Consider the following 134,072-nt stretch of genomic DNA (forward strand, 5'->3'; position numbering starts at 1 on the left):
TAATAGAGGAGGGAAATGAGAAGTGGAGATAAAATAGGTGAGAAGAGCAAAGAAGAAAGGAGTGATAAAGATGGAGGAGATAAGAGCAAGAGGAAGGTATAAAGAGATAAGCAAGAAGATAAAGTAGTAGGAAATATAAATGAGGAAGAGGGGAAAAGAGAAAAGGGGGAAGTTGTAAATGGAGTGAAGTGGAAGTGGGAGGAGGGACTGAGAAGAAGGGATAAGGTTGGAGGAGGAAAGATGGAAGTTAAGAGTGGATGGAAGTGGAGGCTAGAGGAAAGTTGAAGGAAAACAGGAGAGGAGGGAAGAAGATGGAGAAAGTAAGTGAAAAGAGGAAGGAAGAGGAGGGAGCAAGGAAAGTAGAAAAGGGAGGAGGACAGAGGAGAGAGGAAACAGAAGAGAAGGGAGTGTAGATGAAAGTGAAAATGGCAGGTAGGAGGAATGAGACTGGAAGAGGTATGGGGAGATGACAGGAGAGATGAGGAGGAAAGAGCCACAAGAAAGGAAGAGTAGGGAAGACAGCAATAAAGGAAAATGAAAAGGGGAAGGATGGTGGAAGCAGAGAAAGGGGGTAATAAAAGGGGAAAGGGAAATGGCAAAAGATGGAAGGAGAGGGAGGAGGGAAGAGGAGGAAAGAGGAGATAAATGCTACAAGTACTGAGGGAAAGGGAGGAGAGAAGGGGAGAGAGGGAGAAAAAGGGATGGGAGTGAAGTGGGTAGAAGAGAGGAATGGAGGAGGAAAGAGGATAAAGGAGGCAAGATGATAGAAGAGGGAAGAGGAAGGAGGAGACAATAGAAAGGAAAAAGGAAGAGGGAAGAAAGAGTAGAAAAGAGAGGAGGAAGAAGAGAGGAAGAAGGAGTAGGGAAATTGGAGAAAAGGGGAAGTGGAGCACAGAAGGAAGATGAGAGTGTAGAGAAGAGAAGTTGGAATATGAGGTAAGAGTCAGGAGGAAGGAAGAGGAGGGAAGATGGGACAGAATGAAGGAGGGGGACAGCATGGAGGAAGAGTGGGGGAAAAGAAGGGGAGGATTGAAGAGATAGGAAGAGAGAATGGAAAGAGTAAGGAAGAGGAGGGAAGGGAAGAGAAGGGTGGAAGTAAGAAGCTTGAGAATGGAAGGGGAGTGAAGAAGAGGGATGAGGGAAGAGAGGGAAGAAGTGTGAAGACAAAGAAGAAATAAGAATGAAAGAAGGGGGAGGATGGAAGAGCAGGGAAGTGGGAAGTGGAGTCTTTAGTGGTTTCTGTTGCTGTAAAAAGAATTCTTGACCACAGAAAATCTCAGAAAGAAAAATAATAATAATTAAGACTGGTTTTACAATTCAGAGGTTTTAGTCCATTATTGTAATGACATGAAACCTGACAGCCTGCAAGCTAAGAGTTTTTAAGAAGACCACATCTCCTGAGAGTGCCACTCCATATTACCCTATGGTGGCCATTATGATTCAAACCAGCACAAGGAGGCAGAAGGAAAGAGAAGTGAATAGGGAAGCGGAGCAATAGTGGAAGAGGGAAGATGAAGGAAGAAGAGTGAGGAACAAAGAGGAGGACAAAGGAATAAAAGAGAAGGAGGTGGACGAGGGAAGAGAAGCGGAGAAGAAATAGGAAGGAGTAAAGAAGACAGATGAAGTCTGTAGAGAAAAAGAAGAAGGAGGAATACATGAAGGAAAAGGAGGAGGAGGAGGAGAAGGAGGAGGAGGTGGAGGAGGAGGTGGAGGAGGAGGAGGAAGAAGAAGAGGAAGAAAGAGATGGGTTGAATCTACTGAAAGGAGGAAGAAAGAGCAAAGATGAGAGAAGAAAAGGGAGGATGAAGAGGAATAGGGGGATAAACAGAAGGGAAGAGGAAAGAAAATGGCGAATGGAAGAGAGAGTAGAAATGTGGAGAGAGAGGCTAGAAATAGGATGGAGTGCAAGCAAGGGAGGATAGAGTGGAAAGAAGAGGAGGGAAACGGACAGAAGAGGAAAGAAGTTGAAAGGGGTTGGGGAGAAGAGAGAGGGTGGAGTAGGAAGGAGGAAAATGGAGAAGGGAAGAGGAAGATGAATGGAAGATAAGGAAATAGGAAAGGGAGGTAAAAAAGGAAGAAGATTAATGAAGGTGACTGGGAAGAAGATGAAAAAAGAGTACTGAAGAAGAGTTGAGAGGAATGAAGAGAGAAGAAGGTGGAGAAGCAAAGAATCAGGAGGAAAAAAATGGCTGGAAAAGAGAAGAGGGTGGGGGATATGAGATAGGAGGGAAAGGAAGAAGCAGAAAAAAGAAGCAGAGGGGAGGGAAGAGAGAAGTGGAAAGGGGAGGAAGGTGAAAAGTGGAGATGGGGAAGAAGAGGAAACAGGAAAGAAGAAGAAGAGACAGGGACAGGACAAGAGAGGATAAGAAGAAAAGAGGAAAGAGAGCAAACTGGAAAGTTAAGGGAAGAAGGAAGGCTGGAAAGAGGGAAAAGGAGGGAAGAGACAATAGGACTTAAGAACTAGGAGAAAGGAAGATGTCTCAAGAAAGGCAGGATGGGCAGGAAGTGGGAATAGGAGGGAAGAGGAAAGGGATTTTGAAAGGAAGGACAAACAGGAGGGAGGATGATAGATGGAGCATGGGGAAATAGGGAAGAGGAGAGGAAAAGATCAACTGTAAGGAGTGGGAAAGGAGTAATGAAGAAAGATGAAGAAGGAAATAAGAGAGAGGTTGAGGGAAAGAGGGGAAGATAATGGAAGAGGAGTAAAGAGGAAAGAAATGTGAAGTAGGATGAAACGGGGACAAAGAGGAGAGTTAAGAGGAAGGAGGAGAGAATAGGGTAGAGAAAGACAGTAAAGAATGAGAGGAGAGAAAAGAAGATGTAGACTTTAAGTGAGAAAGGGGGAAGGTAGGAGTAAATATAAGTTGAAAATTAAGGAGGAAAGAGAGAAGAAGATGGAAAATGAAAGAGGGAGGATGAAAGAGATAAGTGAGGGAGGAAGAAAGAAAAATTGGTGGGAGAATGGAAAGGGGAGAAAGGTGAATATAAAAGAGGAAGAAAAATGGAAGTGCAGGGAATAGAGAAGAGGAGTGAAGGGGAAAGATAAGGGAGGATGAAGAGAAGGATGCAAGGATGGAGGGAGGGGTAAGGAAGATGATAAACAGTAGGGGACGTGGAAAGAGGATAAAATAGAAAAGGGACTAGACTAGGGCAGTAGAAAGAAAAGAGGAGGGAGAAGGGAAAAGGGGAAAGTAGAAAGATGAAGAAGGAGGGGAGAAAAGAAAGAGAAAGAAGGGGGCATGAAGAGAGGGGAAGAATGAAGATGATAGAAGATTGAGAAGGGAAATGATGGAGGAATAAACAGGATAAAAGAGGGAAGAGGAGAAAAAGGAAGACAGATGAGGGAAAGGAGAAAAAGAGAGGGACTAAGTAAGTGGGAGAAGAGAGGAGAGGGACGATGAGGGAAGAGGAAATTGAAGAAAAGAGGAATCAGGAGGAAGAAGGAAAGAGAGGGAAAGATGGGGGAGAAAAGAGGGAATAAGATTTAGAAGTATGGATGTAGGAGGATGAAAGACAGACAAGGATAGAAGAGGAGGAAAGAAGACAAAAGAGAGTATGAATAAGAGGGAAGATAGAGGAAAGTGAAAGGAGGAGGGGAGAAAGAAAAGGACAGGAGGGAAGAAAGAGGGGCAGTGAGGAAGAAAATGAGAAAGCAAGAAAGGGAGATGAAAGTTGGGAAGAGGATGGAGGAGGAAAGAGGAGAAAAGTGAGGGAGTGGGGAAGTAGAGGGAGCAAGGAAAAGGAGGGTGGAAGAAAAAAGGTGAAGCTGGGAAGAGGAGGAAAGGACAAGGGGAGGGTGAAAGGAAGAGGAAAGAGTGAGGATAAGGGAAAGAATGAGGAAGGAAGTGGAGGGAGGAAAGAAGGAGTGTGGGAGAAAGGAGGACAAATGTAGAGTATGTATAATGGAAGAGAATGAGAGAAGATGCGAGAGAAGGGAGTAAATGAAAAGAAGAGAGAAAAGTTAAGAGGATGGAGGGAGGAAACATAGGAAAGAGAAGAGATAAGAAAGTGGAAGGAAGAGGAAGAAAGAAAAAGAAAGAAAAGAGAGATGGAGAGGGAAAGAAAGAAAGAGGAAAGGGAAGGAGTATTATAGAGAAGGAAGTGGTGAAGAAAAGGGAGCAAGAAGGAAAAGAAAAAAGAGAGAGTAATGAAGAGGATGAAGGGAAGCAGAGGAAGGTGGTGAAAAGAAGAGGGAAGAGGAAAGAGGAAAAAAGAAGAGCAGTAAAGGAGAGAGGGGAAAATAGGAAAGTGAAGAAGGGAAGAGTGGTGAGAAGGTAATTGGAAAGAAAGGGAGGGAAGAAGAGGGGGAAGAAAGAAGAGGGAACAGGAAGAGGAAAAAATAGGGAGGAGAAAAAAGTGAAGAGGAGAGAGGAAGGAGGAGAAAAGAAAAGGATACAGGTAAAATGAAAAAGGAAAGAAGAGGAAGGAAAGGGGCAGGAGGGAGGAGGGAGAGAATAGAAAGAAGAGTGGAGGGAAAAGGAGGGAGGTAGGAAGTAGAGAGAAGAGGACAGAAGGAAAAAGAAAAGGCAAAATAGGAGAAAGAAAAAAGGAGGGAACAGGTTGGAGAAGAAAACGAAAAATTAAGGAAGATGGGGGAGGGAAGAGAAGAGGAAATTGGAGGGAGAAGGGAAGAAGGAAGATAAGGGAGTAGGAACAAAGGAAATGGAGGAAAGCTGATAGAGTAAGAAAGTACATGGAAGAGGGAAGTTGATGGAGGAGGGAGAATAGAAGAGGAGGAGTAAAGTAGCAAGAAGGAGGAGGGAGGGAAAGGGAGAGAAAAGAGGGGAAGAGTAGGAGTGGGGGGAAAATAGGAAAGAGGGGAGAGTAGAAAAGAGGAAAGAGGAGGAAAGAGGGAAGCAGAAGAGAAAATATGAAGTGAGAAGAGGAGGTAATGGGGGTGAAAAGGGAAGAGCAGGAAAGCAGAGGGAGGAGGAAAAGAAATTGAGGGAAAGAGAAAAGAATAGGAAGGAGAGGTAATAAAGAAGGAAGAAAACAGAAAAAAAGAGGTAAAAAAGGGAGATCTGTAAAGAGGAGTAAAAAAGCAAGATGAGGAAAGAGATATAGGAAAGATGTGAAAGGAGGACAGTAGAGGGGAGAAGAATGAGGAGAGGAGAGATAAAGGGATGGAGAAATATGAGGGATGTGGAAAGAGAAGAGAAAAGTGGGAGAAATAATAGGACAGAAGAGGGAAGAGAAGGAAAGGGGATGGAGCAAAAAAGAATGGAGAGATCTGAGGAAAGAGAACAAGAAGGAAGAGCATGAGAAGGGAGGAAAGAAAGGAGGAAAGTTGAAAGGAGACAAGAAGATGAGAAGAGTAAAAGCGAATGTAGGGTGAAGGACAAGGGAAAAGGACAGTAGAGTCTTTGTGTTTCCTCTTTAAGTGTTTCTATCTGTTCTTTGAGAGTGTTATTTATGTCTTTCTTAAAGTCCTCTATCATCCTCATGAGAAGTGATTTTAATTCTGAATCCTGCTTTTCTGGTGTGATGGGGTGTTCAGGGCTTGCTATGATGGGGGAACTGGGTTCTGATGATGCCATGTAACTTTGGTTTCTGTTGCTTACGTTCTTGTGCCTGCTTTTTGCCATCTGGTTAAATCTAGTGCTACCTGTACTTCTGTCTCTGATTGAAGCCTGTCTTTCCAGTTGTCTCGATTGTGTTTGGTCTTCTAGGGGTCCAGATGTCTCTGTGATTTTTTCCAGCTGCACTGATTATGGTGGTATCTCTAGGATGCCTCAGGATATGGTGCCTCCAAGGTAGCAGTCCAACTAGTTGTCTGCTGTTCTGGGTGCAGTGTCTCCTCTTGGATATCTCAGGATATGTTGTTTGACACTCTGAGTTCAGTTGTTCCTCTGTGGCTCTGGGTTGAGTGGACCTTCCAGTATGTCTCAGGTGGAATCCGGGGTCCACACAACTGCAGACCTGGCAGAGGTCTGGTCCAGGCCTCAGACCTGGGAGATGGGCAGAAGGGGGGTGCTAGCTGGCAGGGGCGGGGGGTGGGGTATCTGCTGGATTCTGAGCACTCAGGGCACCCAGCTATGAGCTCAGGGTAGTATGTGGGTTTTCCTACCTAAAGCTGGTTGTGGGATCTGTGGAGCCCCCAGAATGTGTCTGGCGGCGGTAACCGAGGTGCACTCACCAGCAGGCCTCAGACTGAAGAGGGGCGAGCAGTGGAAGGGGAGTGCTGGCGCTGGCTATGGGTTCTATGGATCCCCAGAATGTGTCTGGCGGTATCGGGGTGCCCTCACAAGCTGGCCGGGCAGAGGTCCGGCCCAGGCCTCAGACCGGAAGAGGGGCGAGCGGCGGAAGGGGAGTGCTAGCTCTGGCTATGGGTTCTATGGATCCCCCAGAATGTGTCTGGCGGGGTGCACACAGGACAGTAGAGTCTTATTCCATCTTCTCCATCCTATTCCCTCCTCCAACCACTTTTCTTTCTCTTTTTTGTCTTTTCTAGAGAAAAGAGATGGATCTGAAAGAGGGAACAGGGGAGAGGAGGAAGAAATAGGAGGGGAAAGAGAAAAAAGGGAGAGGAAGGTGAATAGGAGAGCTAGGAGGAAGGAAAAGGAGAGGGGGAAACAGTGATTATGGAAGTGGATAGACGGGGATGGAACAAGACGAAAGAAGAAGGAGGAAGAGATGGAGGTGGGTAAAGGGTAGAGGAAGGGTGGGGAAGGGAATGAAAGAGGAAGGGAGATTGTGAGGGAAGAAGAAAGAAGAGGGAGGAAGAGGGCAAAATAGGAAAAATGGAAGAGGAAGTAAGGGAGGAAAAGGACTGAGGTGAAAAGTGGAGAAAGAAAAAGATGCTAGAAAGAAGAGTAAAGAGGAGAGAGTAAGTAAGAAGAGGGTCAAGTGAAGAGAAGAGGTGGGTAGAGTGGTGAGGAGGAAAGAGACTGGAAGAAGAGGGAGGGGTAAATGGAGAGAAAGAATGTGGAAAACGGAAGAGGTGGAAGGGAGCAAGGGAGAGGCAGGCAAGGGAGACAAAAGGAGGAATGAGGACTAAGAATGGAGAAGAAAGACAAGAAAACAAAGAAAGACAGAAAGCAGGAAGGGAAGAAGAGGAAGTGCAAAAGAGGATAGAGGATGGAAAAAAGGGAGGAGGGAAGGCAGTGAGGAGAAAAAAAGAGGGGCATGAAAAGGAGAAAAGAAACAAGGTTGGAGGGAAGTGGGGAAGAGGAGGCAATAGAAAAGAGAGGAAAGGGAAACCATCAGAAGAAGGACTACATGGAAGAATGAGCAGAATAAAGAAAGAAACAAAAAAGAAGGAAGGGAAAAAGAATAAGAAGGAGAGAAAAGTGGAATATGGGGGGAAATGGAGAAGAGGAAGGAATAGGCCATATGAAGAGCAGGGTGGAAGGAGAAAAATGAAGAAAAGAAAGGAGAAGGAAGGAATAGGGAAGAGGTAGAATGGGGAAGAGGAGTATTAAAGAGGAGCAAGAAAAGAAGAGGAGCAAGGAGGGGAGAGAAAAGAGGAAGGAACAAGTCAGAATAGGAAAGAGGAGGGAAGAGATGAATGGAGTGAATAGAGTGAAAGGAGAGAAGTAGAGAGAAAGTATAGCAAGGAAGGGGGAATAGAAGTACAAAAAGGAGGGAAAATGGAAGAGGAGGGTGGAAGTTAGCAGACAGAATCAGAGAAAGTAGGGAAGAGGGAAGAGGGTGTAGAGGAAGACATAGGAACCTGGATGGAGTAGGGAAGTGAAGGGAGAGGAAGAGGAAAATAGAGTGAAGAGGAGGAAAGTAGAAGAAGGAAGAAAGAGTTGGTAGGGAGGAAGAAGATGGAATAATAGGAAGTACAAAAGAGGAAAGAAATGGAGTAGCAAAGAGGAGGGAGAAGGAACAGTGGAAAGGGAATAGAATTGAGGGAAGAGAGAAAAGGAGGAAATAAGGAAGAGGAGGTTGGAGGGAATAGGAGAGAGGAGGAAAGAAGACTAAACAGGGAAGAGGAAGGAAGAAGGAAAATTAAGCTCAAAAGAGGAGGCAGTATCAGAGAAGCACAAGGAAGAGGAGGGAAATGTGAAGAGAAGTGGGGGAGGGAATAGAAAGGAAAAGGAGGGAGTTGGGAATAGGATGGAAGAAGGAAAGGGGGAAAAGGAACAGGATTGAGGAAGGAAAACAAGAAAATGAGGCAAAGAGGCCAAAAGAGAGAAAATGGAGGGGAAAGAAGAACGGTTTGAAGGGGAGGAATAAATGAAAGGAAAAGAGGAGGGAATGGGAGAAGACCTGAGAAAGGAATCACAGGGAAGAAGAAAAAGGAGGGAGGGAAGGTCAGGGAGGATGAAAGAGCATGTAGGATGTAAGTGGAGGAATGGAGGATGAAGTGATAAAACAAAGGGCGGAGGGAAGAGGAGGGAGGAAGTAATAGGGTAAAGGAAGGAAGAAGGAAGAGGAGGAAAGAATAGGCAGGAGGGGAGTAGACAGAAGACTGAAGAGGGCACAGGAGGGAATAGGAGGGAAGAAAGAACAGGGAGAAGAGAAGTGGAAGAAGTGAAAAAGAGTTGAGGAGAAGAAGATAGAAGAGGCACCGGGTATTGGTGGTGCACGCCTTTAATCCCAGCACTTGGGAGGCAGAGGCAGGAGGATTTCTGAGTTCGAGGCCAGCCTGGTCTACAAAGTGAGTTCCAGGACAGCCAGGGCTACACAGAGAAACCCTGTCTCAAACAAACAAACAAACAAACAAACAAAAAGATAGAAGAGGCAAGAGAAAAGGGAGAAAAGGGGAAAAGAAGAAATGCAGGAAGGAAAGGGAGGAATAAAGAGGGAAGAGAAGAAAATAGAGGAAGAAGGAGGAAAGCACAGAGAGAAGAAAAAGAGGGAGAAAAGAAGAAAGGAGAAGAGAGGAAGGAGAAGGGAAGAGGAGAGAGGAAAGATGAAGAAAAGGGGGGTAGATGTTGGAGGGAAGAGGAGGGAGGAAAGAAGAGAAGGTAGGAGGGAAGCAAAGGAGAAAGAAGAGGTGGGAGTAAGGAAAGCAGGAACAGGAAAGAGGAGGGAGGAGGGAAGAGGAAAATAGAGAGAAAAAAATTGGGGAGGAAAGATAGTGAAGAAGTTAAGAGAAAGAAGAAGGGAAAGTTAAGGAAGAGAAATAAAAAGGGATGGGGAAGGAGGGAGAAGACAGGAGGGGAGATATAGGAGGGAGGAGGTGGGAGAAAAGAATGCAAAGCAAGAGGAGAATGGATGAAAGAGGAGGGAAGACATAAGAGGACTGAAGAAGGAAGTATAGGGGAAGTGATTATGAGGGAAGAGGAGAATAAAGAAAAAAGGAGGATAGTGGGAAATAAAGGGATGAGGGAAGAGAGAAGATAAGAAAGTAGGAGACAGGAAAAAAGAAGGAGGAGAGTAGAGAAAGAAGGAAAGCTGAGGGAAGGGCTCAGAGGTGGGAGGAAGAGGAAGAAGGCAAGAAGACGAAAGTGAATGAGAAATGGAAGGGGAAAGAGGAGGGAATAAGAAAAAACAGTGAAAATTGTAAGAGATTCAAGGAGGAAAGACATGAGAAAAGAGAAGAGAAAGGAAAGAGAAAAGTGAAGTAGGAGGGAAAACGGGGAAGGGAATGGGAGAAGGGGTGAAGGACAAAGATGATTGAAGTGATGGGAAGACAAAGGAATAGGCAAAAGGGAAAACAGAAGAGTGAAGAGCAGTGGTGAGAAAAGAAGAGATAAATGAAAGAGAAGAAAGAGGGAATGCAACTAAGAGAAAAAATTAAGAGGGAAGATAATGGAAGAAAACTAGGTAGAAGAAAGAAGAGGATAATAGAGAGATAAAAAGAAAAGAGGAGAGAAGAGTAGGAAAAAGAATGGCAGACAGAAGGAAAGGGGAAGTGGAGAGAAAAGGAAAGAGGGAAAGATAAAGAGGCAGAAAGAGAGATGAAAAGTCAAGAAAGCAGAGGGAAAATAGAAGGTAAGAGGGATTAAGAAGGAAGAGGAAAGGGGCGGGAAGAGGGAAGAGTTGAAGAGTGTGGTAGTTTGAATATTCTTGGCAGTATTGGCCTTGCTCAGGCCTTGTTGGATGAAGTAAATCACTGTCAGAACTGTCTTTGAGGTCCTATGATCAAGCTCTGCCCAGTGCAGGGCACAAGAGATCTTCCTCCTGGCTGCCTGTAGAAGATGGTCTCCTCCAGGCTGCCTTTAGATCAAGATGTAGAACTCTCAGCTCCTTCAGCACCATGACTGCCTGCACGCTGCTGTGCTTCGAGCCATGGTGATAATGGACTGAACCTCTGAAACTGTGAGTCCCAACTAAATATTTACTTTTATATGTATTACTATGGTCATGCTGTCTGTTCACAGCAATGAAACACAAACACAAAAGTTAGCATCAGGGTCTTTGGTATTGCTGTGATAACCCTGGTCATGCATTTGTTTGGAGGAATGTGGATTTGGGGACTTTGGAAAACAGTGGAATGCTTTAAATGGGGCTTAAATGGGCCATTCTAGTAGAAGCATGGGAGACACATGATTTGAACTTTGGGCCTGGCTCAAGAGGTTACAGAGGAGGGGAATTACTAGTATATTGCCTGGAGATTGTTCTTATGATGTATTGGTGAATAATGTGGCTGCCTTTTATCCTAATCTGAAGAGTCTGCATGAGGCTAAGGTGAAGAGATTCAGATTGGTTGCATTGAGGAAGGGTGTCTCAGAAAAGGCTTGCACAGACTCTACTCTGTGTTTCATTCTTATGAAGCATATTTTGATCAAGCATAGCAAACTGAGAAAGGAAAAATATAAACCGTTTGGTTCAAAACTTTAAGGGGAATCAGGAAATGAAATAAAGCTAAATCCTATGTTCTAGGACATTAAGTGTAAGTAAGGGAGTGGTGACCTCAGGGCAATATCCCACCCAGCTAAGATGATTGTTTATATATTGTCAGTTGAATAAGGATAGTTATGGGCCGGGTGTGGTGGCGCACGCCTTTAATCCCAGCACTTGGGAGGCAGAGGCAGGCGGATTTCTGAGTTCGAGGCCAGCCTGGTCTACAGAGTGAGTTCCAGGACAGCCAGGACTACACAGAGAAACCCTGTCTCGAAAAACAAACAAACAAACAAAAAACAAAACAAACAAACAAAAAAAAGAATAAGGATAGTTATATCTTGTTAGGCATTATTATGACCTATTTTTGTTTTAACTCGGAAATAAGCAGATATGACTATGTATCATGAGATTATGAATATGTGTCAAATTGAAAAGGAATGCACTGTGACGGCTATTCTTGGTTGTCAGCTTCAGTATATCTGGAGTGAACTATAATGTAGAACTTGTAAAGACCTTGTGAAAAGGTAAAGAAAGGCTTAGGTTCAAGTGAGGTGATTCATGACTTTAATCCCAGCACTCAGGAAACAGGCATGCAGATGTCTGAGTTCAAGGTCAGTCTATAGAGCAAGTTTCAGCAGAGCCAAGCTTAGGCAGTGAAGGAGTTGGAAACCAGAAAGCTGGTGATGATACTGGAACAGAGGGATGGGAAGCATGTCCCAGTCCCAGCAAGCAGAAGAACTTGGAAGGTTTGGCCATGTGGCTCTGGCTTTAACATCATGAGTAGAAGGAGTTTCTGGGATATCTGATGCTGGTTCACTGGAGCTAAGAAATTAGCTTCATTAAAAAGAGACCAGCAACACTGAGGTAAAACCTGGAAATGTTTTCTGAGAGCACATAGCTGTCTTTCAGAGATAGACATCATACCTGCAGCTGGATTTATAAGAATCACAAAAGTGGTACTGGTTTTGAAGGCATAAAGGGGGTCATGAATAGCAACTAAGTCTTGGCACTGGCAGAGGCCAGGAAAGGCCATTGGTGAGGATGTGCAGACTCAGTTCCAGTTGACATCCCAGAACTGAAGGAGTCATTCTAAGTAGTCGAGGCTTGGGCACCATAAAGAATACTTATGAGGAACTATTGGTGAAGCCTAGCTGAAGCAGAAGGCCCAGTATATTAGAAATGTTGATAGCATGGGAGGTCCACCAAGTAACAGCAATGAAATGGAGTCAACCAGATCCCAGAGTGCTAGAGAGGACAGAGTTGGAGAAGTGGCTTAATCCCTTTAAAGGAGCCCAGAAGGTAGATTTTGAGTTCCTATGTTATAGCATTGCCCAGTGTGAAAAGAAATACTCTTCCTGACTGCCTGCAGAAAATTGTCTCCTTCTGGCTGTCTTTGGATCAAGATGTAGAACTCTCTGCTCCTTCAGCACCATATCTGCCTGTATGCAGTCACACATCCCACCATGATGATAATAGACTCAACCTCTGAATTTCCAAGCCACCCCAGTTAACTTTTTTTTTTAATGAGTTGCCTTGGTCAAAGTGTCTCTTCATAGCAATGAAACTCAAACTAAGAGAATGATGTAATAGAAAAGAGAGGGAAAAAAGAGAAGATGATAAAAAGTAGGTGAAAGGGAATATAGTTAAGTGGGGGAAGGAGGAAGAATAGAGGAGAGGAAGGAAAAGGGAAGAAAGAAGTGGTAAGAGAAACCAAGGTTAAGAGGAGAGAGGAGTAATAAACTGGGAAGATGAATGTTGATGGGAGAGGAAAGAGGAGCAAGAAATAGGGGAAAATAGAAGAGGAGAAATTAGTGGACAGAATAAAAGACAAAAGAGGATGTTAGGAGGATGACAAGGGATGAGGACTGAAGAGGAATGGGGAGGGATAAGAACAGAGGCAGGAAGGAAAGGGAAGAAGAAAAAGGAGAAAGGTGGAAAGGGGATAGAGAAGGGAAATGAATGAGTAGGTGGGGAAGAATAGGGATGAGGAAAGAGAAGAGAGAAGAAAAGAGGATGGTAGAGGAAGAAAATGGAAAGAAAAGTTAAGATGAAAAAGAAAGGAAGAGGAAAGAGGATGGAAGACAGGAAAAGATGAAGTAGGGATAAGAAATGAGAGGGAAGAGGAAGGAGGAGAGAAGAGGTTAGAGGCGCAAAGGAGGCTGAAAGAAAGAAGGCAGAGGAGGAAAAAGGGAAGAGTAGCCAAGAGGAAGAGGAGAGAAATAAGGAGGGAGAGGAAAAGGGTTGAGTAAAGAAGAGAAAGGAGTAAGACAAAGGAGGGGAAATAGATGGCAGGGGTGAGTAAAGAAAACATTATGGAAGGGGAGATAGGGGAAAAGGGAGTAGTGAAGGAAAGACCAGAAAAAGTGTAAGTGCAAAGATGAAAAAAGAGGGAAGATTAGGGAAGAGGGAAGAGAAAAGACAAAAGAGAAGTCAACTGGATAGACAAGGAAATGAAAGTAAGAGGGAAGAAGAGGGAATACTGAAGAGATGGGAAGAAAGTGGATGAAGGGAGTCGGTGAGGAAATAAGAGAGAAGAGAGAAGAGGAAGAAAGAGAGAAAGAGGGAATAAAAAACAAGAAAGAATAGGGGAGGAGAGATAGGAGATTAGGAGAGAAGAGGAGGAAGTAGTGATGATGTGGCAAAAGGAAAAAGGTGGCAGAGAATGAGAGGAAAGTAAGGAAGAGGGAAGAGGAAGGAAGGAAGAGGAGGGAAGATGGAAGAGGAAGTGATAGGAAAGAGGTATTAAGAGGTAAAGATATGAAGGATGGACAAGGTAGAAGAGAAGCATAGAAAAGAGAAAAGAAGAGAGATAAGTGATGAGATGTGAGGGAAGAGTTTGAAAGAATGAAGAAAATAGAAAATACAAGAGAAGAATGAACATAGAGAAGACAGTAAAGGAGGGAGATAGGAAGAGAAAGTGGTGGGACTGGGATTGAGATAAGAGAAGGAATATTGAGGTAGGAAGAGGAGGAAGGCAGATAGAAGGAGGAAAAGTTCCTGCTAGTTTCCTCCTGTTGTGAACATCAGGGATCTGACTTCTGTCTCTTGGCCACACCCTCTCACCATGGCCCTGAAGCAGCAATCTGCTCAATCCTGCCTCAGCCCAAGAAACCCAGACTGGCTGCTCCCCCGAAGCTGGAGGACAAGTCAGCCTCCCCTGGTCTGCCAAACGGAGAAAAACAACAGCAAGAAGCAATTGAACATATTGATGAAGTACAAAATGAAATAGACAAACTTAATGAACAATCCAGTGAGGAAATTTTGAAACTAGAACAAAAATATAATGAACTCTGCCAACCATTTTTCAGAAGATGTCAGAATTGATCGCCAAAATCCCAAATTTTTGGGTAACAACATTTGTCAACCATCCACAAGTGTCTGCACTTGGGGAGAAAGACGAGGAGGCTCTGCATTATTTGACCAGAGTTGAAGTGACAGAATTTGAAGACATTAAGTCAGGTTACAGATTATATTCTCATTTTGATGAAAATCTTTACTTTGAAAATGAAGTTCTCTCCAAAGAATTTCATCTGAATGAGAGTGGTGACCCATCTTCAAATGAAATGAACTTCAAAGTCCACTGAAATGGACTTCAAAGTCCACTGAAATCAAATGGAAATCTGGAAAGGATTTAACAAAACACTCAAGTCAAATACAGAATAAGGCCAGCACAAAGAGGCAGCATGATGAGCCAGAGAGCTTCTTTACCTGGTTTACTGACCATGCTGACACAGGTGCTGATGAGTTAGGAGAGGTCATCAAAGATGATATTTGGCCAAATCCCTTGCAGTACTATTTGGTTCCCGATATGGATGATGAAGAAGGAGGGGAAGAAGAAGAAGAAGGAGGAGGAGGAGGAGGAGGAGGAGGAGGAGGAAGAGGAGGAGGAGGAGGAGGAGGAACTGGTGAAGAAGATGATGAGGATGAAGGTGAAGAAGATGATGAGATGAAGGGGAGGAAGGAGAGGAGGATGAAGGCAAGGATGACTAGCACAGAAGATTGATGGATTCCAACCTTCTTTTTTATTTTCTTTTTCTTTTTAATTTTCTCCAGTCCCTGGGAGCAAGTTGCAGTCCTTTCTTCCCTGTCCCTTTGTGCTCAGTAGCCCTGTTTTTGAGGTCTCAACATTATGGTTCTCAACTAATTTTGGGGAAAATATCTTGAACAAAATACAACAGAAAAATAATCTTCACATATTTTTTCTTTTTTATATATATTTTTAAAGATTTATTTATTTATTTCATGTATGTGAGTACATTGTCACTGTCTTCAGACACACCAAAAGAGGGCATCAGATCTCCAGACAGATGCCAGCCACCATGTGGTTGCTGGGAATTGAACTCAAGACCTCTGGAAGAGCAGTCAGTGCTCTTAACCACTGAGCCATCTCTCCAGCCCCCACATATTTTTTTTCTAAATTTATTTTTATCCTTTCTTGTCTCAAAAACTGTGGATTCAACACCACCACCATGCTCTGTGGGAAAAAAGAAAAGCCCTCCAGTTCCCTTGGCTTCCCTGGAGTCTGGAGGGTGCTATGCCACTGTATAGCAGTGCATAGAATTCTAGCTTTTTTCTTTTCTCTGTGTATTGGCCTCAGAGATTATACTGTGTCTCTCTGTGAATACAGATGGGTAGCATTTACCAACATGAATTTGTCTACTTTCTCTTCTTTAATAAAAAAGGAGGGTATAGATGGTGAGCATGGGTGGGTTTGAGGTGTTGGGGGTAGGTGGGCATCTGACAACATGGCTTCTCCTTTGTCATGTTTAATTATGATGTTTAACAGACATTCTTGCAGTTTAAGGTGACACTTTTAAAATAAAATTCTCTCCTGATATGACTTGAGCCCTGCCACTCAGTGGAAGAATCAGCAGAACCTGGAGGGTTTTATTTGTTGTTGACATTCTCTGTTGTAACTTTATTTTTAATTTTTTTTGTTTTCATTGGAAGGAAAAACATGCTCATTTTAAATGTTGAAGTATATAAGTTGCTTTGTTACAATAAATTCAACATGTACACAAAGGACCTGATACTTTTCTGTAAGAACAGATGCTCAACAGACCTTCCAAGTTTGATCTGCATATTGACATCATTTTAAACTTTGTTTCTCTAACTTTGTATTTTTTTGATACCCACTTTGCAGGATGACCTCCACTTTGCAGGATGACCTCCAATTTTCAGGATGGCCTCCACTTTGCAGGATGAACTCAGGGCTGTCCAGATTGAGTTAAAGTGATTTGAATCATGTCTTAATGTTTCTGTAACTGAGTGTGCGCACAGCTTGCTACTGTTGACTTGTACCCTTGATTTTTATCTCAATTTGGCATTTTTAAAAAAATGGGCCTTTAGTTACCTGGACCTCGTGGCAACACCTGAGCTCACCGTCACTGACCTCTTGCTCTATGCCATCTACGAAGGACAGCTGCTGGTGTGTCATCATTGGCAGTGTGAACTGACCAAGAAGGTGGACTGTCAGGGTAAACAGTCGATGAGGTGGTAGGTAGTAATTGCCACAGGTATGTAGCAGAAGAAGAAAAAGGGGGGAAGAGGGAATAGACCGGGAAGGAAGATGGAAGAGGAGAGAAGAGAAAAGAGAGGTGAGTGGAAAGAAAAGAAGGAAGAGGGAAGAATGAAGAAGAGGAAAGAGGAGGGAAGACAAAAGGTAGGTAGGAGAAAGGTGATAAAAATAGGCAGAAGAGTGGAAAGAAGAAGAAAGGAAAGAGTGGGTAAGAAAGACTGGGGTAGGAGCTTTAAGTACTGAAGGGCAATGAAGATGAAATAGGGAAGTGGAGGTATGAGGAATGAGCAGGGACAAAGGAAGAAGAGAGTAGAGAGGGAGGGAGGAAATGAGGTAAAGAAAAGGGAAGAGAGGTAAGAGGAAGCAGGAAGAAGACGGAAAGGATTGAGGAGGAAGAGGTAGGTAAGAGTAAGAAAAATGCAGAGAAAGGGGGGAAGGGAAGAGGATGGAGGAATGAACATGAAGGAAAAGTGACCATCCAGGAAGAGGGTAGTAGAGCAAAAGGGGAAAAGAAAAGAAGTAGGAATAGGAAGGAAGGGGGGAACCTACCGAAGAGTAGTCAAAAGAGAAGAGGAGGAAGAGGGAAAAGAGTGAAGAGGAATGAGGAGAAAAGAGGAAGTGGCAAACAGAAAGGTGGTGGAGGAGAGTAGCAGAGACAGAGTGAAGAAGAGGGAAAAGGGACAATGGAAGAGGGGTAGGGAGTACAAGAGAGAAAAAAGAATGGAAGAGGAGGGAGGAGGGAAGTGATGGAGGAGGACAGAAGATGGATAAGGAAAGAGCAGGGAAGAGGGACCAGGAGGGAAGATAAATGAAGAGGGAAGAGGGAAAAGGAGAGATGTGTAGGAAAGGAGAAATGGAAACAGGAGAAAGTAAGGAAGAGGGGTGAGGGTTGAACAGAATGGATTAGGAAAGAGGAGGAATGATGGAAGAGTAGGGATGAGAGAAGTGGGAAGATCAGATAAGAAAGATGAGTGAAATGAAGGAAATTAGAGCAGGAGGGAAGAGGGATGAGACAGAGTGAAACATGAAAAGTGGGTGAGAGAAAATGAGAGAAGAAAGGACAGAAGAAGAAAGAAGGGAGAAGTAGGCAAGTGAGTGAGGGAAAGAGGGAATAGGAGAGTGGAAAAAGAGGAAGGAGAAGGAGAAAAATGGAGACTAGGTAAAGGAAGTAGGGGTGTGAGAAATTAGTAGGGTATAAGGAAGAGATGGGAGAACAGGGAAGTCTGAAGAGAAGGGAGGTAGGAAGAGAAAATGGGAAAGGAAAGCAGGGGCAGAAGCAGGGATTATTGAACTAGAGGGAGGAGGAAGTAGGAGTGAGAAAAGAGAAGGATTGAGGACAAATGAGGATGAAAAAATAACAAAGTGAGGAGGGGTGCATGAACAGAAGGAAGAGAGAGAAGAGGCAAGGGGAGAGAGAAAAGATAGAAGAAAAAGGAAGATAGAAAAAGAAGGAAAAGAAGAAAAGTTATGAAGAAAGAAGAGGTGGGTGGAGACAAAAGGAAAGAGACAGGAATAAGGAGAGTATGGAAGAGGAAGAAAGTCTGAAGAGGAGCAGAAGGGAAAAGGAGGAAGGGAAAAAACAGGAAGACACAAAGTGGAAGGAAGACAGAGAAATGGGATTGAAGAAGGAAGTGAAAGGAAGAAAGAAAGAAGAGGGAAGGAAAGTGAGAATGGAAGGGGAAAGAAGGAAATTGGAGGAAAGGGAAGGAAAGAAGAGGGAAAAGGACAAGAACAGAAAGTGAGAAAAAGATAAAAGGAAAAAAGAAGAGGGAGGAGGAAAGAGAGAAAAGAAGTGAAAAAGAAAGAAGACAGGTGAAGAGGAATAAAAAAGAGGTGGTAAGAGGAAATGGGAAGAAGAAAACTAAAATCAAAAGTAAGAAAAGGGAAGGAGGACATTAACAGGAACAAGAGGGGTATAATATAAAAGAGGAGATAACACACAAAAACTATAAAAGTGAAGTGAAGAGAAGAGGGCATCAAATTGAGGGGAAGATGAGTGAAGAGGGAAGACAAGAGAGAAAGGAGGCAAGAAGATAAAGGAGATAACAGGAAAAGGGGTGAAGTGAAACAGAAAGAGGGAAGAAGGCGGGAAAGGAATTGACATAAAAGAAGAGGTGGTATGGATCAGGATGCAGTAGAATAGAAGAGAGTAGAGGGAAGAGGAGGAAATAGAGAAGAGGAGGGGAGAGGGGAAAGAAGAAAGAAGAGAAAAATTGAGGAGGGAGAAGGACAGAGGCTGGAAAAGGCCAGACTGGAATAAAGGGAAGAGGAGGTATAAAGGAAGTTTTAGAAAAAGGGAGAAAATATGGAGGAGAAAGAAGGGAAGAAGAGGGAGGAGGGGGAAAGAAGATAAGGAAGGAGAGAGGCGGCAAGGGGAGGGAAGCAAGAATAGAGAGGAGAGTAAACAAGAAAGGTGGAAACATGGAAGACAGGGGAGATGAGAGGAAGAATGGAAAAGGAGGGAAGAGGGGAGGATGACACAAAGGGGAAGAAGAGTCAGGAGACAATGAGAGAGAAGTGAGGAAAGAAATGGAAGGAGAAGGGAAGAATAATGAAGAAGGTAGATGAGGGTGACAGAAGGGAGGGGAAGAGTAAAGGGGATGGAAAAGAGGGGAAGAGGGAAGGGAAAGTATGGGGAAGAGGAGGAAACAGGGAAAAGAAGGAAGGAAAAGAAAGAGGTAACAGAGAAAGATGAGAATAGGAGGTAAGAGGAAAGTAGAGTTAGCAAGGAAGACATGAGTATATAGCAAACAAGAGTGTGTTGGAAAGAATAGTAGAAAGGAAGAAATGGGGTTGAGGGAGAAGTGAAGGAAGAAGAAAAGCAAAGAAGAACTGAGGTCAGTTAAGAGAGAATACAGAAGAGGAAGGAGGACAAAAGAAGAGGAAAGGAGATTACTACAAAGAATAAGGAAGATGAAAGGGGACAAATGGGAAAGTGGGGGAAGAAGAAAGGGGAGTTAAGAGGGATGCGATGGCACTAGGCAGGAGGATGGAACAGAGAAGAGTAGGAAAGAGGATGAAAGAGGGAAGAGAAAGAAATGAAGAGTTAAGATTATGGAATAGACAGGGTTAACAAAGGAGAGATAGGAGGGAAGAGATAGAGAAGTGAAGAGGAAAGGAAAGGGAAGCGAGGAGTGAAGAAAATGAAGGAGTATGGATTGGAAAGGAGGGAAGAGAAAGAAGAAAATTGGGAAGAAAAGAGTAGGTTAAGGGAAGAGTTAGGTGAGGAATGAAGAGAGTTAAGAAAGTAGAAGACAAGAGAGTACAGGGATAAGGAGGGATGAGGAGGGAAGAGGAGAAAGTAACGAAGAGGAGGGAAGCAGGGGGAGAGCAAAGAAGAAAGAAGAGGGAGGTAGAAGGAAGAGTGGAAAAGAAGAAAGGTTGAGAGAAGGAAAGAGGGCAGAAGAGTAAAGGAGATGGATGGGGAAGAGAACAGGAAGGAAATAGGAGGGAAGAAGGAAGAGGAAGGTAGAGGGAAAGAGATTGAATAGGGAAGAGGAGGGTAAATGGAAGAGGAAAGGTTAGTGATGGTAGGGAAGAGGAGGAAGGAAGATGGAAAGAGGAGGATGGAGAGAGGAGACAACAAAATTAAGAGAGAACAGAAAAGAGGATGGGGAGAAAAGGAAGAGGGAGGGAATGATAGACGAGGGAAATGAGAAGTTGAGATAAGAAAAAAGAGATAAAAGGAGGGAAGAAGAGGGGAGGGGAGAGGAGGGGAAGGGATGGATAGGGGATTGGAGGGGATGATGATGGGAAGGGTAGGGAAATGTAGAGGAAAATGAAGAGGAGGGAGGGGGAAGGGAAGAGGAGAGGAAAGGGAAGGGTCAGTGGTCAGGAAAGGAAAGGGGGAGGAGGAGAGAAGAGGAGGATGGAAGAGGATGGGGCTAGAGGGGAAAGAGAAGGGAAAAATAAAAAAGGGAAGGGGAAGGGAAAAGGAAGAGAGAAAAGGGGAAGGGAGGGGATGGGAATGGGAGGAGGGAAAGGGAAGCTGAGGGGAAGAGAAGAGGAAGGGTAAAAAAGAGGAAGCATAGGGAAAGGGAAGAGGAAAGGAGGGAGATGGAAAGAGAAGAGAGAGAATGGGGAGGAAAGGGGGCAGGTGAGAGGAGATGAAGGGGAGGGGAGAGAAGATGAGGAGGATGGAAGGGGATAAGAGGTAGAGGAGAAGGGGAGGGTACTGGGATGGAGAAGCAATGAGAGGGGAATGGAGGTGGAGGGTAAAGGGAAAAGGAAAAAGGAAGGTGAGGGGAAGAGGAATGAAAGGGGAGGAGAAGGAAAGGGAGGAGAAGGAAAGGGAGGAGAAGGGGAGGGGAAGGGAGAAGATAGGGAAGGGGACAGAGGAGCAGAAAAAAGCAGATGGTAGGAGAGTAGCAGGGATGGGAGAGTAGGGGAGGAAAAAAGGGTAAGAGAGGCAATGGGAATGGAAGGGGAAGAGAGGGAAAGGGAGTATAGTGGACAGGAAGGGAAGAAAGAAAGGGAAGGGAAAGGGATATTGAAGGAAGGAAGGGAAGAAAGAAAGGGAAAAGGGGGAAGAAGTCAATGGAGGAAGGGAAAAGAAGGGAGGAGAAGTGAAGGAGATGAAAAGGAAGAAAACAAGGTTAGGGAAGGGGAGGGGAAGGGGAGAAGTAGGGTGGAGAACAGAAGGAGAAGAGAGAGGACTGGGAGGGAAAGGGAAGGGGGCAAGAGAGAGGAAGGAAAGGGGAGAGAAAGGAGGGAGAAGAGTAGGAGGTAGATGGGAAGGGGAGGTAGAGGAGAGAGAGAAGGAAGAGTAGGGAAAGGGAAGGGGAGGGAAGGTTAGGGGAAGGGAGGGAAAGGAGAGATGAAGGGGAGAAGAAGGGGATGGATAAGGTGGGGGAGTGGAATGGAGGGTAAGGGTAAGGGTGGTGGAAGAGAAAGGGAAGAGGAGGGAAATGGGAAGGGAAGGGGAGTGAAATGGAGGAAGAGAAGTGGGGGACAAGAGGGGAAGAGAAAGGGAACAGGAGGAGAAGGGGATGGGGAAGGGGAGTGAAATGGAGGAAGAGAAGTGGGGGACAAGAGGGGAAGAGAAAGGGAACAGGAGGAGAAGGGGATGGGGAAGGGGAGGAAAGGGGAAGGAAAATGGAGGGGAACAGAATAGAAGAGGAGAGAAAAGTAGAGGTCAGGATAGCAGAGGAGATGGAAGAGTAGGGGAGGAAAAAGATAAGAGAGAGAATGGGAAAGAAAGGGAAGGGAGTGGAAGCAAGTAGAGTGAATAGTGAAGGGAAGTGTAGTGGAAGGAAAAAGCAAAGAAGGGAAGGGAAAGGGGAGGGAAGTGGATGGAGGAAGGGAAAAGAAGGAAGAGAAATTGAAGGGGAGGGGAGGGGAGGGAAGAAAATGGGAAGGGAGGGGAGGGATGGAAAGGGAAGAGAAGAAGAATAAGAAAGGAGAGAAGAGAGGGGAGGAGAGGAGAAGATAAGACAAGAAAAGAGAAGGTAGGAAGGGAAGTGGAGAGGTAGAGATGGGAAGGAAATGGAAGAGGAGAAAAGGGAAGAGAAGTGTGCAGTGGAGCTAGAACAGAAGAGAGATTAGAAAGAGAAAGCAAGGGAAGCTTCATGATGAGGGAAGGATTGACAGGAGGAATAGGGACAAGAAAAATGAGGGAAGAGGATGGAGGATGTAAAAGCAGAAAGGAAGGAAGATGCAAGAAGGGAGAAGAGGAAGAAGAGTGAGAAAATAAATGGGAAAGGGAAAGAAGAGTGGAGAGAAAATTTAAAAAGAGGAAGAGAATGTAGAAAAGACGAGAAATCAGAGAAGAGAAGAGAATTGGGTTTGGATGAATGTGGAACTAAGAGAGGAGGATGGATTAGAAGGGAAGAGGGTTTAGGTGAGAAGAGGAGGGAAGAGGTAGAAAAATGAAAGAGGGAAGAGGGAACAGAGAGAAGTGGAAAGAGGAAAAAGTATGGAAGCAGAATTTAGAGAAAATGGAAGGGTGGAGGGAAGGGGAGAGATGAGGAAACAGGAAGGAGTAGAGAGTAGGGTAGAAAAGGAGGTAAGCTCCATGACTATAAAAAAGGGGGAGGGGGAAGTGGATAGCTGGGGAAAAGCTGGAAGGGTATGTGGATGAGAAGAAAGAAAAGGAAAAGGGAAGATAATGAGAAGGAAAGGGGTTAGAAGAGGAAAGATGAGGGAGGAGGGAATAGGAGGGAGAAAGGAAGAGGAGATAGGAAGAATGAGAATAAAAGAGGAAGAGGGAGAGGCAGTGGAAGCATTGAATAGGAAAGGGAGGAAATAGGGAAGTGAAGGAATGAGAATGGAAAGATGAGGGTGGGGAGCAGAGGGGAATATACACAATGAGGCAGGAGGAGAGGAGGAGGGAATAAAGAGGAGGGGGAGAGGGAACAATGGAGGAAAGATGAGAAGGGAAGCGGGAAGGGAAGGGTAGATGAAAGAGAAAGGACAAGAGAAGACATCAGAAGAAGAGAGGGGAGGAAGAGTAGGGGAAAGTGGAGGCTGTCAGGAAGAAAAATGAGAGGGATGAGAAGGAAAGAGGAGTGATGAATAGGAATAATGGAAGAGTAGGGAGAAGGTAAGAAAGAAAGTAGGTATGTAGAGGGATGAGGATGAAGGAAAAAAGAGAAGAGTGAAGGAGAGATGATAGAGGTAGAAGGAAGGGTAAGGAAGCAGGAAGTGGAGACTTTTGTAGTTTCGATTGCTGTGAAGAGAATCCTGACAACAGCAACTCATATAAAGGAAAAAATATAATTGGCCCTGGATTTCACAGTTAAAAAGAGTTAGTCCATAATTGTCATGGCAGGAAGCTTGGAGGCCTGCAGGCAGACATGGTGCTGGAGAACATGCTGAGAGTTCTTCATTTGGATTGACATGCAGTCTGAAAAGTGATACTGGGCTGGGCTTGACTATTTTAAAGCTCAAAGCCCACACACAGTGACAAGCTTCTTCCAACAACGACACACCTACTAATATGCCACTCCCTATTACCTTATGGGGGCCATTGTGATTTGAATCCATACAGGAATGCAGGAGGAAAGAGAATGGAAGGGAGAAAGGCAGAAAGGATGGAAAAAGGAAGAGGAGGGAGGAAGAATGCAGAGTAAGAAAGAGAAAGGAAGATTCGAAATGAGGAAAGAAGACAGATGGGGAATAGGAGAGATGACAGTAGAGACAAAGACTGTAGAGAAGAGAGAAACAGAAGTGGGAATGCAAATCACTAGGGAAGAAAAGGGGTGAAGCAGGTGGAAGAAGACGGTTAGTGGAAAGATGAGAGAAGACAAGTTTGGAGGGAATTGAGGGGAGAATGAAAGAAGACGAGTTGGAATGGAGAGAGAAGAGCTGGAAACAGGATGTCAGAAAGGCAAGGGAATAAAGTGTGGAAGGAAGTGTGAGAAAAAGGAAGAGGAGGGAGGGTGCGGCATGTGTTGTTGGGGAATAGCTGTGGTCCCTTGTCCTCTGTTTTCTCCCTCAGTGCATCCAGGTGCTGCTGCATAGCAGGCTGAAAGGATGAAGTGGAGTTCAATATGGATGAGGTCTGGAGGATACTGGTCCAGTGACAGTGAGTTCTGAGGGGAGAGAGAGAGGGCCTTCTCTGAGGATCTTAGTGTCACAGCTCTCTAAAGTGCATCACTAAAACAGCTCTCTTAATGATCTTAGTTTGTGTGCATATACTTTCCTCAGTGTGGAAAAGGGCTATACATATAAACTCTGGAGAGTGCCAAGGAGTTTTCAGAGTGAATGAAATCATTGGCTCAGCCTTAGAGTACTGTGAATACTTCATTTGTATGGAGAAGCATTCTAGGAATCCGAGGGGTTTTGTGCCTTGATTCTTATCAAGAAAGAGGAAGTTGAACTTGTAGCTTTGCAAAGGCCTACTGGTTGGACTTTAAACAGGCAGAGTCTCCAAAAACAAGGTCACAGAAAGGGAAGCCCTGCTTGTAATGGGATTCCTCCATTTTAGACTGAGCTCAGAGAAGTTATGGGATCATGGTATACTGTAAATTTAATTCTCAGGATTTCCCCACATCTCCTGCTCTTTTATTAATAATGGAGGTGTATCCTATTAGCTTTTATCCTCTCCCTTGTGGATGACTTGGTACTTAGGCAGAATTTGTCTGCTGTGGTTTGTCTAATGGTACTTATCTTCCTTTTAAAAAATCAACAATGAATTCGAGAAATTCTTAAGTGGATGGAACTAAAAAATATCCTGAGTGAGGTAACCCAATCACAAAAGAACACACGGTATTCACTCACTGATAAGTGGATATTAGCCCAAAAGCTTGAAATAGCCAAGATTCAACTCACAAGACCAAATGAAGCTCATGAAAAAGGAAGACCAAGTATGGATGCCTCGGTCCTACTTAGAAGGAGTAACAAAATACTCAAGGGAACAAATATGGAGACAAAGCGTGGGACAGAAACTCAAGAAAGGATGGTCTGGAGACCATTCCACCTGGGTATCCATCCTAGGTGCAGTCACCAAAGGTAGATGCTGATATGGATGTCAAAAAGTGCATGCTGACAGGAGCCTGATATAGCTGTCTCCTTAGAGGTCTGCCAGAGTTTGACATATTCAGAGGCAGATGCTCACAGCTAACCATTGAACTGATCAGGGGGTTCCCAATCGAGGAGTTAGAGAGAAGACTGAAGGAGCTGAAAGGGTTTGTGGCTCCATGAGGAGAGCAACAAGACCAACCAACCAGAGCTCCCAGGGTCTAAACCACTAGCCTGGGAGCACATAGGGAGGGACCCATAACTCCAGCTGTATATGTAGGGGAGGATGGCCTTGTTGGGCATAGGTGGGAAGAAGATCCTTGGTCCCATGAAGGCTGGATGCCCAGTTTGGGAGGGGGGATTTGAGGGTGGGGAGGTGGGAGTAGGGGGTAGGTGGGAGCACATCCTCATAAAAGCAGGAGGAGGGGGATGGTATAGGGGGTTCCTGGGCAGGGGGGAATGGGGTAAGGGGATAACATCTGAAATGTAAATAAAATATCTAATAAAAATTAAAAAATGGATGAGGCAGGGTACCAGGTGCAAGATGGCTCTGATGGTTAGTAGGGGGAAGAGGGGAAGAAATCAAGCCACAAGGAGGGTTGAGTACCATGGGGTTGGAGTATTTGATATATAGCTTGCACAGAGATCCTGTTCGAGATCTTTAAGCATTCATATATCTTGTTCCACCAATGGAGATTCACTAACAAAGAAACAGCATTTCTCCCCCAACAAAATGCAAGTCCCTCACTGTTCATAAGCTCTCAGGTTTTGGATAGCAGCCTGTGCTAGAGAGTTTATCTGTAGTTGAAAGAACTCCAGACTGTCCTGGAATCCTTCACCTGATTCTTCTTGTCTTAGAAGTTGCTAGCCAGATGGTTTTTTATTAAAAACTGTTTCCAAAAATCCCATGGTACCAACCAAGACTCAAGACCCAGTATGAGAAGCATGGGGATGAAAATCTTTTTTCTTTTGGTCCCCTCCCAGATGCAAAGTGAGTTACTCAGCCTTGTAGAGGATAATCTTGGAGAACAATCATTAGGAAGGTGCAGAAGTCTTGGAAAGGGGGTTGAATGCAGTAATCAGTAGTGTTACTACACCAGAGAAGACTGTATGTTAGCACATATTGGCATGTTATGTGATGTTTGGGAATAGGTCAAATGGGATCATGACTAGGGTCTTGCAAGGCAAATGGGGAAGTGGCATGTCAAAACTGGAATGTTTTCTAAAGTCAATGTGGGTAAGGACCCATGGAGTTAATGATTCCAGATATTAATGGGATCAGCAGGCAATGTTGCCCTGGAGAGAGAAGCACAGATGTATTTGAGAGGAGTTGGGGTGGGTGGTTAGTGGAAGGGGATGGCTATATTAGATGTACCAGAGCCAGGAGGAGTTGGTTTGGACCTTCTGAGATTGATTTTCCTAGTGAAGAATGTGAATGTGGGTAAAGACAGATTCAGAGGCAAGGACAAGGTGACTGGAGATATGTAGGTCAGAGATAGGTTATTTAGAAAAGCCATTGATGTAGAGCTTATACATGAATCCTATTTGCCATTGTTTGTCCCAGGCATTGTTGAATGAAACTGAAAATGAGTTTAAAGGTTGGTAACCATGGTGCCATCATAACTGGAAGACTCAATTCAGCATATCCAATGTCTGCAATCTCTATATATGGAGGAACCCTGGAAGCAGTTACCTGTGTAATGGTAAGGAAAGCAAAAGAAAGGGATGGGGTGGTTGGGATGGAATTAGAGCATAGAGAATCTCAATCCTGGCCCAGCATCTTTCATGTGGGCAGTCCTGGGTTTCTATGATGTTTTGTCTGTTATATATCTCCCTAAAGAAGAATCCCCAGTGGTGGGTATTGGGTGGGTTAGGAAGAGGATGAGCAGTCACAGAATTAAAATAAAGAATAGCAAAGGGAGCCCTAAGAATCCAGAAAAGGGAAGCCTGTGGAGGGCACATGGCTTGGGCAGCAGCCACCAGGTCATGAATGTCCTTCCATGAGATCTAGTTATTTCATAGTGGGTGGCATCTCCTCTGCCTCCTCTATTCCTTTTTTTTTTTTTTTTAATGAGTGACAGTCAGGCATCTTCTTGGTCAGTGTGGTGGTGTCTGTCATATCTTGTAGGGATCCTGTGGTGGATTGAATATGTGTGGCCCAGAAAGAGTGTCACTATTAGGAGGTATGACCTTGTTAGATAAGTGTATCACTGTGGGATGGGCTTTGAGGCTCCTGTGCCCAGGCTCTGAGATGATTTGGAGTGGAGTTTTAAAGATTTTTTACGGTATTGTTTTCTTTATACATATCATCATCTGCCTTATGCAATTCTTTTCTGATTGGGCAGTAAGCACCACATCCAAGGCTTGTAAAATATCTGTCCCTAGAAGATTGACAGTGATGTTAGCTACTAGAGGGCGCATTGCATCAGTAGTTCCATCAGAGTCTTTCCATCTGCAGACCTGCTTAGTGATACGTGCCTGGGAGCTGACCTCCATGCCTAGGATTTGAGCCCCAGGGATTAGTTGCCGATCTTGTGATGTCTTTTATCCAGAAATTATTTTGTCTGCCACATTATCAATGAGGCATTTGAGTGATTTGTTATTTCTTTTGGTTGTTGTTTTGGGTGGTGGGCGACCTCTAACAGCTGGATACCCATTGTGCATCTTTGGGTGCAATTTCCCTCTTACTGTCAAGGCTGAGGGCTATCTCATTTTAAGTTAAAGGCTCTAGTTGTTTCCCATGTTTATCGTACAGGGAGATACAGTCCTTTTTTCTGGTAGAAACCTTTTCATTATCAGTGCAGATTGTCTACAGGGCATTGGAGTACTTTATGGGACGGGTCTTTTCTGGGCATTCATTTGGTTCAGTGTTCTGGTTCTCCACATTTGAAGCAGATTCCTTCAGTTTTTATTGCTGCTTCTAAGCTTGAGAGATGCAGACTTACCTAGTGTGATGTTACTCCTGTGTCTTGGGTAGCTGTAACCCACCATCTGAGTGTTCATCTTGAAGAGTTTGGCTGGCAAGTTGAGACTCAGAGGTCATAGCCTCCTATGTGATGTTTTTAAAAGGATGATCTCTAGCTGCAGGGTCAGCATTTATATCTAAGCTCTTTTTAGTTCTGAGTCATACCAGATAGGGCTTTCCCTGACTTCTGCAGAGAGAGAATAAGCAGGGAGGGACAGACTCTTGTAAGCCAGAGAGTGGGGTGATTCTATCCCAAGGCTGGATTTCACAGACTGGATGTGTTTTCTGTTGTGCTCCCTGGCAAAAAAAAAAAAAAAAAAAAAAAAAAAAAAAAAAAAACCAAAAAAAAACATGTGTGCTATTGGGTTACAGACAGAGTTTAGGGACCCTCTGCCAATGCCAGAGAGTGCTCTGGTCAGAAGGCATCAGGCATCCACTCAATGGCTCTGACCACAAACAAAGTAGGAAAAGAAAAGACTGCCTTCACTCAGAGTGTGGATTGATGCCAAAGGTGGGGTGGGGGCAGCTCAGAACTTGAAGCACTAACCCCTTTTTGCTCTAATTGGAGGTCCTGTTGGATCCACATTGGCACTAGCTGTGGTATGCATGTTTAGGTCCAGCTATAGTTCCTCTCCTGTTGTTTCTGTCTTAGGGTGGCCATGTACCTTGGACACCAGGCTGAAAAGATGAATCAGTGTCTAGACTGGGTGGGGTCTGTACAATCCCATCCATCTGGGAGTGAGTGCTGAAAGGAGAAGCCCTTCTCCAAAGTTCTTTAGTGAAACACCTCTTTCTTAGATGATCTTAGCTTAATCTGGGAGGGCTTCTACACAAACAGCTTTTGGGAAGTGGAAAAAGATATATATGGACTCTAGAGAGTGGGCAGGAATATTCAGCGTGAATGAAATCACCAGCTGGGGGTTAAAGAACTAGGAATGCTTCATTTGTATGAAGAGACATTCCAGGAATCTCAGGTACTTGCTGGGAAGGATCTGATCAGGAAAAAAAGGAAGTTGAACTTGTAGGTTTCCCAAGGACTGCCCGACCTTCACCAGGTAGAAGGTATGGGGAGTCAGGATCTCAAGACAAGTCAGAGAAGGGGAAGCCCTACTTGTGAAGGGATTCCTCCATTTTGCACTGAGCTCAGAGAAGCTATCAGGTCATTGTAGACTGTGAAGTGAATTAGCAGGGTTTTCCCACAGAAGGAGCAAAGTGGAGAACACATCGGGGAAGAGGGAAGCAAGAAGTGTCCTGATGAAGGAAGAAGAGGAAGGAGGGTAGTGGATGGAAGAAGAGGAAGAGAAAAGAGGAAGATAGACAAAAATATAGGAATCACAGGAAAAGAAAGAGGATAGAGGCAAGAAGAGTGGGGAGAAAGAAAAAAGAATGGAGAGAGTAGTGGAAAGAATAGGGCAGAGGAGGGTGGAGAGAAATGAGACTAGGGGAAAGTGGGGGGAGTTGGAAGAGGGAGGGATGCAGAAGAAAAACAGATGCTGGAATGGAGGAGAAAGAGAAGATAAAGGAGAAGGAGGAGGACACAAAAGAAAGTGAGAGGGAGAAGAAGGGATGGAAGAAGAGGAAAGGGGTTGAAAGAGGGAAGAGGAGAGTGGAGGGAGTAGGAAAGAGAAGAAATGTTGAGGGAAGAAGTTTGTGGAGGGAAGAAGGTGAAGGGGAAATAAGGGAGTAGGCAAGGATAGGAAACAAAGAAGAGATTTAGGAATATGGGTGGAAGAAGCTGAAGAGAGGAGAGAGGACTGAAATAGAGTTAAGATGAATGTGGAAAGAGGAAGAAGGAGAAAGTAGGAAGAGGGAGCAAGCAGGCAGGAAGAAGAGAGAGGAGGGAGAAGCAAAGAGGATGGGGGATGTAAGAGGTGAGAGGAAGGAAGAAGAGGAAGCAGAAAGGAGAATAAATGGGGAGGGGAAAGGAAGAGATAGAGGGGTGTGACGGAGGGGAGGACAGAAAATGGGAGATGATGGAAGAGTAGGAAAGAGGACAAAGTGGTCAATGAAGGGATGATAGAAAAGGTGGAAGATGAGAAAGGAGGAAAAAAGGGAAACAGGGAAAAACATGAAGTGAAAAGGAGAAAAGAAGGAACTGGAAAGGTAATAGAAAGGAAAACTTGAAAAGAGGGGATATGAGGGAAGACAGATTAGGAGGTAAGATCTAAGAGAAGAAAGAGCAAGCAAATAGGGAACAGGATTGAAGAGGGTAGGAAGGAAAGAAGAGTACGGGGGAAAGCGGGAAGAGAAGAGGAAGGGAGAGATAAAGGGAGGGAGGGCAGAAGAAGAAAAGAAGGGGGATAAAAGAAGAAATGAGAGGGAAGATGGAGGACAAATGATCAAATTGTAGGAAGTAGGGAGGAGGAGGAGAACATCAAAATGAGGGAGGAGGGAAGATGATGTAAGAAAAAGATGAGCTAAGTGGAAGGAAATCAGAGGAGGGGGAAAGGGAGGAGCAGAAAAGAGGAATGAAGCATGAAAAGTGGGTGAGAGAAAATGAGAGAAGAAAGAGGAAGGAGAATGGAAGATGAAAGAAGGGAGAAGTAGAAAAGGGAGTGAGGGAAAAGGTGAATGGGAGAGCATCAAAAAGGAAGAAGAAAGAGGAAAGAAGAGAGAGAAGGTAATAGGAAGGGAGGAACTAAAGAGACAGTGGGGATGTGGAGGGACAAGGGGAGTGGGTATATGAGGAACTAGCAGGTGGTAAGGAAGAGAAGAAAATGTAGGAGATAAAAGAAGTCTGGAGAAAAGGGAGGAAGTAGATGTGGAAAGGAAGAATTATCAAGTGGGGGAAGGAGGAAATAGGAGTGAAAAAGAGGACTGGGGAAGAACAAGGGTGGAGGAGAGAATGGGGTAGGAGCAATGAAGAGGGGAAGAGGGAAGGAGGGAAAGGAATCAGAAGGGAGGAGGAAGAAAGAAAGGAAGGAAGGAAAGAAAAAAGAAAGAAGCAAGAAAGGGGAAGATGAGAGAGAAGGAAGGGGAGAGAAAAAGAAATACAAGCTAGAAAAAGGTGAGAGGATGCAAGAAAGAAGAATAAAAAGGGAAGAAGATAGAGGAGGAAATAGGAAAGGAAAGTAAGAAAGAATGAAGATGGGGAAGAGGAAGAAACAAGGAACAAGGGAAGAGAGAAAGACAAAAAGAAAATGTAAGCACAAAAGCAAGCAAGCAGGCAAGAAAGAACTAAAGAATAAAGAAAGGGAAGGAGGAGGTAAGAGGAGGGAGATGGGAGAGGATGGAGGAGGGAGAAGGGAGGAAGAATAGCAAAGAAAAGGGGAGAGGAGTAGAGGTGATGGAAAAAGAAGAGAGGAGAGAGGATTTATGTTGGAAAAGGAGGAAGGAAGAAATAGACAAGAGGAGAAAAGGGGAGGTGAATGGGAGGAGATGATAAGAGGAAAATGCAAAAAGAGGAGTGCAGAAAGTAGAAGAGGGAGGAGATGGATGAAGAGAAGTGGAAGAAGTTGATAACAGGAGGAGGGAAACAGTGAAGAGCAAAAAAAGAGGGAAGAGACAATAGAAGGAAGAGGAAGGAAGAAGAGGGTAAGGAGTAATAAAGAGGACAGAAGAGGCAAGAGGGAAGAGGAAAGAGAAGGAGGGAAGAAGGAAGTGGATGGTAGAGAGAAAGGATGGAGTAACAAAGAGGAGTGTAAAAGGAAGAGGAGACATTCATTAAGGAGGGGAGCGAAGATGAGAAAGGATGAAGAGAAGATTGGAGAGGAGGGGCAATAGGAATTATAGAGGAGAAAAGAAGGAGGGAAGACAATAGAGGAGGAAAATGAGAAGTGAGGATAAGAAGAGAAAATCAGAAAGGAATAATGAGAATACAGGATAGAAAAGCAGGAAGAAGAGATGTAGTGGTAAGCAAGTAGAGGAGATAGGAGAAAATATGGATAATGGGGAAAGAAAAGGGGAGAAGAAGGTGGAAGTTGTAAATGGCACAATGTGGAAGTAAGAGGAAGAACTGAGGAGAAGGAATATTGTTGAAGGAGGAAAAAGGAAGTAGAAGAGAGGCTGGAAGATGAGGAGGAAAGAAAGATGAAGGAGAGAAGACCAAGGAAGCTTGTGAGAAGATGAAGGTATAGGAAGGAATACAGAAAGTAGAAAAATGGAAGAGGATAAAAGAGAAAGAAGAGAGATGAAAATAAAGGAGGCAAGGGGATAAAAGAGGAAGAAGAAAAGATTAGGAAGGAGAAACATTATAAGGGAGTAGGAAAGAAATGAAGAAGAGAAGGATGAGAAGAAGAGAAAGGATTAGGGATGTGGAAGATATATATAAGTGGAGAACGGAAGAAAGCTGAGGGTGTAGAGGGGAGAAGCTGAAATCTGAGGGAAGAATCAAGAGGTAAGAGGAGGGAAGTTGGAACAGAATGAAGAGGGAAGAGAAGGGTAGGGGGGAAGAGAAGGGAAGGAAGGATGTAAAAGGGAAGGAGGCATGGAAAGAGGGGAAGAGGAGGACAGAGAAGAGAAGGGTGCAGGTAAAGAAGCAAGAGAAAGGTAGAGGAGTGAGGAAGACAAATAAGAGCAGTATGGAAGATGAAGAAGGAATACAGAGGAAAGAAGAGAGAGAAGAAAAGAGGAGAAAGAGTAGAAGAAAAGGGAAGCAGGGAGAGAAGTCTCTTGGAGTTTCTATTGCTGTGAAGAGACTCATTGACCACAACTATTATAAAGGAAAAATTTTAATTGAGACTTGCTTTTACAATTCAGAGGTTTAGTCCTTTATTTTAATGACACTTAGCTTGGCGTCCTGCAGGCAGACATGACACTGTAAAAGTTGAGTTTTCTTCCAGATTGGCAGGCAGCATGAAGCCTGACATTGGACCTGTCTTGAGCATTTGAAGCCTCAAAGCATACCCCTAGTGACAATCTTTTTCCAACAAATCTGTACCCACTCTAACAAGGGTACACCTTCTAATATGCCACTCCCTATTAGCCTATGAGGACCATTATTATTCAAACAAGCAGAGGGGGGAAGGATAAAAAAGAATGAAAGAAAGAAGGGGAGAAATGATCGCAGAGGGAAGAGAAAAGAGGAAGAAGGGGTAGGAAGAAGGAAGAGGGAGGATGAGGGAAGAAGGATGGGGAATAAAAGGGATAAAAGTAGGGATAAAGATTGTAGAGAAGAGAGAAATGGAGGGAAGTGGCAAAGTAAAGGAGGAGGAAACTGAAAGTATGACATTATTAGAGAGAGGAGGAAATTGGGAAGATGAGAGAAAAGAAGGATGGATGGGAGGGGAGAGAGGAATGAAAAGAAGGGAGGAGGAAAGAGGATAGAGAATGAAAGAGGAGATGTGGGAATGTGGAGAGAAGAGGTTGAAATAGGGTGAAGGGAAGGAAAGAGAGAGGATGAAGTGGAGGGAAAAGGGAAGAAGAGGAAAGAAAGAAGGAGAAAGCAAGGAGGAGAGAAGCAAGATGATGAATAAAGAGGAAGAGGTGGTGGAGGGAAGAAGATCAAGGAAGAAAGAGGAATGTAGGGGATGGAGTAAGGAAGAAGTGAAGAGAGGATTCATGAAGGATGAGTGTAGGAGGAGAAAGTGGGGATAAAAAGGTAGTTGAAAGAGGAAAGAAGAGGGCAGATGAAGCTGAAGGGGGGAGAGAGGAGGATGAAGAGAAAGGTAGAAGAAGGTGGAAAGGAGGAGAAGGAGTGAAGAAAGTGGAAGCAGCAAGGGTAGGGAGGAGGGAAAAGAGAAGATATGGAAGAGGACAGAAGAGGAAAGGGTGTGATCAAGGGTAGAAGAAAGAGGACATAATAAAAATAATGACGATGGAGGAGAGAGGAGGAAGGGAAGAAGGTAGAGGAGGCAAGACTAGGGTGAAGGAAAGAAGAGGGAGTAGGAAATGAGAACAAACAAAGAAAAAGTTTAATCAGAGTGGATGGGAAAGATGAAGAGAGAAGAGAGTACCAAAGAAGAGTTAAGAGGAAGAAAAAGAGGAAGGAGAAGGAGCAAAGAGTCAAGAGGAAGGAAGATGATGGAGGATGTAAGAGGTGGGAGGAGCGAAGGGAAGGATAGAAGGAAGGAAGGGTAGGAATCGGAAAAAAAGGAGAAGGATGGAGGGAAGAGAGAAGTAACAAGAAAAGGAAGGAGGGAAAGAAATTTGAGGGAAGAGGTAGAAACAGAAAAGAGGGGAACAGAAAACACTGGACAAGATAGGATAAGAAGAAAAGAGGACAGTGGGGGGAACTGGAAAAGTGAGGGAAAAATGAAAACTGGAAAGAAAGACGAAGAGGGAATAGGACCTAGGAATGAAGAGAAGAGAAGATGGGGAAAGGCAGGAAAATGGGAATAAAAATAGGAGGGAAATAGAAATGGGAAGGAAGAGGGACGTGGAGAAGAAAGAGAGAATGAAAAAAGAGGGAAATGGATGTGGAAAGGAAGAGCAAAGCAGGAGGGAGGATGATAGGTGAAGGAAGAGAAAATAAAGAAAAGGAAAGTTTAGGGAGTGGGGAAGGAGGGATGAGAAATGATGAGAGAAAAGAGAAGGGAAGACAATGGAAGAGAAAAGCAAAGCAAAGAGGGGCAAGAGGAAAAGGGAAGAAGAGAGCAGAGAGAAGAGGAGTGAGGAGAAAAGACTGTAAAAGAGGGCAGTGGAAAGAGGAGAGGAAAGAATAGAAGAGATACACATGAAGTCTGAAGATGAGGGAAGTGGGAAGTTAAGAAAAGTTGAAAGGAGAAGGGGGAGGAAAATGAAGAGGAAAAGTAAGGAACGTGGGGAAAAGAAGAGGAAAGGGGGAAGGAGGAAGAGAGAAAGGGAGAAGAAAAGAGCAAAACAGGAGAGATGTTGGAAGAGTGAAGAAAGGGGGATAAAATAGAGGAGAAAGAATGGAAGTATAGTTCAAAGAGAAGAATAGGAAAGAAGAACACTGAAGGAGGATGAAAAAGAAGTGGACAGAGAATGATGGAAGGTGAGGGAAGAGGATTTTAGTGGAAAGAAGAAAGAAGAGTGAAGAGAGGGAAACAGGCAATAGGGAAGGGGCTAGAAGAGAGGAGTAGAAAGAGAAGAGGAGGGAAGAGGGAAGAGAGAGGAGGGTGGAAGTGTGAAGTGTATGGAAGAAGAAAAGGGAAGAGAAGTGAGAAAGAGATGGGAGCAGCAAAATGAGGGAGAAGAGAAGAGCAATGGTGAGGAGGAGGAGTAAAAGGGATGAGAAAGTAAAAAGGTCAAGAAGAGGAAAATAGAAAAATGGATGGATGAGGAATAGAGGAAAGTGGAAAAAGGAGGGAAGAATGAAGAACAGGAAAAGATGAAAGGTTTAGGAGAAGGTAAGAGGAGTGGATCTAGGGGGACACGTGAGGGATGATGGGAGAGGAAGGAAGACTAAAGGGGAGGGAAGAGGTAAGAGGAAGGAAAGAGGAATAAAGGCTATAAGAGGGAACAAAAGAGGAGTTAGTAGGAGGGAGCTGGATAGACAAAGTACAGGGGAACTGGGGGGAGGAGACAGAAGACAGCACAGGAGTTAGAGGGGGAAGGAAGGGAAGGAGGAAGAGTAGAGAGTAAACAAGAGGGGAGAAAAGTGTGCAGTAAGAAGGAAGAGTGGGAAGAGGCAAGAGGAGAGGAGAAAAGACTCAGAAAGAGGAAAAGAAGTTGTTGAAGGAAATAGAGAATGTACAGTAGAGGGCAGAGGAGGATAAGAGGATAAGGACAGGGACCAAGGAAGGAAGACGATGGGGACAGAAGACAAAGGAGAAGAAAGATGATTACATCAGCAAAGAGGTGTTTTGAGGAAAGTGGTAGAGAAGAAAAGGAGGAAAGAAGGGAGAGGTAAAGACTGAAAAGAAAAGAGGTGGAAAGGGAGAGAAGGAGGGAGATGGGAATAGAAGGAATGGATTGATTTTGGATGAAGTGGGAAAGAAGAAAGGTGTGAAAGGATCATGGTGGAGAGGAGGAAAAGAGGAAGGAAAAACAGAAGGGAAGAGGGAAGAGAAGGAAGAGGGAAGAGAAAGGAAGAGAGAAAAGGGAGGAAGTTAGAGGAAAGAAAAGAGCAGTGTAGACAAGAGGGAAGGGGAGGAAAATGGAAAGTGAGGAATGAAGAAATTAGAGGAATAATGTAAAAGGAGACAATAGGAAAGAGGATGAGAGAATTAGAAAAAGAAGGGAAAAGGCAGGAGGAGAGCAGAAGGCACAAAAGGACTGTTTAGGGGAAAGGAGGTAAAATGTGTGAGGAGGGACGAAAGAGGCAAAAAAGAGGACATGAGAAGTTGAGAAAGAAGAGGGGAGGACAGATGAGACAGAGGGAAGACGGAACTGGGAAGAGGAGGAACAATGGGGGAGGATAGAGGAAGAACGATGAAGGAGCAGAGTTGAGAAGGAAGAACAGAGTGAGAGGCAGAGGACATAGGTAGAAAAGGAGAGAGGAAAGAGGAAGATGAGGGACAGGGTAGAGTAGGAATTGAGGAAGGCAAGAAGAGGGAGGAGAGAAGAAAGATGGGGAGGTAAGTAGTAATTGGAGGAAAGTAGAAAGGGTAAGGAAGAAAGAGAAGATATAAGAAAAGGGAGAGAGGAGGAATCACAGAAGATACAGGAGAAGGTAAGAGGACAGAGGAGGGAAGAGGAAGGATGAGGAAAAATGAGTCATGAGAGGAGGGAAAAGGAGAGGGGAGGGGAGGGAGAGGAGAAGGTAGGGAGGGGGAAAAGGAAGGGAAGAGAGGAGAGAAGGAAGGGGAAGGGAGGGGGAAGGAGAAGGGAAAGAGAAGGGAGAAAGAGAAGGGAAAGTGAAGGGAAGGGAAGGGTGCTGCTATGCCCAGAGAGTGGCACTGTTAGAAGGTGTGGCCATGCAGCAGTAGGTGTGGCCTCTTCAGAGGAAGTGTGTCACTGTGGGGGTGGGCTTTGAGACCCTAGCCACATGGGAGTCACCCTTTTGTTTACCTTTGGAAGATGAAGAACTCTCAGCTCCTCCTGCACCATACCTGCCTGGAAGCTGCCATGCCCCTGCCTTGATGATAATGGACTGAAACACTGAACCAGTAAGCTAGCACCAATTAAATGTCCTTTGTAGGTGTTGCCTTGGTCATGGTGTCGCTTCACAGCAATGGAAACCCTAAGACAGAAGATGGTTCCAGGTACTGGGATATTGCTGTGATAGGCCAGATTATGCTTTTGTTTTGGAAAAATCTGGATTTGAGAAGTTTGGGAAGCAGTGGAATGCTTTAAGTGTGTGTGTGGGGGGGGAGGCTTAATAGGCTATCCTAGTAGAAATATGGATGACATTGTTGCTGAGGGTGATTTGAACTGTGCAGACCTGGCCCTAGATGTTTCAGTGGAGAGAATTTCAGTATGAGGCCTAGAGAGTGTTTTGTGGTATCCTGGTGGAAAATATGGCAGCTGTTTACCCTTGTCTGAACAGTCTACATGAGGCTAAGGTAAAGAGATTTATATTAATTGCATTGACAAAGGAAGTCCCAGAAATAAAAGGCTCAGCACAGAATGTTCCCTGGTTTATGCTCATGAAGAGCATTTTGATCAAGCATAGCAAGCTTCACAAGGTGAAGTGCAAAATGTATGGTTCAAAGAATAAAGGGGCACCAAGGAGTAGAATAGAGCTGAATTTTATGTTCAAGGAGATTAAGACAGATTAAGAGATTGGTGACCGCTGAACAAGATTTTACTCAGCCAAACTTAACTGTTTGAGTTTACTGTTTCTCAAGGAATAGTTATATTTAGACATTATTATTATCTGATTGTCGCTTTCATTTGGACTTTTAATCTGGAATGTACTACAGTCCAGAAATAGAAGGCAGAGGTTCTTGTTCTGTTTTTGTTTTTGAATCTTGAGAAATCATGTCAATGAAGAGTTTAGGTCAAGGCATGGTGGTACATGCCTTTAATCCCAGGAGGTAAACGCAAGCAGATCTCTGAGTTTAAGGCCAGCCTGACACAGAGCAAGTTCCAAGTAGAGAAAAGGTTAGGACCAGGTGTGGTGGTACATCCCTTTAATCCCAGCACTCAGAAGACAGGCATGCAGATCTCTGAGATTAAGGTCAATCTACAGAGTGAGTTCCAGGATGTGGGGAAAAAACTTGCGCTGGAGTCCAGCAGGGGAGTCCCATGGCGGTCGGGTCCCACATACACACAGCCTCTGCGGAGGTCCCAGATACACACGGAGGGTCCGTGCACAGTGGGAGGGAGCACGGGGAAGTCTTAGATTAGCTACGCCGCCTTTAGATAACTCATTAATATGTAAATTTCTCCAGGCAGAGGCCTGTTAGTTACTCCCTCTACCTGTGTCTTATGTGACTGAACTGGGAAGGTTAAATGGAGTTTAGACCGCATGTCAGGGCCCTGGGTTCTGGGGGTGTGGCCGAACACCTGCCATCTAGGGGTCCCATGTCAACCCAAGAACCAGGATACCCTTCCACAGCCAGACACCAGGACAACCAAGCTTAGGCAGTGAAGGAGTTGGAAAAGAGGAAAGTGGTAACAATGTAATACCACAGGGGAGGCATGTTCCAGTTTCCACAAGCAGTGGAACTCAGCAGCTCCAGCCATGTGGCCCTGGCTATTATAGTGTCAAAAACAGAAGAGACTACTGGAACAATTGATGCTGGTTAGCTGGGGTAAGAAATTACTAGTGATTAAGAAGAGACCATCTGTCTGCTTGAGCTGACCCCGTGCCACAGTGCTCCATAACCAAATACCAACCGGAGAGAGCTGGTCTCCCAGGAGTGCTGACACACCTGTGAACACAGGTAACACCACCACTTCTGCTCAAATTCCTAGCACAAGAGGGACCAGTCCAGAGTCATCAAGACATAAGAACCAAGGGACAGCAGGGGACAAGATTCTTCAGGTTTTCCACGAACACCCCGGGACTGACCCTGTGCCACAGCTCTCCATACCCAAATTCCTCCTTGAGAGAACTTGCCTCCCAGGAGTGCTGACACACAGGTTTGCAGGAGGGACAAGCCACAGTCAGAGACAGCAAGACCAGCTAACACCAGAGATAACCAGATAGCAAGAGGCAAGGGCAAGAACATAAGCAACAGAAATCAAAGCTACTTGTCATCGTCAGAACCCAGTTCTCCCATCACAGCAAGCCCTGGATACCTCAACACACCAGAAAAGCAAGACTGTGATTTAAAATTGCATCATCTGATGATGATAGAGGACTTTAAGAAGGACATGAATACTCCCTTAAAGAAATACAGGAGAACACAGGTTAAACAAGTAGAAACCCTTAAAGAGGAAACACAAAAATCCCTTAAAGAATTACAGGCAAACACAACCAAACAGGTGAAGGAATTAATAAACAAAACCATCCAGGATCTAAAAATGGAAGTAGAAACAATCAAGAAATCACAAAGGGAGACTATGCTGGAGATAGAAAACCTAGGAGAGAGATGAGGAGTCATCACCAGCAAGTATCACCAACAGGATACAAGAGATAGAAGAGAGAATCTCAGTGCAGAAGATACCATAGAAAATATTGACACAACAGTCAAATGAAATGCAAAGTGTGAAAAACTCCTAACACAAAATATTCAGGAAATCTAGGACACAATGAGAAGACCAAACCTAAGGATAATAGGTATAGAAGAGAGTGAAGATTCCCAACTTAAAGGGCCAATAAATATCTTCAACAAATTATAGAATAAAGCTCCTCTAACCTAAAGAAAGAGATGCTCATAAATATACAAGAAGCCTACAGAGCTTCAAATCGACTGGACCAGAAAAGAAATTCTTCCTGTCACATAATAATCAAAACACCAAATGTACAAAACAAGGAAAAAATATTAAAATCAGGAAGGGAAAAAAAGGTCAAGTAACATATAAAGGCAAACCTATCAGAATTACACCAGACTTCTCACCAGAGACTATGAAAGCTAGAAGATCCTGGACAGAACCTAAGAGAACACAAATGCCAGCCCAGGCTACTATACTCAGCAAAACTCCCAATTACCATAGATAGAGAAACCAAGATATTCCATGACAATACTGAATTTACACGATATCTTTCCACAAATCCAGCCCTACAAAGGATAATAGATAGAAAACTCCAAAACAAGGAGGGAAACTACACCCTAGAAAAAGCAAGAAAGTAATTGTCTTTCAACAAACCCAAAAGAAGATAGTCACACAAATATAATTTCACTCCTAACAACGAAAATAACAGGAAGTAACAATCACTATTCTTTAATATCTCTTAACATCAATGGACTCAATTCCCCAATTAAAAGACATAAACTAACAGACATGATATGTAAACAGGAACCAGCATTTTGCTGCATACGGGAACCGCACCTCAGTGACAGACACTACCTCAGAGTAAAACGCTGGAAAACAATTTTTTCAAGCAAATGGTTCCAAGAAACAAGCTGGAGTAGCCATTCTATATTGAATAAAATGACTTTCAACCAAAAGTTATCAAAAAAAAAAAAAGATAAGGAAGGACACTTCATACTCATCAATGGAAAAATCTACCAAGAAGAACTCTTAATTCTGAACATCTGTGCTCCAAATGCAAGGGCACCCACATTCATAGAAGAAACTTTACTAAAGCTCAAAGCACCCATTGCCCCTCACACAATAATAGTGTGAAACTTCAACACCCCACTCTCCGCAATGGACAGATCATAGAGAAAGAAACTAAACAGAGGCACAGTAAAACTAACAGAAGTTATGAACCAAATGGATTTAACAGGGATCTACAGATCATTTTATCCTAAAACAAAAGAATATACCTTCTTCTCAGCACCTCATGGTACCTTTTCCAAAAATTGACCATAAAATCAGTCAAAAAACAGGCTTCAACAGATGCAAGAATATTAAAATAATTCCATGCATCCTATCAGATCACCACGGACTAAGGCTGGTCTTCAATAACAACAAAAACAACAGAAGGACCACATACACATGGAAGCTGAACAACTCACTACTCAATGATAACTTGGTCAAGGAAAAAACAAAGAAATTAAAGACTATTTAGAATTTAATGAAACTGAAGGCTCGTCATACCAAAGCTTATGGGGCACAATGAAAGCAGTGATAAGAGGAAAACTCATAGCTCTGAGTGCCCTCAAAAAGAAGCTAGAGAGAGAGCATACATTACCAGCTTAACAGCACACCTGAAAGCTCTAGAACAAAAAGAAGCAAATACACCCAAGGGGTAGGTGGCAAGAAATAAACTCAGGGCTGAAATCAACCAAGTAGAAATAAAAAGAACTATACAAAGAATCAAAAAAAAAAAAAAAAAAAAAAAAAAAAAAACCCAGGAATTGGTTCTTTGAGAAAATCAACAAGATAGATAAACCCTTAGCCAGACTAACCAGAGAGCAAAGAGACAGTATCCAAATTAATAAAATCAGAACTGGAAAGGGAGCAATAACAACAGAAAGTGAGGAAATTTTAAAAAAAATCATCAGATCCTTCTACAAAAGCCTATACTCAACAAAACTGGAAAATCTGGATAAAATAGACAAATTTCTTAACAAATACCAAAGACCAAAGTTAAATTGAGATCAGATAAACCATCTAAACAGTCCCATAACCCATAAAAAATAGAAGCAGCCATTAGAAGACTCCAAACAAACAAACAAACAAAAAACCAAAAAAACAGGACCATATGGTTTTAGTGTAGAATTGTATCAGACCTTCAAAGAAGACCTAATGCCAATACTCTTTGAACTATTCCAAAAAATAAAGACAGAAGGAACACTACCCAATTTGTTCTATGAAACCACATTTATGCTGATACCAAAAACCACAATAAGACCCAACAAAGAAAGAGAACTTCAGACCAATTTCCCTTATGAGTATCCATGTAAAAATACTCAATAAAATTCTCACAAACTGAATCCAAGAACACATCAAAACGATCATTCATCACTAACAAGTAGGCTTTATCCTAGGAATGCAAGAATGGTTCAATATACAGAAATCCATCAACGTAATCCAGCGCATAAACAAACTCAAACGAAAAACCCACGTGATCATTTCCTTAGATGCTGAAAAAGCATTTGACAAAATTTAACATTTTTCATGTTAAAACTCTTTGGAGCAATCAGGAATTCAAAGCCCATACTTAAACATAGTATAAGCAATATACAACAAACCAGTAGCAAACATCAAACTAAATGGAGAGAAACTTGAAGCAATCCCACTAAAATCAGGGACTAGACAAGGCTGCCCACTCTCTCCCTATCTATTCAATATGGTACTTCAAGTTCTAACTAGAGCAATTAGATAACAAAAGGAGGTTAAAAGGATACAAACTGGAAAAGAAGAAGTAAAAATATCACTATTTGCAGATGATATGACAGTATACTTAAGTATCCCCAAAACTTCCACCAGAGAACTCCTAAACCTGATAACTTCAGCAAAGTGACTGGATATAAAATTAACTCAAACAAACCAGTAGCCTTCCTATACTCAAAGGATAAATGGGCTGCGAAAGAAATTAAGGAAATGACACCCTTCACAATAGTCACAAACAATATAAAATATCATGGTGTAACTCTAACCAAACAAGTGAAAGATTTGTAGGACAAGAACTTCAAGTCTCTGAAGAAAGAAACCAAAGAAGACCTCAGAAGATGGAAAGATCTCCCATGCTCATGGATTGGCAGGGTTAATATAGTAAAAATGGCCATCTTGCTGAAAGCAATCTACAGATTCAATGCAATCCCCATCAAAATTCCAACTCAAGTCTTCATAGAGTTAGAAAGCTTAATTTTCAAATTCATTTGGAATAACAAAAAAAACAGGATAGTGAAAACTATTCTCAACAATAAAAGGACTTCTGGGGGAATAACCATCCCTGACCTCAAGCTGTACTACAGAGCAATAGTGATAAAAACTGCATGATATTGGTATAGTGACAGGCAGGTAGATCAATGGAATAGAATTGAAGACAGTCACTTGATATTTGACAAAGGAACTAAAACCATCCAGTGCAAAAAGGACATTTTCAACAAATGGTGCTGGTTCAACTGGTGGAACCCACAAGATCAAGTGTAGACCCCAGATATAAAAATAAGAAATTATAGAAAATGTTGAAGTTGCCTGGGATACATACCCCTAGATGTTAGAGATATCAGAGCCATGGGATACCTGCCAAGGAAAGATGCTAACATGGAGTGGAACCAGCTGAAGTGAACAAAGTTTGTTGCTGCCTGGTAGTCAACAAGGATGAAAGGAATTGGAGATCTGAAGAGTGCTTCAACATCAGATATGGAGATGCAGAGTTTTCAGTTTGGCCTGAGTAAAAAGGAAGCAGTAGGAAGGACTATGAAAGAGGAGGAAGGAGAGAAGAATGAAGAGGGAATAGGAGACAAGAGGAAAGAGAACAACCAGTAAGAGGCAAGAAAAGAAAGCAGTAAGAAAGTCACTGGAAGAAGCAAGAAGAAATTGTAAAAGAGGAGGGAAGAGGAAAGATGAGGATGGAGAATAGGGCAGATAAAGGTAAGAGGAGGGAAGGGGGAAGGAGAAAGATGAGAAAAATAAGAAGTATGAGAAAAGAGGGAAGAGGGCTACACAGTGAAGTATGAAAAAAGGGAAGGGAAAGCAGAGGGAGATGCAGACAGCAGGCAATAAGAAAGTGGAAGAAGGAAGAAAGAGGAGAGAGGAAGATACAGTATTGAAGAAGGAGATTGATGGTTGACAGAACAGAAGAAAATGAATGAGAAGAAAAGGGAAAGAAGAGGGAACTAGCTAGAACTGAGTAATGTCAGGAGAATGAAAACAAAATCGGATAGAGGATAATAAAAGAAGAGAGTAGGAAAGTTAAAGGAGGAAGGGAGAAGAACAAGGAAGGAGAAGGGGAGAGAAGAGGGGAGGAAAAGAGGATAGAAGGGGAAGAGGAGGGAAGAGGAAAGAAAAGAAATGGAAAAGAAACAGAAAAGGGATGAAAAGAGGAAGGAAAAGCTGTAAATAGAAAAGAGGAAGCAAAAGAGAAATGGAGTAAATAGGAGGATTGGAGAAGAGAAGTGTAGGGAAGAATGAAGAGGAGACAAAAAGGAAGAGAAGAAAAGATGGACTAAAATACAGGAGGATGTCAGAGGGAAGAGAGCTGAGAAAAGAAGTGGAAAGTGTAGGGAAGTAAAATGGAGAAAGGGGGAAAGAAAGGGAGGCTGGAAAGAAATAAAGGAGGGAAGGGGGAAGGTAAGGGAAAAGGAAGAGGTAATAGGAAATGAGAGAAATGGGAAAAGAACAGAAGAGAAAAAGACAGAAGAGGAAAGGGATTGACAGGGTTAAAAAGAGTGAAGACAATAGCAAGGAGGAAGGAGAATGAAGGAAGAGGGGGAAGAAAGAAGAAGGAGGCAGCAAGAGGAAGGTGAAGGGAAGATGAAGGAGTGGGTGGAGAAGAAACAAAGAAGAGTAATAAGGTGGGTGAATGGAAGAAGATGAAGAAGGAGACTAAAGAAGATTCAAGAGGAAGGAAGAAAGGTAAGACAGGAGTGAGGAGGGAAAAGAGGCAAAGAGGGAAGAGAAAGAAAGTAGACAGAAGACCAAAGAGGATGGATGATGCAAGAGGTGGGAGGAAGAGAAAGGAACAAAAAGAAATGAGAAGGAAGCAAGGAAGAAGAGAGTGGAAAGAGTAGGGAAGAAGTAAAGCAAGAGAGGGGAAAAGGAGAAAGGAGGCAATTGGGAAGGGGTTGAAGGAGGAAAAGGGAGAGTTGAGGGTAGAGGAGTAACAGGAAACAAGGACAAGACTGGTGGGATGAAAAGAAAAGAGGGAGGAAAGTGAACTGGAAACTTGAGGAAGAAAGAGAGGCTAAAAAGAGGAAAGAGGTGGAAATAGGACACAAAACTAGGAGCAGGGAAGATAAGGAAAGAGCAGAGAGGAGGGTCAAAAGGGGGGAGGGAAGAGGAAAGCAGAAGAAAGAGTGAAAAAGAGGCAAGAAGGATGAAAGAATAAAACAGATGGATGGTAGATAGAACACCAGGGAATGGGAAGAAGGGGGAGGAAGAAGAAAAAGTAGGGAGTAAGGAAGAGGGATGAGGAAAGATAGAGGAGGGGGTGAGAGAAATATGTGGGAAGAGGAGCAAAGGTGATAGAAGAGAAGACTAAAGAAGAGGAAAGAGGGGTAGGAGAAAAAAGGAAAGAGGAGAGAAGAGTGAAGAGGAGAGGGTGATAATGGCAGTAAAGGGCAGTGGAAAGACAAAAGCAGATAAAAAAGAATGTAGGCTGGAAGTGAGAAAAAGAGGGGAGTGGGAAGTAGAGATGTTGAAAACAAAGGGGGGACCAAGAGAAAAAGAGGGGAAAAGTGAGGGAGAAGGGAAGAGGAGAGAAGAGAGATGAAGGAGGAAAGTGAGGGAGGAGCTAAGAAATGAGTAAATCAGAGGGAGGATGGAAGGGAAAGAAGGGTGACTACATGGGAGGAGAAACAGGGAAAGTGTAGGAAATAGAGAAGGGGAAGGAAGAGGAAAGATGAGGGAGGATGGAATTGAAGGACAGAGGGAGGAGAAAGGAATCTGATGGAAGATGGGGGAAGAAGAAAGAAGAAAGTCTAAGGAATAAGGAAGATGCTAGAAGAGTGCAGGAAAGGGAGTAGAGGAGGGAGGAGGGAAGAAGAAAGAGGAGAGAAGTGAAAAGTGGGCGGGGAGGCAAATGAGCTATGAGGGAAGAAAGGGATGAGGAAGGTGGAAAGAAGGTAAGAGGGTCAAGAAGGAAAGAAGAGAAAATGGGTGGATTAGGGAATAGGAGAAATGTGGGAAAGAGATGAAGGGGACAAGGAATAAGAAAATAAGGATAAAGAATAAGGAAATGAGAAGGGGAAGGAAGTAGAAAGATGAATGGATCTAGGAGGAAGATGAAAGAGGAGGTAATACTGAAGAGCAGGGAAGGGGTAAGAGAAGGGAAAGGGAAGAAGAATTATTGGGTAAAGAGAAGAAGACAAGATAGGAGGGAGGGAGGCAGAGTAAGAAGAAGGGAAGGTGCATAGAAAGAAAAAAGTAAGAAGACAGGGTGAAGAAGAGGGAACCAGAGGAAAGAGGAAGGGGAGATAAGATACAAGATGGAAGGGCAAAGAAGAGGGATGAGGAAAAACGCAGAGAAAATGGAAGGAAGAGGTAAGAAAGAAGTAGAGGGAGTCTTGAAGAGGCAAAATCAGGGAAGTGGAGAAAGTAAAGAATTGGGGACAGAAAGGAGGAGGGTAGAGGGACAGGGAAGGAAGAAAGAAGAGGATCCAGAAAGAATGAGTGTAGAAAACTGAAGAAAAGTAGGGAGAAAGAGACACTAGAGCCAGGGAGACAGAAGGGAAGAGAGGAGAAGAGAAGGAAATGAGGGAAGAGTGAAGAGAAAAGAATAAGGGAGAGTAGAAAGGAAAAAAGAGGGTGGAAGGGAGGAGGGAAAGGAAGAAAGACAGGAGAGAAAGAGTGAAGAACAATGAAAAAGAAGAGGGAGACAGAAAAAGACTGATGAGGGAGGAAGAAAGAGAAGAGGAGGGAGGGAAGAGAGTGGGAAAAGGAAGAAAGAGAAAAGGAAGAATGACAAGTAAAAAAAGAAGAGAGAGAGAAGAAAGGAGAGGAAAGAGAAAGAAAGAGAGAAGTGAGCTGATAAAGAAAAGGGAAATAACAGGTAAGAGCAACAAGAAGGGATGAGGAAAAAAGAGAAGAGAGAAGGAATCAGGCAAGATGGGAAAGAGAAGATGAGGTAAGGAAGATAGAAAAGAGGAAGCAGTATGAAATACAATGGAAGCAGATGGAGAAAATAGAAGGAAGAGGAAAGAAGGAAAAGAAGAGGGGAAGAAGTAGGAGGAAAGAGGGAAGGGGAGAGAAGATGAATAGGTCCACAAAGGGAAGAAGAGAGAATAGGGTCAGGGGAGAGCAGGAAAGAGGGATGAACAGTGAAGAATGAAGAGAAAAGGAAGAGGAGGGAGATGGGGAAATCTGGCAAAAAGAAAGTGGAGAAAGAAGGAAAGAGGAGAGAGGAGGAGGGAAGGTAATAAATTAGAGAATAGGAAATAAAAGGAACAAGGAAAGAAGGGGAAAGAAGGGAAGGGTCTATAAAAGGGTTGTGTCAGAAGGAAAGTGAAGGGGGAGTGGAAGAGGAGGGAAGTTGAAGGAGGAAAGAAGAATGGCAAGTCTAGAGAAGAGCCAGGGAGGTAGCATGGAAGAGGGACGCAGAGGAAATAAGGAAGAATGGAAATAGGAAAGAAAAAGGAAGCGTGATGAAGACAGAGGAAGGACAAGTTGCAAAGAAAAAATAGGAGGCAAGAGGGAAATGGAGGAAGTAGGGAAGATTGGAGAAAGAGAAGTGGAAGAGAAAATAGAGAAAGAGGCTAAAAGGGGAGAGAGAGCAGGACTAAAAGGGAGCGATAATAGCAGAGGCTTTGGGAGAGAACAGAAGTGTAGAAGGAAAGGTAAGAAGGAGACAACAGGATGGAAGAGGAAGGAGGAGATAAAAGGAATAGAATCGATGAGGGAAGAGGAGAAAGGATGGGAGAGTAGAGTAGAAGGAAGTACACGGAAGACTAGGGAAGAAGAAAAAGGATGAGATAGTGTAGAAGAGGGAGGAAGGAGAGCAAAAGTAAGAGACAAGAAGGAAAAGAGAAAATGATGCGGAAAGAAGAACAAAGAAGAGGAAAGAAGTGGAAAGGGGAGAGATGAAGGATTTGGAGGAAAATTTAAGGGGAGGAAATAGCAAAGAGAGAAGATGCTGGAAATTGAAAAAAGAAGGAAAAGGAGGGAGAAAGGAAGAAAAGAAAAGGACTGTATACAGAAGAGGAAGGAGGTAAAATGTATGAAGGTGGAATGGAAACAAGGGCAGAAGAAGAGGCAATGAATGGGGAGGAAAAGACAAGGGAAAATCAAAGAGGACAGAGGGAGAAGGGAATTATTGGGAAGCAAAGAAATAGTGGAAGAAAAGAGAGGAATGAAAATGAAGACACAGAAGTTAGGAGGGAAGAACAGGAAGACAGGCAGAGCACAGGGATAGAAGAGGAAGAAGTGGGAAGATGAGGGACAAGGTGAAGTAAGAATCAGGGAAGAGGCAGGAAGAGGGAGGACAGAGGAGAGAGGGGAGGTGAGTAGTAATTGGAGGAAAGTGGAAACGGAGTGGAGAGAAGCTAAAAACGAAAGGGAGGGAGGAAGAATAATAGAAGTGAGGAGGGCTGAGGAAAGAAGAAAAAGGAATAAGAATGGAAGACAAGGGTAGTAGAGAGAGGGCTAAAGAGGAGTAAGGGAACAGGAGAGAAGGGAAGGGAAAGAGAAAATGGGAGACAGGGAAGGGAAGATGATGTGAGAAGAGGAGAGGAGCAGAGGGGAGGAGAAGGAAGGAAAGAGAAGAGGGGAGAAGAGGAGAAGAGAAGAATGGAGCTAGGAAAGGGGATGAAAAGAGAAAGGGAAGGAGAAGGCATGATGTGGAAGGGAGTGGCAGGAGGAATAGGGACAAGAATGAGCAAAGGAAGAGGGGGGAGATAGAAGAGAATAAGAAAGAAGAGGAAAGATGAGGGAGGATGTAAGAGAAAGATGGAAAGAAGATGAAGGAAGAAGAGGGAAGAAGAGAGAGAAAAGAAAAGAAGAACATAGAGGAAATGAAGAAAAGAGGAAGAGGGCAGAAGAGAGAAGAGAAGGGGAAGGAATTTGTAGTTTATGAAGGTGGCAGTAAGGGAGGGGGAGGACAAGAGAAGATACATTGGTAGAGAAGAATAGGGAAGAAGTGGAAAGAATCAAAAGAATGGAATAGGGGACAGAGACAGGGAAATGAGAAGGGGAGGGAGTATAGAAGTAGAGTTAAGAGAAAATGGAAGGGTGGAGGGCAGTGGGGAAATGGAGGAATAAGGAGGTGTAAGGAATAGGATGGAAGAGGACATAAGCTCTATGTATATGAAAAATGAGGCAAGGGTAAACTTGGTGGTAGAGGGGAAATGCAGAAAGAGGAAGAGGGGAGAAGAGGGGAGGGGAGGGAAGAGGATGGAAGAGACAAGGGAATGGAAGAAGGAAGCCGAAGGAAGAGAGAATAGAAAGACCTATGAGGAATCAGAATGGAGAAAGGAAGATGAGGGAATGTAGAAGGAAAAGGAAGGGAGGAAGCAAGGAGGAGAAGCAGGAGGATAGATGAAACAAGAGGAAGAGAGATGACTGAGTAAGAGGAGGAAGGAAGAAAGAGGAGGGGGAACAAAGAGGAGGAGGAGGAAGAAAACTGGAAAAGAGAAAAGGATGGAGGATGTAAGTGGTGGGAGGAGGGAAGAGAGGGAAGCAGAAAGAAAGAAGAAACTAGAAGGAAAGAGGAAGGAAGATGGAAATGGGAAAGAGGAGGAAAAGGGGTAAAATAGGAGGAAAGAGGGAATAGAAAAAAGAGACAAGAGAGGAGGGGAAATGAGAAGGAACTGGAATTGGAAGGGAGAATGTAAGACTAGAAAAGAGAGAAGAGAAGGAAAGGGGAAAAAGAAGAAATATCAAGAAGAAGAAAGGTGGGGAAAGGGGAGTGGAGGGAAGAGAAAAGGAGAGGAAACAGAATATGAGTGAATAGAGAAAGAAGGAAAGGAAAAAGAAAAAGAGAGGGGGGAGAAGAGGAGGGAACAGAAGACAGGAGGAAGGATGGAAGTGTGGGCAGCAGGGAAGAGCAAGATGAGGGATGAGGTTAGAAAAGAGTGGAGGGAAGAGGAAGGAAGGTGATAGAAGAGGAGTTGAATAATAAGAAGATATAAAAGGGAAATGCCAAAAAGAGAGATAGAGAGAGAACTGAAGAGGGAGAGGGAAGGGAAGAGAAGGAAGAAGGAAAGGGGGTTAAAAAAGGTGATAGAAAGAGGATAGGAGAAAAACAGGAGGGAGGGGGAAGAGAGAAGAGAAATTGAAAGGGAGGGAGGAAGAAAAGAGGGTAAGAAGGATTGTGAGGGAGGAGAGAAGAGAGAAGGACAAGGGTGGGTAAAATGAACAAGAATGAAAAAGAGAAAAGAAGATGGATGAATGAAGAACAGGGGAAAAGGAAAGAGAAGGAGGAAGGAAAGGGGTAGGAGAGTGAGGAGGGTAGATGAAGGGAGATGGAAGAGGAGAGAAAAGAGAAGGAATATGAAGAAGAAAGGAAGAGGAGGGAATATAAGGGAGGTGGATGGAGTAGGGGTGTTTGAATAAGAGAAACAAAAGGAAGAACACAGAGGGCAAAAGAGAAAGTAGATGAGAAAAGGAGGAAAGAGATGACTGTGGAAGAAAGGGGAAAGAAGAGGGAAGAAAAGGTAAGAAGTAGAGGGAGGCTAAAAGAAGAAAGACCAAGAAAGTAGAGGGAATAGAGAAGAGGGAGGCGAGGAGAGATGAAAGGGAAATGGAGGAAGGAAAGAAGCTGTGGAGAAAGGAAGTGAACACAAGGATGAAGAGGGGAAAAGAAAGAAGAGCAGGGAAGAGGGAGTAAAAGAGAGGGAGCAATAGAAGAGAAGGAGTAGTAGAGTGAAGAGAGCAGATGTTTTGGAAAGGAAACAGGAGTTTCAAAAGAAAAGAAGGGGAAGACAACAGTAGGGAAGAGGAAAGAGAAGGAGAATGGGATGTGGATGGATCAGGGGGAAAGAGAATGTAAGTGAGAAGAGGAGTAGAAGAGAGTGGAGAACAGAGGGAAAGCTGTGGAAGAGGAAGAAGGGAAGAGGAAGAGTGGGGATGAAAAGAGAGGAAAGAGGATAGAGGTGGGCTGGTAATTGGAGAAAAGAGAAGACAGAAGAAGAAAGGAGAAGAGGGAGGAAGATAGAAGATATAGAAAGTCAAAGGGGAGGGTTGAAAGAGTAGGGGGCATAAAGACAAGGGGGAAGTAAGATAGAGTGATGATGAAGGAACTGAAAAATGACATGAAATGGAGGAAGGAGGGTAGGAGAGAAAAGAGGACTAGGCTGGCAAGAGGATAAAGGAGGGAAGTGAAGGGGAGGGGGGAGAGAAGAGTGAAAAAGAAGCTACAGATAGGAGGAAGGAAAGAGGACAGATGGAGGAGGGAATTGGGAAGAGGAGGTACTATGGAAGAGAATAGAGGAATAAAGATGGAGCAGAGATAAGGAGGGGACAACAGGGAGAAGGGAAAATATGAGAATGGAAGAGAAGGAAGTAAGGAAGAGGAGAAATGAGGGTAAGTGATGGAGAGGTGAGAATAAGAATACAGGAAAAGACAAAAAGGACAAAAGAGAGTATAAAGGGTAAGGAGGAAGGGGAATGATGTGTAAAGGAAGAGAAGACAAGCTGAGAAATAAGGGAGAGGGTAAATAAGGGAAGAGAAGTAAAGGATAGAGGAAAAAGATTGAGAGCACTCTCCCACTTTCCTGGGAGAGCAGGAAAGTGAAGGAATGAGAAAAGAGTGAGGAAACAAGAGACAAGTTGAAGGCAGGACAGTCGAAAAAAGGTAGTGAAAAGAGTAGAAAGGAAAGAAGTGAGAGGAGGGAAGAGAGAAGAGAAGGGAATTGGGAAACAGCAAGAAGTGGAAACAGGAAAAAGAAAGTAGAAGATTGAAAGGGAGGATGGAGGGATGAGAAGGGAAGTGGGAAGAGGATCAAGGATGAAAGAAAAAGAGAAGGCATGGAAAGAGAAAAGAGAAAGTTGGGAGGAAAGCAAAGGGATTAAGGGATGGGAGCTAAGATGGAAGGAAAAAAAGGAGTCAAAAACAGACACGGGAGAGTAAGGAAGAGGTAGGAAGAAAGGGAAGGTATAAGGGGAAGAGAGAAAAAGAGGAGGGAAGATGGAAGAAGAGGTAAGAAGAGGAAAGTAGTTGGTGGATTCTCTTAGGGTTTCTATTGCTATGAAGAGCATCCTTGATCACTGCATCTATTATAAAAGAAAAAATGATGATATCGGCATTTAAAGGGTCAGAAGTTTTGTCCTTTATTATTATGGCAGGAAGCATAGTACCCTGCAGGCTGACATGATGCTGGTGAAGTTGTTGGGAGTTCTTTATCTGTATTGGCAGGCAGCATGAAGTGTGACTCTGGGCCTGGCTTGAGAATTTGAAGTCTCAAAGCCCATTCCCAGTGACAGACTTCTTCCACCAAGCCACATCTACTAATAGTGCAATTCCCTATTACCCTACAGGGGCCATTATAATTCAAATCTGCACAGGGCAGGTAGGAGGAAAGAGAATGGAAGAGGCAAGGGGAGCAATAATGGAAGAGGAAAGGGGAGAGAGGAAGAAAAAAGAGAAAGAGGGAAGAGAAGTAATGAGGGGAAGAAGGGAAGAAGAGGGGAGAGGGAAGAGGAACAAAAAGGGAAGTGTGAGGAAGGAGGGATAGGAAGGAGAGGAGGAAAATAGGTAAAAGGAAGAATAAGGGAAGATGGAAGGGGACTAATGTGAAGAAAAAGCAGGTATGAGAGAAAAGGAGATAACTGGAGACTGTAGGCAAGAGGAGAGGGGAGAGCAGAGAAAAGAAAGGGGAATAGGGGGCAAAAGAGAGAAAATAAGGGAAGAGGTAAGAAGAGGAAGCATTAAGAATGAAGATGAAAGAGGAGGGAAGACAAGAAAGAGAAGAAGAGGGAAGAGGAAGGAAGGGGATGGAGAACTTAGGAGGAGAAGAAGGAAGAGGAGGGAGGAGGGAAGGGGAGGCATGAGCGACAAGAATAGAAAGGTATGAGAAAAGAGGATGGAAGAAGAGTGATGCACAGAGAAGTATGAAGAGAAACAAGGGTAAAGCAGACAGAGATAAAGAAAGCTGGGAAAAGAAACTGGAGGAATCAAGAAGAGGTGAATGGAAGGTACAGTATAGAAGAAGGAAGATGATGAATGAAAGAACAGGAAAGAAAAGGAATAAGAGAAAGGAAAAGAGGGAAGGGGCTAGAAGTAGGTTGTGCCTGGAGAAGGGAAGAAAAGGGGGCATGGAAGAAAAGAGAATAAGAGAGAGGGGAGTGGAAGGAAGAAGGACAAGGAGGTTCATGTGAAGAGGAGTGAAGAGGAGGGGGAGAAAGAATGGAAGAGGGGAGGGAAAGAAATAGGGAAAAGGAAAAGGGAAAGAAACAAGGAGGGATGAAGAGAGGAGGGAAGAGGGAGCAAAATAAATTGCAATAAGTAGAAAGGGTGGGAGAAGAAAAGTGGAAGGAAGGATGAAAAGAAGGGAAGAAGGCTGAAGAGGAATGATGGTTAAGGAGGATAGAGGAAATGAAAAGGTGGGAGGATGGAAGAGGCATTGGGGAGAGAACAGGAACCTGGAAGTAACAGGGAGGAGGGGACCACAAAAGGAGTGAAGGAGACGGGAGAAAGGGAAAGAGGTTAGATTTGAAGGGAAGGAGAGGAGAAAGAAAGAAAAGGGAGGGTTGAAGGAAGAGCAAATAATAAGGAAGAAGGAGGAGGAGGGAGGAAAAGGGCAAAGGGCAAAAATGAAAAAGAAGGAAAGATAGAAGAGGAAGGGAGAAAGGAGAGGGAGGAACAATAATGATGAGAAGGGAAAAGAGAGGAAGGGAAGTGGAAAGGGGGTAAAGAAATTGGAAAAGGGTAAGAGGAGGAAGGAAAGAAAAGAGAAGATGAGGGAAGAGAAAGGAAGGAGATGGAGAAGTTAATAAGGGAAAGGGGAAGAGCAGGAAAGAAGAAATGAGGATGAACAGAAAACATTGAAGAGAGGACAGGGGACTGAAGAAGATTCAAGAGGATGGATAAAAAGGGGAAGGGAGCAAAGAGGCAGAAGGAAGAAAGAGGAGGGAAAAGCAAAGAGGATGGAGGATGTAAGAGTGGGAGGAGGGAAGAGGAGGAAGCAAAAAGAAGAAGAAAGAAAGAAGGAAGAGGAGAGAAGAGGGAAATAAGAAGGAGACAGACGAAAGGGAGACTAAAGGAAGATGGAGGAAAGGGAAGAAGAAGGAATAAAAACAGACTGGATGAGAGGGGGAAAGAAGAGAGGTGAAAAGATGGTACTGGAACAATGATGGAAGAAGGAAGATTAGAAAATAGGAAGGATGGATGGGGAAGAGGAGGTAAGAATTAGAAGAAAAGAAGAGGGAATAGGGGAGAGGAGGGAAAGGGAGAAAAGTAGAGAGAGGAGGAAAGAAGATAGAAGATGGCAGTGGAAAAAGGAGAGGAGAGAAAAGGAGGGAGGGAGAAAGACCGAAGAGGGATTTGGAAAGTTGAAGGAGGTTGAAAAAGAAGGGAGGTGGGAAGAGGAGAAGAGGAAAAATGAGGAATAAAGGAAGAGGAGGGAAGAAGGTTCAGAAGGGAAGAAGAGGAAAGAGAATGAAGAAAGAGGAGGAAAGTGGGGAGGGGAGGAAAGAAAATAAGAAGAAATGAAAGAATAGAGAGGCCTAGAGGGGAGAGTAAAGGTAAAAGGAGAGGAAAGAAAAGAAGGAATATGAGGAAGAAGGGAAGAGGAGAGAATAGAATCAAGGTAGATAGAGTAGGGAGGATGGAAGTGTGAAGAAGAGGAAAGAAGGAAGAGAGTGAAAATGGGGACGAAGGAAGAGTAGAGAGGACCCAAGAGGGGAGACAAGTGTGAAGAAGGAAAGGAAAGGGGGCAGGAAAGAGAAAGAAAGAAGTTGAAGGAAGTAGAGAATGTGCAGAAGAAGGCAGAAGGAGGAGGCAGGGTTAAGGACAGGAATGGAGGGGGTCAGAGGATGGAGGACAAGGGGTTAGATAGAAAGAAGAGAACAAAATAGGAGGAAGTAGGTAAGAGGGAGGAGGGAAGAGTATAGGAAGGCAGAGGGAGAGAAATTGGAGGAGCAAAGAAAGGAGATGGAGGATGGAAATGAATGGAGGAAAGAAACCACAGGAAGCTTGAAGAGGAGGTAAGAGAAGAAAAGCCAAAAGTGAAAGAAGGTGCAAAGGAGAAAATATGGAGGAGGAAATAAAAGGAAAGAGACAAGAGAAAATAAAGGGGGTGAAAGAGAAGGGAAAGGAGGGAGAACAGAAGAGGGAAGAGGTTGGTAGAGGACCTAGCAGAGAAAAGAAAAATAAAATGAAGAGGAAAGAGGCAGATAAAATAGGGAGGTAGAGAGAAGAGAATTTTGCAAAGGGGGGAGAAGTTGAAAATAATGGGGAGAGAGAAGAGGAGGAAGTGGGAAGTGAAGGGAAATGGAAAAGGGAAGGAGGAAGAAGGAGAAGGAAGGGGAAGAGGAATGGCAAGGGTAGAGAAGCCAGCAGGGGAAAAGGTGGATGAAGGACGAAGAAGGAAGAGGAGTGAAGAGGAAGGAGCAAGGAAGAGAAAGGAAGAGAGGAGTGGAGAGATAAAAGAATAGAGAGGGGAAGAAGGGGAGTGAGGGAAGAGGGAAATGGAGGGAGTATGGAAGAAAAGAAAGAATGGAAAAGATGAGCTATGAGGAGAGGAGGGAAGAAGGAAGAAAATGAAAGAAGAGGAAAGTTGAGATAAGATGGAAGAGACAAGAGGATGAAAGTAGGAAATGGAGGAGGAGGAAGAGCCAAGAAGTGGAAGCAGGAGGGATGTGGGAAAAGAAAGGAATATGGAAGGCAAGGGAAGTGGGAAGAGGACGGAATAGGTTAGAGAAGGAAGGAGAAGAAAAAGAAAAGGAGAGAGGAACTAAAAGGGAGAATGGAGGAAGAGGGGAAAGGAGGGAGAGGAGAAGGAAAGGAGGGAAAGTAGATGAGAGCAAAGGAAAAATAAAAGTGGAGAGAGAAGGGAAGAAGGAAAAAGGTAGATGAGAGAAGATTTAAGAAAGAAGAGAAAGGAAGAGGTGGTAAGGAAGTAGAGTGAGTAGAGAAGATTTGATAAACAAGCGAGAGAAATAAAGAGGGGGAAGAAAAGGTAAAAGAGGTGGAGGGAAGAGTAAGGAGGGTGGAGGAGGGAAAAGGAGGTATGAAGGAAAATGAGAAAGGAGAGACAAGGGAGGTGAAAGAAGAGATGGGAAGAGGGAAATTGGGGGAAAGGAAAGAAAAAGAAAATGGTAAGGGGCAGGAAGAATGAAGGAAGAGTATGGAGGAGGAACGATACTGGTGGCGGGAAGAGAAGGGACGCTTGAAGAGAAGGAAAAAAGGAAAATAAAGGAGAGACGAGGGGGAAGAAAGTTGGGGAACAGAAGAAGGTTAAAGATGGTAGTGGAGTAGAGAAGAGTAGAAAGGAGGGAAGAAGATAAAGAAAGTTACCATAGGGATGGAAAGAAGAAAGGAGAGAGTTTTGGGAAAATGAGAGTAGAGGCAAGAAGAGGAAAGAGAGAAGAATGAAGAGGACTGAAATAGAAATGGAAGCAAAGGAGGAGGGTAGCATAGGGCAGACAGAAGAGGACAGAAAGGGGACAAAAATGGGAAAGGAGGGAAGAGAAAATATGAGGGAAGAGAATGGAAGACTGAAGAGGATGGAAGGGGAAGAGAAAAGTGAAAAAGATGAGCAAGAGGAAGCAAGAGGAATGAGATCCAACAGGAAGGAAACAGATAACAGAGACAAGAGGAAAGAGGAAGGGAACAGGATTGTAGAAGGGAACAGGAGGAGGAGAAAGAAGAAAACAGGAGGGAGTAGTAGGTAAGGGGAAAGAGAGAAGAGGGACCAGAAACTAAAGGCAAAAGGAGAGAAAGGGGACGAGATTGGTAGATGGAAGGAGAAGTGTGAAAGAAAAGAGGGATGAAGAGAGAGAACAGGAGAAAGGAAGGAAATGATAGAGGTGGGGGAAGGAGAAAGAAAAGAAGAGGAGGGAAGTGAAGATGTGGGAAGAGTGAAGTAGAAAGAGGGGAGGCTGGAAGAGTGAAGGTGAAAAAAGAGGGAGTAAAAGAGAGGGAGCATCAGCTTCTGCCTCCAGGTTCCTGCCCTGTGTGAGTTCCAGTCCTGACTTCCTTTGGTGATGAACAGCAGTGTGGAATTATAAGCTGAATAAACCCTTTCTTTCCCAACTTGCTCCTGGTCAGGAATAGAAACCCTAAGACGGGAGGGTAGAAAAAGGAAGAGTGAAGAGGAGTAAGGAGAGAAGAAGGAAAAGGAGGAAAGAGGAGGGAGGATGGACAAAAAGGGAAGAGGAGGGATGAGGGAAAGGAAGAGACAAGGGAATGGAAGAGAAGAGGAGGGCACGAGGAAGAATATGGGAAAGAAGAAAAAGAGAAGGGCTAATATACAACTCACAGACAACATGAAGCTCATGAACAAGGAAGACCAAAGTGTGGGTGCTTTGGCCCTTAGAAGGAGTAACAAAATACTCGTGGGAGCAAATATGGAGACAAAGCATGGAGCAGAAACCGAAGGAGGGGACATCTGGAGACTGCTCCACCTGGGTATCCATCCTTTACTCTGATGTGGATGCCAGGAAGTGCATACTGACAGGAGCCTGATATAGCTGTCTCCTTAGAGGTCTGCCAGAGCTTGAATATACAGAGGTGGATGCTCACAGCTAACCACTGATCTGATCAAGGGGTTCCCAATGGAGGAGTGAGAGAGAAGACTGAAGGAGCTGAAAGTGTTTGCGGCCCCATGGGGAGAGCAATAATACCAACCAACCAGAGCTCCCCAGGGTCTAAACCACCAGCCTGGGAGCACATAGGGAGGGACCCATGGCTCCAGCTGTATATTGTAGGGGAGGATGGCCTTGTAGTGAATAGGTGGGTAAGAAAGTCCTTGGTCCAGTGAAGGCTGGATGCCTCAGTGTGGGGGAATTCGAGAGTAGGGAAGTGGGAGTGGGAGGGTGGGGGCCCATCCTCATAGAAGCAGGAGGAGAGGGAATGGGATAGGGGTTCCTGGGTGAGGGGGGGAATTGGGAAAGGGGATTACATCTGAAATGCAAATAAAATATACAATAAAAAAGAAAAAAGAAAAAGAGAAGGGAGGAGAGAAGAGGAGGAAAGTGGGGAGGGGATGGATGAGGGAAGAAGAAGGAAAAGGGAGGGGGATGGAGAAGGGACAAGGAAAGATGAGGAAGAAGGAAGGTGGAGTAAAAATATAAGAGTTGAGACATGGGGCCACGCACCCATCTCAAAATTTTAACCCAGAATTATTCCTGTCTAAAGGAAATGCAGGGATGAAAAATAGAGAAGAGACTGAAGGAAAGCCCATCCAGGGATCACCTCACTAGGGACCCATCCCATCTGCAGACATCAAACATTATTGCTGATGCCAAGAAACACTTGCTGACAGGAGCCTGGTATGGCTGTACCCTGAGAGACTCTTCCAGAACCTGACCAATACAGATGCAGATACTCACAGCCAACCATTGGACTGAGCCCATGAACTTCAATTAGGGGAAGTAGGGGAAGAACTGAAGGAGCTGAAGGGGATCACAACCCCACAGGAAGAACAACAATAACAACTAGCTGGACAACCCAGAGCTCCTGGGGACAAAACCACCAACCAAAGAGTACACAGGGAGGGACCCATAACTCCAACTACATATGTAGCAGAGGATGGCCTTATCTGGCATCAGTAGAAGGAGAGGCCCTTGGTCCTGTGGAGGCTTGATGCCCAGCATAGGAGGATGCTAGAGTGGTGATGCAGGAGTGGGTGGGTGGGTAAAGGAGCACCCTCATAGAGGCAAAGGGGAGGGGGAGGGGGTGGGTTGTGGGGGTTGAGGATGAGAAACCAGAAAGGGGAATATCATTTGAAATGTAAAGGGATAAAATGATTAATAATGAGAGAGGAGGGAAAATTGTAGATGGGAGAAGGTAAGTAGGATGAGAATGAAAGTGAATGGAGGAGAGAAGAGAAGGGGGAGAGCTGAAGAGAGAAGTGGTTGGTTAGAAGAGGAAAGTGAACAGAAGAAAGAGGGGGGAAGACTAGAGAAGATGGAAGGAAGTAGAGAGAGCATTGGGAAGGAAAAAGAGGAAGTAGACAGGAAAGAGGTGGGAAGAGGAGGGAATAGAAAAGAAGGAATCAGGAGAAGGAGTCAAGTAGGAAGAGTGCAGAGGAGGGAGTGAGGTATGAAGGACAAGGAAGGAAGATGGAAGAAGAAGGAAGAGGAAAGAGGGGTGGGAAGAGAAAGGAGTAGAATCAAAAAGGGTGGAGCAGGTGCCAAGTAAGAAAGGGAGAGGAAGAAGGCAGAAAGGAGAGGGAGATGGAAATAGGAGGGGAGAGGGTATTGGAGGAAAGAAAGGAACAGGAAGGAGGGAGGGAACAAGAATGTGAAAGTAAGAGAGGGAGAAAAGAACAGAGTGGAAGAGGAAGGAAAGTGTGAAAAGGAATGAAGAGCAGTTAAGGAGGAAGAGAGAAAAACAGCTAGGAGGAGGAAGCCAGAAGAGGACAGGAGATGGAAGTTTAGGGACTAGGAAAGAGAGCAGTGGAGGCGAGAGGAGGGAGAGAGGGGGGAAAGTGGAGAGGGGAGGGTAATGGAGCTAAAAGGGAAAGGGAGAGGGGAAAGAATATGAGAGAAGAGGGAGATAAGGGAAGAGGAAAGAGGAAGAAAGAGGAGCATTTGGGGAATATAAAGGAGGAAAGATGAGGGAGGAGGAAAGAAAGAAGAGGGAAGAAGTACTAGGGGGAAGATAGTGGCGGGAAAGGATGGGAGGGAGGAGCAAATAGAAGGAGAGGAGTGGGAGAAAGGAGGACTGAAGAGTAAAGGGGAAGGTGAAGAGTAGAGAGTCAGGAAGGGGAGGAATAAATGAAGACAGAAAAATATGGAGGACTAAAGAGTAAGAAGGGAAGAAGCAGACGAGGAAAGTGAAACTAAAGAATTTTCCAGAAGAAGGAAGGAAGGAAGGGAGAAGAAAGAGAAGAGATGAGTGGAGGAAACAGGAGAGAGGAGGACAAAGAAGGAGAGAAGAGGTTGGTTGGAAGAAGGAAGTGGTGAGAACAGGGAAGAGGGAGAAAGAGGGCTTTGGGGCGAGGAAATAAGAAAAGGGAGAAGGGAAGAGGATGGAAAACAGAAGGAGGAGGAGAAAATATTAGGAAAGAGGAAGAAGAGTGGGAAAGGAAGAGGAAGGAATAGAATGGAGAGAGGTAGAACTCAGAGGAAATAGAAGGAAAGAGTAGAGAAGAGAGGAAGAAGGAAGTGGAGGGGAGGGGAAATAAAAGAATAGAGAGAGAGAAAAGAAGGAGAGGAAATGCAGGGAAGAAAGAAGATAAGTGAGACATGGAGGGGAAGGAAGAAGAGGAACTATGGAAGAGGAAGGTAGAAGAGGTAATTAGAGGAAGGAGTAGGGACAAGAACAGAGGGCTGAAGGAAGGGAAGAAAGCAGCAATGTTAGAGTTTGAAAGAGGGAAGAGAAAGGAGGGACCTGGAGGACATAGAACTGAAGTTAAAACAAGTGAAGAGGGAGGAGGAAAGAGGAGGAAGGAGAAATGATGGAAAAAGAGAGTAAGGAAGAGGATGGTGTAAGGGTGAGGAGAAACAACGGAAGTGGGAGTAAGGAGAGAAGAGGAGCAATGAGGAGGATGGTTGGAAAAAAAAAGGAAGAAAGGGTAGGGAGAAGCCAGGATGGAGAACGTGGGAGGAGGGAAGACAAGGGAAGATGAAAGAGGTAAGAGAAGGGAGGAGGGAAGAGGAAAGAACAGCAGGAAGTGGATAGGGAGAGAAGATGAAAGGAGAGAAGTGTAAGGAAAGGGAAGAGGAAAGCAAAGAGAGATGAGAGGTGAGAAGGGGGAATAGAGAACAGAAGGAAGAAAAAGGAGGTTGGAGAGAAGATGGAATTGGAAGAAGGAGGAGAGAGAAAAGAGGAGGGAAGAGAAAGGAGAGATGAAGGAACAGGTGTGAATGGGGAGCAGGGAAGATTCTGTGGGGGGAGGAGGAAAGTGGAAGAAGGAGAAAATAGGGAGCAGGAGTGAAGATGAAGGGCAAGAAAAGATAAGGATAAAGGAAGGTGGCTTACAGGAAAGAGGAGGAAGAAAGAAGGGAATAGGGAAGAGGAGGGGATAGTTGGTAGGAGCAAAGAGGGAGACAGGAAAGGCGAAGGAAGAGAAGGAAAGAAAGAGGAAGGAGTAAAAAAGAGGAAGCATGGAAGCTGGATTAAGAGAAGATCTGGAAAGATGGGGGAAGAGAACAAAAAAAGAAAGCTGATAAGAAGGACAAGGATGGAAGAAGCCAGAGGGGGGAAGGAAAAAAGGAGGAGAAAAGAAAAGAGAAGAGAGAGAAAAAAGGAGGATGAAAAGGGGAAGAGAAGGGGAAAAGGAGAAACTGAGGAAAGGGAAGGAAGAGTGAAAAGAGAAGATAAGGAAAAAATAATCCGAGGGAAAAAGAGAAATTACAAGGGGGAGAAAATAAAGGGAAAGAATAGTGAGCAGCACAGAAGGGAAGAAGGATGACAAAGGAGGAGAAAAGGAGAGTGGAATAGAAGTGGAGGGAAGAAAGAAGATGCAGGGTCTGGAGAGATGACTCAGTGGTTAAGAGCACTGACTGCTCTTCCAGAGGTCCTGAGTTCAATTCCCAGCAACCACATGGTGGCTCACAACCATCTGCAATGGGATCTGATGCCCTCTTCTGGTGTGTCTGAGGACAGCTACAGTATACTCATATGCATAAAGTAAATAAATAAATCTTAAAAAAAAGAAAGAAAGAAGATGCAGGAAGGGAAGAGGGGCACAAGGAAAGTAAATGGAAAAATAAACAGGAGGATAGTGGATGATATGAAAAAGTGAAAGGAGGGAGAAAAGAAGAGAAAGAAGCAGGAGGGAGTATGAGGAAAGAGACAAGAGGAGGAAGAGGGAAGAAGGTGGAAAGTCTGAAGACCAGAAAATACAAGGGAGGTGGGGAAAGAACAGAGAGGAAAAGAGGGAAGAAAGGGAAGAAAGCAGGGAAGAGGAGGGAGGAGAAATGAGGAGAGATGAGAGCTAAGGTTGGAAAATAAGACAGAAGAAAAAAAGATAGAAGAGGGAAGAGGAGGGAGGGAGGAGAGATGAGGAAAGGAGAGGAAATGAAATAGAGAATTAGGAGGAAGCACTCAAGACAGGAGGGAGGAGGGAAGTAGGAGTAAAAATGAGGAGGAGGAAGAAAAGAGAAAACAAGAAAAGGAGGTTCCTGTAGAAAGTGTCCAGCAGAGGGCAGGGGATTACTGTAGTCCATGAGCCTGTGGAGGATGCTGGAAGTTGACTAAGGAGAAAGAGCAGGCGCCTCAGGGTATGATGTGAGCCTCAGAGAGTGTAGATGGTCTCAGAGTAGGGCAGGAGTCTCGGGCTGATGGTGGGTGCCTGAGGGAAGAAAGAAAGTTGGAGAGAGGTGAAGAGACTCACATGGATAGGGTGGGAGCATACTACGAGTTTCCTGGGGGAGGGCAGAAGACTCTGAGGAGGAATGGCGGCTGGACTCCGCAGAGGTGGTCCATGTAGATGTTAGGAGTCTGAGGATTATGAGTGCAGTTCAAGGAAGGGGAGGAGAGTAGGAATCTGGCACCCATCCAGGTAGATGTTAGGAGTGTGTTTATGATAGCAGCAGGCAGTGGGATTGGACACTGCTAGGACAGGGTCTAAGGCTCTGGAGGAGTACAAGACACTGGGGAAGGGGCCAATAGTTAAAGGGACAGTAAGAGGCTTGGATCAGACACAGGGCTAAGATAAATGTGAGAAGCGTTGGGCATGAGAGAAGTCTGGGGGAAAGCAGACTGATGCATACTATGGGGACACAGGCATAAAAGCAAGGAGGAAGGCAAGAGTCTCAGGGCAGGAGGAGCAAGGACACTTGGGGAGGCATGGGTGTGAGCAGAGACAGAAGGGAGGATCTGAAGAGTGACAGCAGGATTTGAGAGAGCAGAGAGAGGATTTGTTAGGGTGTCAGGTGGGCTGAGGAGAGGATGGGAGTCAGAGATGGAGGAGGGCAGGAGCATTAGGAAGGGTGTTGATGGTTGAAGAGGAGGCCTAAATGCTGTGGAGGGATGCAAGAGCACCCTGGGGAGGTATGGGAGGCAGTGAAGCAGGTCCAGGGTGAGAGAAGGAGGCTTCAGAATGTTCTAGGTGTGTGGCTCAGGATGTCCTAGGAATGTACAGGCTTAGGAGGAATGCAGAGGGGAGGGGAATAGAGGCAGAGGGCAGGCAGGAGGCTTGTGGCAGGGTGAGAAGATTCTAGAGGGAAGCTAGGAGTTGTTCTCAGAGGCTTAGAAAGTTAGGAGCTCAAGGAAGGACCAGAGTACAGGCTAGGTGGGCAGGGCAGGGCAGAAAGTCTGAAGGACAGAAGACTGGGGAGAAGGGCAGTAGGATCTGGGGTGGAGAGCACGTAGGAGAAGACAGGAGGGGGCAGAAGGCTGTAGAGCAGCAGGGCAGGAAGGCACTAAGGAGGGTAGGGAGTTCAGGAAACGGTGTGTGGAGATGAGGGAAGATGGCTAGATAAGAGGGCAGAGGGTTCAAGAGGAAGCTAGGGTCCCAGGGGTCAGAGCAGGAGGATGTGGAAGAAGCCAGAGGCTGAGGGTTAAGGTTGAGGACTGGGTGGATAGATGAGTTGTGTTCATGTGTGAGAAAGGCCAGAGTCCATGAAAAAATGGGAGGAGGAGGAGGAAAGAGGGCCCAACATTTCCCAAGTAGGGGGCTCCCTGGGACACTCAGAGGTAGGCCTGAGCTCTTCAAAACAGCCTGGATCTAGGTGTTCAAGTGACACTTGCTTGTCACCAAGAGCTCCCCGGGGATCAGAGGTCACTGATAAGAAAGTGTTCCCAGCAGCCTTGGTGGTGGCTCCTGTACCATCTGCCAGTCCAAGCATATACCCAAGTCCCTGAGCTCCAGTGGCTCTGTCCCAATCATCCAGCCAGGTCCCCAGTGTCCCTCCTACTTGTGCAGGACCTGCAAACCTAGAGGCCAGACCTATGGATGACTGTGTGATGCTCTACTGGGATGCTGACCAACTCGATTCCTGGGGACTGGATGATCAGTTGGCCATGGCTGTGGATAAGCACTGTTGCTGCTCAGAAACATCATTTATTAAAATTAATAACACGAACCCCGGTCTTGTTGTCTATCACTAGCGGTGGAGGGTTTTCTGGGATTCTTTCTCCAGAAGACAGTGATCAGAAAGTGGGAAGATGGACCCCTGCCCACAGTGATGCAAGTCCGCTGGGCATAGATCTAGGCAGTCTGTTGACTGAAAGTTCATGATTAACATTTTCTTTAGAATTCCTAACCTAAGCATCGCATTACATGGATCCCTCTATTGGTATAAGAATAACAAGGAGGAGGGATTCTCAGGGCCCCTGCCCTATACTGCTTCTGTAACTGGGCTCATGGAGATTGCTCTCCAGCTGTAATTGGGCCGCATGCTCTGAACCATCACCACGCTGACCATGTGGCCTACAAAAGGGGTGTATCCCAAGGGGAGGTGCAGGGAGTCCAAGGTAAAAAAGATGCTGTGGTTCAACGTTCCTTCTCTCCGGTTGATACTGGTCACATGCGCCTGTCGGGGAAAGGGTGGCAGTGAGTGTGAATCCTTGCTCATCCTGTCCCTCCAGACTGGCAATAACCTCTTGTTGACCCTGCTCTGTCACTGTCGCCTGTCCTGCCTGCTACACTGCCAACACTGGCTTGCTGTGTTCCCCACTACCCTTCCCAGATCTGACCTCCCTCTAATGAAAGAGGAAGTTCTCGGGTGGAGCTCTTCTGCTTATGGAGACTTTGTCCTAAACAACGTTAATCATGTCTGGCCATTAACGTTGACAGAGCAAGGACTGAATGAAACAGGAAGACAGCATGAACTGGACTATTACTTCTGCCCCCTGTCGCTCTTCAAGCTTCTGATTTCACTTGCGCCTACATGGAATCTCATTTTCAGGTTAGCTTGGCCACTGCACCTTCCCTGCCTCCTCCCCACTTTCCATCCCCCCTTCCCAGCAATGTTCTCTGGACTGCTCCTTTTTCTTTCAGTTGGTTTTAGAGCGTCCCAAGTAACAATCAACCTAGGAAACCCTGTGCCTCGGAACGGAAGTATGTCCATGGATGTGCTTTCTCTGTTGCCCCTAGTTACTCCTTTACAAAGTCCTACCATTGAAGCAAATGGCCCAAGGTTGCATGCTTCCATAGGTCACAGATGCCAGCACACCCAACAGTCACTAATATCACCACAAGAAGCTTTCCAGAAACCCAATGATGTGGAAACCAGTTACCTCTTCCAGTCGCCTACGTTTTGTGGCCTTCACTGAGTGTACTATGATTTTTGAGGATCCTTGTACCACAGAGTACTCAATATCCAACCAGTCCCCGTCATAAGGCATAAAACCTAAGATGGCTAAAAAAAAGAATGGAGTTAAAAATTCTATATCTAACCCCAGTCTCATCTTTGCAGGGTTCTGGATAAAAGAGATTATGTTTTAACTTTTGTCAAGAAAAGGGCACTGGCTACATTGACTTGTAAGACCAGGATCAAGCAAGCAGTAAGTGTAGAGTGCAGGCGGCTTCCTGCCCACAATGGATATTTATCATTCTCAGGCGTTGGTTTTCCTGCATTCCCTTGGCAGAGTCAACTGGGCAGATGGACAATGACATCACAGTCATTTCTTTGGGTGTCCTGAAGATTTACTGCTTAATTGGTCACATTCAGAGTCCTTTGTGGAGACAGTGTCTCAGGGTCCCAGGTTGTCTTGAAGCTACCAAACTCTCTCTCCTTCCCTCCTGTCTCCTTTGCTGTCTCCCACTCTGTATATCCTCTCCCCCTCTTCTGCCTTTCCACCCCTCTCTTCCTCTCTCTCCCACTCTCTTTGTTATCTACAAATCTCTCTCCTCTCTCTATCCCTCCCCCTCTATCTCATCTTCTCTAGTCTCCTTCTCATCTCCGTCTCTCCCTCTCCTTCCACCCCTCTCTCAATCACGTTCATTTTCCTGCCTTTTCTCTTTCCCCTTCCCTTCCTTGCCCTCTCTCCATGGCTCTCTCTAATTCCCTCTCTTTTCCTCTTTCCCTCACACCCTCCCTCTCTCTCCCACTGCATTCTCCCTCCTCTCTTGACCTCTTGCCCCGTCCCTGTATGCTTTGCATCCTCTGCCTCTCTGCAGCCCTTCTCCTCCTGTTCTCTACACACATGCACACAAGCGCACACAAACCCACGCACACACACACACACCCACACCCACACACCCCCCCCACACACACGGTAGGAACCCAGACTCAGGTTTTCTGCTAGAGAAGTATGTGCTCTTAACTACCACACATGTTTAATATTTGAAACAAACCTTTAGTAATGCTGTCTAGGTAGAAGTGGTATTCATCAGCGATGTAGATGATATTTTTCTTCACATTGGAAACACAAGCAGATAAATCTTTGATCTTGGAGTCAGCTTCTTTAGGTGCATCCTGGACTGAAAAAATACAAACCTACGAGAGAATTAAGCAGTTATAAAACCTGATCAAAAATGAACTGTAAATCTGGGTGTCGAGAACACTGTCCATAGAAGGGCTGTGCTAGGAATGACCTTAGGAGGTCCAAACTTCCAGATTTATGTCATCTGTCTTTGTTGCAAATCAGCTTATCTCATTGGGAATTCTTTCTCCTCTGGGGACTTTCTACTTGTCAACATCAATACCATGGTCATTTCTCTCAATCTGATCTTCACTGAGGAGTGAAGTGGCAGGCACTTGCCTATCTACTACCACTCCCAGTAGTCCTCAGGCCTGTGATCTATTGCACCACAGGCTTGTCTCTGCCAGGAAACCACAAAACCTCACAAAAACCCCATGGGAAGAGCAGGTCTTCACCAATGTATGTAAAGCTTACTTCTGTTGCTTTCAATTCACGAGAGAGTGGGTCTTCCTCCACAAAAGCAAGGACTTTGTCTCCAGCACGCAGCGTCATAGCACCAATGACAACATCAGTGCTGAAGAAGACACAGTCATCGATCCAGCCATAATCATTCCCACAACTCGTCACAATGCCCTTCACAACTTTAGTGTTTGGTTCATCTGTAAATCAGGGACACAGGCAGGTGCCATGAATTAATCTCCAAAGCAAATGCCCACTCCAAAGAATCCTCCCCCAGGGTGATATGATTCAGGAGCATGTCCTTCTGCAAACAATGGTTCTGATGTAAGGAGCACATGGCAAGGACTGGAAGCACTATAGGGCCTCTGCAGGATTCTGAAGGCAGAATGCCAAGCTGCAGTCTTGGCTTTGCCATACACTTCAAAGGAGGATCCTGGTGAAGAGCAAGAGCTGAGACCCAGATAGCCTTGGTTATAACCCCAGTGTCCTTCCCTGATGGTCTGCATAACCACAACTACATTTCTTCAAGTCTCTGTCCAGTTTTGCAATCCGTGTCTCCTGATTACTTGTGCACATTAGTCAGCTCATACGTGACAACTCCTTGTCAACCGTGAGTGTCTTCTATACTTTGGAATTTAAATGCCATTTCTGTCACTGTGTCTGCGGGTGGGCATTCTTTCTGGGACCACAGTCACTGTAAAGTGTTACTTAACAAGTTACCATGGTCAGAGGCAGCAGGTAAGAGATTTTAAGGACTCATCAGGGACAGGCCTGTGACCACAGGTGTTTCAACCTTGCTGCTAGGGAGAATGACAGAGAAGGATCAAATGTTCAAGACCTTCCTAAGCCTCAGATCAAGCCTGAGGCCATGCTGGGCAACAAAGTGTGTCCTTGAGTCAAACTCCCAAGAGAAGAAAAGACCTGGAGTGAGACTGAGTTGTACACTGGTTGTCTGGCATGCAGGAGACCCTAGGATCCATCTCCAGTATGACAACCGGGTCAGTCACAAAACTGATGTGTATTCTTAAGGCCAAGGCTCACATTGTGGCACTAGACAAGCCCAGGACTCATTTGTTATGCATCATAGGTTAGCATCAAGCTTATGACCCTCCTGCCTTCGCAGCCAAATGGCTATAGGATTGGCATGGCAGGACTAGGGTTTCTCTGAAAGGATTGCTCATGAATATTAACCACATACTTGACACAAGGAATCGCCAGACACAAGTTAGAATGACTTGAGAGCTTCGGTGCCATCCACCTCAGGAAGTCTTACGTTACCCTAGACTCCCAACCACCAACAGGCCATCTACCCATTCCACTTGAGGGCTGACTAGATGTGAGACCCACCTTGAGGGAACAAGTTGGGTGAAATCATGGCCCTGAACTTCCACCCATGGCAAAGAACATGGACTGACTCCATTCTTGCCTCCAAATACAAGCTGGGAGGGGAAGCAAGGGGAAATCTGTGTTCAGGTGAAGAGTGCTTCCCTGCTCCTGGAAGTACAAGGAAGACTCTCAAGGGCCTTTTGTATCCCAGATGGGGAAAACTGGTCAAAGTCCCTTCCCACGTAGGCCCACCAAGTGAAATTGGTAGAGGTTCAAGTTCACCCAAATCATGGGTACCTCGGATACCCTCCAGCTCAACAGCTACTAAGGACAGCTGCAGGCATGATCTCCCCATCCTCCCCACCCCCACCCCCACCCCCGCCCTAGTGCTCCCAGCTAAGGAGGGCCATTCTCAGGGATTTCATGCCAAGAAGACTAGGATACCTAGTTACCAAAGAATACCTTCCAGGTGTGTCCTGTCTCTTTCCACAGACCCAAACTTCCACGGAAAGAAGTAAACTACCCCAAGCAGCAGCCTGAGTAAACATCTGCCACCACAGTCAGAGAAACAGCTGCAGCAGGTGCAGGAAGGCCTGGAAGTCTTAGCCCCCATGGTTTCACCTCTTGATTTCCTCCCTCAAACCTGGGAAATGGTACCAGATGGATACCGGTCAGCCTCCTGGACAGCCAGGGTCATCTTACCACCCCAGCGGCTCAGCAGGAGTCCCTCCCAAGCCTCTCCTGAGAACTTAGTAACCAGTGGGCATTGTTCCGCAAACCAACCAATGGGGGCGTGGCATGTGCTCACAATGCTCTTCTGGCCAATGGCAAGCTTCGGGAGGAGACACATGGATCCTCTTATGCATTTTGTTCCTAGTATGGGAAGAACATATAAATGTCCGGTCCGATGATCCCTGAGGTGTTCTCTGAATTGAGAAGGAGATTACTGCAATGTTCCCTGGGAGGCTGTAGTACTTGGGTGGAAAACGGGAGGCCCGGAAGTGCCCTTGGACTATTAGAGCTCTGGCTTAGGCACTGTGGCCGAAATGTGTCCCTGGGCAGACAAACAAAATCAAATATGTGTTCCAAATAAAAATTGGCCTTTAAGTGATTAGACAATGTTCCACAGGGATTTCTCTGGGAGCTGCGAGGGCTGCAGCTGTGCTTGTTGGGTTCCTGTAAGTAAGACGGGTCGAGTTTGGCAAGGTATTTTTCTTGTAGAGTATGTGCATCCTGGATGTATTTCCCATTGGGGCCCTGACCGGGATAGGGATTCTGTGAGTAGGTCACAGCCCTCTTCAGCACTTGCTGTTCATGCCAGAGCTCCTCTGATGGAGAGCAGTCCTGCATTATCACAGAAACTTCTAGTCCTCATTGCTACCACGCTTTCACTGCTAGTCTTAGTATGCAAGACATCCGATGGACCTTGACCCATTCCTTCATCCACCCCTGTGGGCCACTAATTCCACGACTCTAACGTGGAAGTAGTCAATACACTGGGCAATCGTCTTGGCCCTGTGACTTTACTGTCCTTAGAGCCCAAGGGAAGCTCACTTGATACAAAGGGTGAGTAAAAGAAGAAAAAACGCCCACAGTGGTATGTCCTCAAAGCAGACACATAACTTCCCTTCAGGAATGAGGTTTGATAGAACCACAGGACTTCAAGGTCATGATTGATCCTTGATGTGGAATGACAATCATCAGACAGGGGTTGGGGGAAGGGATCCTGGAGAGAGATAAGTGGAGGGGAGGCTTCCCTTTAACGCCCAGTCAACAGCTTCATTGAGCATGAGATGAAGTGCTGGATGTGACTAAGGGTGAGAATGTTCTGGACGTGGGGGTAAATGCCAGTCATTCCAGCACTTTCAATGCAGGAACAGAATGAACTCTGGGAGTTTGTGGACAACATGGTCTACATAGTGAATTCCAGGCCAGGCAAGCCTGTGTAGACAGACACTGTCTCCACAAGCAGAAAGAATGACTGAACATGAGAAAGAAAAGGGATGTGTGAGAGAGTGCCAACAAGAGAAAGATGGCAGGGGGGTAGGCAGCCAGAAGAGCCCTCCCCACAGCAGCCTGCTTCATCTCCAGTGATGTCTAGTAACAGTCTTCCTGAGGAAACTCACACCAATCCTGAGAGGGAATGCAAGGTCCAATCCCTCATAACCATGTAATGGTGGTAAGAATGTTTCATATCGCATGGCTTAGTTCAGGGTGGTTTATATGACAGGAAGTGTAGGGAAGCAGGATGCCATAGACTGAAAGCTCTCAAGCCACATCCTGTACTGTACTGGCTCTTAATTCTGTGGCAGAGGACGCTGCAGGAAGTGCAGCCTGATTTAGGCTGTGGGACCTGGGGGAAATGTGGAGGTCCAAGTTCTACCACAGGGCCTCAGGGCATCTTTCCCCAGGAAAGGCTGACCTTTAAACCAGGAACTACCTTTAGTCCAGCTCACCTGAATGCCCAGCAGACACTAGCCAAACACTGACAATCAACTCTGCCTCTCCCACAGTGGGCATGAGAACCCACATGGCTCTGGGTTTTCTGGGAGCCATGTGAGCCACTATCACTGGCTCCTCATGTTGAGACCTGTTAAAATCATCTCCAGCATTTACCCCAGAAAACATGGTCGCTTTTCCCTTGACCCATATGTGCACAGAAGCCTGTTGCACAACAGTAAACTGAAGAATACATTTGAAAAATCCTCCATGTGATGACAGAGTCCACAAGAGGGTGGGGGAGCCAGACATCAAGTGTCTGGCAGCTTCACATCAAGTGAGGGTGGTCAGCTTGGGTGGAAAACAAGAGGCCTCTGAAGTGCAGTCACCAGGAACACTGCTGCCTACATTGTCTGTCGCACCTTCACTGTGGGTCATTGGTTACTTTGTATAGAGGCATGTTATTCACTCAGGGAGTATCTGTCCTGGAATCTGTGATGCCTAATCTGCGTCATTACTCTATATGGTTGAAGGCACAGAGCTGACCCTCCTGGTCCAGTTACCTTGAAATGCAGACAAAGAGAAGGAAATTTGTTTTCATGGAGGATAAACTACCCCAAGATGTGAACAATTTTTGGTGGTGGACAGTCTACACCCTGGCATAGACCATCTTACAGGATGCAGATTGGGCCTCTCCACTGAGGTTAGCAGAGGCATACCTTCTTGTAGGTCTGGGCCTGGCATGCTTACAGGTCTCTTTGTTTCACAGACCAGACTGCCTACCTTGCTACTGCCGTGCTGTGAGTTACACATGCACCAGGGTGGCATGCTGTCCACATTGCTGGCAGTGTTGCTACCTCTTTGACCTCTGCCCTCTGTCCTGGTTCTCGGACCTCTCCATTTTCTCCCCAGGAATCCCTAAGTTTCTGACATGGAATTCACCCCAGAAGTACCACCCAACCTTTCCCAGCAGGATCCCGTTGTGGTGGCCAGGAGAACACCTACTCTCCCTGGCCATAAAAAGCTGTCTATGTCCACCAAAGATGCCATTGTGCTTCTAACTTCAGCTTACATAGAAACCAGCTTCCGGCCACTTGCAGGGCTTTCTCCCTGTCCCCTATATGGTGTAACCATGTCAATTCACCTCAACACTGGTAAAACCCAGGAATGCTGCAAACCCCAGGACACCCTGAATTTGGGCTCACATCCTCTTCTAGGTGACTCTCCACGGGTGACCCCTAGTTAGGACCTGGTCCCAGATACCTCATGGGCCCAGCTACAGGAGCAAGTCAGGAGGCACACAGGCAGAGAGGGTACCTAGTGCTGTGAGACCTGGTTTTCAGGAGTGTGAGCTCAGAACTACCCTCATGAAGCAGGGATGGCTATGGGAAGAATGCTTGCCTCTGGGGGAAATGACTGGAGAAGAACCAGACGGGCCACAACTGCAGAAGTGTGTACAGAGTCCACTGGACAGAGATGTGTCTTTTTCAAGTCCCACACCATAAGAGGACACTTCAGGAGATGTTTAGCAAGGACTCCAGTGGATAACACTAGTCAAGGATAGGAGGCTAGCCACCAAGAAGCACAAGTTTGCATACTGGACTATTCCAGTCCCTACTTGGCTAACTTCAATGCCTTTTTGATCCCTGTGAAACCAGTCTCCCTCAAAATGGCACCCCAACCGTGATTTCAGCCTCTGGTCAGTCTCCCTACTTCCCTGTGCTCCAGGCTCTGCCTATGCTCAGGGCAGAACAAGGTCCTGGGAGCACCAAGGATGGGCAGGGACTCCTGCTCACAAGATGTGAGAGCATCATGGGGAGCCTCTGAGAGATCTGCTCCAGTCTGCCTAACTAATCCCTAGGATGTGGACACTTCAGTGGTTACATCAGAAGGGACCTCAGACTCCCTGCTGGTGACTTAAAGCCAAAAGCCACAGACTCCTTGCTCTCCCCACTGTACCTGGTGCTCTCAGTTGTATCCAGCTGTCACATGACATGTGGCCTTGCAGCACAACAGGGAAGCTGAGGCCCCACACCTTCCTACTGACTCTTCACCTCATTACCATTCCTGTCCTGTGATCTGAGACCTTCAGGGAGTGGCTGCTGATGTCAGTGTTTGGGCTAGGGCAGGAATCTTGAGGGGAGAGACAAGGAGCAGCTATCCCAACATCTTTGACCAAATTTATTTCTGTGTTGTCATAAATAACAAGGTATAGACTTTTCTGTTTTGGAATAAATAAGCAGTGCTGGGATTTTACCAAAATAGGAACTCAAGAGGTACCTGTGTCCTTCTGACTCCTAAAGAATCCCAAGCCACAGAATGATTAGACAACACTAGTGAGGATGCTTTTGTGCCAGGTAGTTCCTTCCCCAGGGGTGTCCAGAAGAGCCCTGAATGTTTGGACATGGACAGGCTACTTTGTAGCCCAGGCCTTCCTGTGCAGACAAACCTGCAGTGTAGGCTGAATGAGCCTTGGGGGAGATTACTGGGGAAGGGAGACCTTTCCTGCTTTGTAATGAGCTGGATGTTCTGAGTGCTCTGTGGGCTTTCCTTCCTGTCTGAAAAGTGGGGCATGTTTGTAAAACCCTGCAGCACAGCCCTGCTTCTCTAGGTTTCAGGGCCCTGGAAGAAACTCCTACTAAGCAGCTGACTGACAAAATGGGCAGGTGATTTACTCAAGCTCTGCTGGCTCAGACTTTCTAACCCCTTGCTGCCCTGGAAAGCTCTAGGAGGAGATCTGTCCTTGCCTCTTCAACCTTCTGCTGGGTGGAGCTGTGGTCTGTGTCTGTCCTCTCAGGAGCTCTCGGGTTTGAAGCTTTCTGAGTTTGCCAACCTTTCCCCACTCTTACTGTTTTCCTTGGGGGAAAAAAATTTATGGCTTTCTTTTGGGCTTGCCCTCAGAGGCCAGAAGAGGGGATCAGCAGCCCTGGAACTGAAGTCACTGGATGTGTAATCCACCTGAATGTGAGCTCTTGGACCCAGATTCCTGGTCTCTGACAAAGCCAGACCTGCTCTGAATTGCTCAGCCACATCCACAGCCCCTGACTTTGGAGTTATCCTAAGAATTCAAATCCTTGGATTCAGGACCTTCTCTAATCCACTGTGGTCTCTTTTTACTTAAATTATTCTTGCAAGGACCTTATTTCCAAGTGAGGTCTTATATTCCTGTTACAGGCTGTCGTAAACTGTGGGACACTGCTCCAAAAAGTCCAGTGCCTGTCACACAGTGTGATCAGCTAATGGATCTTAGCCTGTCTACTTATAACCCTTCTTTGGGCTCTTCCCACTGAGGCACAGGGACATGCAAAAGGAAGCTGCATGACAGGGCTCCAGGGACAGGGTCATCATCAAACCAAGCAGCTGGCCCCCATGAGAAAGGACTTCTGGTAATGAAGGGAGGCCTCAGCAGTTAAGAGCACTGACTGCTCATCCTGAAACCTGGGTGCGACTTCAGCACTCACTAGGTACCCTCACAACACACAGTAACTCCAGACTCAGGTGATCTGCCTCCCTCTCCTGGCCTCCAAAATCATGCATTGCATAGGATGCACAGCCACTCGTGCAGAAGGAAAAAACACACATAAAGAAATAGATTAAAATTTAAAAACAGATGTGACTATGGGAGGAATGGTTGGACCATGTAGAGTGCAGGGACAAGTAGCCACGAAAGCAACTGCTAGAAACTGTGGCCAAGAGGCTGGAGAGATGGCTCAGTGGTTAAGAACACTGGCTGTTCTTTCAGAGGACCCGAGTTAATTTCCCAGCACCCACATGGCAGCACACACCCATCTGCAACTCCAGTTCCAGGGGACAGAACTCCCTCAAACAGACAGTCAGGCAAAACACCAGAGCACATAGAACATCAACAAAGAAATGGCTCATTAAAATTAGTCTGGTGTCAAATTTGATGGGTGGCAGGACCAAGCACAAACAAATGATCCTTGTGTCCATTAAGAGAGTCAGTTCAGCAGCTTGGTAAAAAGAGGCCGACTTCCAGCCTGTGGATTTGGGCCCAGATGAATGACAGGAAGACATAAAAGGAGGCCATTACTGTTTCTACATGTGGTGGAGAGAAGGATTGTTGGCCAGAGTTTGAGACAACTGGGAGAGCCCAGAAGAGACATGACCACCAGACTGTGGAGGGGCACATGAGCAGAGGGCTGCAAGGAGATCCAGGAGACAAAGTGGTCCAAAAAGGCAGTCAGAGACAAGATGGCTGGGCTATTCAGGGAAAAGAAGCTGGCTAAAGGGCAACCCAGCCCAATCCGTGGTCTGAAGAGCCTTAGGACAGGGGGCTGTGTATGCCAGCCATAAGGACTATGTAAGAAGCAGGAACGGAGAGATGCCTGGAGAACCTGGCAGATTAGATTTATCAATAGGCATGTCAGTTAGGCATCTGTCCCCTGTTTGAGACCTAAGGACATAGCCTGGGGAAATTCATCCAACAACTTTTTATTCCATTTTATATTAACTGATAATTAAGCAGATCACCTGGGACCACGCCCAAGGCTCCCTGCAGCAACCTCAATATGCAGTGGAAACCTCACAGGCAGCATCATATTCCCCAGCAGAGTCTGCTTTAATCCCCAAAGCTTATGGCAAAGATTGCTCCATTGGTGAGAGTCTGGCGACGATATGTGTACTTGGGCACCATGCAAGCCTGGTCTAAGGTTCCATCACATTAACTGGTCCCAGAATAAGTCCTGATGCCAACAGAAGAACTGTGATACAAGCTCCTATATCTTTCCAGCCTTGTGTTGGAACCCTGCAGTTCAAAAGATCTGCTCCTAAATTATTTGGGTATAAGATGAATATACACATAAGCCTCACCTTACTTAGACAACCATTCATTAATGTGCATTTAAATTTTTTCACCACAAATGAAGGTCACAGGTGTGACCATTTCTGTATTGACTTGTCCAGGAATATGCAGATTGCCAGGCTCTGAAGAAACAGTCCAGTACTTGAGCTGTTTTTCAGGTTATGCAGGCATAAAACTCTAACAGAGTTTCTTGGTTGTTGGTTGTTCTCTTTGTTTCCAAGTCTTTTTTATGACAGTCTCAAGTAGTAAGGCTGAATGTGAACTCACCACATAGCCAAGGGTTTTATAACCGTTTTGAGCCTTAACCTTTCAGCATGCAGGGAAACCCCTTTAAACAGAAAGATAAAGAAGTCAAAAGACGTTCAGGAAATCCTTGAAAGTGGAAATATTCACGAGGGCCCCCTGTTAGAGTAAGCAGTAAAAGCTGAGAGTCCTTCACAGACAAGCTAAGCTGCAAAGCCTGCTCTGAGACCAGACCAGCCAGCTGTCTGGAAGAAACAGAGCTCAGTCTAGTTGTCTGGAAGAGGTTTATCCTATCTGAGGTAGTTGGAAAGGACAGACTCCAGCCTGTTGAGCTGCCTGCAGGCAATGCAGTGAGCTCCAGGTTCCCAGCTTTGTGAGCTGTCACCCACACTGGGGTGGGCTTTGGTGACACAGCTACCTTTGAGTCAGTTCTGCTCATGCAAGTAACAACTCACCCATATTCCTATAAGTAACCCCATTAAAATTCTGGTTTCCTAAGCTGTACTTTGGTGGTATCTATACTGTAGTCTGTCTTGGGTTTCCTGTCTGGGGTAAACAAACGTGTGTGTGTGTGTGTGTGTGTGTGTGTGTGTGTGTGTGTGTGTGTTGTGTGTGTGTGTGTGTGTGTGTGTGTGTGTGTGTTGCATCTCCCCACGAAAAGATTTGTTACATAGAGCCAAGGGGGACTTGGCACTTTTGGTTCTCTCTCCTTCTCCTCCTGAACTCTGTGACCATGGGTGCACACCATCCAGCGTGAAGTAAATTTTGTGTTGAGGTTGACTCCAGAGTTTGAGGAAAAGATTCTCTCAGTTGAGCTACACCATGAGTCCAGTCACAGTTTTCTGACATGGGCATACATTTTGGAGTTTATTATTAACATCCACGGTCCTATCTCAAAAACATTTTCATATGTCTCATTTATTTGCTTACCTGTGTTGTGAATATTTTTTTAACTTTAACCAGTCTTGATAGGTATACAAAATCATACTTCATTTTGTTTTCGCCTAGCATCTTTCTCAAGACAAAAATCTGAGAAATCCTTTATTCCATTGTGGAATTTAATTTCATGATTTTTAAGGTGCCCATTCAAGTGTTTGTCTTACTCTTTTTCTAAGATTTATTTTTATGATATGCAGTTTTGTGTCCTTTTCAGCTCATAAATGCAGTACCGGAAATGGCCAGCAGAGGGAGGAGGAGGACGTGCTGGTGTTGGACTGATTGCTAGGAGGTAGCTCTGAAAGCCACCTGATTTGGTGGTATTACTGGCACTAGGAAGAAAATTCTGGCCCTCTGTGGGCCCTTTCTTTGCTTCTATTAAGTTTGATCTTTTCCTTATTGGTTTCTGGGTTTTAAATTGTACTGATTGATTTAGATGGACCTTAAAATTGAGTGGTATTCCACGCATGCTCATTGGGTGCTTAGAGCTTGCCCACCCTCCAGGATTTTCTTTCTCCTACCCTCGCCGCCATCCTCTTCACTGCTGCAGCCTCTTCTACTGCTGTGTTCTCTTCCTTTTCTCGTTTTAAACGTCTTCACATATGAGGGAGAACATGCAGAAGCTGTTTATAGGTATCTCTATTTGTGGTTTCCATTCGTTTCCATTTCATCTGTCCTGTACTCCCAGGACTTGTGACTAGCTTGGTTCATTCTCCCACTCTGTTTTTGGATTCATGGGCTTGCATTTATGATATTGTCCGAATTCAATTTTTAATAACGTTCGGCAAGCACAAATTCATAACTTTTGGGGGTCATTTTTTCTTAGTATTCTTTATTTTTAAAAAGATGTTTAAAAAAACATTTTAGGGCTGGAGATGTACTCAGCAGGCAGATGTCGTGCTTGACAAGCTTGTTCAAGGCCCTTAACACAGTTCTCAACACTTCAGGAGATAATGGTTGTGTACAGTTATGTAAAGGCTTCATCCCATTCTGAGATCATGAACGTGTTTTAAACCATGAACTAGACTATTCTGTTACTTCCACTAAGATCAGCATACTCCCTGGAATTTACTCTCATTTGGGGTAAGCTAGACTAGATTTCCCTGACTTTCAAATGCATACTCAATTTTGCTGGCATCATTTGTTGCTCCCTAGTAAATGCTGCCTTGGAAAACACACATTTCTTTACACCTGAATTGTGGGTTCTGCAGACCCTGGGTGTGGCCCAGTGGACAGTGGGCAGGCTTCCATTCAGCCACAATAGTGCTAGTGCCCATGCCCACTGGTATGCAGCTTGACATGAAATAGAAGATACTAGCAAACCAGTGGAAGCTCTGAATTGGCCTGCATTAGGGTGAAGCTGCCCAGCCTCAGGCTTTACAGAAGTGCCCTCGGATGCTGGCAGCCTGGCACCTCCCCATAGTGACAATGACATGGTTAACTACTCCAGAATTCCTGTCGATTCTCCATTGGTCCAAAGGCTGCATTTAAAAAAAATGCTTGCTGCTGCATAGTACAGGAGATCTGCACCTCCATGAAGGTCCAGAGTCTGTTGCCCTGGTTCGTGGCTCTGCCTAGTTAACCTTTCCTGGATCCTGGTCCCAACACTGAGGCTTTTATCCTAATGACACTTGCCCACCACACTAAACACAACGTTTAATCAGTGGAAAGAATGGACCTCTCTGTCTTATTGTGGACCTTTTGATTTTGAGATTGAATATTTCTGCTGTGCAGTATTTTGGCAGGTATTTCGTATTCATATGCTGTTGTAAATATGTTTTCCTACACTTGTTTGCTGCATGTTTTACAGTCTAACATCGCTCTTATTGGTCTTTGGCTTGATGCAGACTTGATGATCTCATTTTATTTCTACTTTATTTTTTGTGTGATTATGAAGTTTCTAAGTCATTATTTTAGAGACCCAGCTAATCTCAAACTTGCAGAGAACCTCCTGCCTCACACTCCCAACTGCTGGATTGCACACAAACACTGCACACCTGGCTGGTCCGTGTTTTATAGCAGCACAGTTAAAGGTCTTCTTGGTTCTCAGGCATACAGCATTTTGTCCACTTTGTCCTGTATACATAGTCACACTTTCCTCCCTCTGGAAGCTTCTAACTTGATTTCTGTCTCTAGCTTTATTTTACGATCTCTCCATGGGTTAATGACAAAAGTTCCTGGCAAGTAAACACTTTTGTCATTCCCACAAGAACATTTCCAGTGTTTCCCCATAATTATTTTGTTCATTAGAGATTTCAGAATACGAAAGATCTGTGAATATGTAAATGATTACCAAGAATGGTAGATGAGCAGTGTCACATTGTTTTTCTTGGATATACAGACAGATGGAAGGAACAATTTCCATATTTTTCTATTTCCAATAAAAGATTACACTGAGTTGTATTTGCAACCACAGTCATGGAATAAGACAGACTGCATCCCTATACATTATGGTCTTATTTAGATGTGATTTGAGGGTGTGTCACACGTAGGTATCATGTGTGTGTCTCTGTGCGTGCTTGGGTGCCTGCAGAAATGGGTGTGGACACAGGTATGGACATGGTAGGAGCTTGTAGGATGCTGTCCCTTGGGAAGCATATTAGGTTTTAACATAATTTTCTCTTTTTAAATACAAAAATAAAATTTTATTTTGTTAAAAAAAAGGACTTTTTTTTTCCTTTTAACTTGGAGGTACACATTCATATTACTGCCAAAGAGGATGCTGTGGCAACTCTCCTCTGGGGCATAGGATTGTGGTTTTAGGAAGGAAGGAGACAGGCTGGGATGGACCCTTTTGGGAACTCAACTTAGGAACCTAAAAAAGTACTGCTTTAATCTAGAACTCTAAACACAGACAGAGAATGCCCTTGCATGGAGTGTTGTGTAAGTCGGGGAGGACCAAGAGAAGGAAGTGGTTGTTCCTGCAGGTTCTATCCCCCAGCTGACACCATCCTCAGGCTGTTAGTCCTTAAGTTAAACACTATGGAGGATTCAGGGGACAACACTGTGGCTCTCATGAGGTGCCACATTCAGCATTCAACTAGAGGCAGCCCCTCTCATGGGGCCTGGGCCTCCTGGATCTCTGTTTCCAGAGGAAGCCTACAAGTCAGCACCAGCACAGCCCTCTCTTTACTTGGTTTAAAATGGACAGATATGGATCCTACCGATGAAACAGCAGGCACCGGACCTACAAAACAATCTCCCTCAAAACAATCTCCCTTGCCCTATAGTTTTTTTTTTTTTTTTTTAATAAATTACAGGAGTGTATATGCCTCTAGATTTGTGTATTTTGGTTTCTACCTTTATCATGGACATGCCACCTTCCAGTGACAAACTGTGCTGGCCTCACCAAATCAGGTGTGCAATGTTCTGTTGGATTCTATGCTTGAAAACAGTCACTGGAATATATCCAAGAAGAGACAAACAGGGCGGGAATGTACCACTTTAGTGGCCAAGCAACTTAGAGCATCAGAATGTTTGGTGCTACAATACGCAGGGGTTGCATGTCTGATACAGCTTTGCAAATACTATATTACAGAGCCTGGCATGGCCAAGCAACCTTGTATAGCTAGTACCCAAGAACTGATGGAGAATGATGGAACATGCCAAGCCACCGTTTTGAGATTGGCACATAATGGCCTTACAGAGTATTTGACTCCCACGGCGGCCCCCTTTGGATTTTGGGACAAGGTTCCTCAGTGTAGCCTGACTCTCCTGGATGGAACTCGTTCTATAGAACAGTCTGGCCGGGAACTCTGAGATCTACAGGTCTGTGCATTCCAAATGCGGGAAGTCGGGGCATGTGCCACCACTGCCAGTCTAAGAATGCAAAGTGTCTCTCTCCCTTCTCCTCCCCTCCCCCTCCCCTTGGTTTCTTGAAACAGAGTTTGTCTGTGTAGCCCTGGCTGTCCTGAACTTACTCTGTAGATCTGGAAGGCCTGGAACTCAGAGATCTGCCTGCCTCTGCCTCTGCCTCTGCCTCCCACCACAGCAGGGCCATACTGTTTTCATCGACTACAGAGTAACTGAAGCACTGTCTCTTTAATTGCAACAAGTCCTGTATATAATTTTACCTTACTAGTGAATACTAATGTGCTCTCCCTTTTCTGGGTATTTGTTCTTGGAAAGCCTCGTAAATATCCCTGCAATGAATTTTCTGCCTCAACATTGTTTGTCTCAGGTCAATTGGTAAGATGACTACTATTTTCCCTTGACAGTATCTTTATCTGTAGGTTGAGTTGCCATAGAAATGAGTGTGGAGCCCACATTGGCCTCATTCCTACAGTGGCTCCTCCTCTGATTCCCCAACACAGGAGTTCTAGATGGGAGGCCCCACAGCCTACTTGTATATTTTTAATAGAAATGTTCATGAGCCACCTCAGTGTGCTAGTCAGCTTGAGCTGCCAGAAGATCCTAGCCCAGACAGGGTAGCTGAGAAAATATTCTCCACAGCTTCTGAGGCTGAATGTCTGAGGTGAGCATGCCAGTGTAGTTAGGTTGTCCTGCACACCCTCTTCCTGGATTACACTGCCCCCTCCTCGGCCCCCGCCCCCCATCCCTGGCTGGTATGTCTTCAGATGGTTCAGAGAAGAGCAAGGTCCCTGCTGTTCCTTAGGATAAAGGCAGGAACCTAACTCACCCTGAGGTTGCCACTTTCAAGCCCTCATCTAACTGCCTCCCACTCAGCACATCTGTAAGCACCAGGACAGTGTCCTGCTGACATGAAAGCAGCCAAGCACAAGTACAAAGCCCAGCTTTGTTTGAACTACAGAGTGTTGAAGGTTGCATTGCAGTATATCTAGTGCACTGGAGATTACTATACCCTGGGAAACATTTGCATTCAGCCAACAGAGTCAGATGCACAGGAGAAATTTCATATTAGCATTTAAAAGTCACTGTGGCACCAGACAAGGAGGAAACACCTGCAGAGAGAGGCAGACTTCTTGAGTCACCTGGCTGGTGTGGGGCAGTAGATGCTGGGTTATCATCCCCAAGTCTGCAGGTGGTCTGGAAATTCACCCTACATATTCTCCTTACTTAAGGGAAATCACCATATTTGTGTTGTTGAGCCATCCTCTTTTAGCAGAGGGGTCTCTTTGCATTTGTTTGACTCCTCTTCTCTGACCATAAGCATTCAAACCTAATTCCCATTTTACAATTCTTATGGTTTCTTCCTAGGCCCTGTTTTAATAGTTTGGCAGATAGGGTCTTAACTAAATCACCTCACATATGATGCTGTTTTCTGTATAAAGCAAAGACAGTGAGGAATTAATATTAATTATGTATTCAGCCTGATGACTGGGATCACACAACAGGTATACAATCACACACACACACACACACCCTCCAAATTTGGAAAAATCTTTTTCCTTTCCCTTTTATTTTTTACACTGCCTTGCACCATGTACTCCTCTGTGAGCTTTCCCCACAGTTCATATGCATTCTACATAAATTACCATCTCGTGGTACCCTAATGCAGCACATTTAGGGATTCCTTGACCTTTACTCTCCTGATACTGAGTGCTCACTGTGCATCCTTCTCTGAAAGGGCAGCTTTGTAGTCTTCTCATTAATATTCCAGGGGTTGCTATTGACTCTGAAAGCAGCCTCTCAAAGTGACAGCTAGTCCTTCTCACATAGGAGAGAAAGAGGCAGGGAACTGTGGGCAGTGAACAGCTAGCTCTCTAGTGTCCACATCCTAGGGTCTGGGAAGGAAAACGCAGTGGCTGGAGAGGGAGCGGGTTTGAATGAGCACAGGAGAACCCCATAATTGCTCTCTTATTCTCCAGTGACACTGAATTGCACCATCACCAAAAGATACTGAGAGTCTATCATCCTCTTAGACTCTCTCAGCCTTTCTCAAAAATGCCTGGGTACAATCAGGACCCTTGTCTGTGCTTTGTATTATACCTGCGCGCATGTGAAGAAAATAAAAACACCCCGGAATTATTTTCCTAGGTCCAGAGACTTGCCAGAACAATGGCGACAACCAAGGTTTTTGGACCCCGTGGCACTGGCTCTGCAGACAAGCTTGAATCCCACCCACAAGCATCCTAGCATAGGCCCCGCCTCCCCTCCTACACCCTTTCAGCTAAGCGTTGGAAGTGACAGGCTGCGTGCTCAGCTGACGCAGCAAAGACCAGCAGCCCCTGTTAAGACCCCCCCGCCCCCGACCAGGCAGCGATCCAATTCACCTATTTAAAAGCCGAGCAAGGAGACCTCCCCTCCATGGAACGTCGCATTAAGTTGATCATGGCTCTTTTGGCTTGGCCCGAGCTGCGTAAAGACCGTTGGCAGAACCCCATCCCCTTTCCTGAGCTCTTTGATGGCGAAATGGACAAGCTCCCGGAGTTCATCGTGCAGACCAGCTCCTACATGTTAGTAGACGAGAAGACCTTCACCACAGACAAGCGCAAGGTGTTGTTCCTCATCACCCGACTCAAGGGCCGGGCCCTGAAATGGGCTTTGCGTTACCTCGAGAGGGATAGCCTACTGCTCTACAATTACGACGGCTTCCTGAATGAGATGAAGGAGGAGTTCGGGTGGGAGGAGGATGACTTCTAGGCCTCTGACAACCCTGGCCTGGGGCAGGGTCTCCAAGAGGGTGAGCTGCTACCCCGCGCAACGCGATTCTTCGCCCCATCCCCAGCCCCATGATCTAGCATGCTCGCCCCCATTCCTTCCTGTGTCTTACCCTTTGTTCCAGGAATAGCTTCCCCAGGCTCCTGCCGCTGTCCCTGTTGGGCCTTGCTCTAGAAAGCAAAAGGCCTCCCAGAGCTGACGGCTCAGGCCCTCCACTACTTGGCACATTCGGACACTGTCTGTTTTACAGCTACAAGATGAGCTCCTGTCATTTAATGAGCAGATCACTCGCTACCATTGCTGCCTACCCCGTGGACAGTCTGCAAGCTTCCGCCCATAATGCCTGCCCAGACGCTGCCATTTCAAGCCCCTGCACAAATCATCTGTGGACTGACTGCTGCCCTTAACTGATCTGGACTTAGCTGGGAGGTACCTGGGCTGCCCACGGCCCATGGACATTGACTCACCTTCAGCGGGACCCTTTCCCTCCCTGCTCCCAGAAACATCTTGTCTCTCATGTTGTCTTGCAGACCAGTTGGTTTTCCTGAGTAGCCATTTGCAGCTGTCTCTCTGATGTGTCTGCTTTTTTCAACACAGTAGTCCCTGTGCTCTTTCCTTCCTGTCTGCTCTACCTAAACAGAACCCTTTCCTCACTTTGAATAAATATCAGATGCAATTTAAAAGGAAATGGAGTCTTAGTATAACATCTTACCACCCCTCCCCCACAACCTTGCCTCTGCAGGTGTCTGCACATGGGATCCATGTCTGGTTCAAAGGGTGAGGGTGGCCTGACGCTCATTCTTCCAGCATACATGATTCAGCTGGTACCCAGCCTGGGGAAGTCTTACTGATAGGCAGTCACATGTGGTGGACCTTTATGTCCTGCAGGAGACGGACCTTCATCTGGTATTCCCCATGGCAGGCTAAAAGCCAGAAAGGTGTCTGTGGATGAAACGGTTCCTTATAGGAAAGAGAGTGACAGCCCTGGAAGAATAGTAGCCAAATGACAAAGCAAGAACCACCAAATTTGTCCCTGATTCTATATTAGAATGTGTCAGATTTTGTCTCAGAAATGCTACCATTGGCAAATTGCACCTTCAGGTGTCCAAAAACAGAGTATTATTCAAATTAAATGGAAAATTCAAAGTGTTTCGTGAAATGGGCTTTATGCTGTACAGGATTCTTAAGATTTGGGGTTTTTCTTTTTTGCTTCTGTAAAAGCAGGCTTGCAGATAGATCAGAGTGTGGAGCAGGCATGGACATGAGATCCTGGGAATCGTCCACAGCATCCTAAAAGGTGAAACCTAACTCAGGTTAAGGGCAAATTAGTGTGTGCCTGCCTTCAACTTGTTGAACAGTTCTGAGGGGTGATTTCAATCTTACTTTTAGTTTGAAATAGATACCCTTAGACAAATTGGGAAACGTTTGGAAGCCTCTGCGGACTCTGGCATATTCCTTGTGATGTACCAAGGGCTAGCCTGTCTCTAGAGGTGAGTGGGGTGGGTGGAGATTTCCTGGCTGCCCTTTGGGCAGTGCTGGTTACCTCCCATCCTCTTCAGCAGAAATGCAGCAGAAGCAGCAGCTCTGCAGTGCCCCTCCTTAGGCCTGAATGATTGACTCAGAGACTGTTCCTAGTCCATACTGGTCCCTTCTTCCAAAAGCTCCTGTCATTCTGCAGATATCCTGCATTGAGTCACAGGCCACATGAGCCCTTCAGGTACAGGTGAGCACAATTAAATAAATATGGAACAAACAAAAAGTATCTTTAAAAAGGTTTATGACTGTTTTGCTAGCATGTCTGTCAATGCATCCAGTACATGCAATACCCAAGACATCCAGCAGAGAGAGGAAGACACCATGTATTGAGATTACAGCCCCCTAAGAGCAGCCACATGTGTACCAAGAAAGGACCTGGTTGCTCTGGGTGAGGAATAAGTGCTCTAGCCTGCCAAACTGTGTCTCCAGCCCTCGTAAATTGTATTTTTAAGATTTGAAAGGTTTTTTTAACCCTTTGATGTACTCTTACTATTACAATTTTTGTCTTTTTATTTGAGAATCTTTTGTTTTGATTTTGTGTGAGCAAGTGTTTTGCCTGCATGTCTGTCTTCAACACAATCCTCAGGTCCAGGGTGTCAGAAGAGGCCACTGAAGTTGGAGAGGGTTGTTAGACACCATCTGGGGTTCTGGGAACCAACACTCTTCCTCACGAAGAGCAGCTGCTGTTCTCAGAAGCTGCTTGTTCTTAAAGGCAGAGCCATGAACCCAGTGTCTACTGTACTTCTTACACTTGGTTGTCCTTTCTTTTGTGTTCTGAAAGTCACCCAGCTTTAACCCGAAAATCATGCTTCACAAGCTCAGAGAAACATGAGCCCCGGGAGGAAGGATGATGTAGTGAGAAAGAAACATATTTAACATATTTTCTGTTTGGGGGGCTGAGGCCAGTAGAGATTATAAGGCCCAGCCTATAATCAATGTAATTTTCAGGCAGATTGTGTGATCTTCAAATCCTCAGAAGTTTAAATAATGGAGCAAAGCAGCCTCAGATGATTCAGTATCTCTAGGTCCTGTTTCTAAGGAGACTCCTACAAAGGTACTGTGGAAATGCTTGCCTGTGCCCTTAGTCCTAGTTGCCTGAAGTCAGCTCTTCCCTTAACGTCAGCCCCAGGGCAGAGATTGAGTAAGCCAGGGCATTCCTTTAAAAGGACACCATCTGCTTGTGCCTAGGAGCCTGTAAGAAGCCAGATACAGAGAGAGAGAGAGAGAGAGAGTGAGGGGTGGGGTTGGAACAGACAAAGAGACAGAGTCAGACAGAGAAACTGAGTCAGACATACAGACAAAACAAGACAGAGAGAAACTGAGTGAGACAGAGAGACAGAAATCAGGAGGGAGAAATACACACACAGACACAAACACACTCAGACACACACACACACACAGAGACAGACAGAGAGAGACAGAGACAGAGACAAGGAGACAGAGAGATTAAATGCAAAGACCCTTCTTCCCAGAGCGCACATAGCTCTCATGCCCTGGTGGTGCCTCTAGGGGTATTTGATGTCCAGCTCTGTTTTCTAGTCTGGGAGACTAGGAGACCACCTACTGCAACAAACTATTCTAGGCTCCCATGAGCTTTAAGTGAAAGGTAAAAGCTCCTTGGGACCAGGAACAGGAAGGACAAAAATGAGTAGCACTCACACACACCTAATGGAAGGAAAGGAGTCAAATGGAAGAAGCCCAGTGGGGTCCAAAGGATCTTACAGCATGGGGAGTGACCACACCAAAGAAGGAAGGAAGAGTAGAACCATGTGAAATATCAAAAACACTGTGAGAACAATCTTGGCCCATATACAGCGCTGCCAAGGCAAGTAATCACAGCCCCTGTGATTGGTGCTTGGATTTTGCTTTTGGTGAAGAGAGAAAAGTCTGACTTGTAGTAGAGAGTGTGGTGGAGAAGGGGTGCCCAGTGTGAGCACTGAGCTACTAGACTGTTTCTAGAGGCCTGTCCTGCCCACTATGTTCCCTGCTGGTGACTGCATTCTCTCACTCCTTCTGTCCTCTGGCTCTCCACACTCCTCCTCCTCCTCAGGTCACCAAACACAGGCTGCTCTGTAACAGTCTCACAAGCAGCCAAGGCCTCTGCTCAGTGCCCAGGTGCCTCCCCAATCACAATCACGGCCCTCTATAGTACAAGGCCCAAAGGGGCCTGGAGCCTCTTACCCTCAGCCTGCTGTGGTTGTTTCTCTGTCATTAAAACAGGTTTCCTCCTGATTAGAAGGAAGACTGCCAGCTTCTCACAAGCCTGTTGAATAAGCAGATGGTAAGTCTGTTAACTTGGGACTTGGGCTAAAGACAACCGTGGATTTTGGTCTGCAGTGTTGAGCAGAGGAACTGTAGCAGAAAGTCATCATCTTAGAGGAATCCATGAGGCCTGAATGTAGATGTGGGATTATTGAGAAGAAAGAAGAGGATGGGCAAGAGGAGCTGATGAACAGAACAGGTCACAGGACCTGTCAGGTGGCTCAGTGCAGAGTGGCACTTGCCACCAATCCTGACACCCTGAGATTGACCAACAGATGCCTTTGAGATAGGAGGAGAGAAATGATTCCTGAAAGGTGGTCTGTGAAATTCGTGTGTGCTGTGTCTATGCACAACCCCACCACACACACACACACACACACACACACACACACACACACACACACAAGCACACACGCGCACACACAAACATATGAAAATAAATTAAGGAGAATAGGAATATAATAATGAACAAATGGTGTATGAGAACTATTTTACTTTATATATTTCTGAGAATTAGAATTAGTTGAATTCTTCCTTTCTGTGTTTATTTGTTCTCCTGTGTTTGAGTGTAGAGTACAAACTGCCCATGTGCAGGTCACAGGACAGCTTGGGGCAGTGGGTTCTCTCCTTCCACCAGGTAGGTTCCAGGGATTGACAGCATGTTGCCTGGCTTGGTGCCTGCCTTTATCTGGGCATAGCCATCAAACCAGCCACAAAAGCACGTTCTTAAGACAGACTCCAGAAGCTATTGTCTAAAATACACTACATGGAAACGTTTACCTCTTTGAACCTGTCAGTATGTCTGCTCAAAAAGACCATTTTCAAAATTACAATCTCATAAACAATATGATGGAATACACTCTTTTTGCTGTTACATTTTTTTTTTAATTTTTCTGTGCTTACCCTGATTGTTTTGCTTTTGTTTATTTTTGGTGTATTGTTTGTTTGTTTGTTTGTTTGTTCATTTTGAAACATGGCCTTGCTCTGTAACCTTGACTGGCCTGATACTCCTTATGAAGTCCACACTGACCACAAACTTCTGTGGTTTCAAGTCTCACAAATGTCTGGAGTATAACTATATTCCACCACACTGAGTTTACCTTCAGTGAAGATAAAATATTCCTAAGAAGTTCATTTTTCCAGAATAACGTGCCCCTCTGGTTTGAGGCATGGTTTTAGGTGTACTCTCTCATTTCTCTTTCCAAACAGAAAAAACTTTCAGGATTTCTTTTATTTCTCTTTGTGTTCCTCCTTCAGCCATACCAAGTGTAATACATATGTACGTATGTCCATATGCATATGTTTACATCTATATGTTTGTATAAGTGTATAGGTGTTCATGTATATATGCCTACATGTATATGTGTATCTATGTATAGTTGTTCTTCTCACACACTTGTCATCCCCCAGATCATGGGTTTGAAATACCTACGAAGGTAACAGAGAATTGCAGCTCTTCTGTCACAACTCTGTAATCCCAGCACTCTTGCCTGGAGACTGAGGCAGGAGAATCTCGGATTTGAGGCCAGCCCTGGTTGCATCCTTAGCACGCCCTTTCCAGAGAAGCCAGCATTGGGCTGGGGAGATGACTTGATGTGTAAGCATGACAACTCCTCTGCAAGCATGGGGAACTGAGCTTGAGTACCCAGCACCAGTGTTACACCCAGACCTTTGGCATGAGTGCATGCCATCCCAGGCTTCCTGTAGAAAATGAGAGCCAGAAACAGGAAAATCCCCTGAAACTAACAAGCGTGTTAGCCTGGTCTCCAGAGTAGAAAAACCTCAAAGAGAGTCTGACCTGTCTCTCCTTGCCCAAAATTGCTCTGGCTTCCATGTGAGCACTGTTGTGCACACAACCTTGCATCTCCACACAGGAGTACACACTCAGACACAGAAAAAAAGGGGGGGACAGAGAGGGAGAGACAGAGACAGAGAGACAAAGACAGAAACAGAGAGACAAAGAGACAAGCAGAGACACACAGAGTGAGAGAGATAGAGAAGGGGGAGAGCTATAGTGTCTCAATTAGCATGCAGGAGGGGGAGGCCTTAGGATCAACAGTTTCAAGGACACCTGGCTTAAATCTCATCACTCAATGAGGCAGAGACCAGCCTGATTTACAGAGCAAGCTCCAGGGCACCCTGGAGAAAATGTATGGCCACATAGAGAAAATCTGTCAGTGGTAGGGTAGGGAGAAGTTCAAAGGACTCCAAGCCTAGTGGCTCATGCCTTTATGCCCAGCACTTGGAAAGAAGAGACAGGCAGATCTCTGTGAGTTTGAGGCCAGCCTGGTCTGTGTAGTGAGTTTCCAGACAGGGATACATCGAGTGCACCTGTCTCAAAAAAAGCAAACAAACAAACAAAAAGTGTTCAAAGTCAGCTTGTTTTCACAGCAAATCTGAGGCTAGCCTTGGCTACATGGGACAATGCCTGAAGAGAGGGGCAAACAAAGGCAAGCAACTGAATCAAAGAGGACTATTCTGGCACTTGCTGTTTCTAAAGAAGGTGGGAAGGGCTCAGGGAGATGGCTCAGCAAGCAAAGAAAGCTCTGTCATGGGAGTCTGATTGCCTATACAATTCATGGAGTGCTTTAATCATTAAGGCTATAAAAAGGATGAGCAAAATACTTCTAGTGCAGCTGAAACAGGATAGCCCACCTTGGCCATTCTACCAAAAGCACAGCAACTTTATTTGGGGAATCGTGGGGTTAGTTTTGTTTGCTTTGTCTTGTCTTTAGATGGGGTTTTGCTGTGCTGCCCAGGGTGCTCTCAAGCTTGTGTGCTCCAGTGGGCTTCTTAGGTAGCCGGGGCTGCAGATTTGCATCTTCACACTCCACACAGCATGCTGCTCTATAATTCGTGAAAATGATGCAGAAAAATATGGCGGTGAAGGCTGAAAATCTCAGATCTTAGTGAGTGGAGACAGGAGCACTGCAGGCTCATGACCAACCTTGAGTTACATCATAAATTCTGGATGAATTTTGGTGTGATGGCTAGACTAGGTTATAAACTTGACTGCTTCTGTAATCAAAGAAAGCCTAGGCCACTGAACCCACTTGTGAGGGATGATTCTTCATTGGATCATTTGAGGTGGGAAGACCCACCCTACATTTTGTACCTTTTGAGATTAGGTCCTGAGTTTGGCCTTTCCTAGATTAGTTTGGGTGACACTTTCTGATGGCTGCCTACCCAAAAGGCCATGGGAAAGGACTACCTTCACTCTTTGTCTGCTTACCCTGACTGTAGCTTGCCAGTATATTCCTTCACTGGTATTTGAACCTACATTTCCTGCATTTCAATACACACTGAGACCACTTGAGGCAGCCAGTCTATTAGATAAACTATTGGATACTTGAAATTTCTTCATTTTGTTGTTGGCTGTTCGTTTGTTTCAAGGCAGGGTCTCTCTGTGTAGACTTGCCTGTCCTGGAACTTTCTCTCTGTGTAGACCAGGATGGACTTGAACTCAAAGAGATCCTCCTGCCTTTGCCACCAGAGTGCTGGTATTAAAGGCATGAGCCACCACTGCCTGGATGATACTTGTGATTTTTGTTGGGAGCTATCCATTCTTGGATCAGCTAGAACAGAACATGTAAGCTGTCATAATGATTCCCCCTTCATACCTTGATAGATAGTTGATAGACACTTATCCAGATGGGCAACAACTGGTAGTTATAGATGTATAGACAGTAGCTGGATAAATAAGTAGCTAGATGATCGACAGATGATAGATAGATAGATAGATAGATAGATAGATAGATAGATAGATAGATAAAGGTAGTTTTGTTCTATCAATTCTGTGGCTCCAGAGAACTGTGGTTCATATACTTGGCTACCCAGCAAACTCTTTACTCAGCAAGTAATAAAAGTGATAACTTGTTTTGTATCCTTTTCCTTGAGAGACAATCTCTTTATACATCCTAGGTTGTGCTTAAACTCACAATGTAACCTAGACTGGTCTTGAACTTGCAAACATTCTGCTCGCCTCGTCCTCCCAAGTGCCAGGATTACAGGCATGTGTTTCCACACTCAGTTTGGTAATGTTGAAATCACAATATGCAGAAAGGTATGTTAGGTGTGACTCATGTACATGATCATCTCCTTAGATGACAATCATTTTTATGCCTGTTCCTTCATACCAGGATGGATACACATTTACAACAAGAGAATACACCCCAGGTAACTAACTGAAGCATCTTCTCAGTGCTGCTGGTTGTTGTAAACATGGCTAGAGGGGACAAGACCTAGTTGTCACACTTTAAAACTGATGCTTACTCGTGTAAGCATAATCAGTATATAAAGAGAGAATGTCTTTAGACCCTCAGAACTCTTTACGTGTTTTAATTTTTCTTAGATTGTATTATAATTACATCATTTCCATCCTTCCATTTTCTCTCTGACCCCTCCCATGTATCCACCCTTGCTCTCATTAAAAGTCACAGCCTCCATTCATCTTGTACACACACACACACACACACACACACATGCACACACACACATTTGAATATATAAATACAAACTGCTCAGTCTGTGTAATGATGCTTGGATGCATGCTATCAGGGCTGAGCATTGTGGGAAATGATAACTTTGGTCACACAAGACGCTGAAAGTATCTCTTACATTGTCAGAGAATGGAAGTTTGCTGCACATCACAACCAATGTTAATAGGACACCAGGAATTCACTTGAGAGCTAAGACTACTAGACTGTGTGTACTCAAATGATTTAGCCTGCCTTTAAGAGAACAGTATAAAACCAGCCTGCCTTGCACTCGATTTACATGTGATCAATTTTTACCACCCAAGCTCATACATACCTGCCATCCTAAGTAATATACTCTTGCATGCTCCTGATGGCAAATGCAGAAACGAAATAAGCTTCTGAAAATCTAGCATACACGTTGAGAGCGTTCATCCACTTATGGACACTGGTTGATGAAAGATAATGTTTGCTCTCTGGCTCAGCCATGATCCTTTGGAGCTATAGACTTAATCCCTTTAAAACTCTGCTCATGATCTCTGTAAAGCGTCTTCTTTCCTTCCTCATGTGATGCTTTTCCCTCAGTACTATTCAATAAACACAAAGAGAAAGTACATTCCTTTAATCCCAGCACTCAGGAGGCAGAAGCCAGCAGATATCTCTTAGTTTCCAGGCCAGACTTGTCTACATAGTGACTTCTGGGATAGCCAGGGCTCCATAGTGATTCCCTGGAGGAGAAGTCTCTGACCTGATCAATGGATCAATCTATTAATTGTTTCTTCCTTAGATAAGGTTATTGGGAAATTATGGAAACTTTATCCACACTGCAGGGATGCAGAAAATAGGTCATAGTGTCTTTCTTTATAGTCCAGTATGTCTTAAAACTCACTATGTAGGTCAGTCAGTCTTACCTCAAACCAGTCAGTGGTCATCCTCCTGTCTCATCCTCTGGAGTGGTAATAGGTATTTGCCACATTGTCCAACTGAGAATGTATTATACCCCTGGCTTTTCTCTGCTTTCTAGCTGCCACTAGATGCATAGCTTTTGGCACATGCTTCCATTGCTTTGACTTTTACCTGAATCCTCTCCATGTCAGAGTCAAAAGAAATCTTTTTTCTTTTAAACCTTCTTTCAAGCATTTATCATAGTGAGGAAATGCTAACCAGCATATGACTCTTATGGCAATTTATTAACAACACCAAAAATTGTTTTTTTTATATTTTATATGTATGATACTGACCCAGGGCCTATGTGTATCACAGTGGGAACATAGAAGAAAGAACATTTAAATCTACCATACATATGTACATATACATTTGTACACATATGCATATATACACATATGCGTGTATACATATATGAATACATAACTATATATACGTTCATACATATATAATATATACACATATACTTGTATGCACATATATGTAGAGATAATATCTTGTTATTGTATGGGATGCATCACCTGTCAATTTAAAAACCTATAGCCTATAGGAAAGGGCAGAATAAAAGGTGGGAATCCTGGAGGCAGAAAGAATTCTGGGTTAGAGCCAGGTGCAAGAGATTCCCCTGGGAAGATGTGTCAAGATGGACACATGGTACCTTAGCAGAGGTAACCAGCCAGATGACAAAATTTAGGTTAGAATAAATGGGTTAATTTAAGTTGTGATCTAGTCAGAGATAAGCCTAGCTATATGGCCCAGGTATTTGTAAACCTATTTTGTGTCTGAGTCTTATTTCTGGAAGCATGAGGCTGGGAGAACCCAACTTAACTTCTACAAATGTAGCTGACTACAGCATAGAACCAAACTAAGCTGAAATTATTTTTTTGGATAGAGGCACCATTCTCACTGAAAACAAAATGGCTTTAAAGCTCTGTCTCTTTTTTAAAAAGAGGTAAAATAAATGGTGTTTTAAAACTTTTTTTAAAAGAAGGCCCCTGCTTACAGGACAGTTTTTGCTATACCTGTAAACAGCAGGCAGCCAGAGGAACACAAGCCAAATTGCTGTGGGCCCAAGCAAATATGGCCTAAAGCTGTTCACAAGAGGCAAACGGATCACTGAGACACTGTGTACCCCTGCTGAGAGGAGAGCATGCTAACTGGGGAGTTCCATGGGAAGGGTTTTGAAGGACTATAATAAATGCTCCAGCCCCATCCTGCAACTGGTCCACCATCTTCATGGACTGAGAAGAGGATAGGGGCTCTGGTCTAGCCAAGCGTGGCAGGACACATGGGCTTGAGACTGTGGGCAAACAGGAGCCCCAAGAGAGTCCAGGACTGTCTGAGCTGGAGCAGCAGAATGGCCAAGGGGCTTCCACAAAACAGTTAAGGCAGGGAGAGACCCTCTACCAACAGAGCCCCTTACAGATGACAGTCTAAAATACTAAGTGAGATATTTTTCCTTAAAGATATTATGTAGGGTTTTGCTTAATAACAAACAGGAATGCCCTTAGTAATTTAAAATATGAATACACATTTATCTTAAATTTATATAAAAAAGAAAGGGGGGAATATGGGTATATTTATCCACATTAGGAAAGTCTATAATTTCAATTTGAAAGATAATGCTTTTTCTGTTGCCAAAAGCATTCTTTCCTAGGAAAGCTATATTCCGCTGGTCAATGTAAGGATCCAGAGTTAGGGTTGGGGCAGAGTTAGTTGTTCGAGAAGAAAGACCTCCAACTAAGGAATCCAGAGACTGTTAAACAAGAGAAAGATTTAAAGAATAATACTGTTAATCTTATTAACTGTTAATTATCAGCTTGGCAATATAGAATACAAATGCCTTTTGTCAGAGGAGATAAATAAATCAAATAAACACACATGTCATGGAGACCATGTGCTAATTGTTTTACAATATGTTTGAAGATATACTTGGGCACTAAGAATTTAAATAAAGTTGAATACAGGAAGAAGTGTTAAATTAGGAGAAGAAAAAAGGATAAATAAATCCACATAAAAAGTAAATCTCCCACTACGAGAAACAAACACACTGCTTTTCTGGAAGCCCAGATCTGTGAATACATGAAGATTTTGGGGGAACAGCGATAGCTCACAGTGTGAGGGTGAGGACAAGCATAGTGGGTGGGAGGATCAGCAAGAGCAAAAGTGAGGACAAAGAGAATGAGATCATTTACAACCACAAAAACCTGCCTCTGGGCTGGGAAACCCATCCCCTACTGGCTGTATAAGCGTCATGGCCTGAATATCAACTACAACTGTGAGATTTGGGGAAACCATATCTACCGAGGGCCAAAGGCCTTCCACCAGCACTTTGCTGAATGGTATCATGCTCATGGCATGAGATATTTGGGCATCCCAAACACTGTCCACTTTGCAAATGTGACACAGATTGAAGATGCTGTCTCCTTGTAGGCCAAGCTAAAACTATAGAAGGCTTCAGAACGGCAATCTGACACTGAGGAAAAATATAAAGACTCCAATGAAAATGTCATGAACAAGAAGACATATGAGTGTCTAAAAAGACAAGAACTGCTCTAGTGGTCAGCTATGCCCAGGCTTCTCTGAGATCTGTGTTTTATATTTTTCCTAAGTAAACACTCTTAAAGACTTTTTGCTATGTAGTTTTCAGTCTATTATGCACTTGGAGAAACAAAACATGCTGGCAGATTGCAGAATAGAGATGTGTTTTATCTTTGTTTTATATTTAAAAGATCTGTGGGAAAATAAAGCAAGCCCTTGTTCTGGAAAAAATTAAATCTTCAGAAAAAGGGAGAAAGAGAAAAAATTGATGTAAATATTTTCAAGGGTACATAGATAGTAAATAAATAAACTCATGCCTTTTATCCTGATACTTGGGAAACAAAGACAAGAAGATAGGTTTCTTGTGAGTTAGAGGCCAACCTGATCTACAGAGCGAATCCAGGACAGCCCAGGCTACACAGAGAAACCCTCTCTGAGTAAATGATAATAAATATAAATCTTAGTAGAGGAATACACTTGGACTCCATACAGTTTTGTTTTGATTTATCAGCATGAATATAGTTATTTGTTAAATGATAATATTGCATATTCTCTTTGAGAAATGGAGCAGACCTGGTTAAAACAGTGGCTGCTAGATTGGATCAGTTTACACTTATGATGATTTCAATATGTTTTGTGTGGAGAGATGGTTTTTGTATCAGCAGAAAAGAAGAAAAAGCCTTGGAATCCATCCAAACTAATAAGAATGAGATTTGATAGGAGAACCCCTGAAGATGTTGGCTACAGAAAAGGAGAAGATCAAAAGGACAAAACAAACAAGTGCTTGTCAGCTCTGAAACCAATTGAGATGTAAAAATATCTCCAGACAAAACTTCAGCTATTAATTACAAATAATCTTGTTAGCTATAGAATTCTCAGAACTTTTCATTACATGACATCCAGTCATATGACATGAATGGAGATTTATATTACAGTTTGGTTATACAATCCAAACTAACTTGTAAAGAAAGACAGATGGCTTTCCCCTGCTCAAGCAAGGAGCAGAAAATTATCTTTAACTGATCTGTGTACATTCCATACATTATGGTAGTACAGAAAAAATATTATCTCTGAAAGTTTTATGTTCACAGAAAAAAGCAACCAAGAGCACACCCCTGACAAGATTCACCCTCTGGGATGCTGAGATGCTCAGGTTTACTGTTTTAGCTTCCTGCCTGATCATACCCCAGACTACATCAATACTGTCTCTCCTAAAGACTTGCTTCTGGGACAACTTCAAAACAGCTAGCTTACTTGGTCAGGCATCTAAGACTGTTCCAATCAGGACTTTATTTAGGCTTGCACTTTCTCAATATATAGGGACTAGACATTATATGCTACAGCTAGCTTAAGACTAACAGTTTTTCTAATCTTCTTGGGCCTGCAAAGATGGAATCTACATCCAAAATTATACAAAAACTAAGCTCCATTCCTAAGAGGTAGAGTGGTTGATTTTTGGTCTTTCAGTGAGTGTTGAATGTTTGTCATAGTTTAATAGGGGCTGATTACAAATAGTTACAATCTTAGACAGGAAGAAAACAACATAAGGAAGTTAGATTCAGAGATTTCTTTTTCTCATTCCTTTCCTTTTCCTTATTCTTTCTTCATTAGGTAAGGGGATTGAAAAGAAATGGGGAGATATGGGTATATTGTAAGAATAGTAGACAAAAAGGGATAGATTATTGAATCTACTCTTAAGCCAAAAAACATTTAATAGCCATAATCTTACATTGGTAGATATCTTTGTATTTTAATCCAAAATTGAAGTTATATCTGGATACATTGGTACAGAATTTTGTATATTGATACAAAAGTAATTTTTCATACATTGGCATAGGTTATTGTATATTGATATTAATTTAAGGGTAATTTTGATACACATAATGTATATATATATATATTTTTTCAATGTTATGTGAAACTTATGCCTATGAAATTCTTAAAGATACAATGTAAATTTCTAGTTATTTTAAAGAAGAAATCCAGCTGTAGTTTTAAGTGAATAGCTAAACACAAGGCTGACACTGAACAGATGAGACATGGATCAGGGTCATGTCAATAGAGCAGTAGTACACAAGGTCACAGAAGACGATCAGAAAACACAGATATTTACATTGTTATTCATAACAGTAGCAGAACTACAGTTATAAAGCAGCAACAAAAATGATTTTGTGGTTGGGGGTAACCACAACATGAGGAACTGTATTAAAGGGTTATTGCATTAGGAAAGTTGAGAACATCTGTAATAGAGAAAGAATGACCAATTGAATCTTTAGGTTCCAATTGAAAACTGTATCTGAAGTTTAGAAGAATGAAAGCATGGTAGCATGTTCATCTAAGAAACATGATGTCAAAGTTGCAGTGGCACAGGCAGAAAACTATACTGTGCAGGGTCACGTATGTCATTCTTAGGCCTATATCACTAATGCTTTACTCAGTGGCCAGCAATGAAAATTATTGAACAAGAGGCTGATTGAATCAGACTCAGGCTTTACTACTTTGGGGGGGGGGGCTGTAATAAAAATACATTGTGAAGAGGATAGAGCATGGATCAAAACCAGTAATGATTTTTTTAGGTGATAGTTTTTGATGACTTGAAAAAAACATGGAAAGACAAAAACATTTAGGTTCATTAGGATTTGCTGTTTTTCTAGCTTAGATAACTGGGCCATTCACGGGTCTGAAATGGGCTGAATTCTTTCTCACTGTTAGAATTCCTTGACCTATTTCATCTTTGTCTTTCTATAACTTACTCTGGTTAATTGTCAAATCTGTTTTAGAATTTCCTCTAATAGACATCACACAAGCCCTCAAACTTCCATAGAGAATCTTACTGAAATAGGATTGGGGTTATAGAGGTTATGATAATCTCATGTAAAACAACATTTCACTGATCTGGGAATGTCAGTCAATCCTCTCTCATGAGAATGCTTTGGAGCTTTGGATACAGACTCAACCCTCATTCAGAGTGAGGTCCTTTTTTGCTGTTGTATATCAGAAGACAGCAACGCTGGAAGTTCCAGAAGGATCTTGAAAGCATTGGCTGTTGGCTACCACTGACAGGCAGGCATGGGTGAACTCACAATGCCCCAAGAAACTCAATGGTCATGGCAGCTAGAGTCACATGTTGGTAAGCTTTCAAGTCCCTTTGCTGATGAGAATCAGTGCCCTGTGTTGGGAGCTTGGCAGTTCAATCAAACTTTAGGGCTACCTCCCAAGTTCAAGTTATTTTGTACTGTTCCATCGGGTGTTAGCTTTACATTATCAGAGCTCAACAGGCTTAATTCATTAGCCTATTAAAGCCATCTTGGGGTTGGTTCTTTAACACATATCAGTTCCCTAAAATGGGTTTGCTTATGTTTCTAACAACTATACATTGTTTTATTTTTAAAATTATATTTAATTATTTAACATGATAGTGGGCAAGGCCAGTATATAGAGATCAAAAGACAACTTTTGAATTCTGTCTTTCCACCATGTGGGTCCCAGGGATTGAACTCAAATTGTCAGACTTGGAGGCAGGCACCTCTACCCACTGAGCCATCCCAGTGTCCCAGTGGCCCCTGAATGGATGGATGTGTGTGTGTGTGTGTGTGTGTGTGTGTGTGTGTGTGTATGTATTTGTTTTTTTTTTTTTTTTTTTTTTTTTTGGTGTTTTGAGACAGGGTTTCTCTGTGTAGCCCTGGCTGTCCTGGAATTCACTCTGTAGACCAGGCTGGCCTCGAACTCAGAAATCTGCCTGCCTCTGCCTCCCAAGTGCTGGGATTAAAGGCGTGTGCCACCACCGCCTGGCTATTTGTATGTTTCGAGAGCTAAATTTTTGAGAACTATTTTTTTTCAGTACTGAGGACCAAACTTGAACTATGTGCATATTTTAGACAATGCTTTACTACCAATGACCAGCTTTGGCATTCATGTGGTTGGTAAACTGAGGCAGACAGGTATTGGGGAGTCGGTGCTTAGAGCTATTGACAGAGGTAGATCCAGATACCTACAAGGGCTGCTGCCAAAGGCAGCCAATGACTAGAGAAGTTACTCAGCAGACTTTTCTCTGAAGAAAAAAAATAAGCTTAATTTACTGAGTGCCTTGGCTAGGGTTTTACTGCTGTGAACAGACACAATGACCAAGGAAAGTCTTATAAAGGACAACATTTAATTGGTGCTGGCTTACAGGTTCAGAGGTTAAGTTCATTATCATCAAGGTGGGAGCATGGCAGCATCTTAAGCAGACACAATGCAAGAGAAGCTGAGAGCTCTATCTTCACCTGAAGACTGCTAGCAGAATACTGGCTACTAGGTAGTTAGGGCTAGGGTATAAAAGCTCATGCCCACAGTGACACACCTGTTCCAACAAGGCCACACCACCAAATAGTGCCACTCCCTGGGCCAAGCATATCCAAACCATGACACTGGGGATAGCACTCCCTGTAGCCAGCGGAAAAACTATGAACTCTTTTAACTCCTTGGGGCCGGTGGGAAAGAGAAGGAAAGAAAATTCACACACACACACACACACACACACACACACACACCCACACACACCACACACACACACACACACACACACACACACACACACACACAAAGTGTATGAAACAAAAGGCAGAGTCCAATAACTTCATACACACAAATATATACATTTATGCATGCATACATACATATATAACTATAGACAGACATATACACATTCATAGATTGAATGGTTAGAGCAAAGCTCCAGCAAGTAGGCTCCAAGCATTTCACACATACATACATAAATACATAGCAAGCTCCAACACATACTCATACAAGCTTTACATATATACACATATACACATATACGCATATATGCACATATGCACATATGCATACATGTATATACGCATATATACATACACATATATACATTTATACATACACATACACAAACCTTACACATATACACACATGCACATCACTGATGTATGGAAGGAAAAATATTCCAGACTCCATATTTTATTACTTCTTCCATAGCTTATATATCCCAGCAAAATCTTTCAAGCAGTATACAATTACAATGTGATTACATTTTAGTTTTCTTCTAGTGAATGATTATGAAAAAGCAATGTGTTCTCCAATACCTTTAGAAGAAATAACATTATGTAATACAGACAAAGAAAACAAATTATTCACAAAAACCCACACACATCCATAACTGATCAACTTGTTACAGATGAACAAAGTGTAATCAAGCAAGGTAGTTTTCTCAGCCAGCTTCTCTTACTGGCAGGCAGCAATTTGTGGTTACAAAGAAAGGAGTAATTATTTTATTATTTATCTTTAAAAGTAATTTTACAAGAATCTTATGAGAGTCACAAATCTAAACTTTTACATAAAAATCAGTCATATCTACCTTAAATCCTCAGAATGCATATCTCCTCATCAGCAATTCTTATTAAATCATATCAGGAAGCTTAGGGCAAAAATGGGTATAAGGTTATAAATGGTATAACGTTAAACCAGTCCAGCCTCAGTGAGAGTCATGTCAGCCAGCACTGCCATCGTTCTTGTTCCCTGACCATAAACGGTCCCTAGTTAACTAATACGAGTGTGCCTTTCTGAACTTCAAATGGGTTCCTAAGATTTTCTATATTAGAGCCAATAGTGAAAACACCTCGACTTAACTTTGCTATCAATTTTATTTTTACAAATCTTTTCTAAGTGTGGCAGTCATTGCTGACAATCTACATCTCTAAGTTCCTTCCTAGGGTGGTGATGGATTTATGTATCTGCTCCAGCAGTGATGCCTGAAAGAGATCAAGCACTATTATTGTGAGTGCCAGAGATACTGTCCAAAAGGGACTTGAATCTCCATTAAAGTTCCCATAGTATTCTGAGGTTAAGAGGGATGTGAGGGCAGCAAGCGGAACAGAACTCCATTAAGACCATAAAGTCCTCAGGATATGTGGATCTCAGGGCTGTGCCACACCAAGGCTCACCCACGTGACTGTGCTAATCAGTGGGCTGCATTCCATGAGTTCTAAAGCCATTTGTAGGTACTCCTCCTGCATGGCCCTCGGCACTTTTAACACTACATATACCACTAGCCATGTATGGACAAGGCTCGAAGAAAAAAATGTAACCTCTTTAATTGGTCATCCAGGGTGATATTCTTTTTTTTTTTTTTTAATCTTGCAGTGGTCTATATTTTCAGAGATTTATTTTATTTGTGTTTATTTGTATATATGCACACGTCTGTGTGTGTGTGTGTGTGTGTTTCATGCAAAGGCTAGAGATCTATGTGGAGTATCTTCCTCAAAAACTCTTCACCTTATTTTTTGAGGCAAGGCCTCTTATTAAATTTGGAATTCACCCATTCAGCTACACTGTCTAGCCTGCAACCCTAGGTGTCCTCCTGTTTCGGCTGCCCTAGTGCTAAGATTTTGTGCGTATGGTGCCATACCTAATTTTGGCTGTGGGTGCTGGTGATCTAAACTCACACTTGAGCACTAAGCACATTACAGACTGAAACATCTGCCCCAGCTCCTACTTTGTAAGATTTCTCCAGTGACTACCACCTCACATTTCTAATCATATGCTGGTGAGGCCCAAGTTATATGTCCACTGGAAGATCAGCAGAAAAAAATGCCTTTCCTTCCTTGTGCTTTCAGCAGAGATATGGTTTAAAGGATCTCTACAAGAAAGGAAAGAGTGTTCAGGACTTTCACTTACTTGGGGGTCTGGAGTGGACAAATACTTAAGAAAACTAAAAGCCAGACAATGGCTTCCCATAGTGGGCTGAGGAGGGCTTGCTCATCATGTTAGGACAGGAGACAAGACTGTCACTGTGCCAAAAGCCTGGGAGGTTAAAATGAAGGCAGAGTGGGCTTTTTCTCTTGCCAGTAGCTCTCGACCTTATCCGTGGACCAGGGTAGGAGAAGGTCAGGGTGAATGTCACAGGACACATTAATTAAATGACAGCAAAGTTTACGTATTGAACAAACATGGAAAGAAGAATAAAAATATACTGTTGTGGCACAAACTAATCACTCAACATTTTCTGGAACAATCATGCAAACATGAAAACTGGCTACAAGTTAATTTTTTAAATTTATATAGTAGTAATACTTTAAAAAACATCCCACTAACCAGTCCCACAATCTGCATAGTAGCTCACACCTTTAATCCCAGCACTGGAGAGGCAGAGAAAGACAGATCTCAAGTTCAAGACCATCCTGGTCTACAGATTCAGTTCTGTTTTGAGAAAAAAAAACCCAAAACCAATAAAATAAAATAAAATAAAATAAAATAAAATAAAATAAAATAAAATAAAATAAAATTTGTGTTGGACCTTTACGAACAGGCCTATAAACTCAGTGGCTTAGGAGGATGAGTCAGGAGGGTCACACGTTCAAGGCTATCCTGGACTGCTTAATGAGACTATGTCTCAAAAAGTTAAAAACAAGAGGGTTAGGGATATATAGGTCAGTGAGATAGTGATAGAGTGCTTGCCTAACACATGAAAGTCCCTAGGTTCAATCTCAACTGTGACAAGAGCAGCTAAAAATTAATTTGTACAAATATAATAAGAAGTTCTATTTCTGAACATTTAAACGTTCATATCTTAAAAAATAATCAATGCAGTCATTTCCCTCCATAGATACTTCAATGCTTTTTGAACTAGTTCTATTTTTCTGATGCTGCACGCCTGGAGTCCCAACTAGTCAGCTGGGACAGGAGAAGTCCTTTGGAATTTGAAGACAGCCTGAAGAAACTAGTAAGACTCTGCCTCAAAAAATATAACAACAAAGAACCTAAAACAATAACAAAACCCAAAATGGATTGTAACAACTTGAAAAGTACACCTTCAAACCTCTCATTACACAAATTCTCTCTACAAGGGTTGCCCTGAATCCAGGTCACAAAACCATTCAATATCACATTGCCTTCATTCTGAGCTTGCATCTCACAAGATCTTTGTGTGTGTGTTAACAAAATCTATACTACTTTATCTGATTTTAGGCTTCACTTCAACATGGTGATCAACCACTAAAATATTTTTAAATATTAATTCATGAAATATTAACATTTCAAGAGAAATGTTAATTCATTTTTCCTTATACCAATTATATTTATCTCCTTTTTATCAGTCTGTTTCTTGCTTTGATATTGACTTGAAAGGCAGAGCTCCCTGGTGCAGGAATATAAGAGAATGATAAAAACACATTTGAGGAAAAGACCCAAAGAGTAATAACAGAAGCCCAGTGCTGGTGCACAACTTTGATTCCAGCACTTGGGAGGAAGAGGGAGGTGGATCTCTGAGTTCGAGGCCAGCCTGGTCTGCAGAGTGAGTTCCAGGACAGCCAGGGCTACACAGAGAAACTCTGTTTCAAAAAAGAAAAAAATAACAGAAAGTGGCCAGGCATGCATAGTAATGTATGTATCACTTGGGATGCATTACGTGGAAGACAGAGGAGGCAAGTGGATCTTTGTGAGTTCAAAGTCAGACTAGTCTACATAGAGTAGTTGTTCTCAATTTTCCTAGTGCTGTCACCCTCTAATACTTGTTGTGGTAACCCCCAACCATAACATTATTTTTGTTGCTACTTCCTAACTGTAATTTTGCTGTTATGAATTATAATGTAAATATCTCATATGCAGGATATCTGAAATGCAACCTCTATGAATGGGTCATTCAACCCCCAAAGGAGTTACAGCCCACAGGTTCAGGCTATTGAGGGTTACATACTGACATCTTGTCTCAAGAAATAAAAGCAATGAGTTATATTAATAATCTAATCCTGGAGGCTCTACCCTCATAATCTCATTTTAAGGTAAATAACTCTAAAATTTAGTAGCACCTTGGGCATGAGGGTTTTAGTAAGTATTTGAAATGACTGGAAAACAAAAACATTCAGTCCACAGCAATTATTGTATACACACTGTGATGTTCTGAATGACAATCCCAGCTTCCCCCACCCCACCCCATTGGCTCATATATTTGAATGCTTAGTTAGTCTCTAGTTGGTGTAACTCTTTGGGAAGGATTGTTGGAGGGACTGTGTCACTGAAGGTGAGCTTTGAGGTTTCAAAAGACCGTGGTCTTCCCAGATAGCACTTATGCCCCACGCTGGTGACTCAGATACAAACTTTCAGCAACGGTTCTAGAATTACGTCTACTTGCTTGCCCCCCTACCCAACCTGCATCATTATGGTTATGGATTCTAATCTTCTAAAATTATAAGCCTCCCTTGGTCATGGTATTGTAATTACATCATTAGAAAGGTAACTAAATGCACACACACACACACACACATATACACACACGCAAACGTACTAAGACTCTTTCTAAAAATGATAATTTTTTCATTTTATTTTTATTTTATGTGCATGGATGTTTTGCATGCACATGGATTGTGTACCACATGCCTGCAGTGCCCATGGGGGTGTTAGAGAGCATCAGATCTGAAGTGACAGATGGCTGGAGACTGTCGTGTGCATTCTGGGAACTGAACCTGGGTCCTGTGGAAGGGCCACTTCTCCAAACCCAAGAAAATAACATTTTATAAGTTACTCAATATGCAATATGCTGTACAAAATGAACTAAGACAAACATGACAAGCTTACCTCGTCCCATGAAGACAAAAGAAAGTAGTTTAAAAAAATATATAGGTTTTGATTCTCTATCTCATATTCTGGAAAACCTCCAAAACCCATAGTGCAAAGTTAATTACACCTCTTAACCTCAAACAGAATATTGCCCTCGAAACCCACTTTTAAATCATTGGAATAAAAAATCACCATATTACTGCCCCTCTCTCAGCTCCTTCTAGCACCTTTCTATCCCTCTACCAACTACTCTGGAGCAGGATCCTATCTTGGACTGTGGTTGTTAAACTTAGTGACTCTCCATTGGTGAACAGTTGATTTTCCCATTTCCGGAAGGTGTCAATTGAAAATAGTTTCTTGGTTGGAGTGAAATATACTTCCACTACTCTGTGATGGGACACTTGTCTGGTTTAAACTTGTGTAGGTCTTCTGCATGCTCATTTTAATTTCTTAGACAATATCCAAACACATAGCTCAGGTAAACCTTGAACTTGTCATACTTGTACCTTAGCCTCCCAAGTGGTGGAATTAAAGATGGATACTACCATGTGTACCTCGGAAATTTATTATATATCTTCATCATCTGCAGATTATCAATCAATTTGGGCTGAAATGAAAAATTCCATTATGTATTTTCCCCATTGCCTATATAATCAGGATTCTATAAATGCTTTTTAAAAGACTATTCTTTTTATGAGTTCCCCAAGTAACATGTTAAATAACTTTGATATACATTCACCAAAACCAAGAGTGGTATTTGTGCTTAACACAAACTAGGGAATTCCATTTTTAACGTTTTTGGAAATCAGGAGTCTTTTCTAAGAAGACTCCTGGATCATGATATGAATTAAAGATTTACTTTGTGGCTTTAAGCAGGATCACAAACAGATTTTAGCTTAGAGGTTAATATAATCATTGAATAGCAGGCCAGAATCACCGCCTCTTGAACATGGATCCCATGTGCAGACACCTGCAGAGGTAAGGTTGTGGGGAAGGGGTGGTAAGATGTTATACTAAGACTCCATTTCCTTTTAAATTGCATCTGATATTTATTCAAAGTGAGGAAAGGGTTCTGTTTAGGTAGAGCAGACAGGAAGGAAAGAGCACAGGGACTACTGTGTTGAAAAAAGCAGACACATCAGAGAGACAGCTGCAAATGGCTACTCAGGAAAACCAACTGGTCTGCAAGACAACATGAGAGACAAGATGTTTCTGGGAGCAGGGAGGGAAAGGGTCCCGCTGAAGGTGAGTCAATGTCCATGGGCCGTGGGCAGCCCAGGTACCTCCCAGCTAAGTCCAGATCAGTTAAGGGCAGCAGTCAGTCCACAGATGATTTGTGCAGGGGCTTGAAATGGCAGCGTCTGGGCAGGCGTTGCAGGCAGATGAGTGCAGTCTGTCCACCAGATAGGAGGCAGTGGCCAGCGTGATCTGTCCATCAGGTGGTAGATGATGTGTCCATCAGGTGACAGGAGCCCATCTTGCAGCTGGAGCCTCCTCGGACAGTGTCCAAATGTGACAGGGATGGGCTAGGCTGTCAACAGTGGGAAGCCTTGTGCTCTCCAGAGCAAGGCCCAGCAGGGACAGCAGCAGCAGCAGCAGCAGCAGCAGCAGCAGCAGCAGCAGGAGCCTGGGGAGCTATTCCTGGAACAAAGGCTAGGACACAGGAGGAGACAGGGGCGCGCATGCGAGATCTCGAGGAGGGGTGGGGGTGGGGGGGAGTTCTCGCGGGCGGAAGGGAGGCGCGGGGGGGGGGGGGAGGGCGCACTAGGCGACCCTGGCTGCAGCCACATGACAAGCACAGCAGCCGCCCATCCTCCCGGAGCCCCAACCCCAGGCCAGGGTTGTCAGAGGCCTAGAAGTCCTCATCCTCCTCCCACCCAAACACCCGCTTCATCTCATTCAGGAAGCCGGTGTAATCGTTGAGCAGGGGGCTATCGATCTTGATGTAGGGGATCACCCACTGCAGGGCCCGGCCCTTGAGGCGGGTGATGAGGAACGTCACCTTGAGCTCGTCGGTGTCGAAGGTCCTGTCGTCCACCAACATGTAGGAGCCGGTCTGCACGATGAACTCCGGGAGCTTGTCCATTTCGCCATCAAACAGCTCTGGAAAGGGGATGGGGTTCCTCCGACGGCGACGCCGGTTGTGCCTGAGCATGTAGGCCTTCGGCCTCTTCACCTTTTCCTTGCCTTGGCCTTCCATGGCGCTGCGCTCTCTCGGCTTGGTGGCCTGGCTTGCTGGAGGCTGGCGGCTGGCGGCTGGCGGCTGGTGGGGGGTCAGCTGAGCTTTGCTAGGTCTGCAGAGCACAGAGCTTGTCAGTGCCAAGGCGTCGCAGGAAGTGCGTAGGAGAAGAGGCGTGCCCAAGGTCTCAGGAAGGGGGAGCAGCTGTTGAGAGGGCCCTCTGCCAACTCTAGGTCTGTAGTGATCTCAGCCCACAGTGTTGTGTGGTATTTCAGGCGACAGTCCAAGAGAAGCATTAACAGGGTTAGTGGAGCAAAGTGACTTGTGCCCAAGGCTTTCACCAAGGCAGTGTGGGACGAATGCGGTCGCTCATTCTGCAATCCCAGTATTTTGGAAGCTGTTGTAGGAGGATTACCATGAGTTTAAGGTCACTCTGTCTACAGGACAGAACCCTTGTTTCAGATAAGGAAAATAGGCTTTCCTGGCATGCTGAAGACGCTTTAGTTCATTGTCCAATCCCTCACTTTGTGGGTGTGTAGCGGTGATCACAGGCTGGCCTTAGTTTCCCTAGGGGAGTGTGACCTTGGACATTTGCATTGAGGTCACAACTGACTGTACTGTGTTGGAGAGCATGCATACACTCTGGAATTAAATTTACTCTATTGTGAGTATTCGCATCTCATGCTGTTTTCCCTTCTGGGTTCCTTCAAACAGCCTAGCCCTTGACACATTTTTTTTTTTTTTTTTTTTTTTTTAGAAAATTTCCTCTACTGTTTTTTAATATGTTCCTAGATATAATTTAATCTATGTGATGATGCCTTATAATTAAAATTGCTTGCTTTTATTTGGCACGTCACTGAAAAGCTATGTCTCTGTGTGCTGTGTAAGTTTGTTCCCTATATCTATATTTTATTATTTATTAATTTGTTTTTGAAGTAGGGTCTTTCCTTTTGTCCCAGGCTTGAACTTTCAGTAGTCCTGCCTCACACGCCTAAACTCTGGGATTCTAGGTGTGAGCTACCATGCCAAGCGTTGGTATGGCCTTTAGGAGAGGAAAACACTATTGGCAAGGCATGTTCCATTATGGATCCTTAAAGGATAAACACTTCCCTGTCTATTTTCATATTGCCATAACTCAGTTCATTGTGGTTCCATAAATTGAGATATTTTCTTGCTCTATAAATTACAGAGCATAACATAATAGGCTTCTTCAATCTCCTAATATCATGAGTTCTTATGATTAAATAATCCAGGATTATCTTTTTTAAATTCATCTGATTTGTACCCATAGTTTTATAATTTTAATTCCTTTTATCATTACATGTTCCTTTTCTGAGGATTAGGACCCAGGTAACTCTGGTACAAAGTTATTCTATATCCCTTTTTATAAATAGTTATTTCTTAGTGATTTTTTTCCCTTGCTATGTTAATCTTGTACCAGGCATAATGGTTTTTACCTGGAACCCCACTAAGAAGAAACGAAAACTGAAGGATCTTGAGGTTGAGACAAGGCCAGATTACATAATTAGACTATCTCAAAAAAAGCAAATGCTGGGCCAGTGAAATGACTTATTAAGTAAAAGTTCCTTGACCCTTACAAGTTCCCCATGCGTATGCCTGGCCCCCAACACAACATACACACATACAATAACAATAGCTATATAAATACAGTATATAATATCTAATATATATGCAGCTGCTGAGGTAAAATATAGCTCAGTTGGTAGTTTGCCTACCCTTATGTATGTCCTAAGCTTGACCCCTATATAAATTGTGTGTGGTAATCTCATGTACTTAGAGAACCATTGGGCATTCACTGACAACTTCAGCTACATAGTGAATTCAAGCCTAACCTGGACCACACGAGACCATGTCTCCATTTTTTAAAACAGTATCTCTAGTAGCACAGTAGCCTAACATGTAAGGCTCTTGGTTAGCTCTCCAGCCCCACAAATGAAAACCTTTAAAACACCTTCACATTCTTGAGATAAACTACAGGAAATCAGGGTGTGTGGCAATTATATTTTGGAGTGTGAGTGAGAACTGTGACCTATAACTTAGCAATAAAATATGGAAGAAGTAAGCAAAATCACATTTTCTCCTGCTGGCTACAAAGAATCAAGCTGTATTGTTGGAAACTGACTCTGCACAGGGCTGTTAACATTTCACAGAATTGCAGGGCAGCACATATAAAATTTTTTTTAGCTTTTCTGACATTTATCTCTCCTTTGCTGTAATAGCTTCTGTGCAGTACTCTTCGAGTGTTCTGCTTTATATTGTTTCCAAATATTTAGGTCGTTCCTACTGATACTGCAAAACTACCAGATCTGTAGTCAGGGAGCCAATATTTCTCTTGCTAAGGAACATATGGAGAAGGAAAACATGTTCACAGTATCTAATTCATCTGGCAGCCAAAGCTGAGTTTCCACGGGGGGAAAAAATACTTAAGGCACAAGCTCAAGGATATACAGGGAAGGGTGTGTTGGGGAGGATCCATAAATGTGCAGATCTGGAACTTCCTATTTACACTCCATGGCAGCAGGCTCCACCCTAGTAACACCCCTCCACATTTCCTAGACTCCTCCCCAGCTCTTCTGCCTCCCCTGAGTGGATCTTGGAAAATCTCGGCCCTGCTTCTCAAATCATGTGGCCTGCCTCTGTGATTTCAAAATCACTTTTTCTAATCCCAACAGACCACTGGTGCCTGAGTTTCTTCTCTAGTTCTGCACACCCAGGGTTTACACACACTTCCATTCAGAAGCATGTCTTTGTTGACTTCTGTCAACTGCAGCAGAGTATATACTCAAGTGCAGGGGACAAGGACAAAGCAATGCTAAGATTTCTTAGCCCTACCTGGCTGACATTTCAGGCATCCCCAGAACCCCATCCCATTTCCCCAATCTGTTTGATAGAGACACTGAAAAGCTCCCGGAGTTCATTGTGTAGACAGGCTCCTATATGTTGGTGGACAAGATCTACATGGATGAGTTCAAGGTGACATTCCTCATCACCAGCCTCAAGGACCTCGTGGGTGATCTCCTATATTGAAAAAAGACAGCTCCCTGTTCAGCATTTACAGCAGCTTACTGGCTGAGCTGAAGGAGGTGTTTGTATGGGAGAAGGACAAGGATTTCTAGGCCTCCAGCCCCCTGGGTTCCAGGAAGGTGGGCTGCACCAAATGCCACAGATGCCATTCCATCATACCTTCACCTTCTCTAGAGTCAACTCTGAAGTGCATCTGTCTCTTGCATCCTTCCTACCTTTGTTCCAGGCCCCTGCTGCTTTGGCCTCTGGATCTGATTGTGTAGTGCACCACCTCTCCAGTGCTACCAGCCCAGCCATTCCTATGAGCATTTGGATCCTATTCCAGACACAACGAGCAAGCTGACATCCCACTATACACTGGACAGACCACCCGATGCCTGCTGCTGTCCACTGCCTCCTGCCATACCAATGGACTGCACAGATCTTCTGACAGCCTGCCATGCCTCTGCTGTCTATACCTACCATACATGGACTGACCACTCAATGATATGGAGGTACTGAACTGACTGTAGTTCATGAACATTTAGTTCAGATGGCTCTTTTTCCCTGAAGGGGCCAGCCAGCCTTTAATTTTCAGTGGGAACCATTTTCTATCGCTCCCAGAGACCTCTTGTCCCCCTTTTCTCCAGTGTACCAGTTAGTTCTCTCCAGAATCTAGTTTTCATCTGAATTTGCGGCTGGCCCTCTGAAGTGTGTGTGTTGTTTTTTAATTCAACACAGTAACCCCTGTGCTTTTTCCAGTTCTCCTACACTAATGTACAAAAGCCATTTCCTTACTTTCAGCAAATGTCAGGCACTATTATAAGTTAATTCTTGGTGAGCATGACACTGTTTCTTCAGAGTCCTTTAAATCAAGTCCTTTTGTTGGTAATATATCCTGCCCTGCAACTGCTGGTTTTATTGACTTTTGCTCTATCAAAGGGACAGTTGAGCTTTCTGATGACTTCGGGATGGAGATTTTACTGGCAACTGTGCAGTCTCTTATTATGAATTTTCTACAATCAATCCATTCCACACTCTTTTGCTGGATGGATTAGTGTGGTTTTGGATGGAAAAGAGAAAAGGATTCTGATTGTACTAGATCTGTAAGAACTGCAGAGTTTCCAAGCACAGGCCTTAGCTTTAGAGTCTTCTGCTACAGAGAAGTGAGAGCCTTCTTTGGCTTCCTACTTTGCCTTAACTGTTGATCATCCTTAATTTTTCATTGAGCCTATTAAGTATGTCAATAGCCTCTGGTAACAACCATTTAGTTGTATAGTCTTTATAATAATGCAAACCTGAAATATTTTACCTGCTAAGTAAACTGGCTTTTTTGGGGAATTCTATTTTGGTTTGCTGCTGGTGAGCATTTTAACAATGGCCCATCTACTTGTTTTTATCACTTCCTTAATAACGCAGTGATGTACTGTTCACTTCATGTCCTCCTGCAGTTTACACTCCAAAATCCTATCTCATAATCTACTAACCTCAGTTCCCTTGGAAACAGACTGTCACTAACAACATTTGTATTGAGTAAGGAAAGTAAGATTGAACAGACAGAAAACAGGAAGAAGCATGGAATGTAGGCCTCCCTAGCCACATGGAGATGTAGAATGTTGGCAATGCCTACTCCAAGTATTTTGAATTGAGAAAAGCTGCTTTTACACTCCACACTAACTAGTTACTGGTTTTATCTGGAGCCAATAGTATTTCTTGCTACAGCCAGCAGTTTCTTGGCATCAATTCTGCTGTGACTTTGTGCACACACCCAACATCTGGGAGAATTTATCTCTCAGTCCTAAAGGTGGGAACTCAGAAAGTACAGCATAGTACACCCTTTACCCATAAATAGTTCAGAACCAACAGACGGCAGTTGGGGGAGAGGAGGTGTGGGATGTGGAACAATTGTAGGGTGGCCTGGAAGGGGGATAAAGTCTGGACTATAAAAAAATTAAAGAATGATAAAATAAAATTTATGATAAAAAAGAAATCCAGACATTATGATTCATGCCTATAATTCCAGCACTTAAGAGGTTAAGGCAGAAGAATTGCTATTAATTTGGGGTAAGCTTGGCCTACATACATGGTGAGTTCCAAGAGACCCTAGACTACAGTGTGAATAAAACAATGGAATAAGAGAGATATATGTTTGTGGAGAGATTTTTCAGATGTTTGTTAAAAAAAAGATCATGTGCAGAAAACTGCAACTGCTTAACCATTTTTGTTAAATAAGTATTAAGCTCTCTGCAAAGGTCTACACTCACACACACACACACACACACACACACACACACACACTGTATTAGCTAGCATATATGACAAGAAGTGGGGAATGGTTGATATCAGATTTGGAATATGGCCTTTGAAAGGAGGGATGTACATGCAAAAATAAAAAAATAAAAACAGTTGAGACTTAGTTCTCATACTTTGTCTTATTTCGGTTCCCAAAAGATTCACTTCAGACTTGAGGGTCCCTAGGGGCCACTTCCCTGATTGGGTCTGGAGTAACAGAAATGAAAAATAGATTTTCTAATAAAAAAATTATGAGATAAAAAAAAGAAATATAGATTTTAAAAGATGTTAACTCAGGAATACTTGCCAAGAGCGTTTGCAAGCCATAGGGAGGTTTAGAAGTGCCCAGCCATTGAACTGGTCAAGGCATATCAAAATTAACTGGCCTGTGTGTCTTTCATTCGCAAATCCAGGGAGCTCTTGAGAGAGGTGCAGTATTCCTGTGACCTGCTGGGAGCCAAAGCAGTTTAACTAATTCACCTCTACAAAAGACTACTTACTAGAAAAAGCAGGAGTGTGGAGGTTGCTGGAGAGACAGGTTAGCAGTTAGCTAACATAGCACTCTTGCAGAGAACCTAAGTTTGGTTCTCAGTGTCCGCATCCACAGCTTGCAATTACCAGTAATTTCAGAGAACTCTTTTTGCCTTCTTCTGGTCTCCATGGGTACTAGTCAACAACACAAACACATAATTTTTAAATCGTATTTTTGTTCTTTTTAATTATGTGTATTAGTGTTGTGTGTGTGTCGGCAGTGGGTGCCTGCAAAGACCAGGTGCATTGGATCCACTGGAGCTAGAATTAGAGGTAGTTGTGAACTCTCTGATATAAGTAATGAAAACCAAACTAAGTTTCTTTGGAAGAGCAGCAAGTGCTCTTAACTGCTGAGACATCTCTCCAGCCCCATATACACCTAATTAAATATAATTTTAAAATGCTATAGGAAGGAGGGATTAATGTATGACCCTTTTGTGTTGAAGATCAAACTCAGAGTGTCTTACATATTAGGCACATGTTCTCAAACTGAACTATACCCCTACCAAGGTGCAGACTTCAAAACTATAATGTTTGTAGAGATTTGGGGAGGAGGGGTATATGCATACATTGGTACATGTATGGAAGTCAAGTGGAAAACTTGCAGAAGTCAATTTTTTTCCTTCAACTATGTGGGTCCCAGGAATCACTCCAGCCCAGGAAGTCTTTTATAGGTTGATCTGGGTGTTTCTTAAACTGGAATATGCTATGTAAAATCTGTCTGTATGCATGTTAATGATATTAATTTTTTATTACAAATAATTAAAGTTTCTCTCTTGGACATTTGTTTTTGAGACAGAGTTTCCCCATGTACCAGAGGCTGGCCTGGAATTCACTGTGTAGGTCAGGATGGCTTCAAAAACATGCCAATCCTTTCTTTGGCTTACCAGCTGTTAGGATTGCAGAAGTGAGCCACTATGTCTGGCTATATTTTATTTTTTGGCATATCATGAAAACCAAAGGAATGCATGTTCACATAAATGACAGAACAGCCAACATGAAGATCTTCAAAAGAATTAGAGGAAACACTAAGGTATGCTGACAGCATACATAAAAGACCATAAATAGAAGTCATATAAGACCACAGAAAAGAGTACTTTAATCAACAGTTCACTTTTCAAAATGTCTCACATCATGGTATTTCCTATCCACAATTAAACTCTTTTAAATTGTAGTGACATAGAAGTTACTGTATGCTCCTCTGCAAATGTTAAAACCACAAAGCTTGCAGAACCACTGCCCATGGATTAAAGAGAAAATTCCAGAAATAAGAAAGGGGATAACATTACTCCTGTTTTAGTGTCATATAGCACAATGTTGTGTCAAAACTAAGAGGCATAGATAGTCTCATAAATAAAAATTTTCAACAAGAATAAAAAAAAGAGTGAGATTAAAATAGCTTTGCAGGGGCATTGGAAAGATGGTTCAATGGTTAAAGGTGCACATGACTCTTCTGGAGGACCAGACACTACACCCAGATTGGGCAGGGCACAACCACCTGTAATTCCAACCTCAAGGGATCCCACATCCCCGTCTGAGCTCTGTAAGCACCCATACACTCATGCATATACCCGTGGACAGACAGACACACAGAAACATACACATGGTTAAAACTAAAAATAGGGTCTGGGAGATGGCTCAGTGGCTAGGAGCACTTGCTGAGAACACGTGTGAGTTTCCTGGAACCTATTTAAGACAGCTCACAATGTCTGCACTCCAACTCCAAAGGATCCAATGCTCTTTTGTGACCACCCCAGGCACAACACGAACACAGTGCACAGACATACATTAGGCACAAATAAACACACACACACACACACACACACACACACACACACACACACACACAGAGAGAGAGAGAGAGAGAGAGAGAGAGAGAGAGAGTAAAACTTTTTAAAACAAAAATTTTAAAGATGTAAACTCTACTTTTAAATGGCTTTATGAAGTTAACATGTATGCTTAATATATCAAGTTTATCATCATGAGATTAGAAAGGCCAAAAAATTGTTCAAAATTCAAGTAAGGGTAAGAAAGTGGTTAGGACACATTAAGACAAGAGTGTAATTTAAATCATTTTGGAAAACAACTGTATACTAGCTTTGGCCTGTGCCTTAGTTAATTTTCTATTGCTATGCAAAAACACCAGGTACAAGGCAACTTACTGAAGGAAGGCTTTCCTTTTGGCTTAAGGTTCCAGAGGGATAAGAATCCATCAACAACCATCAAGGTGGGGAGCATGCCAGGGACAGCTGAGAACTCACATGCAGGAAGCAGGAAGGAAACTCAAAATGGGGCAAGCTTTTAAGCTCTCAAGGCCCACCCCCAGTAACACACCTCCTCCAAGAAGGCCATACCTCCAAAGTCTCCCCCAAATAGGACCACCAACTTGGGACCAAGTATTCAAATGCCAGAGACTATGGGGGTCATTTAACATTCAAACCATGTGGGTTGGCTCTGACTAAGAATCCAGTGCAAGTGATACATTAAGTAATACAAGTGAGACCTCAGCAACTATATTTCCCCAACTATAGGAGAGTAGAGCAGGAAAGAAAAGAAAGCTACGCAATGTTATGGTGTCAATCAAGATTGTATTGAGGATCATTTTGGTGCAATCCAATAATGGGATTCTGGAGACAATATGTGTTCCACCACAACGTTGTAGTGATCAGAAGCTAAGGAGCTGCAGATTCACACTTACATATACAGCAGTTACTAAGTAATACTGGCTGCTGTCCAGGGGACTTTAATTCCCAGGTGCTCACTATTTGTCTTTACATACAAGATCTACAGTACTGTGGAACAGCGACACAGCTTTTGGCTAGTCAAAGAAAAACCACAAAGAAACTAGAAGAGAACAAACCCTGTCAAGAGTATTTAAGCCTGGTCCTGGAAAACCAGCGCTATTTAGGTCACAGACTTTGGAAGGGAACCTACAACTCCACTTTATTAAAGCAGCTGGATCCCTACCTAACAACATTATAATATTTATTTTTATACCCACAGAGGAGTGTAGTCCTCACTGCTGGGCAGGAAGACTTCCCTTTGCAACAGACAGAGATCATTACAAACCCAACAACCAACCAAAATGCAGAGTTCTGGAACACAATCCTAGCGGTTACATCCACAACTTCACATTTGCACCTAAGGCTCCAGGATCATTGAGGAATGATTGTAGGAGCCAGAGGTACACAAAGTCTACTGTGAGGTTGTGTCTCTTAGAAATGTCAGAAGCCACACCCATTAAGTCTCACCATATGGTCCCCTAAACAGGACACACCAAGGAGGACACTAATAGATTTGCTGGGGGGAAGCAGGGGACTTGTGCCAACTCTAAACAGAGAACTAGAGGTAACAAATGAACGTTCAAAGCAGAAGTTGGTAACACAAATTGGTTATCTGCACAGATTATAGGCATTAGTGATTAAGTCCCAATTACCAACAGCACATCGCTGTTGCCTTAAGGAGAGAAATAAAAGCAATTACTTTTTGAAACCATTTAGCTAAGAGCCAGTCTAGATTTCATGCTAGAATTCTCTACTTCATGTTCCCCTTGTCTTCTGTCTGTTGAATGAATCTGAATCTGTGCCTGCCCCAAAAATGACCTGTGGACCTGTCTGTGCCTGGGTCTGTGTCTGTCCCTGTGTGTGTCTGTCTCTTGTATGAGCCTTGTCTGTCTGTCCCTTAAAAAGGGTTTTGATATGTAGTTTGATTCTCCACTTGTTGTTGTTTTGAGATAGAGGTCTTGCTATGGAGCCCTGGCTATCCCAGAAGTCACTATGTAGACCAGGCTGGCCTGGAAACTCAGAGATATCTGCTGGCTTCTGCCTCCTGAGTGCTGGGATTAAAGGAATGTACTTTGCCCTTTGTGTTTATTGAATAGTACTGAGGGAAAAGCATCACATGAGGAAGGAAAGAAGACGCTTTACAGAGATCATGAGCAGAGTTTTAAAGGGATTAAGTCTATAGCTCCAAAGGATCATGGCTGAGCCAGAGAGCAAACATTATCTTTCATCAACCAGTATCCATAAGTGGATGAACGCTCTCAACGTGTATGCTAGATTTTCAGAAGCTTATTTCGTTTCTGCATTTGCCATCAGGAGCATGCAAGAGTATATTACTTAGGATGGCAGGTATGTATGAGCTTGGGTGGTAAAAATTGATCACATGTAAATCGAGTGCAAGGCAGGCTGGTTTTATACTGTTCTCTTAAAGGCAGGCTAAATCATTTGAGTACACACAGTCTAGTAGTCTTAGCTCTCAAGTGAATTCCTGGTGTCCTATTAACATTGGTTGTGATGTGCAGCAAACGTCCATTCTCTGACAATGTAAGAGATACTTTCAGCGTCTTGTGTGACCAAAGTTATCATTTCCCACAATGCTCAGCCCTGATAGCATGCATCCAAGCATCATTACACAGACTGAGCAGTTTGTATTTATATATTCAAGTGTGTGTGTGTATGTGTGCATGATGTGTGTGTGTGTGTGTGTGTGTGTGTGTGCGTGCACAAGATGAATGGAGGCTGTGACTTTTAATGAGAGCAAGGGTGGATACATGGGAGGGGTCAGAGAGAAAATGGAAGGATGGAAATGATGTAATTATAATACAATCTAAGAAAAATTAAAACACGTAAAGAGTTCTGAGGGGCTAAAGACATTCTCTCTTTATATACTGATTATGCTTACACGAGTAAGCATCAGTTTTAAAGTGTGACAACTAGGTCTTGTCCCCTCTAGCCATGTTTACAACAACCAGCAGCACTGAGAAGATGCTTCAGTTAGTTACCTGGGGTGTATTCTCTTGTTGTAAATGTGTATCCATCCTGGTATGAAGGAACAGGCATAAAAATGATTGTCATCTAAGGAGATGATCATGTACATGAGTCACACCTAACATACCTTTCTGCATATTGTGATTTCAACATTACCAAACTGAGTGTGGAAACACATGCCTGTAATCCTGGCACTTGGGAGGACGAGGCGAGCAGAATGTTTGCAAGTTCAAGACCAGTCTAGGTCACATTGTGAGTTTAAGCACAACCTAGGATGTATAAAGAGATTGTCTCTCAAGGAAAAGGATACAAAACAAGTCATCACTTTTATTAATTGCTGAGTAAAGAGTTTGCTGGGTAGCCAAGTATATGAATCACAGTTCTCTGGAGCCACAGAATTAATAGAACAAAACTACCTTTATCTATCTATCTATCTATCTATCTATCTATCTATCTATCTATCTATCTATCATCTGTCGATCATCTAGCTACTTATTTATCCAGCTACTGTCTATACATCTATAACTACCAGTTGTTGCCCATCTGGATAAGTGTCTATCAACTATCTATCAAGGTATGAAGGGGGAATCATTATGACAGCTTACATGTTCTGTTCTAGCGGATCCAAGAATGGATAGCTCCCAACAAAAATCACAAGTATCATCCAGGCAGTGGTGGCTCATGCCTTTAATACCAGCACTCTGGTGGCAAAGGCAGGAGGATCTCTTTGAGTTCAAGTCCATCCTGGTCTACACAGAGAGAAAGTTCCAGGACAGGCAAGTCTACACAGAGAGACCCTGCCTTGAAACAAACGAACAGCCAACAACAAAATGAAGAAATTTCAAGTATCCAATAGTTTATCTAATAGACTGGCTGCCTCAAGTGGTCTCAGTGTGTATTGAAATGCAGGAAATGTAGGTTCAAATACCAGTGAAGGAATATACTGGCAAGCTACAGTCAGGGTAAGCAGACAAAGAGTGAAGGTAGTCCTTTCCCATGGCCTTTTGGGTAGGCAGCCATCAGAAAGTGTCACCCAAACTAATCTAGGAAAGGCCAAACTCAGGACCTAATCTCAAAAGGTACAAAATGTAGGGTGGGTCTTCCCACCTCAAATGATCCAATGAAGAATCATCCCTCACAAGTGGGTTCAGTGGCCTAGGCTTTCTTTGATTACAGAAGCAGTCAAGTTTATAACCTAGTCTAGCCATCACACCAAAATTCATCCAGAATTTATGATGTAACTCAAGGTTGGTCATGAGCCTGCAGTGCTCCTGTCTCCACTCACTAAGATCTGAGATTTTCAGCCTTCACCGCCATATTTTTCTGCATCATTTTCACGAATTATAGAGCAGCATGCTGTGTGGAGTGTGAAGATGCAAATCTGCAGCCCCGGCTACCTAAGAAGCCCACTGGAGCACACAAGCTTGAGAGCACCCTGGGCAGCACAGCAAAACCCCATCTAAAGACAAGACAAAGCAAACAAAACTAACCCCACGATTCCCCAAATAAAGTTGCTGTGCTTTTGGTAGAATGGCCAAGGTGGGCTATCCTGTTTCAGCTGCACTAGAAGTATTTTGCTCATCCTTTTTATAGCCTTAATGATTAAAGCACTCCATGAATTGTATAGGCAATCAGACTCCCATGACAGAGCTTTCTTTGCTTGCTGAGCCATCTCCCTGAGCCCTTCCCACCTTCTTTAGAAACAGCAAGTGCCAGAATAGTCCTCTTTGATTCAGTTGCTTGCCTTTGTTTGCCCCTCTCTTCAGGCATTGTCCCATGTAGCCAAGGCTAGCCTCAGATTTGCTGTGAAAACAAGCTGACTTTGAACACTTTTTGTTTGTTTGTTTGCTTTTTTTGAGACAGGTGCACTCGATGTATCCCTGTCTGGAAACTCACTACACAGACCAGGCTGGCCTCAAACTCACAGAGATCTGCCTGTCTCTTCTTTCCAAGTGCTGGGCATAAAGGCATGAGCCACTAGGCTTGGAGTCCTTTGAACTTCTCCCTACCCTACCACTGACAGATTTTCTCTATGTGGCCATACATTTTCTCCAGGGTGCCCTGGAGCTTGCTCTGTAAATCAGGCTGGTCTCTGCCTCATTGAGTGATGAGATTTAAGCCAGGTGTCCTTGAAACTGTTGATCCTAAGGCCTCCCCCTCCTGCATGCTAATTGAGACACTATAGCTCTCCCCCTTCTCTATCTCTCTCACTCTGTGTGTCTCTGCTTGTCTCTTTGTCTCTCTGTTTCTGTCTTTGTCTCTCTGTCTCTGTCTCTCCCTCTCTGTCCCCCCCTTTTTTTCTGTGTCTGAGTGTGTACTCCTGTGTGGAGATGCAAGGTTGTGTGCACAACAGTGCTCACATGGAAGCCAGAGCAATTTTGGGCAAGGAGAGACAGGTCAGACTCTCTTTGAGGTTTTTCTACTCTGGAGACCAGGCTAACACGCTTGTTAGTTTCAGGGGATTTTCCTGTTTCTGGCTCTCATTTTCTACAGGAAGCCTGGGATGGCATGCACTCATGCCAAAGGTCTGGGTGTAACACTGGTGCTGGGTACTCAAGCTCAGTTCCCCATGCTTGCAGAGGAGTTGTCATGCTTACACATCAAGTCATCTCCCCAGCCCAATGCTGGCTTCTCTGGAAAGGGCGTGCTAAGGATGCAACCAGGGCTGGCCTCAAATCCGAGATTCTCCTGCCTCAGTCTCCAGGCAAGAGTGCTGGGATTACAGAGTTGTGACAGAAGAGCTGCAATTCTCTGTTACCTTCATAGGTATTTCAAACCCATGATCTGGGGGATGACAAGTGTGTGAGAAGAACAACTATACATAGATACACATATACATTTAGGCATATATACATGAACACCTATACACTTATACAAACATATAGATGTAAACATATGCATATGGACATACGTACATATGTATTACACTTGGTATGGCTGAAGGAGGAACACAAAGAGAAATAAAAGAAATCCTGAAAGTTTTTTCTGTTTGGAAAGAGAAATGAGAGAGTACACCTAAAACCATGCCTCAAACCAGAGGGGCACGTTATTCTGGAAAAATGAACTTCTTAGGAATATTTTATCTTCACTGAAGGTAAACTCAGTGTGGTGGAATATAGTTATACTCCAGACATTTGTGAGACTTGAAACCACAGAAGTTTGTGGTCAGTGTGGACTTCATAAGGAGTATCAGGCCAGTCAAGGTTACAGAGCAAGGCCATGTTTCAAAATGAACAAACAAACAAACAAACAAACAATACACCAAAAATAAACAAAAGCAAAACCATCAGGGTAAGCACAGAAAAATTAAAAAAAAAATGTAACAGCAAAAAGAGTGTATTCCATCATATTGTTTATGAGATTGTAATTTTGAAAATGGTCTTTTTGAGCAGACATACTGACAGGTTCAAAGAGGTAAACGTTTCCATGTAGTGTATTTTAGACAATAGCTTCTGGAGTCTGTCTTAAGAACGTGCTTTTGTGGCTGGTTTGATGGCTATGCCCAGATAAAGGCAGGCACCAAGCCAGGCAACATGCTGTCAATCCCTGGAACCTACCTGGTGGAAGGAGAGAACCCACTGCCCCAAGCTGTCCTGTGACCTGCACATGGGCAGTTTGTACTCTACACTCAAACACAGGAGAACAAATAAACACAGAAAGGAAGAATTCAACTAATTCTAATTCTCAGAAATATATAAAGTAAAATAGTTCTCATACACCATTTGTTCATTATTATATTCCTATTCTCCTTAATTTATTTTCATATGTTTGTGTGTGCGCGTGTGTGCTTGTGTGTGTGTGTGTGTGTGTGTGTGTGTGTGTGTGTGGTGGGGTTGTGCATAGACACAGCACACACGAATTTCACAGACCACCTTTCAGGAATCATTTCTCTCCTCCTATCTCAAAGGCATCTGTTGGTCAATCTCAGGGTGTCAGGATTGGTGGCAAGTGCCACTCTGCACTGAGCCACCTGACAGGTCCTGTGACCTGTTCTGTTCATCAGCTCCTCTTGCCCATCCTCTTCTTTCTTCTCAATAATCCCACATCTACATTCAGGCCTCATGGATTCCTCTAAGATGATGACTTTCTGCTACAGTTCCTCTGCTCAACACTGCAGACCAAAATCCACGGTTGTCTTTAGCCCAAGTCCCAAGTTAACAGACTTACCATCTGCTTATTCAACAGGCTTGTGAGAAGCTGGCAGTCTTCCTTCTAATCAGGAGGAAACCTGTTTTAATGACAGAGAAACAACCACAGCAGGCTGAGGGTAAGAGGCTCCAGGCCCCTTTGGGCCTTGTACTATAGAGGGCCGTGATTGTGATTGGGGAGGCACCTGGGCACTGAGCAGAGGCCTTGGCTGCTTGTGAGACTGTTACAGAGCAGCCTGTGTTTGGTGACCTGAGGAGGAGGAGGAGTGTGGAGAGCCAGAGGACAGAAGGAGTGAGAGAATGCAGTCACCAGCAGGGAACATAGTGGGCAGGACAGGCCTCTAGAAACAGTCTAGTAGCTCAGTGCTCACACTGGGTACCCCTTCTCCACCACACTCTCTACTACAAGTCAGACTTTTCTCTCTTCACCAAAAGCAAAATCCAAGCACCAATCACAGGGGCTGTGATTACTTGCCTTGGCAGCGCTGTATATGGGCCAAGATTGTTCTCACAGTGTTTTTGATATTTCACATGGTCCTACTCTTCCTTCCTTCTTTGGTATGGTCACTCCCCATGCTGTAAGATCCTTTGGACCCCACTGGGCTTCTTCCATTTGACTCCTTTCCTTCCATTAGGTGTGTGTGAGTGCTACTCATTTTTGTCCTTCCTGTTCCTGGTCCCAAGGAGCTTTTACCTTTCACTTAAAGCTCATGGGAGCCTAGAATAGTTTGTTGCAGTAGGTGGTCTCCTAGTCTCCCAGACTAGAAAACAGAGCTGGACATCAAATACCCCTAGAGGCACCACCAGGGCATGAGAGCTATGTGCGCTCTGGGAAGAAGGGTCTTTGCATTTAATCTCTCTGTCTCCTTGTCTCTGTCTCTGTCTCTGTCTCTCTCTGTCTGTCTCTGTGTGTGTGTGTGTCTGAGTGTGTTTGTGTCTGTGTGTGTATTTCTCCCTCCTGATTTCTGTCTCTCTGTCTCACTCAGTTTCTCTCTGTCTTGTTTTGTCTGTATGTCTGACTCAGTTTCTCTGTCTGACTCTGTCTCTTTGTCTGTTCCGACCCCACCCCTCTCTCTCTCTCTCTCTGTATCTGGCTTCTTACAGGCTCCTAGGCACAAGCAGATGGTGTCCTTTTAAAGGAATGCCCTGGCTTACTCAATCTCTGCCCTGGGGCTGACGTTAAGGGAAGAGCTGACTTCAGGCAACTGGGACTAAGGGCACAGGCAAGCATTTCCACAGTACCTTTGTAGGAGTCTCCTTAGAAACAGGACCTAGAGATACTGAATCATCTGAGGCTGCTTTGCTCCATTATTTAAACTTCTGAGGATTTGAAGATCACACAATCTGCCTGAAAATTACATTGATTATAGGCTGGGCCTTATAATCTCTACTGGCCTCAGCCCCCCAAACAGAAAATATGTTAAATATGTTTCTTTCTCACTACATCATCCTTCCTCCCGGGGCTCATGTTTCTCTGAGCTTGTGAAGCATGGTTCTCGGGTTAAAGCTGGGTGACTTTCAGAACATAAAAGAAAGGACAACCAAGTGTAAGAAGTACAGTAGACACTGGGTTCATGGCTCTGCCTTTAAGAACAAGCAGCTTCTGAGAACAGCAGCTGCTCTTCGTGAGGAAGAGTGTTGGTTCCCAGAACCCCGGATGGTGTCTAACAACCCTCTCCAACTTCAGTGGCCTCTTCTGACACCCTGGACCTGAGGATTGTGTTGAAGACAGACATGCAGGCAAAACACTTGCTCACACAAAATCAAAACAAAAGATTCTCAAATAAAAAGTGAAAAGTTGCCGGGCAGTGTTGGCGCACGCCTATAATCTTAGCACTTGGGAAGCAAAAGCAGGCCAATTTCTGAGTTTGAGGCCAGCCTGGTCTACAGAGTGAGTTCCAGGACAGCCAGGGTTATACAGAGATACTCTGTCTCTGGAAAATAAAATAAAACCTGTTGAGAGTAAGACTGCATGAAAGGGCAAAAAGATGTTTCTAATTATAAAAACACAACTTTTGTAGGGTAGATACACAAATCAGCAGTTAAAAGCACCCACTACTCCCCAAAAGTAACTAGGTTTCTTCTCAATACACACGTGGTTGCTCACAGGGATTGTGAAGCAAATTTCAGGGTGTCTGGTGTCATCTTCTAGGCTTAGTACATAAAGCATGCCTATGGTGTACAGACACACATGCTTGCAAAACCTTTTTAAAGATACTTTTTGTTTGTTCCATATTTATTTAATTGTGCTCACCTGTACCTGAAGGGCTCATGTGGCCTGTGACTCAATGCAGGATATCTGCAGAATGACAGGAGCTTTTGGAAGAAGGGACCAGTGTGGACTAGGAACAGTCTCTGAGTCAATCATTCAGGCCTAAGGAGGGGCACTGCAGAGCTGCTGCTTCTGCTGCATTTCTGCTGAAGAGGATGGGAGGTAACCAGCACTGCCCAAAGGGCAGCCAGGAAATCTCCAACCACCCCACTCACCTCTAGAGACAGGCTAGCCCTTGGTACATCACAAGGAATATGCCAGAGTCCGCAGAGGCTTCCAAACGTTTCCCAATTTGTCTAAGGGTATCTATTTCAAACTAAAAGTAAGATTGAAATCACCCCTCAGAACTGTTCAACAAGTTGAATGCAGGCACACACTAATTTGCCCTTAACCTGAGTTAGGTTTCACCTTTTAGGATGCTGTGGACGATTCCCAGGATCTCATGTCCATGCCTGCTCCACACTCTGATCTATCTACAAGCCTGCTTTTACAGAAGCAAAAAAGAAAAACCCCAAATCTTAAGAATCCTGTACAGCATAAAGCCCATTTCACGAAACACTTTGAATTTTCCATTTAATTTGAATAATACTCTGTTTTTGGACACCTGAAGGTGCAATTTGCCAATGGTAGCATTTCTGAGACAAAATCTGACACATTCTAATATAGAATCAGGGACAAATTTGGTGGTTCTTGCTTTGTCATTTGGCTACTATTCTTCCAGGGCTATCACTCTCTTTCCTATAAGGAACCGTTTCATCCACAGACACCTTTCTGGCTTTTAGCCTGCCATGGGGAATACCAGATGAAGGTCCGTCTCCTGCAGGACATAAAGGTCCACCACATGTGACTGCCTATCAGTAAGACTTTCCCCAGGCTGGGTACCAGCTGAATCATGTATGCTGGAAGAATGAGCGTCAGGCCACCCTCACCCTTTGAACCAGACATGGATCCCATGTGCAGACACCTGCAGAGGTAAGGTTGTGGGGGAGGGGTGGTAAGATGTTATACTAAGACTCCATTTCCTTTTAAATTGCATCTGATATTTATTCAAAGTGAGGAAAGGGTTCTGTTTAGGTAGAGCAGACAGGAAGGAAAGAGCACAGGGACTACTGTGTTGAAAAAAGCAGACACATCAGAGAGACAGCTGCAAATGGCTACTCAGGAAAACCAACTGGTCTGCAAGACAACATGAGAGACAAGATGTTTCTGGGAGCAGGGAGGGAAAGGGTCCCGCTGAAGGTGAGTCAATGTCCATGGGCCGTGGGCAGCCCAGGTACCTCCCAGCTAAGTCCAGATCAGTTAAGGGCAGCAGTCAGTCCACAGATGATTTGTGCAGGGGCTTGAAATGGCAGCGTCTGGGCAGGCGTTGCAGGCAGATGAGTGCAGTCTGTCCACCAGATAGGAGGCAGTGGCCAGCGTGATCTGTCCATCAGGTGGTAGATGATGTGTCCATCAGGTGACAGGAGCCCATCTTGCAGCTGGAGCCTCCTCGGACAGTGTCCAAATGTGACAGGGATGGGCTAGGCTGTCAACAGTGGGAAGCCTTGTGCTCTCCAGAGCAAGGCCCAGCAGGGACAACAGCAGCAGCAGCAGCAGCAGCAGCAGCAGGAGCCTGGGGAGCTATTCCTGGAACAAAGGCTAGGACACAGGAGGAGACAGGGGCGCGCATGCGAGATCTCGAGGCGGGGTGGGGGTGGGGGGGAGTTCTCGCGGGCGGGAGGGAGGCGCTGGGGGGGGGGGGAGGGCGCACTAGGCGACCCTGGCTGCAGCCACATGACAAGCACAGCAGCCGCCCATCCTCCCGGAGCCCCAACCCCAGGCCAGGGTTGTCAGAGGCCTAGAAGTCCTCATCCTCCTCCCACCCAAACACCCGCTTCATCTCATTCAGGAAGCCGGTGTAATCGTTGAGCAGGGGGCTATCGATCTTGATGTAGGGGATCACCCACTGCAGGGCCCGGCCCTTGAGGCGGGTGATGAGGAACGTCACCTTGAGCTCGTCGGTGTCGAAGGTCCTGTCGTCCACCAACATGTAGGAGCCGGTCTGCACGATGAACTCCGGGAGCTTGTCCATTTCGCCATCAAACAGCTCTGGAAAGGGGATGGGGTTCCTCCGACGGCGACGCCGGTTGTGCCTGAGCATGTAGGCCTTCGGCCTCTTCACCTTTTCCTTGCCTTGGCCTTCCATGGCGCTGCGCTCTCTCGGCTTGGTGGCCTGGCTTGCTGGAGGCTGGCGGCTGGCGGCTGGCGGCTGGTGGGGGGTCAGCTGAGCTTTGCTAGGTCTGCAGAGCACAGAGCTTGTCAGTGCCAAGGCGTCGCCGGACATGCGTAGGAGAAGAGGTGGGGCCTGTTCTAGGATGCCTGCGGGTTGGACCCCAGCTTGTCTGCAGAGCTGCTGTTGCTAGGTCAACAAACCTTAGTGGTCGCCAGTGCGCAGGCGTGTTTCTAGGGCAAACAAGGAGAATGCTTCATGGGTATTTTTTGGTTTTTGTTTTCTGTTTTTTTACATAAGCACAGCCATGATCCAAAGCATAGCGAAGGGTCCTGAGTGTTCCTAGGCGCTTACGATCAGCTCAGAGAGTCTAGGAGGATGATAAATAGACTCTCAGCATCTTTTGGTGATGGTGCAATTCAGTGTCACTGGAGAATAAGAGAGCAATTATGGGGTTCTCCTGTGCTCATTCAAACCCGCTCCCTCTCCAGCCACTGCGTTTTCCTTCCCAGACCCTAGGATGTGGACACTAGAGAGCTAGCTGTTCACTGCCCACAGTTCCCTGCCTCTTTCTCTCCTATGTGAGAAGGACTAGCTGTCACTTTGAGAGGCTGCTTTCAGAGTCAATAGCAACCCCTGGAATATTAATGAGAAGACTACAAAGCTGCTCTTTCAGAGAAGGATGCACAGTGAGCACTCAGTATCAGGAGAGTAAAGGTCAAGGAATCCCTAAATGTGCTGCATTAGGGTACCACGAGATGGTAATTTATGTAGAATGCATATGAACTGTGGGGAAAGCTCACAGAGGAGTACATGGTGCAAGGCAGTGTAAAAAATAAAAGGGAAAGGAAAAAGATTTTTCCAAATTTGGAGGGTGTGTGTGTGTGTGTGTGTGTGTGATTGTATACCTGTTGTGTGATTCCAGTCATCAGTCTGAATACATAATTAATATTAATTCCTCACTGTCTTTGCTTTATACAGAAAACAGCATCATATGTGAGGTGATTTAGTTAAGACCCTATCTGCCAAACTATTAAAACAGGGCCTAGGAAGAAACCATAAGAATTGTAAAATGGGAATTAGGTTTGAATGCTTATGGTCAGAGAAGAGGAGTCAAACAAATGCAAAGAGACCCCTCTGCTAAAAGAGGATGGCTCAACAACACAAATATGGTGATTTCCCTTAAGTAAGGAGAATATGTAGGGTGAATTTCCAGACCACCTGCAGACTTGGGGATGATAACCCAGCATCTACTGCCCCACACCAGCCAGGTGACTCAAGAAGTCTGCCTCTCTCTGCAGGTGTTTCCTCCTTGTCTGGTGCCACAGTGACTTTTAAATGCTAATATGAAATTTCTCCTGTGCATCTGACTCTGTTGGCTGAATGCAAATGTTTCCCAGGGTATAGTAATCTCCAGTGCACTAGATATACTGCAATGCAACCTTCAACACTCTGTAGTTCAAACAAAGCTGGGCTTTGTACTTGTGCTTGGCTGCTTTCATGTCAGCAGGACACTGTCCTGGTGCTTACAGATGTGCTGAGTGGGAGGCAGTTAGATGAGGGCTTGAAAGTGGCAACCTCAGGGTGAGTTAGGTTCCTGCCTTTATCCTAAGGAACAGCAGGGACCTTGCTCTTCTCTGAACCATCTGAAGACATACCAGCCAGGGATGGGGGGCGGGGGCCGAGGAGGGGGGAGTGTAATCCAGGAAGAGGGTGTGCAGGACAACCTAACTACACTGGCATGCTCACCTCAGACATTCAGCCTCAGAAGCTGTGGAGAATATTTTCTCAGCTACCCTGTCTGGGCTAGGATCTTCTGGCAGCTCAAGCTGACTAGCACACTGAGGTGGCTCATGAACATTTCTATTAAAAATATACAAGTAGGCTGTGGGGCCTCCCATCTAGAACTCCTGTGTTGGGGAATCAGAGGAGGAGCCACTGTAGGAATGAGGCCAATGTGGGCTCCACACTCATTTCTATGGCAACTCAACCTACAGATAAAGATACTGTCAAGGGAAAATAGTAGTCATCTTACCAATTGACCTGAGACAAACAATGTTGAGGCAGAAAATTCATTGCAGGGATATTTACGAGGCTTTCCAAGAACAAATACCCAGAGAAGGGAGAGCACATTAGTATTCACTAGTAAGGTAAAATTATATACAGGACTTGTTGCAATTAAAGAGACAGTGCTTCAGTTACTCTGTAGTCGATGAAAACAGTATGGCCCTGCTGTGGTGGGAGGCAGAGGCAGAGGCAGAGGCAGGCAGATCTCTGAGTTCCAGGCCTTCCAGATCTACAGAGTAAGTTCAGGACAGCCAGGGCTACACAGACAAACTCTGTTTCAAGAAACCAAGGGGAGGGGGAGGGGAGGAGAAGGGAGAGAGACACTTTGCATTCTTAGACTGGCAGTGGTGGCACATGCCCCGACTTCCAGCATTTGGAATGCACAGACCTGTAGATCTCAGAGTTCCCGGCCAGACTGTTCTATAGAACGAGTTCCATCCAGGAGAGTCAGGCTACACTGAGGAACCTTGTCTCAAAATCCAAAGGGGGCCGCCGTGGGAGTCAAATACTCTGTAAGGCCATTATGTGCCAATCTCAAAACGGTGGCTTGGCATGTTCCATCATTCTCCATCAGTTCTTGGGTACTAGCTATACAAGGTTGCTTGGCCATGCCAGGCTCTGTAATGTAGTATTTACAAAGCTGTATCAGACATGCAACCCCTGCGTATTGTAGCACCAAACATTCTGATGCTCTAAGTTGCTTGGCCACTAAAGTGGTACATTCCCGCCCTGTTTGTCTCTTCTTGGATATATTATTCCAGTGACTGTTTTCAAGCATAGAATCCAACAGAACATTGCACACCTGATTTGGTGAGGCCAGCACAGTTTGTCACTGGAAGGTGGCATGTCCATGATAAAGGTAGAAACCAAAATACACAAATCTAGAGGCATATACACTCCTGTAATTTATTAAAAACAAACAAACAAACAAACAAAAACTATAGGGCAAGGGAGATAGTTTTGAGGGAGATTGTTTTGTAGGTCCGGTGCCTGCTGTTTCATCGGTAGGATCCATATCTGTCCATTTTAAACCAAGTAAAGAGAGGGCTGTGCTGGTGCTGACTTGTAGGCTTCCTCTGGAAACAGAGATCCAGGAGGCCCAGGCCCCATGAGAGGGGCTGCCTCTAGTTGAATGCTGAATGTGGCACCTCATGAGAGCCACAGTGTTGTCCCCTGAATCCTCCATAGTGTTTAACTTAAGGACTAACAGCCTGAGGATGGTGTCAGCTGGGGGATAGAACCTGCAGGAACAACCACTTCCTTCTCTTGGTCCTCCCCGACTTACACAACACTCCATGCAAGGGCATTCTCTGTCTGTGTTTAGAGTTCTAGATTAAAGCAGTACTTTTTTAGGTTCCTAAGTTGAGTTCCCAAAAGGGTCCATCCCAGCCTGTCTCCTTCCTTCCTAAAACCACAACCCTATGCCCCAGAGGAGAGTTGCCACAGCATCCTCTTTGGCAGTAATATGAATGTGTACCTCCAAGTTAAAAGGAAAAAAAAAGTCCTTTTTTTTAACAAAATAAAATTTTATTTTTGTATTTAAAAAGAGAAAATTATGTTAAAACCTAGTATGCTTCCCAAGGGACAGCATCCTACAAGCTCCTACCATGTCCATACCTGTGTCCACACCCATTTCTGCAGGCACCCAAGCAGGCACACAGAGACACACACATGATACCTACGTGTGACACACCCTCAAATCACATCTAAATAAGACCATAATGTATAGGGATGCAGTCTGTCTTATTCCATGACTGTGGTTGCAAATACAACTCAGTGTAATCTTTTATTGGAAATAGAAAAATATGGAAATTGTTCCTTCCATCTGTCTGTATATCCAAGAAAAACAATGTGACACTGCTCATCTACCATTCTTGGTAATCATTTACATATTCACAGATCTTTCGTATTCTGAAATCTCTAATGAACAAAATAATTATGGGGAAACACTGGAAATGTTCTTGTGGGAATGACAAAAGTGTTTACTTGCCAGGAACTTTTGTCATTAACCCATGGAGAGATCGTAAAATAAAGCTAGAGACAGAAATCAAGTTAGAAGCCTCCAGAGGGAGGAAAGTGTGACTATGTATACAGGACAAAGTGGACAAAATGCTGTATGCCTGAGAACCAAGAAGACCTTTAACTGTGCTGCTATAAAACACGGACCAGCCAGGTGTGCAGTGTTTGTGTGCAATCCAGCAGTTGGGAGTGTGAGGCAGGAGGTTCTCTGCAAGTTTGAGATTAGCTGGGTCTCCAAAATAATGACTTAGAAACTTCATAATCACACAAAAAATAAAGTAGAAATAAAATGAGATCATCAAGTCTGCATCAAGCCAAAGACCAATAAGAGCGATGTTAGACTGTAAAACATGCAGCAAACAAGTGTAGGAAAACATATTTACAACAGCATATGAATACGAAATACCTGCCAAAATACTGCACAGCAGAAATATTCAATCTCAAAATCAAAAGGTCCACAATAAGACAGAGAGGTCCATTCTTTCCACTGATTAAACGTTGTGTTTAGTGTGGTGGGCAAGTGTCATTAGGATAAAAGCCTCAGTGTTGGGACCAGGATCCAGGAAAGGTTAACTAGGCAGAGCCACGAACCAGGGCAACAGACTCTGGACCTTCATGGAGGTGCAGATCTCCTGTACTATGCAGCAGCAAGCATTTTTTTTAAATGCAGCCTTTGGACCAATGGAGAATCGACAGGAATTCTGGAGTAGTTAACCATGTCATTGTCACTATGGGGAGGTGCCAGGCTGCCAGCATCCGAGGGCACTTCTGTAAAGCCTGAGGCTGGGCAGCTTCACCCTAATGCAGGCCAATTCAGAGCTTCCACTGGTTTGCTAGTATCTTCTATTTCATGTCAAGCTGCATACCAGTGGGCATGGGCACTAGTACTATTGTGGCTGAATGGAAGCCTGCCCACTGTCCACTGGGCCACACCCAGGGTCTGCAGAACCCACAATTCAGGTGTAAAGAAATGTGTGTTTTCCAAGGCAGCCTTTACTAGGGAGCAACAAATGATGCCAGCAAAATTGAGTATGCATTTGAAAGTCAGGGAAATCTAGTCTAGCTTACCCCAAATGAGAGTAAATTCCAGGGAGTATGCTGATCTTAGTGGAAGTAACAGAATAGTCTAGTTCATGGTTTAAAACACGTTCATGATCTCAGAATGGGATGAAGCCTTTACATAACTGTACACAACCATTATCTCCTGAAGTGTTGAGAACTGTGTTAAGGGCCTTGAACAAGCTTGTCAAGCACAACATCTGCCTGCTGAGTACATCTCCAGCCCTAAAATGTTTTTTTAAACATCTTTTTAAAAATAAAGAATACTAAGAAAAAATGACCCCCAAAAGTTATGAATTTGTGCTTGCCGAACGTTATTAAAAATTGAATTCGGACAATATCATAAATGCAAGCCCATGAATCCAAAAACAGAGTGGGAGAATGAACCAAGCTAGTCACAAGTCCTGGGAGTACAGGACAGATGAAATGGAAACAAATGGAAACCACAACTAGAGATACCTATAAACAGCTTCTGCATGTTCTCCCTCATATGTGAAGACGTTTAAAACGAGAAAAGGAAGAGAACACAGCAGTAGAAGAGGCTGCAGCAGTGAAGAGGATGGCGGTGAGGGTAGGAGAAAGAAAATCCTGGAGGGTGGGCAAGCTCTAAGCACCCAATGAGCATGCGTGGAATACCACTCAATTTTAAGGTCCATCTAAATCAATCAGTACAATTTAAAACCCAGAAACCAATAAGGAAAAGATCAAACTTAATAGAAGCAAAGAAAGGGCCCACAGAGGGCCAGAATTTTCTTCCTAGTGCCAGTAATACCACCAAATCAGGTGGCTTTCAGAGCTACCTCCTAGCAATCAGTCCAACACCAGCAGGTCCTCCTCCTCCCTCTGCTGGCCATTCCTGGTACTGCATTTATGAGCTGAAAAGGACACAAAACTGCATATCATAAAAATAAATCTTAGAAAAAGAGTAAGACAAACACTTGAATGGGCACCTTAAAAATCATGAAATTAAATTCCACAATGGAATAAAGGATTTCTCAGATTTTTGTCTTGAGAAAGATGCTAGGCGAAAACAAAATGAAGTATGATTTTGTATACCTATCAAGACTGGTTAAAGTTAAAAAAATATTCACAACACAGGTAAGCAAATAAATGAGACATATGAAAATGTTTTTGAGATAGGACCGTGGATGTTAATAATAAACTCCAAAATGTATGCCCATGTCAGAAAACTGTGACTGGACTCATGGTGTAGCTCAACTGAGAGAATCTTTTCCTCAAACTCTGGAGTCAACCTCAACACAAAATTTACTTCACGCTGGATGGTGTGCACCCATGGTCACAGAGTTCAGGAGGAAAAGGAGAGAGAACCAAAAGTGCCAAGTCCCCCTTGGCTCTATGTAACAAATCTTTTCGTGGGGAGATGCAACACACACACACACACACACACACAACACACACACACACACACACACACACACACACACGTTTGTTTACCCCAGACAGGAAACCCAAGACAGACTACAGTATAGATAACACACACACACACACACACACACACACACACACACACACACACGTTTGTTTACCCCAGACAGGAAACCCAAGACAGACTACAGTATAGATACCACCAAAGTACAGCTTAGGAAACCAGAATTTTAATGGGGTTACTTATAGGAATATGGGTGAGTTGTTACTTGCATGAGCAGAACTGACTCAAAGGTAGCTGTGTCACCAAAGCCCACCCCAGTGTGGGTGACAGCTCACAAAGCTGGGAACCTGGAGCTCACTGCATTGCCTGCAGGCAGCTCAACAGGCTGGAGTCTGTCCTTTCCAACTACCTCAGATAGGATAAACCTCTTCCAGACAACTAGACTGAGCTCTGTTTCTTCCAGACAGCTGGCTGGTCTGGTCTCAGAGCAGGCTTTGCAGCTTAGCTTGTCTGTGAGGGACTCTCAGCTTTTACTGCTTACTCTAACAGGGGGCCCTCGTGAATATTTCCACTTTCAAGGATTTCCTGAACGTCTTTTGACTTCTTTATCTTTCTGTTTAAAGGGGTTTCCCTGCATGCTGAAAGGTTAAGGCTCAAAACGGTTATAAAACCCTTGGCTATGTGGTGAGTTCACATTCAGCCTTACTACTTGAGACTGTCATAAAAAAGACTTGGAAACAAAGAGAACAACCAACAACCAAGAAACTCTGTTAGAGTTTTATGCCTGCATAACCTGAAAAACAGCTCAAGTACTGGACTGTTTCTTCAGAGCCTGGCAATCTGCATATTCCTGGACAAGTCAATACAGAAATGGTCACACCTGTGACCTTCATTTGTGGTGAAAAAATTTAAATGCACATTAATGAATGGTTGTCTAAGTAAGGTGAGGCTTATGTGTATATTCATCTTATACCCAAATAATTTAGGAGCAGATCTTTTGAACTGCAGGGTTCCAACACAAGGCTGGAAAGATATAGGAGCTTGTATCACAGTTCTTCTGTTGGCATCAGGACTTATTCTGGGACCAGTTAATGTGATGGAACCTTAGACCAGGCTTGCATGGTGCCCAAGTACACATATCGTCGCCAGACTCTCACCAATGTAGCAATCTTTGCCATAAGCTTTGGGGATTAAAGCAGACTCTGCTGGGGAATATGATGCTGCCTGTGAGGTTTCCACTGCATATTGAGGTTGCTGCAGGGAGCCTTGGGCGTGGTCCCAGGTGATCTGCTTAATTATCTGTTAATATAAAATGGAATAAAAAGTTGTTGGATGAATTTCCCCCAGGCTATGTCCTTAGGTCTCAAACAGGGGACAGATGCCTAACTGACATGCCTATTGATAAATCTAATCTGCCAGGTTCTCCAGGCATCTCTCCGTTCCTGCTTCTTACATAGTCCTTATGGCTGGCATACACAGCCCCCTGTCCTAAGGCTCTTCAGACCACGGATTGGGCTGGGTTGCCCTTTAGCCAGCTTCTTTTCCCTGAATAGCCCAGCCATCTTGTCTCTGACTGCCTTTTTGGACCACTTTGTCTCCTGGATCTCCTTGCAGCCCTCTGCTCATGTGCCCCTCCACAGTCTGGTGGTCATGTCTCTTCTGGGCTCTCCCAGTTGTCTCAAACTCTGGCCAACAATCCTTCTCTCCACCACATGTAGAAACAGTAATGGCCTCCTTTTATGTCTTCCTGTCATTCATCTGGGCCCAAATCCACAGGCTGGAAGTCGGCCTCTTTTTACCAAGCTGCTGAACTGACTCTCTTAATGGACACAAGGATCATTTGTTTGTGCTTGGTCCTGCCACCCATCAAATTTGACACCAGACTAATTTTAATGAGCCATTTCTTTGTTGATGTTCTATGTGCTCTGGTGTTTTGCCTGACTGTCTGTTTGAGGGAGTTCTGTCCCCTGGAACTGGAGTTGCAGATGGGTGTGTGCTGCCATGTGGGTGCTGGGAAATTAACTCGGGTCCTCTGAAAGAACAGCCAGTGTTCTTAACCACTGAGCCATGTCTCCAGCCTCTTGGCCACAGTTTCTAGCAGTTGCTTTCGTGGCTACTTGTCCCTGCACTCTACATGGTCCAACCATTCCTCCCATAGTCACATCTGTTTTTAAATTTTAATCTATTTCTTTATGTGTGTTTTTTCCTTCTGCACGAGTGGCTGTGCATCCTATGCAATGCATGATTTTGGAGGCCAGGAGAGGGAGGCAGATCACCTGAGTCTGGAGTTACTGTGTGTTGTGAGGGTACCTAGTGAGTGCTGAAGTCGCACCCAGGTTTCAGGATGAGCAGTCAGTGCTCTTAACTGCTGAGGCCTCCCTTCATTACCAGAAGTCCCCTCTCATGGGGGCCAGCTGCTTGGTTTGATGATGA

The 134,072-nt window shown here is 44.2% G+C and overlaps 1 protein-coding gene, 1 long non-coding RNA gene and 1 pseudogene across 3 annotated transcripts; 2 read left to right on the forward strand and 1 right to left on the reverse strand.

The window, feature by feature from the left end:
- Positions 1 to 1,727: 1,727 nt before the first annotated feature.
- LOC117694754 (protein SET-like) lies at positions 1,728 to 19,938 on the forward strand (annotated as a pseudogene).
- A 1,678-nt stretch (positions 19,939 to 21,616) lies between these two features.
- On the forward strand, positions 21,617 to 57,598 carry LOC143435603 (uncharacterized). 2 transcript variants are annotated; one of them, XR_013106073.1, is made up of 4 exons: positions 21,617 to 24,706; positions 26,280 to 26,418; positions 36,543 to 36,727; positions 57,424 to 57,598. It is a non-coding gene; the product is annotated as an uncharacterized LOC143435603 (long non-coding RNA). The 2 variants fall into 2 exon arrangements; XR_013106072.1 differs by having other exon boundaries at positions 36,664 to 36,727.
- A 5,429-nt stretch (positions 57,599 to 63,027) lies between these two features.
- Positions 63,028 to 68,162, reverse strand: LOC117695429 (cancer/testis antigen 55-like). Its single transcript, XM_034486310.2, has 5 exons — positions 67,795 to 68,162; positions 66,022 to 66,206; positions 65,480 to 65,621; positions 64,420 to 64,541; positions 63,028 to 63,713 (listed from the first exon to the last, which is right to left on the reverse strand). Exons 1-5 carry the CDS (start codon positions 67,943 to 67,945, stop codon positions 63,519 to 63,521), a joined length of 795 nt encoding a protein of 264 aa, XP_034342201.1. The 5' UTR covers positions 67,946 to 68,162; the 3' UTR covers positions 63,028 to 63,518.
- Positions 68,163 to 134,072: the final 65,910 nt, after the last annotated feature.

This window comes from Arvicanthis niloticus, chromosome X (assembly GCF_011762505.2).
Source record: "Arvicanthis niloticus isolate mArvNil1 chromosome X, mArvNil1.pat.X, whole genome shotgun sequence".
NCBI classification, from domain to species: domain Eukaryota; kingdom Metazoa; phylum Chordata; class Mammalia; order Rodentia; family Muridae; genus Arvicanthis; species Arvicanthis niloticus.

What these genes read in the sequence shown, in the direction of transcription:
- LOC117695429 (XM_034486310.2), bottom strand. Translation starts at nt 67,945, where the DNA reads ATGGGGGCTAAGACTTCCAGGCCTTCCTGCACCTGCTGCAGCTGTTTC. An exon ending in CCTAGACAGCATTACTAAAG is followed by an intron (nt 64,542 to 65,479) that starts GTTTGTTTCAAA and finishes TCTTTTTTTTAG; the next exon opens with CCATCTTAGGTTTTATGCCT. An exon ending in AACGTAGGCGACTGGAAGAG is followed by an intron (nt 63,714 to 64,419) that starts GTAACTGGTTTC and finishes TTTCCCCGACAG; the next exon opens with GCGCATGTGACCAGTATCAA.